The 105,046-nt window shown below is 44.7% G+C and overlaps 3 protein-coding genes and 1 long non-coding RNA gene across 11 annotated transcripts; 2 read left to right on the plus strand and 2 right to left on the minus strand.

Annotated features, from left to right (window-relative positions):
* Positions 1–988: 988 nt before the first annotated feature.
* EPHA1 (EPH receptor A1) lies at positions 989–34,739 on the plus strand. 2 transcript variants are annotated; one of them, XM_053970039.1, is made up of 18 exons: positions 989–1,114; positions 4,217–4,284; positions 15,798–16,073; positions 17,727–18,117; positions 22,768–22,923; positions 23,838–24,170; positions 25,257–25,381; positions 25,484–25,643; positions 28,149–28,245; positions 29,021–29,076; positions 29,349–29,471; positions 29,574–29,759; positions 30,188–30,249; positions 30,633–30,842; positions 31,417–31,566; positions 32,189–32,382; positions 32,702–32,857; positions 33,720–34,739. In XM_053970039.1, exons 1-18 carry the CDS (start codon positions 1,048–1,050, stop codon positions 33,796–33,798), a joined length of 2,889 nt encoding a protein of 962 aa, XP_053826014.1. In that variant the 5' UTR covers positions 989–1,047; the 3' UTR covers positions 33,799–34,739. The 2 variants fall into 2 exon arrangements, with proteins under 2 accessions (XP_053826014.1, XP_053826015.1); XM_053970040.1 differs by lacking the exons at positions 989–1,114; positions 4,217–4,284 and having other exon boundaries at positions 15,142–16,073.
* Positions 28,835–32,615, minus strand: LOC128803264 (uncharacterized). 2 transcript variants are annotated; one of them, XR_008435666.1, is made up of 3 exons: positions 32,491–32,615; positions 30,705–30,829; positions 28,835–29,112 (listed from the first exon to the last, which is right to left on the minus strand). It is a non-coding gene; the product is annotated as an uncharacterized LOC128803264 (long non-coding RNA). The 2 variants fall into 2 exon arrangements; XR_008435665.1 differs by lacking the exon at positions 32,491–32,615 and adding an exon at positions 32,080–32,178.
* Positions 34,740–38,199: 3,460 nt separating the features above from the next.
* ZYX (zyxin) lies at positions 38,200–67,449 on the minus strand. 6 transcript variants are annotated; one of them, XM_053970689.1, is made up of 10 exons: positions 67,426–67,449; positions 46,938–47,198; positions 43,070–43,269; positions 41,995–42,087; positions 41,191–41,697; positions 40,735–40,876; positions 40,481–40,650; positions 40,147–40,325; positions 39,766–39,886; positions 38,200–39,374 (listed from the first exon to the last, which is right to left on the minus strand). In XM_053970689.1, exons 2-10 carry the CDS (start codon positions 47,185–47,187, stop codon positions 39,264–39,266), a joined length of 1,773 nt encoding a protein of 590 aa, XP_053826664.1. In that variant the 5' UTR covers positions 47,188–47,198; positions 67,426–67,449; the 3' UTR covers positions 38,200–39,263. The 6 variants fall into 6 exon arrangements, with proteins under 6 accessions (XP_053826664.1, XP_053826663.1, XP_053826660.1 ...); XM_053970688.1 differs by lacking the exon at positions 67,426–67,449 and adding an exon at positions 67,087–67,147; XM_053970685.1 differs by lacking the exon at positions 67,426–67,449 and adding an exon at positions 50,921–51,092.
* On the plus strand, positions 67,113–92,573 carry FAM131B (family with sequence similarity 131 member B). Its single transcript, XM_053970693.1, has 7 exons — positions 67,113–67,262; positions 85,519–85,628; positions 87,045–87,080; positions 89,572–89,665; positions 90,266–90,463; positions 90,794–90,937; positions 91,338–92,573. The coding sequence occupies exons 1-7, from the start codon at positions 67,235–67,237 to the stop codon at positions 91,880–91,882; spliced, it is 1,155 nt and encodes a 384-aa protein (XP_053826668.1). The 5' UTR covers positions 67,113–67,234; the 3' UTR covers positions 91,883–92,573.
* The last annotated feature ends 12,473 nt before the right edge of the window (positions 92,574–105,046 follow it).

Consider the following 105,046-nt stretch of genomic DNA (forward strand, 5'->3'; position numbering starts at 1 on the left):
GTGTAAGTGTAATAATACCATCTGTATTTTACAGGGAGGGGTGTAATAGCTGTGTATGGGTGGGAGTAACATCCTTGATTAATGCCAGAAGAGACAGAACAAAGGCAAGTTCTTCCATATTTATGTCCCTCAGGAAAAAAACAAAAAGTCTCATGAGGGCTTCCTACACAGAGAAAGAATCCTTCTAGTTTGCTTCCTCTCCCGTGATTTCTGTTTTGCTGAAAAGCAGGCACTGCCCATCAATGCTGAGGAGCACACCAAACAAAAAACAGTAATTCTGCCAGACAAAGTGGTATCGCTGTCACTCTGTGACATACTTGGGAATGAAATGGGCCGCTGTCCCCGTGTACAGATGGATTTCCTAAACATATTCAGTGAGGATGGCTCAGTGGTTTTAGCCCCATTATCATAGATCACAGACTCACAGAGGGATCGGGTTTGGCTTGGAAGAGACCTGGAAGACCACCTATTTCCAACTGCCCTGCCATGGGGGTTTGAACTAGACCTTCCAGTAGACCAGATTGCTCCAGGGCCCCATCCAACTGGCCTTGAACACCGCCAGGGATGGAATAGCAACAACCTCCCTGGGCAACCTGTTCCAATACTTCACCAGCCCGAAGAATTTCTTCCTAAAATTTCACTTTAAAGCCATTGCCGGGGCCGGCGGGACCGGCAAGGATGGCGAGGGCTGCCCAGGAGGTGGCAATCGGGAGCCTCTTACGGGAGTGGAGCAAAGGTGGAGGGAGGCTCCCAGGAAAGAGGTGGCTGCCTTTAAGGTGGGTTTATTTGCCTGCCAGATGGGAAGTCTGTGACCAGCCCCTTAGAACAGGTAAAGGCAGTAAGGCTTCTCCACCCACTCGCCTTGATCTTTCATCACCACCGTGGGCCAGGCGGGCGCTTGTGCAACGTGCGCGCCGCGCTCGGGAGGCTGCGGGAGAGGCCCATGCGCTGCCCGCAGCAGCCCGGGCACGGAGGCCGGAGCCGGCGGGGGCTGCGAGCCGGGCCCCCTCTCCGGCCAGTCTGGGGCTGAGCACCTGCAGCGGCGGGATGGAGCTCTCACTCGGGCTCCTTCTCCTCTGGGCTCTCCTTCCTCCCGAGGCGCACGGGAAAGAAGGTAAGCGTGGGACCCGCCGCCGGTCCCTCTGCCTGGAGGGCTGGGTTGGGGCGCGCAGCGACGGCGACCTCGCAAAGGGGCAGGGAACGGGACCTGGCCCGCGCGTCTGGGGCTCCAGGGACACCTCCGAGGGACTGGGAGGTCAGGGAAGGGCAGCCGGTTGTGGGGGGACCACGGCCTGGCAAATCCCATCCGAATCTCTGTGGCTCAGTGAACGAGCCCAGGTATGTTCTCGCCCTCCTTCACCTCTTCCTAGCTGAAGCACAAATGTCTCGTCATATCCAGTGATCTAAGAGAATTCTGCCCCTGTTCCCTCAAACACGGGCCTTGCAGATAACAAGTTTAAACACAAACTCAGAAAGTTTCTCCCCTCCACTGGCAACACCCCCGCAGTTTCCTCAGGAAGCCCTCCTAGGAGTTAACCCTTGTGAGCAAGCGGACAGTCACTTTGTCGGAGTCTTTTATCTACCCTACTCCTGGAAGACGGTGCTGGGCTTTAAAATTTCCTCTTCCACCTCTTTAGGCTTCCATTTTTCCCTTCCCTGTACCACTTACTCCCTTTTATTAGACGTGATTTTTTCCTTCCATCTTGGTAGTTGCACAGTGGTTATGAAACATGGGAGAATGGTAACTTTTAATAGAGAGGTGAGGGAAGTATAAATCTCTGCTCTGTTTCTTATCTTCTCCTGCAGTCAATTCCTGCTAGGGACTTCTGTTTTGTACAGCAAGAGGTGTTGGGGTTTTCTATCCCAAGGACAGCCCTCCTTTGCTTCTCCAGGCTCTCGATTGAGGGGACTTTGTCATAACTGGCAGTTCAGCCATGGGCTCAGCTCTGATTCTGCGAGCGCTCAGTGATCTTTTAAAGCGTCTTTGACAAGCACGTTTCCACTAAGGATCCAGCTACGTGGTGGATGCAGCTGGCAGACGTAGTGGAGAACACCAGCTTGGGTGAGAAGTAATACCGGGTGGCACCGCGCAGGCTTCCCTTTCCCTAAGCGTGTGACCAGTAGTTGGCAGTAAGAGTCAGGGACCTGTCTGCCCGCTTCTCCCCTATCTCAACCATCTCATTTGGGCTGTGTCTGTGATCCATTCTTCCTTAACTTGTCTGTCAGGGAAACAGCTCATTTTCCAGGCGTCCTCTCTTATCTGAAGCCTTTCTTCTTTTTGGGGACACCTCCTCCCCTGTGGCTGGGCAGCCATGTGAGATTCCTAGCAGCAAAGTTGTGGACCGGAGAGTTAGTAGTCCCTGAGCACTTTATTCCTCTGCTTCTGTAGTCTTACTGACTTAATCATCCTTTCCGTGGAGAGTCCCTGTTGTGGGATTCGCTTCGAGAAGTACTTCTTGGCAATGGGCTTTGTGCCTCCAGTGGGCACTCAGCAGCTGAAGGAGCTGCCATTGCTGGTAATGCAGAGCATGGCACAAAGGCTCTGCCAGGTTCCTGTCCTGGCCACTTCCAAGCTCCTTTCCCCTTGCTCTGCTAGAGCTTGCCATGCAGCCCCTCTCACTTCCACATTGCTGCTTCAGTCCTGAAGAGGATGGGATGGCGTAGATGTTATCTGGGTGATGGTTCTGGCAGTACAGGCTACCTCACCCTCTGAGCTTTTGGAGCTAACCACAAAAGAATATTATCTCAAATAAAGAGATTGAGAGTAGAGGGGAAGTGAATGAGGAGCCTTGTCTGGACAAGGAGTCTGTGGCTACGAAGGTTTTGCCATATGACCATACTGTGAGCACTTCGAACTTGCAAAACCTGGATTCCTGCTTTTCCATTCTCCCAATCCTGAAAGGGTGTTTCAGAGGTGAGAACAGCAGCGCAATCCCTCTTATCTCTGATTCTGGGCCCACAGCCTGCTTCCTCATTCCACAGGACTCTTGCTGATCTGCACTTTACACTATTACTTATAGTTGGCAGGGAGCATTTGTAAAACAGTCAGATGAGGGGGAGGAAACCTGGTTATTTAAATGCCATTTAAAAATCTCCCCACTCCTACCTTTCACCCCCAGATTCTTTCCTGAGATGTTCAGAAACGACCCCTCTGAATACACCCACAGGAATCTAAAAGGGAATCCAAAGAATTTTCCCTGTTTCCTATGTTCCCAAGCTGGGACTTCAATAGGTACACAGAAACCAGTAGTCTGTTCTGGCACTGCCGGCAGACCCAAAGGCAGGCAAGAAGCTGCACATCCCACAGTGTGTCTTATTCCAACTCCTCTGCTTTCTCAATGTTTGCCTACAAAGTGACACATTTTTAAACGTGTCTTCAGATCAAGACTTTAGGCCAAACTGTGATCGCATTTTCGAATTCCTTTGAGGGCTAAAAATATGAACATACAAATGATTTTCTCCTTTGTCACACGACTCCAGGAGCAAGGCTTAAAGAAGCCGTGCAGTTCCGCAGGAGGTGGCCATGCTATGGCCGGAGCCGTTACTCTCTCTTGATGACCCGGCCAAAAAAGTCGGAAAGTTGGGAGAGGGTTAAACTATTTCTAGGCCATAGTCAGCAGGTGGACAGTCCGAATTAGAAGTAGGTGGCTCATCAATTTGCACAACTGCTGCATCTCCTGGTTTTTGGGTACTGTGACAATGGAAAGTCCCTTATACAACTTCACACCGCCTCTGTACTTTCCCACTGTGTTTCAAGTACTGAATAGTCCCTCCAGGCGACACTGATAGATCTTTTGTGTTGGTAATTTATTTGATTGCCCTCCTCTTCAGCCCTTTAGCTTGCTGTCTTCCTATTTCAAGGAAAGATGTGTTCAGCTGCTAATGCCGGGTATCCATTTGAATAGGCTTCAGCCTCCTTCCTTTTTGGGACAGTTTTAGGAAGTGATAAAATTTGTCAGGGTTGCGGTTTTTGGATGTGTATAGGAGAGGGTCTCATATATTAGTAAAAACTTTTAACTCCTGACTAGCTGCCCTGTCTTGTATATTTCCGTCCCTCCACTAGTCATGCTTTTTGAACGTGAAAGATTTCAAAGGAGGGGGGGTTGAGAGAGGAAATGCAGGCTTTACCTTCTTTGACGAAATACGGATGAAACCATTACGTGGGCCATATGAGTTGGGTCACCGATTTATTTTTTTCCTCTCTTCTGGTTTACAGTGGATCTACTTGACACAAGCACTGCACAGGGTGAACTGGGCTGGCTTCCCGACCCTCCGGAAGTAGGGGTGAGTACCCACATTCAAGGAAGGGGAGCCACTGGCAGTACTAAATGATGGAAAAATATAATCCATGTTGAAATTTCACCCTACCTCTGGAAACTGAGCTTCTGAGGCTCCTGGACATTTTAGGCTTTATAAGCCTCTCTCCCTTCACCTCTGCAGCCTCACCGCTAGCCAGCTTTTTAAGGACTGATGCCTACTGACTTCCAGTATGATTAAACATATCCTTGAAATATACTATTTCCTTGAACTAATAAAGCAATGAAGAAAAATGAAAAAATCAAATCATCCCCCTGTTTTTCATTCTGTCATGCTGGACATAAACTCATGTCTTTTTTTTCCCCCAGGAAAATAGGCAGAGCAAAAGTAATTCTGTCTCAGAGTCTCTCAAGAAATTAGAAACACCTTATAGGTTTTTAAATTCAGCAGTTGACTGAAAAAATAACTCATGGGGCAGCAATCTGTGTGTGTGGGTGGGCTGCAAGATTCTCAGACTTTACACCAAGCTGTGGTGTTTGGTCCACACAGCTGACAATGAGAGAGGAATTTCCCTTTGTTTTGTGACTGTACAATTAAGTTGATGGAAGTGCTTCAAAATGTACTCCTGAAACCACTGCAACAATGGACCCCAAAAAACAGCTGAACTCTCAGTTATTTTTGTGCAAGTACAGCTATTTTGTATGAAGCGTAGTTGAGCAGTCCCTCTGGAGTCACAACCTACATCAGTGAAGGTGGTTTCCTTTGTAGCAGCGGTGCTGTGGGAGTGGCGGAAGGAAGGCACAAAGAAAAGGGAATTTAGGGACTATGCTGTGGTAGTTAGCACATATGTTAATAGGCAGTTTCAGTTCCATCCATGCTCTTGTGTTTGTAGTGAGTCCCAAGCTTTCCAATGGAGAGTCTTCACCCTTCCTGCTCTCAAGTAGACCTGAGTAGAGCCTGTTCCTAACTAATTTCCGTAATTTTCCTCTGTAATGTACTGTGGCTGGTTTAAATCCACGCCAGCCTCCTCCTCCTTCCCGGTAGCATTGCTGGGTGAAGTAGAGCCAGACAGTGAGGTTCTCCTGTACTGGCATAACTGCATTTGTTTCATTAGTAAAGCTGTTTTGGTTATTATTAGTAGTATTATTATACCCTGCTCAAAACAGGTGCCCTAGTGAGACATACATGTAGATCATGTTTTGCCCATTGTTCCCTTTGTTGTCTCATCAACTCTCTGTGTGGTAATTTTACCCCAAATCTAGGCTCCAGGTATGTTCAGGATGAAGATTGCCTCTTGAAAAGATTGAAAAAAAACAACTGAAAAGTGTGTTCTAAAACCAAAATCTGATAGAAAGAAAATAAAACCTTTATTACAGAACATCTGAGTGTTGCACAGTAGGTTCAGAGCAGTGTCAGGAGTTGGCAAATCCTTCTGCTTGTGCTACATTTGCTTTTTAAAATATGTATATTCACAATATAATTGTAACTGAGAATTGTTGAAAATATGGGGAACATGGCCTGAGAGGAATCAAAACTAACAGATCAGGATATGGATGACTGATAAAACAACAGAGGATGAAGAATAGATTCATTGACTTCTCATGAGCAAGTCTTTTGAGGAGATTTGTCTAATTACATCATTTCCCAATAACTTTTAGGTGGAAATCTGACAAATTGCCACAAGCAGAAAGGGAACAATGACTGATTCTCTTGCAAACAGAACTTTGAACAGGTGTTTCTGAAACCATTCCTTCAAAATGAAGAATTATGTATGTTCAAAAAAGAACGGAAATTAATTCAGACCATTTTTTGACAAAAAAGAGCCAAGATTAGTACTGAATAATTTGACTAGGTTGATTAGTAACAGGCTGGAAATGTCTGAGCTGTACTGCACACAGAGCTGAAGGGTGTACATTGTAACGCTGCTACTTGTACCTAACCTCAGATGCCGGAGATCTCCCATCAGTGAGCTGGATTTGTGTCAATATACTTATCGCACAGAGGAGGAATTTGCTGTGGGGAATTTTCATGCTTTATATGGACAAGGCCCCCGAGGCATAGCCCAGAAGAGGCTGGCTAAGTCTGTGGAGGCAGAACTACACCTTTGTTTTCTCCTTACTTGTAGCCAATGACAGAGGATGAAGTGGCTTGCCAGGTGTGGTTGTGTCATGGTCAGACCATGGCTGTATCCAGGGCAGACAATGCTCCCATTAACACAGGGGCTCAGCCTGAGAACACTACTCAGTTTAGGACTGCACTTCTGTAGTTCAGAACTTTTGCACCACATTAGCCGGCATCTTGCCTAAGCTTAAGGGTAGTCTTTGAGTGAAAGTCTCTGTGCTTTAAGTAAAGTGTCTGTAGAGTTTTGTTTGTTAAAAGGTTTGTGCTAGCTTGCTTTAGAAAGGGTTTCATTCACTTTAGGCTACTATTGGAAACTAGGCTTTTAGAGGCAGACTGTAGTTCCTACAATCCCCTTTTATCTACCTTATCACCCACCACCCCCCTCCTCTAACATATTCCTTGATAACTCTTTTTTGGCTTTGAAGTTTTGCCACAGCAACACCAGGTGGGCATAGAGAGGTGTGTTACAGTAGTAGTGGTAGATTTCCACCTTTTAACATATATTAGAGAGCAAATGATGGCCACTTGGAAGGTGTCAGGAGTACAGAATTTCTTTAAGATTCCCCATGCTGCACAAAGAGCCTAGCTACCTGAACTGGTTTCAGATACCACTGAAACTGTTCAAAAAGGACCTCTCAAATCCAATCATGAACAAATTGACTTATCAGGCATTTTTACTTGGCAGTTTGTAAAATGACATTATAAAAAGTTATTAATCACTAATTTGCTTTCAAATATAATTGCATCAGATGTGACCAGATTGTGATGAGGAATTATGCTTTCCTCTTGCATTTTGCTTTTAATAGACAAGGCTCTAAGCCACCCCAGCCCAGCTTTGAAGTCAGCCTTGTTCTGAGCAAGGGGTTGGAGTAGAGAACCAAACCTAAAACTTCATGTTTGTGTGATAATTTAGAATTGTTTGTTCATTAGAATTCTGAGCTTGAATTTTTAGCCCAGGCACAAAAGGTCCTCATGATTTTATGTTTTGATTTTTTTTCATGATTTTATGTAATATCTATTCCTATATAGATTTTCTGTATCAGTTTATGCAGGCCTACAATACAACATACTGAGCAATCCAATATTTGTCTTTAATGCTGTGATTATCTCACTCCCAGCTTGTGGGCCTATCTTGAAATTTTCATTTTATCCACAATTTCCAATTTTTGTGTATGTGAATAGTATTTGCATAATCCAGTCATACTCCCATGAGTACATGTGACTACTTAAGTTCCAAGCCATTTGTGCTGGAGAATGCTGCACACTGGGCTTCTCAATATGACTTTTTCTCTATATATTGTTGAAAGAATTGTAAATTAAGTACACTTAATTTTTTTCATCTGCTACATTTTCCTGGGAGATGTGCTTTCACCAGTTCTACAACTGTCTTTGCTTGTAAAAGGGTCCTTTTTTATGGCGACTTCATTTTTAAATTGGATGCATGTTATTTCAGAAATCACATGAAATCCACTACTGCCAAATTGTGCCATATTTATTACATGTGAAAAGTTTGGCAAGGCTCAGTTTTCAGCTGGTAGCTGCTTTGTGGAGCTTATTTTTCCCAACTTATATTCCTGCTTGGATCATAGCGTTATTAAAGCTTCCCAATGACTTTCTTAGTCTCCTTTCCAGGCTCCTATTGTTCTCAGTCTTTTATTCACAGTGAGGAGGAGGACATAATTATTTTCCTGCCTATTTCATACCCTCGCTTGCTTCCACACATACTTCAAAGCATTGCTATCAGTTTCAAGCTTTCTACCAGTTTCCCAGTGTGCACAGCACTTGATCTGCTCAGCTTTTCCAAAGTCTACTTTCAAACAAGACTAAGGATGGGCATGTAATGCCAGTGGCCTAACTGGCATTAGTATCCCAAAGGCTATCAATGAATAGCCACTAACTTCAACTACTGTGGCTCTAGAACCACATGAAAACTTTGGAAATTATGTGATTCTTGTTCAGGAACAAGAGTTCTGAGTTCTGTACCTCATGTTCCATGAAAAGTTTAATTATGACCACAGCAACTGCTAAAACTATGTAAATACAATTTGATTAAGCCAAAAAAAATCAGATTTTTTTTTTTTACCTGTGACCTGTCAGCAACTTCTATATCACTGACCACACCATAACATTTGCATGCCTTCAGGTTCTAGCAAGTTGAGGTTGCATTCCACCAGACTCAGTGGTCCCAGATTTCAGTATCAGCTAATGGCTGGTTTCTGTTCCACCACTTCTTGGTCAGACAGATAGTCTCAGTCACAAAAGAAATAGTGCTATGGGGCACACAGCCTTCAGCCTGCAAGCAATTCCAGCACAGCACTCCTATCTCGTTAAACCTGGGCAGTTCACTGAGTCAGACTTGATGATCACTTAGTCAGACTCAATGATCTCTTACTCAGATAGTCTTGGAAGAGTCTCAGCCAGTCAGCTTTTTGTAGCATCCAAAGGTGGTGTGAAAAGCAGCCATCAGAACAGCTGTTCTGTGCACATCTTCCCACAACTGTTGTTCATGCATGTCCTTTAGGAGCTAACTCAGAGGAGTGCCATCACCTCTGAAGCTGGAGTAGAGTAGCGGTGTACACCTCACTGCTCTCCGTTAAGTATCAGGCATAGGGGATTAGCTCCCCTGAGTGAACAGGATCTATATAGAAATAAGGGAAATATGCTTAGTAAAGTCAACAACTACCTGGAAATGGGAACAGCTCTGGCTTCAGGGTTGTATGCTGACATGACCTGCTGCTGTTGATCTGTGGACTGGTGGAGAGATATTTGTTAATGATATCCTGTTAATTGAAAATTAATTATTTTGTGTCAATTTGGGAGAGAAGGAAAAAATATTATGCATATCCTGATATACTTTACTCAGAAGTGTGAGAAGGGGGAATACAAACCAGTAAGATGAGAGCGAGTGAAGTGTAAATTAATAGCTGTAGGGAAGGCCAGATTGCATGAGCCACCAACTAGGCAGCCTAGGATGGAGTCACTGCCAGAGACCCAAGTAACAATCTTGGCCAGTGCACTCTGTTGTGACCTGAAGGGTAGAAAAGAGCACATTGTGAGCTGAAGATGCTGTACAGCCATGACATTCATCACCACGGCTGCTCGGGCACTGGGGTGGTGACAGCCCTGTTGCCTGGCAGCCTCAGAAAGCTGCTTCACTCTTTTATAGCTGTTGAATGAGTGGACAAGGTTCACTGAACTTTCTTGTGTCAACACAAAAGCAGCACAAGTCAGCTGGAGCTTGGAGATTAACCTGCCTATAGCATGGTCCTCCAAGAAGACTAACAAGCTATTTAAAATAATAATAATATTAAAACCCAACCAACCAAATAAACAGAAAACCAAACAAAACAACTTCTATTATACCAACTAAAATACTGGTGAGTTTGGAGGCAAGCAATTAGAAAGAAAAGGCTTTACATCTTTTCTTGCCTGCTGTGTCCTTGAAGGATGAACCTATGCTTTGAACTGTGATTCTCACTATCTCAGAGGCAGATCTGCAGAAAAATATTCCCATTATTTATTTCTCAAAAGGTTATTTCCATTGTTTCCAAGGTCTAGTTTCTGGCTTCTCTTTGCTTGACCTGAATATTGCCAGCTCCTCACATGACTTTCAGGCTGCCATCTCCTGCAGTTTCTTTTATCCAGGCAGGTTTGATCATCAAGGCATAATTACCCCATCCCTGTGTGGGATTCCACCTGATCCATCTTTAAAGGAATTTATACAAACAGAGCAAGTATTGCCCATCACCATCAGACTAATTTCCAGCTTCTCTGTAAACACTAGAAGTACACTTGACACGCCATACAAAACCACAGCTCACAATATAAAGCCCTTTACCTTGAAAAAATGAAAAAAATCACTTCAATTTACAATGGATCCTATGCAATGTAATGCAAAAATAACATGAAAGCTAATGTTTGCTTTATTGGTAATGTGGCTTTAGCCATGAATTCTGAACTCTTAAGATGCACAATCTGATTTTTCATTCCTATCCTTTTTGTAGTTATTGGTACTGTTAGTGAGTGTTAGTAAAACAAGTGTTCCAAACCAGCTAGGTGAAATGTTGGACTAGAGTATCATTATCACTCATCTAGCACCATCTGTTATGACCAGAACTGTTTTCATGCAAGACCTTAATGTGGTCAGGCAGTTCAGAGAATGAGCAGACAGCAGAACCTGGGTTTGATAAACAGGTTCTGTAATCAATGCACTGGCGCTCAGTGTCCCACATGAACACCTTATCTTCCCATAACAGCATGAGTACAGTTAAATTGAAAGGACATGGGTGGGATGGAGACCTATGTGCTAGTGCCCTAAAGAATGAGTAATTACATAATGGAGTTGCTCCTCCCTGAAAATAACCAATGGATCATTGTGGGGAAAAAATATATCATCCCACTCATAAAGATACTGTAGATAAGTAAACATCTCTTCTGTGTTCAGTTGTGTCAAAGGCTCCATGATGATGTGATGAAATTAAAATTGCCTGACCATATGCAAATGATCAAAGAAATAAGAGCAGCCTCAGCTGTTCTCAGATTTAAAGTTACAGGACTCATGAAGTGTCTAGATGTCACCATGCTTCTTTCATCATCATCATCATCATCTAAATTGTCTTCCACACCAGCAGAAGAACTTCAAAGAGTATTGAGAAACTTTCAGTAAAGGGTCATAGAAGCTTCAATTCTAGAATACACCACTGTGGTGATGCTATTTTTGGCTGGCTGGTCCAGCTTGCCTCCTGATAAATTTTTGTCAGATGTATTTCAACTGAAGAGAAGCTCTTCACTGTATTAAAACAGGTGCCAGCAAGGTGCCTCTCTTGTCACCAGCTTTCCTCTGAGGAAATGACACTATGATTGTAGCACAGCTGTAATTAATTACCTTCAATGCCGAATCTGTTCCACTAAGGCTTTTTGGTCATGGTAGCATGCAAATGCTACACTATACAAAAGTCAAGACACTCCACAGGCAAGACTGTAGCCAGGGAAAGGGGATAAAAACTGTTCCGTGGCATATGTTTTCCTAGGTGGGTTCAGACTTGGCACACTAGTGATGTATTGTTACTGAAAAACGTTGATGTTTTGGGGCTTTGTAATTTTTCTTCAGGAAGAGATTTAATGGCCTCTCAATTATGTTGAAAATTAAATGAGATTGAGACACACTTGCTATGCACAGGTACACTGTAACTGGCTTTACTAACTTAGCTGATCTTTTTGTCTTAGTGAAATTTTCTAACCCAAAGTTAAACAAGTCATTAGATTTCAGCATATGAACTCTTTGACTTTTCCAGTAGGAATTTTTATTAACTTTTCCAGTGGAGACATGAATCTTAGTTCAGTAACTTTAAGCCTACTGGCTAGGCTTGCCTAGCTTTTGCTTCTGTAGGTCTCTTAAAAATATCACTGTGCCTTTCCTTGGGGGTCTGCAGACCACAGATTGGAAGTCACTGTGCTGAGGTAATGTGAAAGCAAATGAGACAGAGGTTGCAGCAGGCAGGCAGGCCCTTTTTTGAAAGGAGACAGGGCAAGTCTCTGGCAAGCTGGAGATGGAGACAGTATTCTTACTGTGAGTCACAAGCTCTTCTGACTCTAGTCTCAGCCTACAATTTCCAATACTGTCACAGTCTGCTGCCTCTGTCACTGGTAGCCTATCTCTCTGTTAGCAGGGATGAAATTTGTATTTTTCAACATTAAAAGCTTGTTTCCTTCCTTTTTTTTCCCACTAAAAAAGGCTAAAACCAAAAGAGACCACTTCATTGATGCCTGCAAAGTCTGAGACAGTGACTCCAAGGTGTGCAAACTGCCTCTTATACCTGATGGTAGATCCCAGGAAGAGTAGCCCACAGATGGATGAAGGAATCACAACTTGTCCTAGATAGGATCTTTGACACAAACTTAATCTAGAGAAGGCTTATTATACAGAAAAAGCAGAGTAAGCCTTCTGTAGGCTCCAGAACTTCAAACTGTATAATCGTTTCAGAGTCAATAAAGGCAGATATTAAAAGGCACATACCTTATCTTATCTTTGGGTTTTTACTCACATGGCAGACCAAACCAATACTGTTTACTACAAATATCTATTGGTGTCCTTACAGGTTGTCATTTAAGTCATTCTGAACAGCCCTTATAAAGACAGCTTTCTTTATATGGAATCAAACCAATAAGAGCAAAGTTGCTTTCCTTTTTTCCTTTTTTTTCTGAACGTGCAGTGTTTTGAGGTTATTGATACAGTACCTTTGCTTTGAGGTTGTTTTTCACTTGACTCTAATTGCTGTGCTGGAATAATTTTGCTCTGTATTACACCACCACACAAAGATTTTCAAGAACAAACCTCTGGAACTAGGTGCCTGTGTTAGTATATGGATTTCTGAGAAGCACAGAAAACCCGTTTGTTCTCAAATTCAATGGCTACATACTTAGACTTTTTAGGAAGCCAAGCTACTAACCTATGGCACTTTCCTGAATGTATTGGCATTTGTTTTCTTAGCAACTTTTAAAGAATTCTAAAAGATTTTAAGAGTTTGAAGACTAGTTTAAGGACAGTTTAGACTCTAACTTAAAAAATAAGAGAGTTAAAAAGGCATTTTAAAGAATAACATGCAAAGACTTTAAGAACTCTTTAGCTTGCTTGGAGCAGGGAATTGGACTAAATGATCTTCAAGGGTCCTTTCCATCCTAAATCTTTCAATTATTCTGAATCTCATGAGAAAGTTTTCTCTCACATCAAAAACCCACAAATTCACTCACTGCTAAAATAAGGAAGTCTGACTAACACTGTTCTCCACTTCTAGAAGAATGTTACCTGTTCTGTGGCCAACTGGAGTAAGGCAATAGTGTCTGGAATGAAGTGGTTAAAAAGTTATATTATCAAAGGAGGTTGATTCAATGTCATTGGCAGACAAACTGCAGAGGCAAGTAATTAATATTGATTGAGCCAGACTTTAACACACATGTTTATTAAGAACATTACATTAAAAATCAGAGGCATACATTTTGATTTTGCAGCAGATTCTTTGAGGATGGGAGACAGTTGCCTGGCAACTTCTGGTCTCATCAACCTTTCATTAAATGTTGTATGTAACAGTTTTCCTCTACTGCTTTGAATTTAAAAGCTTCACTGAATAATGAAAAGAAGTCAGAAGCATATTTAACAATAGTTCTGTATTGTTAGCATAAATAATATCCTCATTTTACTTCCTTTACCCATCAGCAGTAGAGTCTAGAAAAAACATGTCTGACTCCCTTATTTCTTTGCACCACACTGCATATGAAACTGTGTAATTGTCAGTGCCAAGCATCTTTGCCCTGAAGAACTGAGTCTGGAAGAAGCTGGCTGAGATGAGCTAAGAAATACAGGAGTTAGCAGCTGGATTCTTTTTTCCAGCAGTATAGTTTAAAGGAATTTTTTTGTTGTTGTTGCTAGAGTTGCCACCACTAAAAATTAAAACTTTGGTCCTGTATCATGTAAGCTTTGAAAATATATTTTCTGGACAGGCACCACAGCAGCTCATGTCTTTCAGTGAGACATGCAAAAACCACTTTCTGGTGACACTTGTCTGTGGTACTGCCTTGGGATAAACTGCTAATGGAAAGCTGTCTAACTCTCAGCCTCCAAATGCAATTATGCTTTTCCCAGGCAGACGTGCATTGAAAAATGCTTCTAAAAGCCAGTCCTAACATTGTCAGTGTATGAAAGCCAGTTTGCTCTTATTCTCCTTCCTAATTTCTTTTCTTCTACTTCAGTCTACTTCAGGATGCATTATAAATTCAGTTTTGTAACATCTTCCAGAAGGTTTTCAGTTAAAGGTTGCAAGAGGTCATTAAGTGATTGTCCCTTCTGCTTGATCAATTGGGATTGATCCATCAGTCACTTTTTTTGTTTTGCTATCATAAATCCTTTGACCTTCAGTGTGTGAAATAAGTGTAAATCCTGTGTGCTGCAGGTCTATGCCAGCTGGATCAGATTAAGAGGGTGGGGTAACACTGGGGATTAATTACGTGGAGAAAAAAGGGAACAAGAAGGGACACATAGATACCATCCCCAGAACTTCTTGGGAGGAGATTGCTAGTATGCACTTAGGTAAAAGGCTGAAATCATGCAGAGAGGAGCTTGTTCTATCAGCAGGACTTACTGGTTTGGAGAAGGTTCTCCAATACTTTTCAGAGTGGGGCTGTGTAGGAGCTATGCTCTCAGTCATGGCATAAAAGCAGAGCCTCTTTGGCAGTCTGTGGGTCCATCTCTTGTATTCCACTAGCGGAGTGACCTGGTGTGTGGGGAGACAAGCTGTTGTGCTGTGAGCAGAGGAGGTGGTGGTGCTGAAGAAATGTGTGAATCTCATGCTCAGCCCATGAGATCTGACAAGTCTGGAGTAACACAGACTGAGGCCTTGTTTAAATTGCATCTTAACCTGGGGTGTGATTTAAAACCAAGATGCTTAAACTTGTGCCAGTACTTATGTGGGCACTTGTTTCAATTTAGCTTGATTAAACATTTAAAGTATAATGAGAAAGGCAGTCTTAGCACTGGGGGGAAAAGGATGTAAGTTATTTTCCCTGTGGACAAAACCTTGCTTTGCAAATTTTCGGTTCTCCTATGTGAATTACTCAAAAGAGAATGCTCTTTGCATTTTATATCTGACCTGTGGTAAGGAAAGAAAAACCAGAGCCACCCAAAATTTGGAAAAGCATGTGTTAAAATCAGTATCAAACTTTATTAGATTCATGCAAATAGTATTAGTAAGGTCATATAACCAGCTGGGCCCATGTCCTCCTCTCGGCCATTATTTGCCTGGGGAAGATGCAGAACCTAAATGCAATGAAGTCAGGAAAATCAACCGAGTTTTAATAGTTAAATTAGGTTTTGCAAAATATCCCACTTAAAGAAGCGTGAACTCCAAGTTAATGAGTGCTTGCTCTACAACAGTCTTCCTGCAATTTACCTTTCCATTATGCCAGGCCATCTTTTCTCTTACCCCCAAATGCTGTGCATTATTTTCAGGGGCTCATAATAGTCCTGGTCTGATAGGTCCTACTGTACACCTGAATGTAAACTGTATCAGAGAGAAGTGGCCAATACATGGGAGTAGTGGGTCTTTTTCTCAATCTCCAAGGTAAGGCAGTGCATGGAAGAAGTAAATTGGAACCAAGATAGGATGAAGGAGATGTACAAAGATCTATGTAAGTCAGATCCTAATTGCAGGATCCTCTTTGCTCCCTATGTACAGAGTTTAGGCAGCCATGGAGCTCTAGACCAGATGCAGCTTTTGCTGAGTGTAAGAGACTTTTTAGCTGGTGAGACTTTGAGCCCTGAACCCTGTGTAAGAATTGATTTTTAGGCAAGATTTTGTCATATTTGAAGTGAAACTTATTTCTCACACCTGTCTAACAGAATGTGTTTTCTTCTCCCCGTGGAGCAGTGGAGTGAAGTGCAGCAGATGATAAATGGTACCCCGATCTACATGTACCAGGACTGCAGTGTGCTTTCCGAGGGTGACACCGATCACTGGCTTCGCACCAACTGGATTTATCGGGGCGAGGCAGCCTCGCGCGTTTATGTGGAGCTGAAGTTTACTGTGAGGGACTGCAAGAGCTTCAAAGGTGAAGTGGTGACCTGCAAAGAGACCTTCAATCTCTATTACATGGAGTCTGAACAAGATGTTGGGATCCAATTCCGCCGCCCGCTGTTCACCAAGGTCTGTATTGCTGAGGGTGAAGACTGAGTCATATCTTTCAGCTTAAACTTGTCATATCTTTCAGCTTAAGCTAGGTGTGTCTTGCTGGCTGGGACAGGCTAGGAGAACCAGCATGTGGGGAAGGGCATGGATAGTAAGTGCTGTCCTTAGAGTAAACTTTACCCCTGGTGCCCTCTGTGATGCTCAGAGCAGTCTTTGCCACAGGAGGCATAGGAGGTTTCAAATGAGATCAGACCTGTGTTCTGCGTAACCTCTTATTTAACCAGACACCACATAGGTAAGGATTCTAAAGGGTTGTGACAGGGCTGGATGGTTATACCAATTTTAGAAATAGTAAAGCAGAGACCAAAGGAATTTTACTTGCCTTAGGGAATAAAACAAGATTAGACCAGGCAAAGAACAGAATCCAGTTCAGGTCTCAGTGGTCCTGATTATTTACTCTGATTGCCGTGAGATATAGGGTCTTGTTTCATAAACCCAGAGGTGATGGCTTGCTGCAGTGAAATTCTCCCTGGTGTAAAGGTATTTAGCACTGCTCTATTTTACCTGCTGTTTTCCTCAATGTTGTGCACTCTTGCCATGGAAACATTGGAATTGCAGAATAGAGAACCTCTGCTCTCTTTTCTTGGAGGAAATTCTCTAAGCCAATTCTGTTCTAATAGAAGCCACAGACCTAAAGTATTTGACTGCCCTTTCCTTTGCAGTTAAAATGGGATGTGATAGAAACAAAGAGTAGAAATGGCCACCACAGGCAGAGCAGAACTCTGGTAACTGACTCCCCTCCCTCCCCAGTGCTCCTCCACCTCCCCTGCAGCCTACAACATGACTTTGTGCGATATCTCCACAACTCCTAAACATGCCTTATGATCCCTGCCAAATGCAGCTGCTCTACAGAGCCTTTCATCTCCCATCCAACTACAAGGAGTGGGTGGTGTCGTACAATGGGAAGGGGCCTGTGGAGGAGAGGATCAGTTATCAGGCTCTCCCACCAAGAAGAAAGGCCATCCCACCTGCAGTCCAGCTCTTCCATGTCACAGGGTGTCACAGAGGCCTTTCCCATTTGCTCAAGCATAGAAAATATCCTCACTCACTCACTCTTATCCTTTGTTTGCAGAGGCAGTGGGAATGCAAAAGCATGGGAGCATTTTTCACCCAAGTACCTACAGTGCTGAAATATGTTGAGTGCTGCACAAGGAGCACCTTACACTAGATTACCTGAACTGCAGCAGCTACAGCCTAAAAGCAAGTGGCTCTAATTCCCTGATTGGTTTCAAAGCGCAACTCTTGAGTGGTGTTGTGGATGTACTGCATGCAATTTGCAAACAAAGAAAATTATGACAGAAAAGGGGCAGTTCCTGAAGACCTCTGTAATCAGGGACTTGGAACACAGGGTACTGTAGAAGACCAGTGAATGACTACCAAGCAGTTGAAGGAGATGATGGATGGAAAGTACAGAGGCAGGAAAATATGCCTGCCCCATTTTTAAAACTTCTTCCAAGTGCAAAGAAAGCATGCGGTGCAGTGTAATTAGAAGCAGTTGACTAGACAGCCCCTAAAAGGCCTTAGTATAAAAGAAGCTTAAGAGGAATGGGTATCTCAGCTTCTGTGGCCTGTTCAGATCGTAAAGCTGTTGTCTTTCTCTTTTTCATGTAGCTCAACACTGTGGCAGCAGATCGAAGCTTCACGAGCAGAGACATCGAGTCGGGGGCCATGCAGCTGAACACAGAAGTGTGCCCCATTGGGAAGCTCTCTCGCCGGGGCTTCTACCTGGCTTTCCAGAACTCTGGGGCTTGTGTAGCCATGGTGTCTGTCCGAGTGTATTACAAGACTTGCCCGGAGGCAGTACGGGGCCTGGCCCGCTTTCCAGAGACGCTGGCAGGGTCAGAGGGGCTGACAGAAGTGCCTGGGGTCTGTGTGGAGTATGCAGCTGAAGAAGTGGGCTCTCCCCCCAGGATGCACTGCAGCACTGATGGGGAGTGGCTGGTACCAGTGGGCCGATGCCTTTGTGCTGTGGGGTTTGAGGAAGTCGATGGGAGCTGCGTAGGTGAGTATGCAGACACTAGCTGTAGGCCATGGGAGAGGTTCCAGAGAGCTAGAGATCAGAGTATCTGTAAGCAGAAAGTGGGATCAGGAGAGTTAGTGTGGTCTACCTCTCTCTTGCCTACCCTCTGTATCTTATATCTTTCCTTCTCCTTTTCTTCTCCTTAGCTTCTCTTTTTCAATTGTGATTTTTCTCCTCATGTGTCAGGTGTAAGACCTGCACACACCTCTCCACTCCCTCTTGGGCTTCATCCAAGAGCTTTCAGCTCTGGAGCTAGTTTCTGCGAGCTGTAACTATGTGATTGACACTGACTCACTCAACAACTGGTTCTCAACCCTTGAACAGCAGCCTTGTTCTCTCAGGGCAGACGGGTCAGACACACAGAGCAGGGTATTTGTCCCATGACTAGAAAGCTGAGAGGGGGGAAGGTTTCTCCTCTGTCCCTCATTCTTCTTGGACTGGAATGGCTCTTCTGCCATGGGGAACCATGTAAAGCATATTGCACAATAGCGTGGTGCCTGCTCTTCTGAAGAAGAGCAATTAGCAAGCAAGAGTCACCAAGGTGCTGGAGTCACAGCAAACAAAGGTTGTTGGAATAAGAAGTGCAGGGCTCTTCCTTGGCTGCAGAGGGGACAAGATTTGGCTTCTTAAGGCAACTTAGTTTGACATGTGTGGTGTTTTGGGGGATATGTATTATTGCAGGGAGAAAGGTAAAAGCAGATCTCTGCTCTTGTTGCCAGAGCTGTGTGGCACAAGGCTAAGGCCATAGGGATCCTCACAGTGCTCTCAGATTCAGCAGGTGCCCCGTGTCTCTGCTTTGCTCTGCTATAGGGATCTGATGTCTCTATGAATCCCTACTGCTTGCTGCTCCTTTTGCTTGGGGAGCTGGAGAAGGTTGAAGCACAAGATCCTTGCCCTCCTCCAGCAATCCCCTCTCTTCGCACAGCCCAGCCAGTTTTTCCACTTAGGTGCGACAGAGCTCTCTCCGCCCTCCTGAGAGCACTCCTCTGGGAAGGGGCAGGGAAGCTGTCATGTCTGGACAAGCCTCGACTGCTATCGCAGCACAGGTTCATTCTACATCTGTGCTTTCATCCCTCTCCGCCCAAATACAGCTGCAGCCAGAAGTATGTTTTGCAGGATTAGTAGGAACCGGGGAGGTCTCCCAGGACAGGAAGGGAAGAGGGGAGAACCTAAGAGGAGTAGGGAGAGGTACTTCATGACTACAGTAGTATCTTATTGGAGCATCGGGGGAGAAGGTGAATGCAGGGGGGGATATCTTAGGATCTGCTCCCTCAGCAGAGGAGACCAGACTGTGCAATGGACTGGGAGTAATCCAGCTCAGGATAAAGACTGAAATCACAGCTTTTACTTTGCCCTCAGAACAGAGGAGGACTTCTTCAGACATGTAAAGGGTGACAGGATGGAAAACCTGGCAGTGTCATTCTGATTCTGAGTTTTGCCTGGAATAGGGAGCAAAAAAAAGGGGAAAGCTGCACCTTTGCCTTTTAACGGGGAAAAGAACCTGACCTCTGTTACAGGACAGGAGACAATAGAAAGCCAGAGGATCAGGTCCTTACCTAGTTCCCTCAATCTCTCAGTGAATTCTCAGCTATATAAATCTCTGCTGGGCGCAGAATGGCTCAGCCACCCCACAGTCCCAGAAAAGTTGTGCCTGCCCCAAAGCATTCAGACTTTGCTGCCCATAAACCCAGAGCTCGTGATTAACTTCCTCAGCTATGTAATGTGCTGTGCCCACGGAGGCTGGCTGTGCCCCGGCCTGTGCTCTGGCTCCTTGCTGGGCTCTGCAGGGCGGCAGGTGAGCCGAGCTCCCCGTCAGCCCCGCTCTGGTGCCTGCAGCCTTCCCGGCGTGGCTGGCAGACTCACGAGGGGCACCTGCAGGAATAAAGAATGAAGGAACCGCCCCAGCCATCCTCTCTGCCCTCTGGTGCTTGGTGAGCAGGCCCTTTCCCAGACTTGTTATTCCCATCGCGCTGCCCGGAGCGGGTGCCCGAGGCCCGGGGAAACCGGGGCCCAGCGGGGCTGGGCGGGGGCCGAGGCTGCTGGCTGTGCGCCCGCCTCCCCCGCCGCGGGCAGCCGCCCCTCCACCTCCGCACCCCCGGGGCAGGGCGGGGGGAGCCGCGAGCACCGGCAGCCCCCTCCCCACCGCCGGCCCCAGCGCCGGGCCGGGCCGGGGCGCTGCGCACCGCCCCGGGGCGGGGCCGGGCCGGGCTCCGCGGGCCGCTCCCGCCCCCTGCCGGCCGCCACCGCCGCCTAGTGTCGCCGGTGTCCCCGCTGCTGCCCTCGCCTCCTGGATTTGTCCCTTCGACCCCAGTAGCCCGTGCAGCTCCGGCCCTGCGGCGCCTCTGCCAGGCTGTGCGCTCCCTGCAAGGCATCTCCTGCTTGGAGGGGCTCGGCACCGGCGGTGGCACAGCAGGTGTGGGCCGTGGGCTGGAGTGGCGCTGGAGCTCAGAGCTGGAGGAACAGAGGCTCTCCTGGGGTCGGAGTTACCTCTTCTGGAACACAGGGCTTATGAGGAGCAGCTGGAGGAGCTGGGGATGTTCAACACGGAGGCTCAGGGGAGATGTTATCCCTCTCTACAAACACCTGAAAGGAGGGTGTAGCCAGGCGGGGATCAATCTCTTCTCCCAGGCAGGTAGTGACAGGACAAGAGGACATAGTCTTTAGCTGGTTTAGGTTGGACATTAGGAAGAATTTCTTCACAGAAGGGGTGATAAGACATTGGAATGGGATGCCCATGGAGGCGGTGGGGTCACCATCCCCGGAGTTGTTTAAGAAAAGACTGAATGTGGCACTTAGTGCTATGATCTAGTTGACCATGGTAGTGGTCAGCCACAGCTTGGACTTGATGATCTCAGAGATTTTTTTCCAGCCTAATTGATTCTGTGATTCTTGCAAAGGTTCCTAACACCAAATTTCTATAATTGACTTGCAGACAGTCTCAGCCTGATAAGAGTGTATGTATATTGTGTCATATCTGTGGCAGGTAGTATTACACAGGCATCATCAGAACCTCTGTGTTATAGAAGAATGTGGCCATGCACTTCTTTTTTTCATGTCAAAGCTCTCCTGACCCAAACTGACCCAATGTCAGGAACTCTCAAATCTTATGCTGGAGCAAAGTGGCAGGAGGCCTTAAAACTTTAATCTTCAGTCCAGCATGTAGAAGTGTTCTCAGTTGTGAGCAGCCTGAAGATCAAAGTAACTTTTACTGCCTCTTTCTCAAAGGGATTACTTGATCTGGAGTATAAATGGAATCTCTTTGCTCTGTGACAATCAATACTTGAGCCTTTTACTTGTTTTTAATGGCCTTTGCTATCATTAATCACATAGTTGCATGATTGTATCTCAGAATGATAGATTTTCCTGAGTGGTTCTGTCATTTCCCGGAATCACAAGGTGCTGGTTGCTCCTCCTTGTGATTATTTCTCTTTTCTGGGCTCTTTGAGCATCCCTTCTGTAGACTGATGATGAGTAGTCTTGTTTGGCCTGTGTTAGTGGAAAGTTTTCAGGGTCCCTCAGGTGATCCTCTTTGTCACATTTTGTCTTCTGGATAACAAATAATTTCCTATACTATGCTCCACCACAGTAAGCCATTTGTGTGAAGCTCCAGAACAGATGGTTTTCTCCATTGGGATCTCCTGAGGATTATACAAGATATTGCTTTTATAGTGCAATATAAAAAGGGTCATTCCCTCAATGCACAAGTTAATTGCAAAGTGATTCTCTGGCAGAAAATTAGTGTATGCATTTCTCAACCATCTGATTAGCAATAGGTTGGTTGTTTCTTTAGCTAGAGGACATTTGATTCATTTAGCACAGGCTGGCAAACCATTGAATTCACAGGTTGCCTTAAGCTCCGTCACTGATTTTCTCCTCCCTGCTACACAACTGTAGAGGTGAAGCATTGACCTTGAGACAACTGGTAAGCTGACCAGTGCTTCTGTGGATTGAACTAATAGTAACACAGCAAAAATAACTTGTCAGATGTTATACTGAGAGAGTGTGGCTGCTCATTTTTGTAGGACTGGAAGTAGAAAACACGTGACACCTATTCTCTTGCAGTCTGTGTTGGCTCCATAGCCAGTTACACTCGATGCTGGGAGGTGAACCGATGGCATCCTAGATATTCCCGAGGGCCCTGCTAGGCGATGCTCTGGTACAACACTTGAAATCGGCAAAGATGCTTCTGCTAAAAAGCCTACTGGCTACCTCATATGAAGTCATCAAGCAGAAGACTCTTAGGAGTGCAAGGATTTGTAGCTATTATTTATGATTCTTGTTTGTGGTGTGGAAAGCTTGAAGGACCAGGCTTGAAGGTGGGGACCAGTCTGGGCTTACATTGGAAGAAGTTTCTGGGGTTGACTGGATTCTGTATTCATACAACCCCTTCTTCAGTCTGCAAGTCCTGTCATAATACTGATGCCACCTTGAGTTTGCATCTTCCCTCTGTCTGCTCTGAGATGATTGATGTAGGTGACTGCCAGGTGTTCCTTCCAACCTAAATATTTCTGTGAACTAAAAAAATGGAGGCAGATAAAGGAGTGTTCAAGAAGCTGAGCAAAACTGCCAGGCAGTTTTTTGTTGATCTGGGTTTATTGATTATGTTATGTTGGCTTGTTTGTCCTTCCACAGCCTGCCAGCGAGGGTTCTACCGCCACTCCCTGGATGCTAAACGCTGCCTGAAGTGTCCCCCCAACAGCTTGTCCAACGAGTCAGGGGCTACGTCTTGTTCCTGCAATGCAGGCTTCTACCGAGCACCTTCGGAGGGCCAGAACATTGCTTGTACCCGTGAGTTGCACACAGAAAGAAAGAACAATATCCAAACAGGTTGGGGGATGAACTTACTGAGAGCAGCACCACAGAGAGGAACTTGGGGGTACTGCTGGGTGAAAAATTGGGCATGAGCTGGCAGTGTGAGCTTGCAGCCCAGAAAGCCAAGTGTATCCTGGACTGCATCAAAAGCATGTGGCCAGCAGGGCGAGGGAGAGGATTCTCTTCCTCCACTCTGCTCTTGTGAGACCTCATCTGAAGGGCTACATCCAGGTCTGGGGCCCCCAGTACAAGAGAGACATGGACCTATTGGATCAGGTCCAGAGTAGGGCCCTAAAAATGATTGTAGGGATGGAACACCTCTCTTATGAGGGAAGGTTGAGAGAGTTGGGGTTCAGCCTGAGAAGAGAAAGCTTTGGAGAGATCATCTTTTGGCCTTTCAATACTTAGTGGGGCCTGCAAGAAAAATGAAGAAAAGGTTTTTATACCAAGGCATGTAGTCACAGCACAAGGGACAAAGGTTTTAAACTGAAAGAGGGTAGATTTAGATGGGACATATGGAAGAAGTTTTTTATGATGAGGGTGATGAGACACTGGAACAGGTTGTGAGTGCCCTATCCCTGGAAGTGTTCAAGGCCAGGTTGGATGGGGCTTGGAGGAACCTGGTCTAGTGAAAGGTGTCCCTGCCCACGGTGGGAGGGTTGGAACTAGAAGATCTTTAAGGTCTCATCCAACCCAAACCGTTCTGTGATTCTATGAACAATGATATGGGGGAGAAAAGAAAAGGTTGGAAAATGGGGATGAGAGATCAGAGAGGGAGAGGTTGGGGTGGAGAGAGGGCTCAATTTGAAATGCATCAGCAGATAGGAAGCTGTCACAGAACTTAGGGCATTAACAGCTGGATGTAACATTTCCTTCTGTGCTCCCTGTAGGCCCACCCTCGGCTCCCCGCAATGTCAGCTTCTCCCTCCTTGGCACCCAGCTGAGTCTGTGGTGGCAGCCACCCATTGACCATGGCGGGAGGAAGGACCTGACTTACACAGTCTTCTGCCAGCGCTGCCATTTCCTGTCCTGTGAGCCCTGTGAGGCTGGTGTGGTGTTCTCCCCCAGTGCCTCTGGTCTCACGAAACCTGCAGTGGACGTGGATGGCCTAGAAGCTTACACCAATTACACATTCACTGTAGAAGCCCATAATGGTGTCTCAGGAATGGGACCTGCTCCACAGAGAACTGCTCCAGCTGTCTGGGTCTCAGTTGGACATGCAGGTTAGCAGAAGCAGAGAGAATTTCTTCCTGCTCATCACGAAAAGGAAGAGGAATCTCTGTGAATATTTAAGCTTTCTCCATCTTCTCCTTCTGCCTGACACATGTGTTGGTATGGTATGATGAGGATTCTGAAGTACCTCTGCCTCTGGCATGTAAAGTCCATTAGTCATATTCCTTGCAAATCAATGTAACAGTAATCATTATCAACCAAGAGCTATGAATGAACCAAGAGAGGTGAGGAGGATGAAGCCCTCCCTGTCACACAGCCTACGTATTGTTACCTGCGTAACAGGAAGAATGAGGGCCGTGTCATGAAATATTTCCTGTGATTCAGATATTGCAAAACACCAAACACAACTGAAACCCTGGTGTAACTGGAAAATAAAAGGTTTTGAAAGCATGGAGGGATGAAGATGTTAAATCTTGACACATTTCTGTAAGTTAGCTTCAATCTGGCTAGTTTGGCTATCCTGTAAATACTTTTCAGAGCACCATGAAATGTGATTATAGAAAAGTGACATCACAGTGCTCAACAACCCTTGGTGCATTCCCTGGGTTCTAATTTAGTAACAAAATATTACTTTTCTTCCTGATGCTATGCGGGGGCCGCACAACTCTGAGCTAGAAAAGCAGAGCTACTTTTGGCTTGCCTCATCACTTCCTGATGATGATGAAGGACAAGGAGAGAACCAGGCTTAATGTCCTTGCAGACTCTTGAGAATTATCTTTTTATTCATGAACAGCATGCATTTGCAGGCAGCTGAGAGATTTTGAACATTTTTTATTTCAAATTGGACACTTTCAGTGCAGTCCTGGAATAAATGTAATTTCTCGGAACATGGGTTTTGTTTTGAGGGCCAAACACGATTATGCTTCCACTGTTGGGGCAGAAGCACACTACTCACAGAAAGCAACTAATTACCACCAGAGACCTGCTTTACCTTCTACCACACAGAAGGAAAATGACAGTGGCAATAAGACTCAGTTCCAGTTGCATGGTATGACCAGATCTTCTGGTGGAGAGAGGGCATAGTTTGCATTTTGTTTGTATTTCTCCCTCATGTTCTCCATTCTCTCCCACTGCAGCTCCGGTGACAGTATCCCAGTTTATTCTGACACAGAGAGATGACAGTAGTCTTTCTGTTTCTTGGCTTGCCCCACGGCAACGCAGCCGGACCTCAGTGGAGTATGAAGTCATGTTCTTTGAGAAGGTAAGGCCTGCCTGATTTGCTCTTCCCCCTTTCACCCAAAGGGCTGGAAGTGTCCTCTTGTTCAGCATGCATTTGTTATTTCATCCTGTTTGGTTCCTGCAGGGGGAGGAGGCACGTTACACAGTGAAGCACCTTCTTGAGCCGAATGTCACTCTGCGCGATCTGCAGCCAGACACAGCCTACCTGCTCCGTGTGAGATCCATCACACCCCTGGGGCCTGGGCCCTACTCCCCAGAGCAGGAATTTCGCACCCTTCCACCAGGTAAAGGACAAGCACTGGTATCTCATCTGGGAGAAACTCACTTCCCTGTCAGATTGTATATTCTCATGGCACATGGATCTCTTTTTGTGTTCTTCTGGCTGTAAGGCAAGACACCGCTCTCCTGAGTTCCTTGTCACCAGAGCCAAGCCTGTTGCTTTGTAAAGACAAAAGGCTTTGTAAAGACAAAAGGCATTCTTGTTTCCTTGTTGTCTTATAAAATTTGCTTGCACTTACCCCTTTAGACCTGATCAACCTCAGTTTAGTGTGTTGTACTGGTACAATATTTAACCAGACCTTCATTTAACTTAACCAGAACCTTCAGTTCTTGAAAGACATTTTAATTTGGCTAATGTTTCTAAGTTTGAATGCTGGTCAAATGATTACCATATGCCTCCTTTTGTGTGCTGGTTACTAGTGAAAAGGAGAACTTAGAGGACCTCAGCACTATTTTTTCCAGCTTTATCTGTTCCACTGTATGTAGTCCAGCTCCTGAATGTAGCTCTGCCCAAAGAGATGGTATGTGCCACTGAAAAAAGTTCTTCACCTAAGTACAATGTGTAGAAGGCCAAGCTGTCAGGGCCACAAGAAGACCTTTCTCCTGTGTCAAAAAACATCTTATATATGCCCAACATTCAACCTCCTCTTTCCCTGAGTCACCCAGAAGCTTCCCCTTAAGCTAAAGTTTTCTGTAATGGAATTTGCTCTCTCTTCATTCCACAGACTCCTATTGACCCTATGGATAGCTTTAGAAATACACGTATTGAAGTGCTGCATTTGAAAGACTAATTTTATTGTAATGAAATAAGGACGTGAGAAGGAAAGCTAAGGCATACCTTAAAGTAACTAAATACTTAACAGTGCCAAAGCTGATAAGGAGTTGGTATACCATTACTGGAATATAAAGGTTGGGCCCTTTCTGGCAGCAGGAGCTTTTGGTAAAATCTTCATGAAGTCACAGTGACAAATGATGATAACAAAAATTATATTTAACCAATTAAATAATGTACTACAAAGGCCCTGTGAAAAAGATGTAAATTATCATGCAAAATATAAGTTAGAAAATACTTACATCAATATTATGCTTTATTTCAAATGAAAGTTGATCAACTTACCATGCCAAGACAAAGGTATTTTGAATATGAAAGGGATTAAAAAGAAATGCCAGCAAGGTTTCATTTGATGAGAGTTCTTGTTTGATAATACTAGGAGCATTTTTCAGCTGTTATAGTCTGGGAATATTATTATAGCAGGATTTGCAAGAAATGGCAATTTTGTATTTGAATCTGAATTTGATAATTTAGATCCCTTAAATCCTGCAGAAGTCCTCTGTGTCTAAAAGTTTATCCATTTTATTAATAAAGATACTATTTCACCTTCCAAATCTTAGCTTTTTGATTTTAACAAAACAAGGACATTAGCTCGGTCTCTTGATTTCTGCTTAACTAAGCTGATGAATTTTAATAATTTTAGTGGAATGAGTCAGAGGAAGAATAACTAGTGTTAATTAGGCTTTATGGATGCTGGCCATTCGACTAGATATTAGGAAACACTTCCCCACACAGGTCTGCATAGCATTTGTTCCTTGCTTTAAAATCTTCTAATTTATTTTAAAAAATTATTTGGAGATTTTCTTTCTTCCGGATGTTTTCCTAAATCTCTTTTGGGAAAATATTAAAAATATGTAGATTCTCATTACTTCTCCATTCATGCATTTTAAGTTCTTAATTTTGTTTTTTTTTTTGATTATGGGAAATAAGTTTTAAAAAGACCAGCAGAGGTAATACAGCATTTTTTCTGATGAAGTCAAATGTGCTTTGTGGAAATGCCTAGCTTTAGCTTGAGAACCTGAATGGAAGGAGACAGCCTGTGTTATGTGAACACTCTCTCAAAGCTATCCATTCACAGAATGAAACCACCTGATGCTCAGTTTTGAGAAAATAGGAATATGATAGATTGCAAGTTTGTAAATCAGTACTTGTTTCAAGAGTCCTAAGCAGTAAGGGACTTTTGTTAGGGTAATTAGGCAAGGGAGCAGCCACAGATATTGATGGGAAGGGAGCATAAAATTAATTTCATAAACAAGAAGAGAGTCACTTTAGACTGTTGGGGAAAATCGTGTCTTTGCTTTGCCATAGTTTAAATCAGCTACTGAGCAGGAAGAAGGGCCTGATCGGAAAAGATTGTTGGAGAGGAGTGGGGGGGAAGGAACATATGTTCTTCACTTTTGAAAGTGTCATGGAATTTAAGTAGGAAATCAAATATAGGGATAAATTACTCAACTGGAAGACCAAGATTGTAGATAAGAGTCAACCATATAACCACCAGAAGGTGCTCCATGCACATGAATAACAGTGTGATAGGACTCCTATCTGGTGGTTCTGCTGCCTGGAAGACAAGTGGCTGTAACTTGCCTAATGCCATTAACTGGTAGAAGCTGGGTGGTAGGTTCCAGACAAACACATATTGGTCTTTTAAGTGATCTGGCCTCTCTCTCTGTTTCTGCAGACACTGGAGCTCTGTCTGGTGGAGTCATAGTCTCTATTATCTTTGGAATTCTCCTATTTATTGGTCTAATTGTGGGATTTGTCATGTTTCGGCAAAAGTAAGTATTGAATTTTGGTATTGAAAAAGGTATAGATGTAGGAATAGCTGAGCTATGAGAGCTTGAGAAAAGGAAGCCCAGATTTCTCACAGGATATTGTATAGGCAGAGGTTAGTTAGAGAAGAAAAACACCAGCATGCTGCAGCAAGATGGAAAGGGTCTCAGTAAATCATTTAGATTAGCAGGATTGGAGGGATTGATATTGTCAGATAATTTTTGCTGTGGGGAACAGAGGAATATGTTGTGATTTCTAAGTTTTGTTATAATCCAGCAGTATCATATTGTGGTCATGACAGAGGAATAAAAACATTGTTATGGTACAATCATTTCTATAGCTGCTGACCAGTTGAGTGGTAATACCTGAATCCAGTCATTTCAAACCATTTTCTGTATACCATTACTGTTGGGATCCTCTACCCATATACAGAATTCTACTTTCCTTCTCAATGTCTATAAGGCTGCTGTTGCTTGGTTTTAAGAAGATCAGATATTCTACTGAAAGCATACAGAAAACATGAAATAAGCAGAAATTTGTCTGTAACGCAACACAAAACTCCCTGTATGAAAAAAAAAGCTCTATTTCTAAATGTTAATGAAGCATCACATTTTATTGCCAGCTGTACTGTTCCAAGTAGGTGCAGTGTCTGGTCCCACTTCACTCTGTGCTACCCTGAACTCTGTCCCTAACCAACTAGGGCAGACACCTTGGAAGTCTTGCTTTTCCCTTTGCTATTTGCTGACCATATTATTTTCACAACTCTTTCTGATGTTCCAGGAGGGCTCGTCGGAGACATGCACGGCCAGATTACAATACTTCAGGCTTTGAGCGAGGTGAGGTTCAAAGGGGTAATAAAACCTGGGGGAAGCCTAGAATGTGTTGGAAGGAATGAAAAGAAACATTAGTTTGAAACCAGACACTGGCATGGCTTTTCTGATATAATGTGCCTCTTCCCAAAACAGTTCTACTCTTCAATGTGGGTTTGGTAGTTTTTTTTACTGCCATTGTCAGAAGCCCGTGGATTCACTTCTGCTTTTGTTGTTATGCTTTAAAAAGAGCCAAGAGTTGAGAGGTTAATTTGCTCTTTTGTTTCCCTTTACCACAGAGAAGGTCTGGTTGAAACCCTATGTCGACCTGCAACCATATGATGACCCCAGCAGAGGGGTGCTGGAATTCACTAAGGAACTGGATGTCTCTTGCGTCACTATGGAGAATGTGATTGGAGAGGGTGAGTTACTTATTGCTCTCACTGTCTTTCATTTCCCCACACTGTTGTTTTGCTGCCTATTCTCAAGTTCATCTGTGACGTTTTGCCTCTGGTTGTCTTCAGGGGAGTTTGGGGAGGTCTATCGTGGGTCCCTGCGACTCCCAGGGAAAGAACGTATTGTGGTTGCCATCAAGACTCTGAAGTCAACATATTCAGACTCGCAGTGGTGGAACTTTCTGCGCGAAGCAACAATTATGGGGCAGTTCAATCACCCAAACATTGTGCGTCTGGAGGGAGTTGTCACCAAAAGTAAGTAAGAGTGTGTGAGAGAGAGTCCTGGGATGAGAGCAGAAACTGGCACATTCCTCAGGCCTTAGAGAGTTTGCTGTCAGAGAGGCTGTTCTGGGAGAAGACAGGCATTGTCATGTCAGAGATTGAGGAAAGGAGGATAGGTATGGATTTCCAACAGAGTCCTGAGGCAGTGTTAGGAGAGATCTTCTAGGGCTGGTGAGTAGATGAGAAGTCTGGATAGTGTGAGGGATGCTGCAGGGTCATATGTGCAATACAAGGGGGAGTACAAGATCATTGGGAGATGTGTAAGGAGAAGGGGCAGCCAGGTGTGCCAGTGGAGTGGGGGTGCTAGCTGGGGTTGGACATGGTTCTCTGTGTTGGGGAGAGAGCATTGGAAGGCATGAGTAGAATTTGAAAATGGCTGAAACCCTCTTGTCTTCCTCAAGGGAGGCCAATGATGATCATCACTGAATATATGGAAAATGGAGCACTGGATACCTTCCTCCGGGTGAGAAAGTCCAATCTGTAATAGACTTGTATACTGCCAGAACTTGCACCTCACCTGGATTTAGGGCCCTAAAATAAAACTAGAAATAAGATCCAGACATCCACTTACTTTCTGCTTACTGACATTTCCAGTGTCAGCAGCAGAAGCTTAATGCCATGCAGTTTGTTCAGTGACGAGAGTGGCATCTTTGGTAGTTGAAATGCAACTGCTTAATGATGACTGGATACCACCGCCAGTCCCTTAGTGAGAACCTGCTGGGGCCTGCAGCACTGCCTTTCTGTTTGTTCACCATTGTCCACTTGTCCACTTTTGTATGTTGATAAGGTCAGTGACTAGAAACCAAGCAGATCGATGTCACTTCTCTCACTTCTTCTTCCATGCAGGAGAATGAGGAAAAATTTAGCCCTGTGCAGCTTGTGAGCATGCTGCAGGGAATAGCCTCTGGCATGACCTACCTTTCAGAACAAAATTATGTGCACCGGGATCTGGCTGCTCGCAACATCCTGGTAACACGCAGTCTCCAGTGCAAGGTGTCTGACTTCGGTCTCTCCCGAATTTTGGAGAATGATGCAGAGGGAACCTATGAAACCAAGGTAATGCAAACCCAATCTTTCAGCCTTGTAAATTAACTGTAGGCTCTGAGGAAAACCTGTCATTTTTTGCAAGTCATGGTGTGGGTGGTTCAGAAGGTGGTGCTTTAGTCTCTGGAGTCCAGGTTGATTTTGTTTCCTAAGAAATTCAGAGGGACTGTGGTGTTAAAATGAGAAGCAAAATAAGAGGTCTGATCTCTTGCACTCAGTTACTAAATCTAGCTTTGAAGATAGCCTTGCTGTGATCAGTTTTGGACTAGAGTCATGTCCATGTCTCTTTCAATGAAAATTCCAGTAATTCTAATGGCGTGGTGTCCTTCAAAGCAAGGCTGTTGACAGGCTCTTACTCCCACAGCAGAGATTTTGTGTAGTGTTCAACTGAACAGAGGGCTTAAATTCATTTAGTTTCCAAGAATATTTCTCTCCTTTTGAGAAATTTCCCTGGGATGGTTACATGTCACTTCAAATGAAGTGGGCTCAATCTCTGAACCACTTTGTAAGGTCCTTGCATGAAAACACTGAAGAAATACAACTCAAGGATATATGCTGGATACACTGTGTTTCTGCTCTTCTACAGGGTGGTAAGATTCCTATTCGATGGACAGCCCCAGAGGCCATTGCTCATCGCATTTTCACCTCAGCCAGTGATGTCTGGAGCTTTGGAATTGTCATGTGGGAGGTGCTGTCGTTTGGTGACAAGCCATATGGGCACATGACCAATCAAGAGGTAACAGACATTGAGTTCAAGAGCTGATTTAAAAAATAAATGAGGCACGTGGGAAAAATTTTTGTATATCTACCTCAGCCTGCAGGCTTGACTTCCTTTTAAACACATAACTACTGTGTTTCCTTCCCTGCTTAAAATCAGTGCAACCAAGTCAAGGGCAATAAGTATTGAGGTGTCAACAGCAAGAAGCCAAATTAAAGTGTGTTTAAATCAGCCATGGGATTTGGATCTGGGGATACTTTCTATTTGTTATGTTTTCTCCTTCCTCTAGTTCTGGTGCATTATGTCTGGTTTTATTCTAGGCTCAGCACATGCTGTTAAAATTATTCCGCAAAGTCTGTTTCCCCTTCTCTTTTCCTCACTTCTCAGGAACATGTCCCGAGTGGCAAATGGGAGCTAAACTAGTAAAGGACTATATGCATATGCCACTTAAGCTTTTGTCATCGCTTAGCTGTTTTGATCCTGTGCTGTGCTGCCCAAACCCTGTGTCATTCATGTGTAATCTGCACCAACCCTTCCCTGGCTGCACATTGTGAAGTGGAGAATGGCTGCTCCCAGAGGTCTCTGGCTCCTCTTCTGCCCTCTCTGCTCTTGGCCAGATTTCTCTGTGTCCTCTGTGCAGGTGATGAAAAGCTTAGAGGACGGGTACCGGCTCCCCCCGCCTGTGGATTGCCCATCTATCCTCTATGAACTCATGAAGAGTTGCTGGTCACACGATCGGATGAGGCGGCCTCATTTTCAGGAGATCCGGGCACAGCTGCAACATTTCATCTCAAGTCCCCAGCTCCTCCGGCCTGTTGCAGACTTTGATCCCAGGTAAGTGGGCAGTCACCAAAGGAAGAGGAGGAGTTAACTGGGATACTCGCCTCCCTGTCCCCAGCAGGAGGAGAGGCAGTGAGAGCAATGCAGACTGGAAAGATGCACCTTGAGTTCTCTATATGCAGAAGATAGTGGTCATCTCTGTCTCCTGGTGACAGAGGGCAGAGCCGTTGGCCTGCTCTGACCTCACTGTGCAGAGAGCAGATTAGTTGGCTCAGCCCTGGCAGAGGGTGCTTGCTTCCCCTTTGGTTACTGTCTCCCAGTGCTGTCCATTTCAGGTGGTTGCCTGGCTAACAAAGGGTTTCTGTGTCTCCAGGGTAACACTCCGTCTCCCCAGCTGCAGTGGATCTGATGGGATCCCCTACCGATCCATCCCCGAGTGGCTGGAATCCATTCGCATGAAGCGCTACATCTCCAACTTCCGCACTGCCGGCCTGGACACCATGGAGTCCATCCTGGAGCTCACTGCTGAGTAAGTGCAGGCCAGGCTCCCACAGGGCACCTCAGGCTGTGCTACAAGTAGCTGTGCTCATCCCTGTACAATCTCAACAGGCACTCTTATTTACTTGGAAGGCTTCTGTCCTTCCATCTCCATGCAGTTAAATGGAAGTGGACTGGCTTCTTGACCTAAAAGGGAAGAATCAGCCCAAATTGGGAGCAGCCCAAACTGTGAGACTAATTCCCCAACTATCATGTCCATGCTTGAGGTTCTTTCAGGGGTCTTCAGCTGCTCTGAACTCACATCAGACACAAACAACAAGGGGAAAGAAAAGATGGCAAACAGATCTCTAACCTGACCGTCTCCCCACTCTTGTAGGACTTTGTAGGATAATTTCCTTGACACAAAGTCCATATAGATTATTGATATCCCCCCCCACTCCATCAGCCAGGCACTGTTGTGTCATAGAGAAAATCTTTCTGGGCTCCTCAGAAGGACTCAGAACACAGCTGTGTTATTTTGTCAGGGATGTTCAGCCAACTCCAACCAGGGCAGTTACATGAAACAAATGAGCAGGCACAGACCTGCTGAAGGGTTGAGACATGGCCCCTATCACAAAGCTGATTTAATCACAAGTCCTGATTTACTGGGAGCACAGGCCTAGCCATGAGGTAGAAGAGGTCAGTTGAATGGGTGGGCAGAGGTAGCCACAGGGAGGGCAGGAATATCTAGAGTTTCTTCCTCTAGAGAAAAGGTAAGTGCACTAGGAGGCACTGAGGAAAAGGAAGCTTTCTGAACTAATGCTTGGTAACTATTTCTGCCCTTACCCACACCCTTGTCCCTAAGGAACAAGAATAGCAATTCATTTGTTTCTTTCCTTTCCCATTTCCTTCAGGGACTTGAAACAGATGGGAGTGTCACTTCCAGGCCACCAGAAGAGGATCTTGTGCAGCATCCAAGGCTTTAAGGAATGATCGATCAGTCGTTGCATTCTTAAGCTTGAAAAATGCCCATCCTTACCAGATATCACTTGGAATCATTCCTATGGCAATTGCTTCCAAATGAGTGACTGGACAAACAAAACAAAACAACCAGAACTGAAAAAGCTCATGAGGCAACACCACCTGCTCTCATTTCTGTTCCCCCTTGCTTTAGCTCTACAGCAGCCATCAGTACGTTTCAGAGCACTGGTCTTAGAAAATGTTCTCTGTTTTCTGCAGTCCACTTTGTGCAGCACTAAGCAGACCTTGCAGTCCTCATACTGGACTTTCAGACCCTCAGTATATCACATGGAATACAAAGTGGGTGGAGGGTGGTGGATAATGTTTTAAGATTGGAGATGAGGGTTCAAGATGGACTGGGACATTCAGGGAGCAGGCACAAGAACATAGACAGGTAGAGACAGGGCTCATTCACTCATTCACTCCTCCTCACTTCAGCACCCTTCTGTCTTTCTTATTTTGCATCAGGAACAAACTATTCAGTCCTTCACAAGGCTTCTGGTACAGCATATATTTTTTAATTCAGCTATTCTTGCTGTGAACACCACCCTGTGGTGTACTTCTTTCTTTGGAGGAGAAACTGGGAGTAGAAGCACACCCTGCTGTAACTTGTGTGATCACATCACCTCAGCATGTTGCTGTTTTGCACATGCACACTTCAGTGGGGAGATTTACATCTCTCCAAACTGCTTAACTCTTTTGCCATGGACAGAAACCCTATACGTATCCATTTTTCTCTGCCCCTTTTTAAAAAGAGCCAATAGTCTTGTTTGGCTGGATTAGGGTATTTGTAACAGAAAAATGTGTAGGTGGTCTGTCTTACTCCTTCTCTGTGGAGGAAATGTTATTATTTATCAGATCTCACGACAGTTATAGTCTGTAAATAATATTTTGTAAATAAACCTGTGGCAGAGCAGGCTGTGTTGGAATTCTTTGGCTTATTTCAAATGTGATTGAGACCTTTAGCATACATATCATAAGTCCCAGCAGGGTCCTTACATCCATCTTTAGTTGTTTCAGCCAATGGTCTTTGTCCATTTAACTGCAGATGTATCATGGAAGTGCAATTGCATTAGGATTAAAGGATACCTTTGCAGCTGATCACTTCAGATTTTTTTTCAACCCATTTACAGGCATATCTATCTAACATCCAAGTCCATTGTTTTACAGATCCTGCGATTATTCCTAAATCATAAGTATTAGCAACTACTGCTGTGTTTGATGAAAGACATGTGAGTAGCACTTCTTTCTCCTGCAGACTAGACTGTCCAGGAGAAAGAAAAATTCTCACTGATGTTCCTAAGACTTTTTCCCAATTGGGAAGAGTAGCTACCTCAAGATTTATTTTTGAAGTCTGGGTTGGTGAAGGTGAGTGCTACACATTCAGCAGTGTGACTTGATAGAGATAACAGTGTTTCCATAACTGTATCATGCTCTAAATTCTTAAGGCTATAAATTAACATTGCTGCTTTCTGGGAAGGATGACAGGAGGGCTGAGAAGCAGAGATCCAAAGAACTGCAACCTGATGCAAGAAAGCTGGTTTCTATTCAACACAGACCATCGCTACTCAAGCCACTGCAACTATAGCAAGAAGAAAAGCTGAAAAGCAAAGCTCTGAGTTTTTAGTGTATCAGTCTTAGCAATACATATCTTTAACATGAAGTACAGGTAACCAGTAAAGTTGCTACCTGGCAGATACCCAAGCTAGCAGATAAGCCCTGATGAGGCTGACACAAGATTAAGAGCTTGTGTCATGCACATGTAAACTCTGGCTTGTCATTGCAGGTGATAGGGAAGTGGGAGTGGTTGATCCATCAGATACTTGTGCTGCCACACAGAGGGACCTTAACCGGGGGGAGCAATGAGAAGAGAGGAGATTCAGGAAGTTGAACCAAGGGAAAGGCAGAGCCTCATGACTGGGGAGGAATAGTCTCATGCGCCAGTACAAGCTGGGGACTGGAAGGCAGCTTTGCAGGAAAGGACTTGCAAGTCATTGTGAACAGAAAGTTGCACCAGAAAGTCCTTTAGCAAAAGAAGGCAACAGTACCTGGGCTCCATTTCAGCAAATGCCTGACCTGTAACTGGAAGGAGGCAATTATTCCTCTTTATTTAAGCATTGGTCAAACACCTGAAGTGTTGTGTCAAATTTTGGGGTCTCCAGTACAAAGAAGGATATAAACTTAATGGAGCAAGTCCAGTGAAAGGCCACTGTGGTTTTGAAGGGATTAGAGCATCTGACATATAGGGAGAGGCTCAGAGAGCTGGAGGCTGTTCAGCCTCGAGAGGAGAATGTTAGGTGGCTTATATCATTGTGTATGAGTATCTGATGGGAGTAAAAAAGGAGCCAGACATTCCCCAGTGGTATCCACTGAAAGAAGTAGCAGTGAGAACATACCAAAATGCAGTACATTCTGTTTGAAGGTGAAAAAAACTTACTGAGAGTTCTTAACACTGGAACAGATTATCCAGGTCTGTAAGTAAAGTATTAAAAAGCAACCTGCTGTGGTTGACCCTGCTCTGAGCAGGGAAGTCCCCTCCAACTTCAAGTGTTAGGAGTTGCTGAATCAGCTGGCCTGGTAGAGAAAAGGCTGTTCCGTTCCATATCCTCAGGGTACAGCCAGTAGCAAGCCTGAGCATGTATTCCCAATAGGCACTCATGCACAGAAAATCCCCAAGTCTATAATGTGTGCATGTCTACAAATGCTGACACTGTACATGACTGGCCGGAGGCAGAGAGCACAGCAGACATGCAAGCACAGCACCAACAGCCTAATCCTCTTCCCAGCTCTGGCTGATCAGGATGAACCTGTTAGAGGGAAACACATACATGTACACGATGGATCCCTCTAGTGCCGAAGACCAGCCATCCCACAGCTGGCTCCAAGCCCTGGAGCCTGAGCTGCTCTCCTCAGTTGCTGGCACCAGGATACACAAATCCTCAAGGCCTGAAGCCCTGCTGCAGTGGTGGGCATGCAGATATGCACACACACACCCTGAAGTCCTCCAGGAATTAGCCTTAGACATTGGCTCTACCCAGCAGCTGAATGCAGGATTCCCTGGTCTCCCAGGGTCTTCACACACAGATGCAAACTCTTCTCTTTCAGCTGGTCTCCAGACCCACAGGTAGCTCCTGGTAGCTTGAGCAGCTCACTCACACACATCTTCATAGCATTTAGCCAGACTCACAGCCATGCCATGTCCTGGCTCTCAAATCTCTCACCTTACTCACCAGCTACTCTGACTTGATTTTGCTGGCGATAACACAAGGACATACACAACCACATAATATGCATGCACTCAGATCTGTCCAGTTGCTGGCATTCAGATCCACTTGCACTGAACAGATCCCATGCAGAGAACAACCAAAAAAAAGCGCTATTATGAAGACAGGACAGATCACACTGATGACACACAGGGCATGGCCAGACAAGTATACTGTGTACGTGCAGCCACCTCCTTCTGTGCCTTTTTCCTGTCAGTCTTTCCTCATGGCACTTCCCATCCTTGATCACTCCTGTTTCCTGCCTTTGATCTCCCCCCTACACATCCCATACCCCTCAGAGGGGAAACCTCCCTTTAACCCACAAGGTAATCCCTTCCCATTGACTCCACTGGATAGCTCTCCTACCCAGACACCAAGGCTACAGTCCAGTGATAGTTCTGGGAGGAGCAGAATTAGTGCTTCTCTGCCTCAGCATTGCTCTTCCCTGCACTCCTTGGTGTTTGTGGGCACAACCTTTTAATAATATGGTCTAGAAACAACCTCTTACAACAATGCCTACAAACTAGCAACAGCTACAGTAAGAAAAAAACAGTAGAAAACCTCAAGACATTCACTAGATCAATTTGCAAGGAGTCATTAAAGATTTTCCCTAAACTGGCAAGAGATCAAGAGTAAGTTTCAGGTCTCTGAAGTGTAGAAACATTGGTGCTTACAACAAAGAGGAGTTTCACCTTCAGTGACCATCACAATACCATGCTTAGAACCATGAATATCAAGCACAAACACTTTCTGAGAAGCAAAAGTTAGGGGCAAACCAAACAAAATGTGCACTTTTATTACAATCCATTTCCATCTCACTGGAATACCCACCTCTGAGGGATACGTGAAGCAGACTACAATATTGCTGTACTGAAGTGCAGTCTTGCACTGTTTTAAATGAGAGCTACTCTTCAGGCACAGAAAAATAGAAATCTGGAAAGGAGACCAAGAGGTAGAGAGAGAAAGGCCATGTTCAGACTCCTGATCTCTGGAGGCTGGGTAGAATAGCCTTACATACATTTGGCAACGTACAGAAAATCTGTACAAAGGCAATTCTACTGCCAAAGACAGCAACTCTCATGGGTGGCTGAACAAACACAGCAGACACAGGTTAATGGAAAAAACCCACACATTTTATTGAATGCAAACAGTGGTTGGACAGTGTTGTTATTCAAAAGGTTTGTTCAGTTTGAGACAGTTTCTAGTCCAGGAAATGGGGCTCGGTGCAGTAACGCTCAGAGCCAAACAGTACATTGCAATTACACTGCGGCTTTCACTGACAGCAGTGAAAGAAACCCTACTGGAACAGGAGACATTGCTCAGTCTGCTGAATCCTCATCCATGCACTGAGACGCCTCCTCACCATGTGCTGCCCGTCCTTCTGACGGTCTTTATTTGTAAACATGCATTCTTTGGACTGTTTTGCTACTCTGGTTCCCAGCCTGGCTGTCCAGAAACCACACTGGGAAACAATTCATTTTGGGAAGGGGAAGATTTTTTTTTTTTAAAAAAAAGCTTCCAAACTCAGAAACAGAGTAGTAGTTCAAACACTGCCAGTTTAATCTGGCTAAGGAAAAAAAACGACAAGACAGTTAATCAGTAAAATCCATTAGAGACAGAAGAGCTATAGCAGGTTAGCTTTTTCCAGCAACAGTAACAGATTCCCACTACTTTATGCCTCCACACTCTAACCCAGGTAGAGGAAGACATCTGATAATGAGGTGTCACAAGACATAGAAGACAGAAGTGGTGCCGAGATGCAGGCTTCCACCTTCTCAAGTCAAATCATCGTTCTTGGCTCCACAGAACTGAAGAATGCTCTCAGCCCTTCCCAGCACCTGCCACCAGGCCCTTCTTGCTTCTTCCACCAGGCGGTGGTGGAGGTCTGATCTTTCTCCTCCAGAGTCTTGAGGGATCAGCGATTGTGCACTCACCTTGATCACAGCCCCCAACCTGGAATATACTGTGGCCAGGAAGCTGTGACAGGAGAAGAGGTCCTTTCTTGGTGGGTGTGCAGAGTGAAGTCTAGGAACAGTGAATCCTACATGAGTGAAAACTGTGCTGGCATAGTCTCCATTGGTAGCAGTCTGCCTTGTCAGGCAGAGGGGTAGGACAATTGCAGAGGGGAGGAGTACTGAGTGAGGGGGTCTTGAGGGAATGCCCCCTCTGAGCTCCTCAGCGCGCTGTTTTTGCACGGACGGTGTGACACTTGATACACAGCACGTGCCCATCCAGAGGAAAGCACCCATTCTCGTCTGCTTCAATGGACAAGGGCTTCCCACAGTCCTAAACAGGAAGAGGGAGCTCAGTGATGGCCAAGAACAGGGTGAAGGCATTCAAGGACGTAAGAAATGCCCCACAGGGTCAGGATAATCGCTCACAGCCCACTGCTCTGTCCCTAGTGGTACTAATGGGAGATGCTGTTTTGAGGGGAGAGAAGTACCAGCAAGTTCCCCTCCTACATACTGCTGATGTATTGGGGTGTTAGAGAGTGCAATAACCCTGCACAGTCTCTGTGTTTGTGCCGGTGAATGTCTAATCTTTTTCTGATTATGCTTCAAAAACACTCCAGATTCATTCAAAACAACTTCAGTGTTTGGTCAGCCTAGACAACAAAGATGCCCAGCTGCTGGTGATGGCACAGGAGGCATGGGAGGAGTGGGGCCATCAGGCTTACCTCACACTTGTAACATTTCATGTGGAAATTTTTCTCCAATGCAACAACACGCACTGTCTCATCCTTTCCAGGCTCTGGCATGATAGGTTCACTACAGACTGAGCAGCGTGGAGCATACTTCCTGCAACACAGAACCATGGAGGAGACCATGACCACCGTGGTGACGTTCAAAGCAGACTTGTCAGTGCTGTTCAATGGCATTAGCAGCAGAGGAATAATAAATGTTTAGGTGGAAAGACATCTTCATACTTAGCTGACTCATTTTTAACTTCATGTCTGACAGACAACATGGGCAACCCAACCCCATACTACAGCAGAAAGAAGCAGGTGTGAGGGAATCTGCCCTCTCTCATACCCCACATGCACATGCTCTCTCCATACCTGTGGTAGTCATCCACACAGTGTGGCTGGTTGGACTGGTCCACAATAAAAGAGGTCCCCTCCAGGGGGGTATGGCACATCACGCAGGTGAAGCACTGGGGATGGTATGAGTTACCAGTGGCCTTCAGCATCCGGTCTGTGATGGTCTGCTTGCAGACACTGCACTTTTCCAAGGTGCTCTGAGCCCAAAGAAAACAAGTAAGACACATGAATCCAATCTCCCACTCCCGTGAGGCTACACTACAGAAAGCAAAGATGGAAGGAGGAAGGGAAAGCAAGAGAACAACCACAGCAAGCTCAGTTCTCTCCAGCAGCTTTCATCCCAGTGACTCACGGCATAGCAGTCCTCACAAAAGGGCTTCTCATCCACATTGTAGAACTGCTGCCCCTGCAGCTGCTTCTCACATTTGAAGCAGGTGAAGCATTCCACGTGGAAGAGGCGGTCCAGGGCCCTCACAGCTGGCTGGGTTCGTGACAGAGGCTTCCGGCAGAAGCCACAGAGCTCTGTCAATGGAAGAGGAAAAGGATCAGGAGAGATGAAAACCCATCACACCCTTAATCCTACTGCTGTCCATTGAAGGCACACACCAGAAATTGCAGCCTCTGCTGGGGGTGGATGCTCCATATCCTTCATTAGTTTCTGGGTCAACTTCTCCAGCTCTTCTACCTCCTTCATTGTCAGACAAGAATTCCCCCTAGGTGGATCTGCACTGGAACCTGTGGGTCTATGCTGCAGGAAGAGGAAACATTAAATCCGAAAAGACAGACTTCCCCCCCCCCCCACCTTGTGCCTAATTAATCTATTTCTCTAGCCTTTACAGGTCCTCTCTGTTCATCTCTAGGAACAATATGCCATCCACTGTGCTTGGTTCTTTCAACCTTTGCATGAAGTCCTACCCCTCTGCACTACAATCTCTATAGTTACATCTCCCTTTCCGATTGGTAACAGCCTCCCACAGCCTGGGGCAGATCCACCCTCATCCTCCCAGTTTCACTCCTGGTGTGCCTGTCCAAAGACACCAGTCGCAGGGCTCTTTCCCTTACCGTGTCTCTTGCAGCAGCAGGTTGTTCTGTTGGGCGTGGCTTCTCCTGCACTTGCGGTCTTTCCCTCTGCTGGGCATAGCTGAAGTTGGAGGGCTGTGGTCGAGAGGAGGGGCCTGAAGGTGAAGGGGCTGTGAACTGAGTCTGAAGGGAGGTAGGGTATCTTGTAGAATTTGAGGGAGCCACTGGAACACTGTCACCTGATTTGGACACAGACTTAGGAGAGCTAGCAACAGGAGATGGGGTGAATTTAGGGGTAGGCTGAGCAGAAGGGAGAGAGGGAGGTGGAGGAACTGGTGCTTGAGGCTCCTTGCGTTGCTGTGGGGCTGCCCATGGGGTTGGGGTGGGGTTCAAATCCACCCCAGGGGGCTTGAAAGATGAGCTTCCACTTGGCTTTGGTGTGAACTTGGAAGGAAAGGAATGAGGAGTATCTTTGGGTGCAGATGGTATTTCCACAGGGGCTTTTGGGGCCAATGGTTTCTCCAGAGAACCTGTGGATCCCGGAGTTATCTGTAAAGAGAAACAGCAGAGAGGAAACAGGCAGTTATCAGCAAGGTGGAAGAGAAAACGTGCCACCTATAGCAGTGAATCAGCAGCTATCCCAGACCCAGAATGCAAGGGGTTTCCACACTGTGACATATTTAGCAGTACTGACAAGTTGCAAGAGCCATGTTTTCCAGTCCTTGACCAACACTTCCATGCTATGGTTTATCCACATATTTTAATCTTCAGTAGCACCTTTCTCACTACCTCTGTTCAGCAAACCAGTCACCTCTTCTTCCACCTGCAACACTCTGGACAGCTCACCCGGGATTTGAAGGGGTCATTCTTCTCCATGTCATCCAACATTACAGACAGTGAGTCAATCTCAAGATCAACGCTGCTCATCTTGCCACGTACCTACACGGCCATCCATGAGGAAAAAGGGAGCAGAGCATGTTACAGGACCAGCCACAGAAATGGGTGTATCATTCCCTTACAATAGCATATTTTGCTACTTTGGACTGTACAGATCTGCTCCCTGCTTTGAATGGATAAAAAGCTGGTGAGGATGAACAGGACACAGTCTCCAAGGTCTACAAACAGTGGGAAAATGCACAGCCTAAGGAAGCTCTCAGATTTAGGTGGGAAAAGACATCTGGGTCATTCTGTAGTCCAGCACTCTGCTCACAGCAGGGCTAATTCCCAAGCAACACCAGGCTGCTCAAGGCCCCATGCAGATGACTTCACAACATTCCCAATGATGCAGGTTCCCCAGTCTTTCTAGGCACACGTGCCAGCAATGAGCCACCCTTGGAGTGGAACAGGGTTTTCTTCTGTCCAAGAGGAATTTCCCTTGCCACAACTTCTGTCCACTGTCTCTTGTTGTGCCTGAGTAAGAAGAATCTGTCTTCTCTCCAGCCCTCCTTTAGGTATTGCAGACTCCAGTCAGATCCCTGCATTGGCAGCCTCTTCAGCTCCAACCCCCAAAGGCTGCTGTGACCTTTCACTGGATTGCATCTCATTCAGTATTCCAGAGGGGTTATTATACTGTAGAGCCAACTGGATACAGTCCTCCAAGATGCAGCCCCATTAGCACAGAAGGGAGGAGTATTCACTGTCCTTGTCCTTCTCTCCCAGGTGCAGCCCAGCATGTGGTTGGCCTTTATTGCCACAAGGGTGCATTGCTGGCTCACATTCAACCCTCTGTCCACCGGGAACCCTGGGTCCTTCTCCACAGAGCTGCAGCCCAGCCAGCTGACCCTAATCTGCGCTGGTCCACCGGCTGATCCTGCTTTCCCAGGTTCTCAGGGCTTCCACTGCTGAGTTCAGACAGTAGTGAGAAGCTGTCCCAACTCAGAGAGCATCACACACAAACCACACTTCCTTGGACCTCACTCACCTGTGGGGCAGGAACCTTGCTCACAGGTCCTTCGTCGAACATTGGTGGAGGAGGAGGAGGTGGAGAAGGAGGAGAAGGAAAAGCTTCATCTGGGGCTGGTGGAAAAGGTTCTTCAAAGGGTGGTGGGGGTGGTGGAAATGCACAGTTTGAGGAGAAGCTTGCATCCTCCCCAGGTGGAGGAGGAGGTGGCAGTGGCAGGTCTATGGGGAAGAATGAGAATAAAGTGACTTCAGATAATTTCTTACTCCTAGCCAGGAGGGTTCTTGAAGGTATTGCAGCAAGCAGGATCATAGAATCACAGAGTGGTTTGGGATGGAAGAGATCTTAAAGAATAACTAGTTTGAACCTCACTGCTATGGGCAACGATGCCACTCACTACATCAGGATGCTGAGGGCCCCTTCCAGTGTCACCTTGAACACTTCCAGAAATGGGGCATCCACCTCTCTGGGCAACCTGCTCCAGTGCCTCACCACCCTCTGAGTAAAGAATTTCTTCCTGACATTTAATCTAAACCAGTCCTCTTTCAATTTAAAACCCTTGTCCTTTTACTACCTGTACACATAAAATCTCCATCTCCCTCTTTTTTATAATCCCCTGAAGACGGTAGAAGGCCACAATGAGTTCTCCCCAGAGCTTTCTCTTCTCTAGGCTGACAAACCTCAGCTCTCTCAGCCTGTCTTCCTAAAAGAGGTGCTCCCACCCTTGGATCATCTTCGTGGTCTCCTCTGGATTCAGTCCCCATCTTTCTTGTACTGAGGACCCCAGAGCCAAATGCAGCATTCCAGGTGGGGTCTCACAAGAGTGGAGCAGAGAGGCAGAATCCCTCCCCCATCTGCTGGTCTCCTTTTGATGAAGCTCAGGATTCCATTAGCCTTCTGGGCACATTGGTTTCCCTGTACTCACAGGACCTCAGCACTCATCAAGGACAACTGAACTCCACAGGCTGTTTTTCACCTTGTCCAAAGCTTTCCATAATAATTTAATCTTTCCTCAGTAGCTGCTGCTATTAGCCACTGGTCAGAGTTATACATTTGGGAAACATACCTAGCTATGCTCCTTCCCACTCCTTGTCTCATTCCTTGGTCCCCAGCATACCCTGCTCTTGCCACTAACTGGCTCAGATTACTGAACACAGGGTAGCATACATGGAATGCCAGTGGACAACCCAGGACCTTTGAGAGCTTGTGTTTTCACATGAAAATAAGCTGGCATTTCACAGCAGCATAGTAAGCACTACAAGAAACAAGTGGGGAAAAAAACCAAGCTGGACCAATTACCCCTTATGTGTATGAGGAATCTTTGAAACACTTTTGTTTTTCTGGGGGGTAAAACCAGCTTTGATTTTTGAGGCTAGTATGTCTTCACATCCAATATACATCATGACATGAGAAATTTTCCAAAACCCTTTTAAGCAGGCTGAAAGGCACCAGAGCACCTCAGTTTTCTAGAAAACCCCATTGCTTCCACCTATTCATATTTGCCAAAGATGCAGAACAAGTAAAACTGACCATTTTCTACTACAACACGGAGAAATAAATGTGAATCCTCTTCCCTTCATCACGTAGGGAAGAAAGCATCCTCGTATCAACCACACAGCAAAGAACATCGAAGATGAGGAGGTGTAATTTCCACATGCCTTCTCCCAGACACCCACCTCTCTTCCTAGCTAGCCCCAATGAGCAGTAGGGTGAAAGACCAAACTTTTCACTGCAGCTACTCCAAATGCAACTTTTAACAGCAGTAATCAAATAGTCTCATCTTTATATCCAGCTGTTGTCAACAGGCTTTATAAGGACTTCTCATCTGTAACCTAAGGGAGATGATATTGCCCTTTTAGAAAACAACAGACAAAAATATTAGCCTGTGGAATGCATACACTGCCCTGGTATGCAACACCTCTTCCAAACAAACTTTCTTGTGCTGCAGAAATTCTGCTGGGGGGAGGGAGCAATACTATGTATTTTTTTTTTTTTTCTTTGAAATTACAGCTTGGGATCAAGCTTGTACATGCTTGCCTTTTGGTTTATTGAAACCATAAGAAACAAAACCCTGATCTGTTGTCACATTGCTTCAGATGCACTAAAAGCCTGTTTTATGAATTATTCACAGAACAAGAAAGTTCCCCACAAAGTTGTTATACCAGATTTACAGAATAATCAATACTAAATATAACATTCCTACAGCAATACTAACTTAGCCATCCTGTCATTTAAGACAAAGAGTCCAACTGCTACAGCTCTGTATCATACTACATTTTGTTTGGGGAGTGTATAAGAAAGGGACAGAAGGACTGAAGATATGCACCAGAGGAGGATCAAATCAGACACATTTCTCTCATGACTGAGTTTTGGTGGCTCATCTGTACTTCAGCTGTCTTGCTGGCAGCCCTTACCCAATGATGACACAGCAGCTTATGACAAATGGTTCTCCTGCTAGTTTTTCTGTCTAGTTACTCCATAATGCCCACTTTAACGATAGGAGAAGCAGAGCAAGCAACACCTAATGCTCCACTCATACTGTATATTGAAAAATAAATTTTAACATTCCATCTGTCTACTTCAGGTAATATTTGTGTTCGTTTGAGACCTTCTGACATGCACCATCCCTAATCCAGACAACTACAGCAGAAAATGACAAGTCCTAAGACAGGACCTTGGTTTCCACAGACACAAGATTCCAGCCAACAACATACAAGAAATAGGTCATTAGACTTAGCTGGTACAATTTTAGGAGGCAGAAGCACCAGCATGTCCTTATGACTTCAGAAATGGGAAAAAAATGGCTAATCATTTTTCTCCTCTAAGCAAAGGACCAGTCTTGCTACCATCAGGTCTGCTGCCCACCAACTTGGCACACTAACCTGGAAAAGATCAGTGTTGCAAGTCTCTGCTAAACAGTGAAAGACATTTAAACCAGCAGCTCACATTCTCTGAACATGTGTGTCCTGACTGAGGCACACTCTTTACTTGACAGAGCCTTGGGGAAATAGGCAATATAAAGCATTAGCAAAGAGTCCCTACAGAAATTTCTGGTGGCCCCAGAAAGTGTTCAAACTACAGAGTCACACAACCAGTAACCTGCATCTTAAAGGAAACAAAACCAACCAAGCAACAAAACATGGAACAAAAAAAAACCCACTCTACCACTGCAGGAAACAAAAAAAGGCCACACAAAAAAAAAAAAAAAAAAAAAAAAAAAAAAAAAAAAAAAAAAAAAAAAAAAAAAGAAAGAAAGAAAGAAGTAAGAAAACCACAGTGAAACAAGAAGTCCCTCTACACAGGAAAACCCAACCCAAACCACTAGGAAAAAGTACAAAACTGTACAGGCCATACAAACTTAACTCTAAGTCTCACTTCCTGTTTATCATCGCTGCCACTATTTTTTCATACAATTATTTCTCCCTCCTCTTTTCCAGCATGAAAGGCAGCAATTGCAGAGTCCGCAAGAAGGACAGTCAGAGACAACAAACTTGAGCTGGGACCAATCAACAAGAAGGAGAACAGCATGATTCATCACTATCAGGGTCAACTTCTCTGCAACATACTTGCTCTCAGACATGCTGTCCAGAAATGGACTGCAATTACACAACTATGCACCCAGGGAATACTGTGAAAAATCCACTGCATTCCTCCAGCTTCAGGGCAGTGCAGGACAGCCTCCCCATTCCTTTCCTAATGGAGACAATATGTACTTTGAGATTATTTCCAATCCATTTATCTCATTATGGAACCTGCTATCCTCTATGGCAAGACTATCCATCACTTATAGCAGTTATGGCCCTGTTCTCATATTCAGCCCACCTATAAACCTCCCACCCTGAGAATTCAGAAATGCACATTCACATCTGCCATGCCAGCTTTGACCTACCTTCTGCCAGCAGGGACATGGGTGGTAATGGAATCTCCCCCACCTTCCCTATCTGAGCACGCTGGGCACCTGGACCAGGAGGTGGAGGCAGTGACGACTCTGACGCACCCCCAGCCTTGAAGGGGTTCACCTTGGGTTTAGGGGCAACCACAGGTGCAAACTTCTTCTGTGGGTTGTAGAAGGAAGGGGTAGAAATGTTGATGCTGACTGTGGATGTCATGCGGGTCCCTGGGGCACCTGGGGAGGCCATCTTCTCAGTACCTAGCAGGAGAGAAGAAGGAGGAAACCTACATGAAGTCATCCTTGGGCCAGAGTGGAAATTAATGGAGAAGAACATGTTAAACAAAGGCATAGAGGAATTTAACCCAGGTCAGAGGCTGAGGTGCCTGACCAGTGCACTTACAAGACCAGCAGAGGAAAAGGAAGAACATAAACGGCAGACAGCTCAAATGAGCCATCACACTTCACCATTTCAACTCAAGATGGCATTAACCACAATTAGGTTCTTGCAACAGAGAAAACCCAGATTTCCACTGCACTGGAGCCCTGCATCTGTGGTGACCAGAAGGAGCGGTCACCCCGCACCCCAAAGGATGCCCCCAGAAGTGGAATCAGCATTTCCTCTCCCCCTTTACCCGATAACGCCAGCCGGTTCCTCTCGAGTGCCAGCAATGCCCCCTCTCCCCCGGCACTCCCACCCTTTACCTCCAGGCCCCTCCATGCTGCCGGAGCCCGCACGGCCGGGCGGGAGAGGGTCTCCCGGAGCTGGGCGATGCCAGCCCGTGTCTCCTGCCTGCCCCGGCCGGGCTCCGCCGCCCGCTCCGCCCCCGCCAGGAAGCGCTCCCCGGATGCCGCCGCCCCCCGCCCAGCGCCCCGGCCGCCGGGCTGAGCCCCGGGCCCCGAGCCCGCCCCAGCAAACGCAGGATGCCCGGCCGGGCCGGCTGTGCTGGGAACGGCGGCTGTCCCGAGCAGAGGCGCATCCCTAGGGCTGCCCGGTCCTGCGATCCAGGCCAGCAAGCTCACCCGTGCTAGAAGCCTCCATGGAGCCAGACGCTTTGTTGTAAAGCCTGGCATGCCCACAGCCCTCCTAACACCCCAGCACAATAGGGCTGCCGTCAGCACAGGGGCTCCGTGCCAGCTTTTCACGTTGGCATGTCCGAATCGGTGCCCCTCCGCGCTGCCGGCCTCTCCCACGGACAACAACAGCTGCTGCCACAGACAGCCCGGGTGCCACAAACACCCGCCCACCCCCATTAACCCCTGGCTGCTGCTAAGACCTGCACGTCCCATTCTAAGCGCTCCCACGGCTCAGTGCAGTGTGGCACGATATAGCAGCAACCGGTCCCAGCTTCCCTAGGTCACAAGCGTGTGGCAACACAAAGTCCACGCTGCTGAACTTTTCCTTCCCTTTGTGCAGTGCTGATAAGATGCATACACTTGGACAACTCTTCGGGGAGTTTCAAAAGGAGAATGAGGCTGCAACAATAAGCAGAAGCCAAAAAGCTGTGCTGAGCATTCCCCCTGGATTCAGAATGGGAAAGGGCCAAGGCAGAAGAGTAATTAGCAAGGTCTGACCTCACTCCTCCAAACTTTTAGGGGTCAACAGACTTGCCAGTCAGAAGGGACTGACCAACTCCCTCCATTCTGCAGTTCCCACCAAGCTTCAGAAGCTGTCAAAAAACACCTCCAGCCTTTCTTTAGAGACTTTTGCCTCCTTCTCCATTATTTCACTAGGATGTAATGAACCACTTGGCAGTAGTTCTACCAGATTTGACAGGATTATGAGCAGAACACTACAGTGACAATGTCACTTCTAATCACGGGGTTAGTCAACACACAGTCTGGGGACATCGGCTGCTTCACAAAAAAACCCACTGGCTTTGCAACCAGCAGCTGCTATCCCCCTTAACCTAAAGCAGCCCATTTCCCAGTACGCCGTGTCTGTGTCGCACTTAGGGCACTTGCTGCTCGGGGCTGTTTCCACCCAGCAGCTGCCCCTGCTCATCCTCACTTCTGGTTATCAGTCCACCCACACACAGACCAAACCGGCTGAGAAAGCTTGGCCTTGCAGAGAGTCACCCCCTCCAGCCCTGGAGTGTTGCCAATGCCATCTAAGCCTTACCAGAAACACACAGCTCACACAGGTCCTGTGGCGCAGTTTGTGAGAGCTGTGGGAGAGGGAGTGTCACATCAACAGAAGTAATCTCAAATCTTTCTCATCCTCACATTTACCCTGAGGGGTGAGATTTTTCTACCTGCTCTAACAGCATTTAGGATGACTCAAGTGGAGCTATGAAGAAAGATGCCCCCAAAGGCCACATTCAGGATACCTAAGTTGCCTCATACACTATTTCTTTCTGAGAGCAGGAAGAAGTAGGAGGACAGAACCAAGGGACACCTCCTTCAGCAAGAGGGTCAATTCTCACAGTGGGTCTGCCACCTGTTATACACCCAGACAGCTTCCACTTCTTTGATGCCATGACACCACTGTCAACAGCTCTGCTCCTTTCCCGGGGTTGCAAAAGCAGGAGGAACCTGAAGAAGCAGAGAGCCAAGTGACATTTTTCACTTCTGTTGGTAAAAGCAGTTTGGCAGCAGCCACGCTGGGAGCCCCTATAGCTCCACACATCGCATCTATACTTCCCCATCGTCCAACTTCCCCCCAGCTGAGGGGAGTTAGAGGAGAACAAAAAAAAACAAAAAAAAAAAAAACCCAAACCAAAACAAAAACAAAAAAAAACAAACAAAACAAAACAAAAAAAAACCCACACCCACCAAAGGAAAAATCCAAACAAACAAGATCCACAAACAAGAATATTAAGAACAGATTAAACGGATTCAGGAGTTATGCTGCTTTTCATCCAGAAAGTTCTCCTAGCCTGCCCCAAAGTTGCAAAGCTTCAAAGAGAGCAAAGTCTATCAGCTATGCAAGCTGCAAGGTAAAGCCTTAGAGCAACCGGGCTGGGGGAGGGGGTTATTCGGAGCTACTAATTTCTCTCCCAGATACTGAGCTCGCCTCCTCCCTATGCAAGGGAGGGAAAAAAACCCGGGGGAAACTCCAAAAAGCTATGCAAACATATTTAAAACGTTAGAAAGTTCTACGGCTTTGCAAGCATTTTCTCAGGGCACTCCCAGGGAGCCAGAAAGTCATAAATTAGGCAAATTTCATGCACAAAGGGCCCCAGATTCTTCTCTCGAGCACATCTGGAAAAAGGCTCGCGAGGTGTCTCGGTCATCCAAGCTCACACAAAAGAGATCCTGTCCCGAGCAGAGCCCGGCAGCACCCCCTCCCTATCCCCCGCTGCTGGGGCTGTGCGGGAACGCCGACTTGCCTCCATTCCACCGGCAGGGAAGAAAACTCACCACACACACACAGACACACACAAACCTGCTTTTTTTGTGGAGGGCCAAGCACCACCTCCCCCCCGAGCCAGTACCAGGAGCGAAGGGCTGTGTCCGAGGCGCAGAGCCGTGCGGGAGGGAGCGGCAGGAAACCCGCACCCCTCCGCGCCACCCCCGGGGCGAAGGACAAAGGCTTTGTTGCCAAGCCGAGCGAAGAGACTCACCTCTGGGGGAGCGGGAAGTGCCACCCCGGCACTGGGGCTGTCGGGGCCGGGCTGCTCGGCTGCCCCGGCCCGCCCGCCGGCAGCAGCAGCAGCGAGAGGCGGAGGAGCTGCCGAGCCCCGGCGCTTCCTCCCAACTCGCGAAAAAAGCCTCGCCCAGGCAAAGTTGTTTGACCATAAAAGGCGCGAGGCCGCGGCACAGCTGAGCTCACTCGCTGGGGAATGTGGCAATGAGGTAACGGGGGCTGGGGCTTGCCGGGGCACCGGCCCCGGGCTCTGCCGGCGGGGAGGGGGCGAGCGCTCTGCCCGCGGCGGTCGCCAACGAGACGCGTCTGGCGGGGTTTTCCCCGGCGCCCACCCTGGGCCCGGCTCGCTGCCTACCCCCCGCACGGAGAGCCCGCTCCTCCCGCCTTGTCTAACCTTGGAGCTGCCCCCAGCCCGCGATTTCACTTCCAGTCGCTGAGCTGGATTTTCGGAAGGAATGCGGCGGCTCTGGTGAGTCAGGGTCCCTGCTGGCCTCCTCCCCGCCCGAGCCAGCTGTGAGAGCATCTGACTCACGCTGCCCCGATCTGCCAGAAATTAAAGCAAACATCAGATGACTCCACCGTGCAGAAAAGCGACTTGTTCTCCTTGTACTGGCTGCAAGGCAAACGCTATTAGCTGGTTTATATCAAACACTATCCACATGAATTGCTTTGTTGGAGTGCCAGTGCTGCACATTCGTTTTATTTTTATCCCAGTGCTTGCTTCGGGCTCAGCTGTAGAACAGGGGCAGCCTGACCCAGCCCAACAGAATGTAATTTTCAACCCCAGCCTTTGCTGCTTCTCCTTGCTTCAGAGCCTCTCATGAAGGAGGAGCACCAATAAAGATATTTCCTGTGCTTTGTGCAATCATTGTATTTGACTTTGGAATCTGGCCTTAATTTCGGGGTTAATACCCCTACTGTTGCAAGTTCCCTGGAGAATTTCTGTGTTTGGTAATGCTCAGGGGACTTGGGGCGTGTCTGCTCCAAAGACTTACTTATCAACACAGGCACCTTTCAGAACTGATAATTTACTTGCAGGTGAGTGAGTAAGCCACAAACCGCACCAGTGACACTCCCAGTCTGCACCACTGCAGAACTCCCACATTAGAGAGCTATGCAAAGAGATTCATCCAAGGTTTAAATCCAGTGTAAACAAATCTTTAATTTTACATGTAAAATTTGTACAAAGAGGTTGTATCTTTTATTTAACCAGATGATAAAATTCGAAAAAGTCTCTCTGAGGTTTTTCAGTGTGACATACCATTTGAAAATACCACCCATAGCAGCGCCCAGCACTGAGCATCTCAATCCTTACACATTGCAACCTGCAACCATTGAACCACTGATCTATAGCTCTGAATTTCTTAGAGATATACAGGTCTTCTGTGGATGCTAAATAATCCTGCTGCTTTTGTAGGCATGGCATCTGTTCTGTTATCTCCCATGATTAATGCACAAAGTAATTATACAGAATAAAGAATGTATCTCTGTGATGGGTCTTCTAGCAGTGTCGCTTTTCTACTGCGGACAACCTTCCCTCTTGTTCAAGTAAAGATGTCAGTGCTGAGCTAAAAAGAATTCACTGCGTGATTGTGAACCAAATTCTAGAATATCACAACACACCCTACACAATGAGCCTGACGTCAGAGAACTCTGCCACTGTTCCCTGGGCTAGTTCTGACTTCTGAGAAAACAAAGAATGTCTCAGACTGAGATTTAAAAAGTGCTGAGTGAATATGAAAAAAAAAAAAATCTATGCTTTTATACTTTCTGGTCACATCCCCATAAATCCAGATGCTTGCATGTTTGATTTTCTCGCCAGTGTGTTGATGTTAAAAGCTCATGAAGGCAGATCAAGGAAAGTGTGAATAAGAAAAAGAAAAGCAGCCCTCTTAGACATTTTGTATGAACTCCTCACTATGAGGAAACAAATGCAAAACACATGTTTTGCAGGTTGCATGTGTGAAAGCTAGAATTCTCAAATCAGAATACATCAGAATACACAGGGCAAACTAATCTGATTTTGTGCTTGCCACAGAGTGAATTTAAAGTTTGTGCTTTTGTAATTGGAAATGAAGATTAACTAATTTCTCTGTTAGTTCTGATTCCTCCAGAAAGAAAATAACAATCTCCTTATGATAACAGTCTTCCTTCATTAAATTATTGGCTTGAAAGAGTAAGCATTTTTCTGTTGCAAATGAAAATTAGAGCCTTGAGAGGCACACAGTTGTAGTCATACTCATTAGCTGAAGCAAAATCTTAGTCCTGAAGAGGCATTTAGCTACCTGGGTACAGAGATGGATCAGCAGGCATACTTGGCTTGTGCCAGACCTTGTTATTTCTGGAATTAGCAGCTGTCCTCTGCATAAGTCACTTTGGCTGTTCCATGCCATGAATAAAAGTGATCTGGTATTTTGGAGTGTATTGTGGTGTGAATGCTACTGTCACCATGGGTGAAGTGACAGCCCACTACAAAGCAGGTGTTGGAGGGATTTAGAATACGCAGTTCTAGCTGGGTGCTTCATTTGAAGCAAGTGACAGGAAGCTACTGCTACTGGCCATCAAATCAAAGCTTAGAAATGCTGAGAGTTCACGGCGGCCATCTCAGGAAGACTAAGTTTTAATGGAGACAGTTATAGAGAATCTTTGCTGGCAATTCAGTCATGTAACGCAATGAGTAAAAGAATATGACCACACAGAAGTGGTGTGGCAAATTCATGTACTGCATTGGGATAAGGTATGTGCTAGCACTGGTTAGGTGCCTATAAAATGAAAATAAAAATAGATGTAAGAAGAAAAAATAAGTCCTTGAGTACAAAAGGAAGAACTATTTGCAAGAACACTATAGGGGAATTAAACTTACAGGGCAGAAAATATTTTTTGATAGCCAGGTATGGTTTAGGTAGTGGCAGATGGGAATCTTTGTGATAAATATGTGTTCAAGATCAGAGGAAAGCAATCTGGAATCTGGACAGGCTGCTTTACTTCTGTTAAAAATGCAAAATGTCTGCATCTGTATAATTTCCATCCATATCAACAGATCAATTAGTGCCATTTTATCTCAGCGTGAGTTAGTTAACAGTTAGTGATGCCATGCAGGAGCCCATGTTTTTCCTAAGCAACAAAAAGTTCTGACTCCAATCTGTGTTGAATCTCTGATGCTTCTTTAATCACATAACTTCTGTTTAGTCTAACCACGTTTTATTGATTAACGTTAAATTGCTACTTAATCAGCTTTCCCCATGCTGTATTAAATGCTACGTCTGGGCCAACTGGAAGGGTTGGGAATATATAATGGATCTGCTTTGGTCTCCAGGCCAAATAGTTGGGCCTGCACTGTCCAGGGCAGGGCCACCTGCAGCAAATTGCCTGCATCCACATGGGCCAACAGATGTTACAGCTGGGTGATCTCAGAGTTCTTTTCTGAGCTGAACAATTCTATGATTCTATGTAATTCACCCTGGTAGGAGGTCTCCGAGGATCTGCTGTGCTCCTACAGCACAGCCTCTCCTGGTGTGCTCCTCGCTCCCTCCCTTGAGCAGGGTGTTCTCTATGTGAAAGACAACATGTGGCCCAGATTGTCCCCTGCCAGGCTGCTGCTCACACCCCTTGTGGAGGCCATGACATGTGCAAAGCTGTCTTTTTTTCTGACCAAACAGCAGTTTCAATTTGGAGTGCCTTAGTGCCATTGTGGGCTGCATGTTGACAGCTGGGTGCCACACACCCAGAGCTGTGCTGGACACCAGAGCCTCATGAGACAGCAGTCCTTACAAGCCTTGTCATCTCCCTGCCTCTGTGCAACTGGCACGCAGTCAGGAACGCTATTTGCAAAGGTCACGAGTTCTGGAGACATCCCTGGATGACCAGCGACCCAGGACATACAGCTAGAGCGTCTCTGTGCTGGTTCTCTTCAGAACCGAGCCTGCTGTGCAAAACACATCGGAAGTGTGGGTCCCGAAGAAGGGGAGCTGTTCAGCAGCTACAGAGAGCCTCTGGGATCTCAGAGAAGGGCCACTGTAGGTGCTCAAATCCCACTGTGAAGGTACTACACGGTACACACACACTTCAAAAGGCATTCCACCCACACAGTTAAGATTGTCCTGACTAAAACACTAGAATAGGCCAAAAGCTGTAAACAGAAAAAAAAACCTCAAACCCTTGCTGTGTCATGAAACACTTCTTTAGTGGGGCAAATCAGCCATATACACATAAGAGGAAGCAAAGTATCCCTGTGGAATGACCTTGGTCATGCCAGGATATGACTGGCCATTGGAGCAGCCAGGCAGCCAGGAGAACAGGGGACTGGCTGTGATGTTTGTCCAGGGAAGAAGCTCCATTTCCAGCAAAGCTGGCAGGTCTTTCCTAGACAGAGCCATGACAGGGGCTCTGGGGCAGGAGGTACAGCTCCCAGAGGAGTTACTACTGCTGTTTCTGTATCTCCTTCCACCAAAATTTCCTGCTGCTCCTCAGCAGGCAGCGGTCTGCAATTCCATGGCTCCTGGGGCTGGCTCACTGGCAGGCTTCCTTCCCCTCACACAGCCCTCCCACACCTCCTGCTCTCTGCTGCTGTGCTCTGTGCCCAAAGAAAAATATATGCAAGCAGGCTGTCCCAGTGGATATCTCTTCCCTCAGGTGCTGCATGACCTGTTCTGCAACTCTGGAAGGCTATGAGATGTCTCCTGGGCATGCCCATGTGTATGGCTGAGTGTGGATGGCTGCCAGAGCCCATTCTGCTCAAAAAGCTGCCATTTCCACATTCCAAGGCATCCTTGCCATTTCCTCAACTGTATGCCCCACCTCTTGCCACCAGCAAGACAAGCAGTGACGTATTTGGCTGTATTTGGCTGTTCTGTCGCAAATATTGCTGCTTGTCTGAACTGTCAAAGAAACACATCTGTCAGCCTGCTAATTAAAGAGTTCCTGTGTGCTGCAAGCCTCTTTCCACCCAAGTACCACACTGCCATGGTAGAAGTCTCTTTTCTTCACTTATGTAGAGCTGTAAGCATGGCACAAACAAGCCACGCTCCTTCATACAAATGAGTTTGATCAGATGTAGGTACTCCTGGGTGTTGCACTCCGGTGGATTTAGACAGGAAGTCCCAGGAGTAATTCCAGTGTGTGTCTGTGTCAGGGGGAGGGTGCTGTTCCCTGGGAAAAGGGTTCTTCCCCCATATCCTCCCTGTGACAAAGCTGAGACACAAAAGCAGGTTCTCAACTCTCTTGATCTCATACTGAGCCTCCTCCTATGTGGTGCAGTAGAAGTTCTGGTGGTGCTCCCAGGGAAGCACCTGGTGCAGCTGCTTGGTACTGGAGGGAGAGAGATGCCAAGCTACAGTCCCAGTAACATTAACCTGGAACAGGATCCTGGTCACTCCAGTCCCCAAGTGGCACATGTCTGCCTCAGTGGTACTATTTTCTTGCATAAGAACTGAGGTAGCCAAATAAGCAGGCACAGGCTTTGGAGACTGCTCTGTGTTTTGTAGTGTGCCTACAAAGTTGCACCATGCATATGCCAGGGCATGCTAGACTTGAGAGCACATTAAGAATACACAAGCAGATTGCTCTGGTGAGGAAGAATGAATGTCCATGCCTGCATTATGTACAGGGTGCGGATCCTGCAGCAAACCAATCTCTCATAAAACCAAGTAATTATTTGACTCCAGACTGGAGTCCTGGCAAAATCTACTATGTACACAGTATAGATGATCACGGAACCAAGGCCCTGGAGCAAAGCAATAGACCAACCAAACAGACAATACAGGCATATGGTCCAACAGTCTGCTTGCCAAAAAAAAAAAAAAAAAAAAAAGATGGCAAATGTTATCCACGAGCTGCACAATAGAACACCATTTCATTACAGCTTTAAGAGATGCAACCCCTCAAGCCCTTGCAGAAGAGCTACTATCCTGCCAGCGGCTAGGAGTGTGACAAGTGACAACTTACGGGAGAGAGCTGTTTTTTTCAAGCAGAGTATGATTTTCAGTAGGTTGAAAATATAAGGTGTAAGAGGCCTAACTAAAGATCTGCGCTAAGTTCCTTCTGCATCCAGCAAAGTGATCAAGCATGATATAAAAGCCACTGACTGGAGGACAGGGTAGTAGTGGTTACAAGCCACCAGTGCCAATGGCCAGTAGCTAATCCAAGTGATATTGAGAGATCAGCAGCCACAGCTATTGCTCAAAAGGCAGGAGAGGTCCTCAAAAAGTGTTCCATTTTGCATTACTGAGTCATTGACTCTCGGCACGTACTCTAGTGGAGGTGCATTTCCTTCAATGAAGGCATTCTTCAGTTGCCTTGATGAAGGTCAGTATGATGACCATGGTACTTGGCAAACCTGACCCTTTGCTTTCGTGGCTCATGAAAAAAAGTCATTTGGAACCTTTAACCTTACCCAAACCACTTCAGTTTCCCTACAGACCACTTCAGATATGCATTTGGCCAGATGCGATCTACATGAAGGTCATCTGCGTTTAGGCTTCATCTGCAAATATACTTCTTCCCTGGGATTCTTGAGTCCCAAGTTGTGTCTGTGACAGTGCTGGCTAAAGGTTGGGGACAGCAAGTAGTGAAAGATGCCTGGAAACTAAGCCAGCAGAATCTCACCAAGGTGCTAATGAAAACAAGCTCAGATTATGAGGAAAGACCTATCAAACCATTTTCTACAGAGTGACTGATGGTTTCAGAGACAGTGTTAGACTTGCTGCTGCCAAAGGAAATGAACAGGATGTTTACAAAGCTATTTCAGTGTTGCTTTTCCTGGGCTTCTCACCAACAGCTTTCTTTCCAACACCTTGGTACACAGTGTCCAATGTCATGAGAAGGATTACTGAGTCCTACCAGCACCAGTCCTTTTGCTTCCTGTTTATTTAGCCTTTGTGGCCATGCTTTCCAAAAACTCTGTCCTCCCAAGGTGGTCATCAAGCCTCTATCTTTAAGAACATATATAAAAAAAGAGATCTGGTAAAAAGGAGGACTATATTTGGTGTAGAAGTAAACAAGAAAATATTGTGGATTTGTGTAAGAGCGTGTCAAATTTGAAACAGTGCAAGAGCCACATATTACATCCAGTCAATGTACAGACAAGGATTGCAACCTCAGATATAACAATCTGGAAGGGAAGGAGCTGCCTTAGTTCCACTTGTCACTTGCTTTGGACACATTGGACAGCCTGCATATCTCCAATGCAGTAAAACAGCTCCTATTTTCTCCTGATCCAAGAAAGAGGAAATCTGCAGAGAGGTCCAAATTTAAACGCACATATGGGACACTGTCTCCCTCTGAAGTTTCAGAAGGAGGCATTCCACAGGGGCTAGACTACATGCTGCCAGTGAGTCTTCTTGAGGAAGGAGACTGGGAAAGGTAGAGGGTACAGTTCATCTGTGAAAAATATGATGAAGATCTGGCTGATACTGTTCATTGCCTCTAACTTCTTAGATGATATCACTGCAGACCGATATCAGCCCTTTGGTGCCAAAAGCCAAAATTCAACTTAATGACCTTAACTTGCAGTCAAGATTAGAGGGACACTAAATTGTAGACTTTTTACTCTTTAATGTTGCATATTCTCAGGCCCCTGGCTTGGTTTTGAGGCTACAATGACTCCCTCATTAGACTCAGAATTAATTTTGTCTTTCAGTCTACACTGATGAGAAGCCTACAGTATGCTGCATCCTCCTTTGCTGTCTTAGCAGATTATACCAAAGACCAAGAGTCTCCACTTGTGTTTGCTTTTGACTCAGAAATTGTTGTTCTCCAAATCCCTGCACCTCCAAGCAAGGAATGGAATTTCAAGTTACATAGTTGGTGCCTGAAGAATTCCACTCTCCTAAACATAGCAGTTATTTATGTGACTCCAGGGACCATGAGAACAGAACTCTCCTTGTCTACGATCATTTCAACTCTTTCTCCCAGCTGATCGTAAACTGAGGAAGAAGTGGTAAATATAGAAGTATGATGTTATCTTACCTATTTTGGATTAAGATGAATTTTGGGGAGATAGAAAGGAAAAGCAGCCTTCTGTGAGAGCAGATAAAAGCTAAGAGGCTTTGCCTTAGCCCAGTATTGACACATAGCACCTGCACAAGACTCTGTGGTGCAACAATAAACATTATTCCAAGATTTTCTAGTAGTCATCTCTTGAATTGCATTGGTGGATTTCTTTCAAGAATCAGCTATGATCCCAGCATGTCTGAGGATGGGGTGCTCTTTCCTGAGCTGCTTCTGATAGGTGATGCCTCCTTGCCAGAAGTGCCATCAGGATGTCAAGTGTTACAAGACAGCAAGAACAAAAAGCAGTGAGGCAGCCCCTTCTGAGACCCTGTTCCTCAAATTTCAATGGAGAACGCAGAAAGCAGCAAGGTCCAAATGTGCTTATCAAGGTGGTTGCCAGCAGGTAAAAACATTAGACCTCAGAAGACTTCTAAACAGATGGGAATGAAAAGGTCACCTCCAAATAAGCACAGAGGGAAGCATCCTGGATCCCACCATATTCCTTGTGGACTGCAGCACAGCACAGCAGAGCAGGTAGATGTATTCACATCTTCCAGAAACAGCAGCAGGCCTGATGATTCCAAAAATAGTTTGAGTCAATGTTGATTTGCCAGAGCCTACTCACAACAGCTGTGTGCTCTATGCTAGAGAGTAATTTCTGGAGATTTTTTTAAAATAGGAGGGCCATTCTGTCAGTGCATGAGTGAACAGTTTTAAGTCGATATTTTGCTTCAGGATACATAATACTGTCATTATTCCAGACATTAAAATTCGGCAGCGAGGACAGAATCAGTAGCTTTTAAAATAAGAAGTGCTTTTCTTTGTTCAGACTTGCCTTTATGGTTTGGGGTATTTTTGTTATGTTTTTATTAAGATCTGTAAAATTACAAAACCACATTGCAGAAAGGAACTCCCCAACTTATTTTTAAAGCAGTTAGTATCTACAGTTTTTCTGAGCTTCTAGGCCCCCATCTCCAATATATCTAAGGGAGAGAGTGAGGAGATGACAACTGATATTTTGTAAGGCTAAAAATATTGTGCCTTTTTACATAACACTGGGAATTTAAAAAGCACATTAACTGTTTGCAGATTATTTTTAAAAATGCAGTTTGAGCAACACCACTAGTATATATTCAACTGACATTTAGGAGAAGGGGCTGCTGTATGCTTCACTGCTGGGAAATGAGACATTCAGGAGAGGATGAAGTAAATGTTTAAAAAAAGACAAAATAAGACTCAGACTGCACCAAAGATATTTTCACCCTACTATACATCTCACATTTATGTCATTGGGGGGTGTCTCTTTTTTGAATGCATATCAAGTAGCCTTTTTGACCTTCCAAAGCAACCTCCTCAGACCTCCCCTCTTGTCACTACCTACCTAATGATGAGGAACCTTCACAGTCTCAGTGTCAGTGACAGAGGTTCAACAAATTCCTTTTTTACACTCCTGGAAGTTCCTTTCTTTTTTCCTCCTCACTCACTGGCACCTGCTGAGCCCTTCCTGGCAGGGAGGGAGTGAGAAAGAGTCCCTTAGCTGAACTCGCTGATCTTCCCATTTCACTTGCTGCTGGAAAAGCCCCAGGCCGTGGCAGAAGAAACTGGAATATCAGAGCATGGCCAGCCTACCTACAGTCTCACTCTGTGTGAACAAGCATTTAGCTGGCTCAGACACAAGGTAAGGACATGCAAGGATGCAGAATGGATTTATGAAAGATACTTGCCAGGAGGGTGTTGCTGAGTGGGTGAAGTTTGTGACAGATGAGGCAGCCTAGACTTGCTAATTTTTTGGTGCTGAGCTGCAGTTCTAGAGAGTGCTGGGTCTCCTGCTGGAGTGGCAGGTGATGCATGGTCACATGCAGTAGGTCACTGTGCTACAAAGGCGTGGGGGAGACGCTACCAGAGCAAGCTGCACCACCACAGCTCCAGATGGTAAATTCCTGTCCTATGTCTTCCATAAAGCCTTGAAATGGGAACTGTACAAAAATGAGATCTTAATATATCTAGAACTCAGCATGACACTTCTGCATGACTCTGCATAAAAACCAAAAATGGATGAAGATGCTGAGAGAATATTACACTTCCTAAAAACCTGCAAACCAGTATTATTGTTCTGAAAAAACATGAAGCTAAAAATTCTTAAGAAAAACTCACGGAAGGCAAGTATGAAGGTAAGGTGAGAAAAGAATGGTGAACACCTGAGTATTGAACATTTATTTCTGTACCAATACTTCAAACCCAGGTGTCATACAGAAAGCTGATTGCATTTTAATAAAATACTGCCAAATTAAGCAAGGTCACACAACAGGGATCTTGCAGCAAAACACGCATGCGAGTCCTGTCTGCTGTTAAGTTACAGGTGGCCCACTCCTTGCCAGGGCTTTATGTGTTGGGAAGACATACCTCCCCACTGTAGAAATTCTAATTTGTTTCAGAAAGTTTTTTAAAATTTCACCTTGTGTTGAAGTAAGTGTTTTTAAGGTATCTTGCAAACATCAAAGTATTTAATTCCTCTGGGTAAGATTGTCCTTAATTTGGGACACTCTGCCAAATGTTCAGTTTCCAGTAGATGATGCCAGGATATCCCAAGCATGTGTCTCTACTGTGGCAGCATAGGCCAATTTGAGAATTTACCATGAAGACAAGAGGAGAAAATATTTTATGGTGAAAGAGGAGAAAATAATGGTGCTCACCATTACGTCTCTTCAGTAATATGGGACAAAATACCCAGGAGGAGTTTTGATAAATGCACTATTGAGGGTGTGGACTGATTAGTTCTATCTCAGCACTGAACCAATATGCTCCCTTAAAGTTTTTTATGGTCTCTGGTTGCAGGAAGAACAAGATCAAGTTTGCTGGGGTGTGAGTATAGGTTAAGTATAAGCTTATATCACAATATGTAATGCAAACATAACCTACCTCTCTCCACCTGTTGTCCCTTCAGTTGATTCACACAGCCTCAAATATTTTCCCAGCTTGAAAGGACCCAGCCTTTCACTTATGTGAGATAAGCTGCACCACTTTCAGGATCTGAACTACATTGGCACTGCTTTTTTTCCTTCTTTAAAACCTCATAAAAAACCTTTCTGTTTGTCTTCTGCAGCAAAGGAGCTCTGAAGAAAGAACTGCATGAGTCATTTTGCTATCTCATTTCCTTTTTGGTCCACATGAAAATCCTATCAGCAGCTAATACAGCTTGATGTAGAATTAACTCTTATGGCATCTACTACATTACCTCTATGAAGCAATTACTGAGATCTCTGCCAGAAGTAGCTTTTACTGGGGAATCCAAACTGCCAGTGGCAGGAGGCCAGCAGTGAAGCATACTGGAGCAACAGCCCCTGCAGGACAATTCCTGCCTCTATAGATCTGATACAGACACTATTTTTGTAAACATCTCCTACTCATGAACTTCATAGGCCTCTGCATATTTTCCACAGCTGAAGACACATCTTGCAAGAAGCATGTAGGAAGTTTCTCCATGTCTTCTGTGATAGTAGCTGGTCACAAGGTATTACATAAGGATTTTAAAAAGGATCAGATTCATTTTCCAGTCTTTTCATGGGATGATAGACATGGTTGCCAATGACACCTCTGAGGACAGAATAGGCAAAAGGAAGACATTTTGCATTATTTGGTGCTTGGTAATATTTACTTGAAAGTGGGACATTAGTTGGCAAGATATATATTGGTTTGTCTTTTAATTTTAGCTGGTTTTAGTGGTAGCTAAGGAAGATGACAGGGGCACATTACCTACTGTGATATAATCTGCATCCGTGATAATTAATTGATGAAAAGAATAAATTTACTCAGCAGGTAAGACAGTGACAATAGCTTTGTATTTTATAAGCAGTGTTTCTTTGGAAGATACTGTTCTGGTATTTATAATTTATAAGATCTTTATATTTATATAGAGATATAGGGAACATCTGGTAAAACAGGTTTGATAGATTCATCAATGGCTTATAGAAAAGATGAACACTGTTGAACAGCTGTCTCTTAAAACACAAACAAACAGTTAACAATTTATAGCATAAGCTGGTCTTCAGGGATATGATGGAAGCCTCAGGGTAGGTTTAGAACAAGTTGCTAAGATCTAGACTAGTTCTAAAACTGCTTTGTTCTGTGCTGTTATCAGCCCCTCTATCAGGCTAGTGACTCTATCAGGCACAAGGTGACTATTTTTAGATTTGCTGGAACTGTGTTCTCCTCCCCACCCATCCCTGCCCAGACTTACAGTGACCACTCTGTGTGCATCACATGGGGGAAGAGAGGCATGGATCCTTGTCTGTTCCCAATTCACCCTGGCACACAACCTCAGAAACAGGTGGTCCTCACCTAGGAGCACATGCTTATTGATTATGGTATCTCAATTTCTCTGTTGAATTCATTGCAAAACTGCAGGAATGGAGGAAGAAGAAAGTCAAGGGATCTTTATGTGGCACTTCCTCCAGCAGCATCCTTGACCTACTTTGGGCAGCAGTGAAGCTCTGTTTTGCAAACAGAAGTTGCTAATGGCAGTGACCTACAGAATACAACAGGTCAAACATTCCTTCCCTTTTGCCAGCATGCCCCTCACAACATGGGCTGTGGAAAGGGAGATTTTCAGATCTGCAATAAACAGAGGGGCACATAATTTCACCCATCATAAAAATAAATTAGGAAGTTGCAAGGGGCTGTTTCCTACTACTCCTTTCTTCTGAGGTACCCAGCTATCCATGTTTCTCTCTAGATATTTAAATACCTCCCTCTCCCAAACTTGTACGAAAACTTACATTTGTGAAGATTTTTCAGACCAGCATTTAAATCAGCACTTATCAAACAAATTTTGTACACAATTTCCTACATTAAATTGTAGCCTCATTGTTTAAGAACAAACCCACAATGCTCAGAGAAAATATCCACAGCCTGTCAGAAAGTGTATTTCAAAGAAAACAAAACCATTTATGTTCTGTCATTTACCTCCAGCTCCTTAAAGCAGCAGTGGGAAGAATACTGTTGCTCATGAAAGTGCAAGGACAAAAACAGTGGGGGACAGTTAGATTTGTGCTCTGTTTCATTCCTTGTTCAGAGATTCAGTCTTGTCACTTCCCTCCTACGAGATAATTCTTATGAAATCATATTCTTATTAAACCCTGTATTTCTTCAAAATGTAAAATACCTACTTTTCTTTTGGCACTATAAGGTGAACATTTTTACTGATTTTAAAAGTTTGTTATTGGCTTGATAAAAACTAGAAACTGTTCACTGATGATGAATTCCCTATTGCATAGAACCTACTGTACAGAAGAACTGAGCAACTGGGTAGAAACTGAGTCTTAACAAAATCTTTTCAACTTCTAATGAGAACGAAATTGACTTTAAATATGGAGATTTATATAAATATAAATAACACATAATATTATGTAAACATGATAAATAAAGGTATGATTAAGAACCAAAAGATGGTGAAGAGTCTATCCTTTCATTAAGCTGACTATATTAGAAATGAGAGCTGAAGCATGGGTATAGGTGTCAAGACAGGTATTACTTCCAGCAGCTAAGTGATATTGATTTCAAATTAAAAAAATGAGGGAACTTGGTGGCATCAGGACATGCGAGACAGCCACAAGACAGACCAATAGCTCTGTGGAGTGAATGAATGGACACTTGGGTACAATCCTTCTTTCCAATTCTTTTTTTCTGCTATGCATGTCTGGCAGCAGCATGGGTGCTTGCCTGATCCTGTGTAAACTACCACCTCACTAAAGCAGCAGCAGACAAACCCATGAAGAACTGGAAAGCAGCTTTTCAGGAAGGGTAAGTGCTAAGACTTGCTCACCTGCCTGTGGAATCACACCCTGGGGCAGAAGTCAGAGCAGGCTGAGGTAGATGATATTGTAGCTTAATGAAAGGAAAGCCAAATGTGCATTTGCTAGGATTTGGGATATGACTTTGAGCTTGAGATAAAGTGATAGACAAGCTCAGGGGGAATAAAGAAAGAAGAGTCAATGTGACTTGTCTGAAATCTTCACTGAAAAGGAAACCACAGCAGAGTTCACTCAGTGCTCAAAGAAGGTTCACAGAGGAACAGATTTAGATTTGGTGGGTGGGTGAGAGGGAGAAGGGGATTAAAATGAAACCAGACTCTCTGAACAGAGGAAAAGAAATTGCCCACAGCTGTGTCAGTAATACATCTTCTCAGGCCAGGGTGAGGTGCAAATGCTGTTTGGTGGGGTTTGGTGAAACTGCTGAGGACAGCTGTCCTGATCGATCAGTCCACAGGAGACTGTAGGTGACAACAGTTGGCTGGGCAGCCACCAACTTAAAAACATTTACCCAAAACAGGACTTTTGTCTTAATATACCAATCTTGCCATTGCAATCTGCTTTTGTTTCCCTTTTCCTTGCATTTTTAGCCCTAAAGATCTGCTTTTTAGAGATGGTGAAACACCTCTAGTTAACATACTGCCAGACTTATTGTTTCCCAGTACTTTTACAACCTAGGTTAGAAGAGTGTAGACATGTCGGGAAAAGTATCTTTAATAAGTCATTCAGAAAAACCAGATGAAAACTGATAGGTTTGGAAATATATGGGGGAGGTGGAAGGAGTAAAATAGGGAAAGAATTCTAACTGTGGAAAAACTTCATCCTCAGCAGAGATCTAATGCGTTGTACCCAGCGATAAGCATTGTAGCAGCAGCGCAGACTGGCCTCGGGCACCAGAGAGGAGGGGACTGCGATCTCTCACACTTCAGCAACGTCATGTTCACCCTACATAGTAATACCTTCACTATAATGAAGAAGGAAAAAGATAAAATAGCTGCATACATTCAGACCGTGGTTTGGGGATTTTTTTTCTGCCTTTGTCTTTCCTGTGTAGATTTTATTTTGTAAATCGACTTTATCTGAGTGGACTTCCTCCTTGTTGTTTCAGAGGGTCAAGCAAAATACATTCTGTCTGAAGTCCTTTTTTTCCTTATTGCTTTCCTTCCTTAGGCTGACTGTAAGGTGTGAATGTAAAAAATGAATGAACTTACCTATTCTTTGGTACTGCTGTCAGTGAAGACTGATCAGCTGTCTTGAGTGACTTCTCAGCAATGCTGACAAAAACTGAATTTTCCAAGCACGAGGATGAGATCAAAATGGATCATATGGGATCAGCAAATTTCAATTTGCCATTACTAGAGATGGGTGGAGAGAGGCTTTTTAGGTGAAAGAGACACAAAGGGCCAGGGAGAAATTGTGAGCATTTCAGAGAGTGGAGGTGGAAGGACCAGACTGGAGAGAATCTGTGGTGCTGGGGAAGCGGGCCAGGAGGACACTGCCTGTTGATGGTGCCATCAGGTGAGAAAAATTTGGGCTGTGAAGGGACCTGACCTAACCACACCTTCTCCATCTGCAGAGATCCCTCCTCACTGCCATGTTAGCGGGGAGGACGTGGGAAAGGCCTCAGCGATCATCCTCAAGGCTGGGCTTGCTTCCTTCACCGTTATGCGGGGCCAGGGGCAGAGGCCGGGCGGCGCCGCACGCCTGAGCCCCGTGGCCCGCTCCGTGGGCAGCTCGGACCACAGGGAACCACCGTCCTCCCGCCGCATCGCTGCTGGAGCGGCTCCGCGGGCCGCCTGCCCCTCCGCAGCTCTCGCAGTCCCTGCGGGCCGGGCTGCGGCGGCGGGACCGGCACCGCGCCGGGCCGGCTCAGCCGCGCCCCGGGGGAGGAGCGGCGCGGCCGCCGGAGGTCTACCGGTAACTGAGTCGGGTCCGCAAGTGTAGTTACCGGGAAACCGCGCCCGCCCCGCCTCGCCTCGCCCCGCCCCGCCTCCATGCATCCATGCATCCACCCATCCATCCATCCATCCATCCATCCATCCATCCATCCATCCATCCATCCATCCATCCATCCATCCATCCATCCATCCATCCATCCATCCATCCATCCATCCATCCATCCATCCATCCATCCATCCATCCTCAGCGCCCCTCGCTGCTAGTGCTTCTTCTTACGGGGACGCGTCCGCTGCTCACCCGCTTCCCCCCGTCCCCACTTGCTTTACTCTTACAGGGACGAGCCCGCTGCCCACGCGCCTCCCCCCTCCGCTCCCGGCCTGCGGCACCGCCCGCCGCTCACCTGTGCCCGCCCCGCTCCCCCGGCGGGCGGGAGGGGCGCCGCGCCGCCCCCCGCTCCGTGCGCATCCCGCACCTGCCCCGTCCTGCCCGCCCGCCCGCCAGCCGGGGTCCCTCGCCTCCGCCCCGCCGCCGGCCCGTCCCGCGCTCCCCGCGGGCAGAGGGGCGGCCCGGCCCGCCCGGCGCTGCCTCCCCGCCCCGGGCCGCGGAGGGCGGCAGCCAATCGGCGCGGCGCTGCCGGGCCGAGCTGTTTACCCAATCTCAGCCCGCCCCCCGTCGGGGAGCCGGGAGCGGGGGGCGGGCGGGCAGCGGGGGCTCGGCGGCGGCACCGGCGGGGACGCGGCAGCGGACCGGGAGCCGCGCCGGGCGCGGCGCAAAGCGCGGAGGCGCGGCGGGGGCAGATGCCAGCCTGGCCCGCGGGCTCCCCGCCCGCCCGCCTCGCCCCGGCGGGGGCACCCCGCGCTCCTACCTGACCATGACCCCGCGCCGGTCCCCGCTGGGCCACCCCGGCGTTTCCCGCTGAAGGAACCGGCTCCTTTCCGACCGCCGCCGCTCCCCGCCTTCTCCGCCTACTCGCTGCTGAGGCTGCCGCCTCTCCCCGGAGCCCCGCCGGAGTGATGGGCTGCATAGGATCCCGCACCGTGGGTAAGGCGTTGGCGGGGACAGCGCCAGAGGATGCCCGGGTAGCCGCGGCCCCCGCCCGGGTACCCGCACGGCAGCCCCCGGCACGGCGGGTGGCGGGTCGCCCCTCGCAGCCCCCTCCCGGCTACGCGTACAGCGCCATTAGCTGCGTGCGACCCTTCCCCACCTCGGTCTCCCGTGGCGCGGCGGGGCTGCGCGGAGCCGCTGGCCTAGGTGCTGGCAGCGGGGCGGTGGGACGTGCCCGGGGCCGGGGGTCGTCTGCCGTGTCACCCGTGACGAAAGGTCGCCGAACATGTGGGTCAGTGCGGCGCCTCCGGATAAAGGGGTGGGTGCGGGGCGTGCCGTGCTATGCCGTGCCGTGCCTCCCGAAGCGGGATCAGGCGGCCGGCGGCTGTCTCCTTTGCTCGGTAAGGGCTTATTGTTTTCCGAGGATGCATAACGTTGCATGGTCTGCACGTCTTCTTGTCTCCCCCTTTCCCCTGCGTAGACTTCAATGGAGAAGAGCAAACAAAACTGAATCCCTTCCCTCTCGCAGAGCTATTGCGAGGGGACACGGGGAGGGACCGCATCCTTCCACTGGGTCACGCCATGCACATTTTTAACCAAAAGATCCCAAGCCTTCAGGCTAGGTAACCCAGCTCTCCTCTCCTACACACATGCAGATACCAAGAGGTCCCTTGATCTTTAAGCAGAGGTATCTACCGGTACACACAGCATTCTGGGCGCACTTTCTTCCCTTTTTTCTGTGCAAACCACAGGTACAGCTCTATCAGTTACATGGGGATATATAATTCAATATGCCAAAAGAATCTCTGAGAACAAAACAGAGTTCATTTGGCAGTACATCTCGCTCCCAAGCCGTCCGCTCTGTCTCTCTCAAGAGCATGCGGGCATCTGTGGGAAAAGAAGACCTCTGAGGACATCAGAATTGCACCACCACCCCAGATGGAGGTAAATCTGAGAGACTGTGTCAAAGCCTGGTGCTGTGACGCTTCTTGTCTCAGTGGGAAAACCCTTTGTGAGCACTTGCAGGGAACCATCTACTCCTACAGCAGCAAACTTTAAACTACAGAATCCAGTTTCTAGTTTGGGAATTAATTCCTGTATCTAGCCCATGTCTGTTAGTGGTCTCAAATGTCCTTATGACCTAGAGAAATCTCTTACGTGTCTATGTGGCAAAGATCACTGCAATATTTCCCTCGAGATTCTTCAAGCTCACGTGGGTCACTGTCTCTATAGCATATCAGCACATGTATTGCCTCCATCTCCTCCTTGCCCCCATCCTCCACACACCCACGGTGCCGAGGACATTATTATTCTGTTAGCTGGGTAATTATTGATATGCCTTTTATCGATGTGTGTCTGAACTGGCAGTGTTAATTCTTGGTCTCTCTTCCCACAACGCTGTTGAAAAAAAGAACAAACATGCATTTAGTAACATCCACTCTCCCCTGCAAAATGTGGTTAAGCTGTCAGACAAACTACAGGTGTTTGTTCCTATGCATGGTAGCGTTTTTATGATCTGTGACTTGGAGTCTATGTTACAAAAGAACCCCTGGTATAACTGAGCTGTTGCAAGTATCATTCTCATATGAGGTTATATTTATGTTTATATATATATTTATAACTGTCATACAGTTGTGTGGGCATAGATGAAAACAGAAAATAGCATCTATGCTATTTCGATGGGATAATGATAATGGAAAATTCACTTTGGAAGTTGCAGTCCTTCAGTACAGACCTTAATGGTACAGATGTTTGACTTCTCAAATGATAGCAATTTTTGGTTAGTGTGATACACATTCATTCTTGATGGTGATAGCTCAATGGACTTTAGGGACCTATTTATACAGTTAACTGAGGGGTTTTTCTTGCCCTGGTGTTATGAAGGCGTGTGCTAAAGGGGATTGCACAACTATGGTTCTGGTCTCTGTGGGAGTCAGATATGAATGTAGTAATACTGTCTGATGCCTGCTTCGTGTGAAACTTCTACGCTGCTTTGTTTTAGAAGGGGCTTATTCTCCTGTCAGTCCTAGAGGCTGGATTTAGTGAAGGTGGGATCCTTGAGTTTTAGTTGGACTACTCCACCTAAGGAGTTTTGTTTAGAACAATTCTTACTTGGCAGCCTATATTTTTGGCTCCAGCCTTCCTGGAGTTATTGAGAGGATTCTTCAGACATGTTTTCTTCGAGCTGAAAATCAATGCTTTGAAGTACTAGGTCTGAGCTCTGGGATGTGGTTGGAAACTAACATCCTAGCGTGAACAGAGCTTTGTGTTCTCTCTTGTGTTCTCTCAAGTGGGTCTGGTTAGGTTTTTGCAGAATTAGTTCAGTATACAGCCTCTGTATTGCCTTCCCAAGACCAGGTAGATGCTAGAGAAGGGAGTGCTATGCTTGTATTGGTTTTAACTTGAAATTTACATGGAGCAGATTTTTGAACTCAGAATTCAAGATGCTTTAATTAATGATAGAAAGCTCATAATCAGTCACATTTAGTTTATTCACCAGACAAGGGCCAGTGCAGGATTGTGCCCTGAGCTTGCTCCGGGCCTTTTTCCATTCTAATTTTAAGCAAGCCACATGATTTCTTCATCTCCCGCAGGGATGTTTTACTATGATCTAATTAGATGTCATAGTTTGCACATGTTTAGTGATGTGCAACTTTACATTTTCTTTCCTAAAGATGAGGTTTCTGGTTATTTCTCCCTGGGGAAAAGTAATTGAGAGGGTCATAACAGAGCAGCTCCATATGTATTTGAAATAGAGTCATAGAGCCTCTTTAAATTTTACAGAAGACACCAGAATGGCAATGATCACATGATGATTTCCTAAGGTATGGAAAAAGCTGAAAAGTGATCTTAAAAGGCTAACCTGATATCCAGTCATCTTCTCCACAGTCACATCTCAATGTCATACATGCGCTTTGTGTAACATGGCTTGATAGCAATTACACAGTGAGAACTGGAGGTGGCTTCTTCCTCTGGTAATGGCTGCAGGTCATGTCTGTGTATTGGTGATACCCCATCACAGTCCCTAGAGAGCTGCCTAGCAACTCTCATCATAGGTGGGTCTCAGTTTCAGGGAATGTACAGGAGAATTTTCACTGAGGTTGCTGGACAGTTAAAGCTGTAAAAGCCATCTAGGAACTTGTAGATATTTGAGTGCCAACCGGCTAAATGCCAAAGATCAGCTTGGTTGTTATCAGTAACTGAGTTAGCCAAATTTAGGGTTTCAGGTCTGCCTAGGTGTCTGATGCATTGCAAGTGTACCTTTGACTACAGCTTAGACATCTTCTAACACTGGCTGTTCTGATTAGTGTGGCAAGATTTCTCTTAATTCCTTGAATGGATTTAAATTAATAGAAAGCTTAAGCCTGTTAAGCTCAAGATTGCTGTCTCTTTTTTTCCAGTGATTTCTCTAATTTCTCTCACATCTTTGCGCAAAAGCCTGCAGCAAACATGTTTTGTGAATATGATGTAAAATGGTGGGAAAATATTCCAAGAGATTACAAACTAATAGTACTTCTGGAGTGTGGGAGAAGAGAAATTAGAGTTGCTCACATGAAGTGTCAGGAAAAACTTTTTGATTCTGAGAAGTGTCAAGCACTTTAATGGGTTTCCCAGAGAGGTTGTTCAGTATCCATTCTTTGAGGTTTTCAGGACCAGACTGGATAAAGCCATGAGTAATCTGGTGTAACCTCATAGCTGACTCTGCTTGAACTGGAGGTTTCACCTCAGGAAGCACCTTCCAAACCAGTTATCCTGTGATCCTATGCTTAGGGTCTAAACCCTGCATCTCTGAGTCAGGTTGGACTCACTGCTTTAGTCTTGCTCTGCCAAAGGACCTCAGGTCTTCCACATGTCGTTAGTGTACTCCTACACATTGCCCCTATCACCACTTTCCTTTAGCTACTGAGAGTGCCATGTGCCACAGAATGCCTCACCATGAAAACCCCAGCTGTCAGCTGCAGCCCTCTCTGTGTGTTTTTGGTCTGGCAGTTTTGCAAGACACAGTCCAAGTGACAGCTAGGCTCGTGCACCGAGCATCAGTCCCTGACCGTGCAGGCTGGAAAAGGCAGTGCTCTTCATTGTTAATTAATTGTTCAATCTCTGGGTCAGATGTGATCTGCCAAAGCCAGGTGCCTGGCTTGCTGGGCTCCCCTTCACAAGGAATGTGTGTGCTGTCAGAGGCAGGAGTATGTATTTAATATTTTGCTTTCCCACTGGATGATCTATGCTAAGTGTAAATGAGTGGCTCATAGCACCCACAGCAGGAGAGATGGAGCCAAAGACCACCCACTCCTAATCAAGCCACTTTAGATTCAGCAGAGTGGGAGCAGGGTAGGAGGCTGACAGGAGAGGGGTAAAGCAGCTGGAGCAAGCAGTGAACATCCCCTGCATTTTTCTCCTTACTTATCCCCCCCACAGATCTGTAGGTGTTTGAAGTGAGATCTGGAATGGCAAGTGTGGTCTACACACTTGGAGCGTGAAAAAGTGAGACATCCACTCTGCATGCATACCTCACACATACCAAGTATGTATCAAGGTGTCCAGTTCCTGCTTCCTTCACCTTCAGCATCTGAGTGAGTCAGTGAAAAGGAATAAAGAGAGGGAGAAGCCTCAGGTAGGAGATAGATGGTAAAGCAGAAGGAAACAGAGTCATAAAAGCAGGGATATTTTCATTTAGTTGCATGTACACAGGTGGAAGGGGAAGGAGCACAGAGCTCTTTGTAGAAACTGTAGATGATGTGAGTAAAAGAGTGGGAATACATGAAAAGGGGCATCTGGGTAACTTGTTCCTCCTTTACTTGGGATACAGACAAACAGAGCAAGGGACAAAGGGACACCTTCCAGATCAGATTGCTTTGTGGTTAGTCTCACTTCACTACTTGTATTTCTTCCCAGTCTGGCTTTTCCTCTTTTGAGCAGTTTTCAATCTGATCACTTTTAGAAACTCAAGCAGAGAGCTCAGGGTTGAGAACTTGTTTCTGCCTGTAAGATTCTGAACGTGAAATTTCCTTGAATATTTCATGTTCACATGAAGTTTGAGATTTTTCAAGCTGTTTATTTTGTGCATAAAGGAATTCGTTTTCTGGTGCCACTAAGAGAAGATAAAGTTTCAAGACAGCATCTTGAGATGCTGAGGTTTGCAGTTATTTTCCTGCAGGATCCGACATCCTCCTGTGTTACACACATAGGAACACACCTGTCTATGAAAACAAGTATGAATGGGACAAAAAAAAGCACAAAACCTCTAACCAACCCCCTTGACATTAGTTAAATTCCTAAAAGGCCATTATAAATGTGATACTCTGTGGCAGGGAATATTCTGCAGCCAGTTGTCCTGATGGGTGTACAAACAGCTGATCTCTGAGACCTCCCTCTCTCATCAGGGTTTCTGAAATACAGGTGGGTGGTTTCAAAGTTGTGGTGGGGAGAGGCTGGCAAAGAGCATGATTGCATAAGCCTGGCTTTATAAGGAAACAGTCCTTAAAAAAATGTGTGCAAGATGTGTGTCAGAAACAGTCATTAGTAATAGAAAACAGTCTTTGGCATGTTGCTGATTGATGTAAGAATTTTGTGTGTGTACAATGCAACAGATGTGATTTGAGGAACAGCATACTTATTTTGTGAACTCCTATGGAGTAATATTGCAAGAATTATGAGAGAAATTACAAAGGAGCTGATGGAAAAATGTAAGTAATGAATTCATTGGCATGATAAAGCTGGGAGTCTTAATTCTATAGACTGAGGTGTATTGAAGCATAAGAAGTGAACTAACCAATAAATGTTATAGGCCTGCTTTCTTGGCGGAAGTAGAAAAATAGTTTTCAGCACATTTAATAAGGTTGTGATCTCCAACAGCAAACAACCATGATTTTAGACTGATACTTAAAACAACCAATTCAAGATAATTCACACTCATGAGTTTCAAGTGCCTGGATAAAAAGTCAAAACTTTGTTTTATAAGGTTTTGAAATAGTGAAGAAGGTCTCAAGTGAAAAGCTGTGGTGTTAGCACAATTCTAAAGGTTTTGTGAGATGACCTATGTATTTAATTTTATGAATTCATTAAAATTTCCAATAAAATATTAGAAGGCCAATATATCATTGAGAATGGGCTTATACAAAACAGAGCCTGTCAAGCTAACTTAATTTCATGACTTTATGAGACTCCCTGCAGCCAAGTACTTCTCTGATAGAAGTACTTTACCTACAGTCGTGGTCATGGAGGTAAAATATGAGATTGGTAAAAGATACAACCTCTAATAAGCTAGCAATCAGCTTAGAACCACATGATTCTTAGGTAGTTAATGTATGAGTACAGTACATTCTAAGTGCATCTAAATTCAATAGATAGCAAAATAGCAACACGGAAAGAATCATTGTTGAAAAACCTGTGGCTCTAATTTTGCCAAGTAGCGTGTGATTTTAACATAATGCTTAAAACCCCGAGGGAGATCTAAAATACTGATAAACTTGATAGTATCTGGAATGACTAGAAGTACTGCTAAAAATGAAAGTAACAAATGAAAGGGATAAATCACTGATAGCGATCAGTTTGATTCATTTTAAGTACTGACAGTGTGTGTTTCAATCTAACCAAATATGAGTTAATCTAAATATCTAATGGCAGAGTGTGAATAGTATTTATGGGACCAGAACTCTGTGTTGGAAAGCAGTCACACTAAATAAGCTTATAGATATTGGAACTGGTAATCAGTAGATCAGCAGCTACTACTGAGATGCTGCAGCCAAGGAAGCTGATGTGGTTCTTTGATCTTGAATATTGAATAGGAGGAGAGAAAAGCGTATTTTCTCTGCATTTGGCATTTGTGAAAAAAATATTTTTCATCTAGTTTGTCTAATTCTATTATTATCACTTTGAGAAATACTGCAAAACTGAAGTGTGACAAGAAAATAAACATACAGCCGTGAATAAAAACTTACAGAAGTGACTTGTTGACAGTCCTTAAGTGTTTGACTGAAGAAAAAAAACACCTCAAAGTCATCTGACTTCAAACTAGTAGAAAACTGTTAAGATGTGACAGAAGAATGGCAGATACATTCAGATTGGAAATGAGGCAAAAATCAAACAGTAAAAATACTGAACTATTGGCGTAATTTACTGAGAGTTGTACTGAGCCCTCTGTCACATGAACACAATGAAATCAAGATTTTAAAAAATGCTCTCGTTCAAGCACAGCAACAGAAAGTATAAATAACAAAGGGAATACATTATCCTCTCTTATTTTAAGGAGGTCAGATTAGTTGATCAGGATGTTTCTCTGTGAGTTTAAGCTACACATTCCCAAGTCTAGGAGTATACCAGACTTTTAAATTAAACATTTTTATATCCTGAAATGAATGGGGTTGTATTTGCAGATGCTGGTCAGACATGGCTCATGGGGAAAGTTTCAGTTCCAAATTTCTAAAGTGTGCTGGAGAAAACAGTTTGGTGACCCAAATGATGAGCATATGGATTGACATTCCACATGAGAAAAAGAATTTTAGGGTTTATACTACTGACCATTTATGTTTGCTGGCCAGGATGGTGACAGAAAGCTGTAACAGCCAGAGGAGGATCAAAGAGGCTGTGAAGGCAGGAAGCTCAGCAGGCTGCAGATTAAATGTTTACTTCAGGAGCTATTCAAAGAGCCTGTAAAAGGCAAATAACTTGCCTTTTGCAATGATTAGGAGTACTTAGTGCATGGTGTTACTACTAACAGGTGACTCAGAGAGATTAAGACCATAGCAGAACATCACCACCCTGCACCCCCAGCCTCAAAAACCCAACAATTTTGTATCTGTTCATTGTGGAAGAAGTTGTGGAATTTTATCCTGTGGAACCTCTCCTTGCTTGAGATGCATCACATCTGCTTCAGATCAAAGCCTCAGTGGGTTGTAGAGGAGGTAGACAAAAAAGTGGTCAGATGATATTTATGTGAGACTTCTCCAGAAGTTTGAGGCTGAAGGAGCTGAACTGCAGATTGATATCTGTAATGCTTTCCAGTTGCTTTGATACAAGAAATTTGGAAGGTAGATGATGTGATGCCAGTTTTTAAAATGATTTTGAGACCTGGAGAACTACAAGCTGGTAAACAAGATATGCCTAGGAGGCAAGCTAATAAACATTACTCTGAAGAACAGAATTAGTGCATGCATGGAGAGATACTACGTACTGAGAAAGAGTTAACCCTACTGTTGTTAGTGGATATCACAATTTATAAGTCTTACAAGGGGTCAACAAGCAATATTGACAAAGGAGGTCCAGTGGCAATAGTCCACTTGGATTTGCAATGCACGTTTGTAAAGGTCACTCACCCCAGGCTGTTAAAAGACATAAATCTGCTGTTGAATCAGAGAAGTTCCTTAAGTAGCTGGGTAAAGATGGGAAACAAAGATTAGCAGGAAATGTCCATTTTTCACAGGGATATTATTTCAGATTTGTGCATATCCATAAATGATATGAATATTTTTTCAGATATGTGCATATATGTAAATGACATGAAAAAGAGGAAAGGCTACATAATGAGGTAACAAACTATGATAATAAAGTAATCATTTGGGGGAGCAGAGAGAAAACTGCATGGAGTGATTTGAGAAAGGATTTCACAATATCAAATTACTGGGTCATTTGATTTCACAATATCGAATGACATAAATTATGGGTGAAATTCGATGTGGATAAATGTAAAACGATGCACACAGGCAAAGCAATTCTAGAGTTACATTTGCAATGATGGAGGTTCTGAGTTTACTATTACCACGCAAGAACGAGATCTTGCGGCTATAATGTGTGGCTTAATGCTTAGTGCCACTAAAAATGCCAATCAATTCTTAGCAATTAGGAAAAGAATAAAAAAATAAAACGAGAAATTGCATTGTACTATGCATCTATCCATATGGTTCCCTTATTTTGATACTTTATAATGTGCTGACCCTAATGGTCTATTCCCATTTCAGAAAGGCCATAATCAAACGAGAAAAGATTCAGAAAAGGGTAGGAAAAACAATCAAAGATATTGTGTGGCTAATATGAAAGGAGCCATTTAAATAGGGGTTTCTCAGGTATGGAAATGAGATGGTTAAGGATATGACAGATATCTAAAAAATCATGAACTTTCTCTGGGATAAGAACAGCATGGAGAAAATGATGAGGGAAGACTATTTCATTATCAATTTTAAAACAGAGTCTAAACATCAAACAAAACTAGCAAGTAGCAAGTTTAAAGCAAATAAAAGTCAGCACTTCCTCGTGTAACAGAATTCGATTGTGGAAGTACTTCACATAGGATGCTATGGGTACTAAAAGGCTTTTTTTTATTTTAGAGGTGAACAGATGAATCCTTTAAAGATGACTAAATACAGAGACTATGTCTGTCTTGGGAGCTACATGAGGTGTAAATTGTGACAGGTTAGGACAGATATTCTGGGAAAATATCGCTGCTGTTTCCCCTGTTTGAATTGTTCCCTGTCTTTCTTACATGTCCACTCGCACTTTAAGGAGAAGCTGATACCCATCCCAAACGAATACTAAATACCGCCTTTCCCATCACTTCCCAAAAGAAGAAGAGAATGAAGAAAAGAAACTGGTGAGGGAAAAAACCCAATCACTGGGGAATGGGGGGTGAGAAGAAGAAAACAATAAGAAAAGAGAACAGACTAACAGGATAAAACCTGGAAAACAGGGAACCAAAGTGGAGCAGTGAGCAGAGCACCCTTGTATTTCCATGATACCCAGGAACTGGTAGAAGCTGCCTAGTCATGCCCTGCCCAGAGCACAGGAATAGAAATAGCACTGTTACTTTCTGTGATCTTGGAATTTCCTCCTCCTGGAGCTGGATATACCCAGCTTGGTGAGAAACAGGATAGTTGATAAAGAGGACACAGAATTTAGTAGGTCTCGGGATAGAAACTGTACAATAAAGATGTGAGAAGAGCAGCCACAATTCAAAATAATAAGTTTTGGAGGAGACAGAAGATTGGCATGTGTGGTGTGCCAGTCTCCCTCTGACTGCAGAAAAGGTCTGACTCGGGGAGTCCTCTGAAGAAACTTGTGCCTTCTGCTTGATGGAGGATTTTTCCAGGTGGTATTCCCAATGGGCCATTGAATTAGCTCGAAGTAGAAACTGGCCACCAGAATTCTTAATTCTCTTCTGACAATGAGTGGTCCTACAACCATGTATCATGGGTCTAAGAGGTTGTTAACCCTGTGTTTGGGTTTGAGGGGGAGGTTGAACAAATGATGTGTTTACCTGGCAGGGAGTGATGACTGTTCCCCTTGACGAGGGGTAGCCCTTGGAGATCAGAGGAGCCTCTTGAACAAGTAAGTACCCCCTGTGTAGGTGTGGATTCCCTCAGTGTGGAAAATCTTGGGTTGGGCTTAGGGGTCGGTGTGGTGGTGTTTGTGATGGTGAGATGTGGCCTCACCTGAGCAGGTGCAGGGCTGGACATTCAGTGCCTGCAGCCCCTGCAGTCTCAGTGCCAGCAGCTCTTGGTCATTTTTCCCAGTTGCTTTGGGAGCTGTGGAGCTCTGTCTGGTGAGGACACCTGAAGCCCTGCTGGTGGCTTTCTAGGATTGGGAACAGTTTCTCTTACCAGATATCTGCTGGAAATACAATACAGTAGAGAGGAATCAGACCAGGAGTTTCCTGGAGTGTGTGTAAGAATTTCCTGTCACAGCTGGTGAGTGTGCCAACTAGGGAAGGCACCTGCTGGACATGTTTGTGAACAGAGAAGGACTTGTGGGTGATGTGGTGGTTGGAGGCTGTCTTGGGCATAGCCATCACAAAATTAGAGAGTTTTTGATTCTCAGAGCAGTAAGGAGGGGGGTCAGCAGAATTGCCACCTTGGACTTAAGGATGTCAGATTTTGACTTGTTTAGGAGAGTGTTTGACAGAGACACTTAAGAGGCAATCGTGAAGGGCAGAGGAGTCCAGGAAGGCTGGACATTCTTCAAGAGGATATCGTAAAGTTGCAGAAGCAAGCCATCCCCATGTGCTGAAAGATGAGCTGGTGGAGAAAAAGACCAGTCTAGCTGAACAGAGAGCTTAGTTTGAAACTCAGGAAATAAAGAGAGTGTTTCACCTTTGGAAGAAGGGGCAGGTCATTCAGGAAGACTACAAGGATGTTGTGAGCTTGTGCAGAGAGAAAATTAGAAAGGCCAAAGACCAACCTGAATTTAGTCTGACCACTGCCATAAAAGGCAATAAAAATGTTTCTATAAATGCATTAGCAGCCAAAGGAGGGCTAAGGAGAATCTTCATCCTTTATTGGATGTGGAGGAAAATATAGTGAAAAAAAAAGAGAAAAAGGCCCAGGTATACACTTTGTTTTTTGGGGAGAGGGGTGACAGGGAGTCAGCAGCCTCAGTGCTTCCTGTCTGTCTCTGACCATTGCTGCTGTCCCAAAACCAGATGCTTTGTGAAGACTGTGACCAAGTGTGTGATGGCTGAGGTGGAGAAGGGTGTAACCACCTGTTTGTAACCTCTGGGGCTGCCAGGGTGATACCCAACAGCTGAGGCAGGGCAGGTAAGGAGGGTGGAGCCTGAAACTCACAGGCTGCCACTGCCCTCATGTGCTGGTGTTTGGAGCAGGCTCTTGTTTTGTCCATTCCAGGAAGAGGGACCAGGAGCATCCCTGAGGTGAGAAAGGTGCGTTGTGATCTGCTGATTGACTCTTGAGGAGCACTGGGGGTGGTTCTTCTTCCCCACTGCTAAGGATGAAGCTACAGCACAAAGATGGCTAAGGATGAAGCTACAGCACAAAGCATTCCTATGCTCCAGGACAGTGCCCACGCGACGCGCTGGCTACAGGGGGATTAAAATTTAAACATGTACGGAGAGCAACATATGCAATTGCCTGCTGCATATTACTTCTGTAAGGCTGGCTGCAGGCCAGCCAGAAGGGGCTGCTACCTTGGTTCATATCGACGTTTTCATACTTACTGTGCTGAGTGAGGCCCCTGGGGACACATTCTCTGCACTTCAGAGAAGCAGTGAAGAATGAGGATAAACCCATGGCTGCTGCTCGTGCTGGCTGATACACGTTCTGCAAATGAGACGGTGCTCTGAGGTTTGGGGTTTTTTGAGTTTGTGCTGATTGGATGTGTTTCATTTTGCAGTACCTCCTTAGCCCACATGACATGATGGCTTCTCAGAGCAGAGCTGCTTGTGTCTAGCACCAGGATCTCTGCTCATCTTTTACTTAAAGATATGCAGTAGCCTTTAGCATTGGTTTGATAGTGTTTCCAGTCAAGAAGAAAAATGTAGGCATTAGGGCTTTGTTCATTAATTCTATCTTCTAAGCAGCTCTGAAAAGGGAACTACCTACAGGGAGAGGTGGAATGGTCTGGAAGAGAATTCAAATTATACAAATGTAAAGCAAAGATCCTGACAACTGCCCATCTGATTCCTGATCTTACAGACATGTCAGAGCTGTAGGTCTTTCCATTTTTTATCAGAAATTTGAAAGGCATCTATTTTGTGGAGACCAAGACATTTCTCTGCCTTGATGAGCACCAAACTGTTCAGCTCTGTCTCCTTCACAAAACTAGGGTTTTTTTCTGTTTCTCTTCTGCAACTGACCCTGTTGGTAGGTGCCAGCAGCAGATAACTAATTTTTATGCTTCCTTATGCAGTACAAGTTAGAATTCCTACAGTTAGGTGAATAACTTGGGTTGATGGATTTCTCAGTTTTACCTGAGAGAATTTGAGTGATTCCTTCAGAGGTTTAGCTCAGGGACAGCTCCGGTAACAGAGGTTTATTCCTTTCCTTGATGACCTTTTGGATAGCTTTGATTGGCTCAATGTAAAGCAGTCAGGGAGGGAGAAGGTTTCTATGGTTATTCTAGCCACCCATCTGTCAGTCCTTCCCAGTAGCTTCAACTGCTTTAATTTCAACTACATTTGACAAGATACGATGATGTTGTGTTTGACAAAGATACACCCTCCCACGAGTATCATGAAAATTGGTATCTGGGAAAGAACAATTTAAAGACTGATCGTAATTACTGCAATTACATTTGTTGTTTTCTTAGTTGTTCGGGGCGGGGGGAAAAAGGGAATGGAAAAGAATAATTGAACCATTTACTCTAAATATCCATCTTTACCAACATTAATGTTGGCCACCAATATCAAATGACAAGGTTTCTACTCTCTGCTGGAAAGTAACATTTGAGAAACAGAAGAAAGTGTGCTAACGGGGGATAATAGCAGTGCTGGAAAGTCATTGCTTAATTAAAATGTTTCTTGTGTTAATTGGCATGACACATCAGAAAGCAAATAACACAAATACTTATTTGGTATACGGTGTAGATCTTCACCAGCATGATGTTCGGAAGGGAAAAACAAAATTTAAGACTCTCAAACTCTGTTCATCTGTTTGGTGTGGCACAAAATGGAGAAGACAAATTGGAGATGATGTTTAACATCCAGCACAGAAGTTACAACACAACGGATTATTAAAGGCTATAGATGCAGGTTAAAGTCATAGATGCAGAAGCCTGATTCAAGCGTGGACCTTGGTAAGTGAGCAAAATGCAGGCACAGGTACCAAATATAGAATCAATTAATGCATAGTGGAAACAGCAATTGAGAAAATGTCAAGAGGAAACCCAAGGAGAATGGGCTTGTTTAGATTAAGTTTTGAGTAGTTCATAACAAGGTGAATTTCTTATGGTCATAGAATACAAAGAAACTGAAAATATGACCAGCTAAGAAACTCAGCATATTCATGGTAAATTAAGGTATGTGGCAAAACGAGCTACAGAAATAGTAAAAATGTTGTAGTATAGATCAGCAAGGTGAGGTGCATCATCCAGATGATTTTTGTATTTTTCCAATGCATTCATCAAAATGTTCACTTTGCTTGGGAGTGCTTATATATATTCTTTTATATTCCCTAGTTCCTGAGAGTCCAGAGTTATGATGCTCAAAAAACCCAAAATAAAGCAAGAAGTAGGGAAAAGGATATTTTCTTTCCCCCACGTTTTCCTCTTTAAATGTTTTTCATCTTTATTATTTAGAAAGGTTTGACTTAAAAATAAATCTTGATTTTTGCCTTAACAGTACTGTAAGAGAAAGAGGGATATTTTCCCCAAAGGCTTAAATGACTTGAGTTGGAATGTTACGTCACTTGTAATGGAGACATCTTTTTCTTACGAGTGTTTTTGCAGACTTTGTTTTTATCTAATTTGTGTTAAAAAATACAAAGCAGTCATGATCTGAAATAATGTGGCTTAATGTATTTTGACAGCTTTCTTTTTCCCCTCTCTGCTTCATGTAATCAGCTTCCTACTTTTTCTTCAGCCATCTACTGAGTCTTCCAAAAGAATGATGAAATCTGTGGTGTTAAAAAACCTCAAACCAAATAACAAATTTTTAAATAAAATGAAGAAAACTTTTAAAAGTTCAATGAAAATGAATCCCCTCTATATCCTTTCTATACAGAAACAATGACAATGTCATAAACCCAGTTATCATTCAACTTTCATCACCTCATTTCAGAACATCTAAATGAGAAATTTGATAGCATGTTTGTAAAAAATCCACTTTAAAATTAGCTTTACGACCCACTCATTTTAAAATTCTTATCAGCTCTATATGGAGAAGAGCAAATACTATTCTGTATGAGGTGATTGATCATAGAAGTACAAATGGAATAGTCATGACGATTAGCAGAAGCTGGAACGGGAGATGGATAAGCGAAATTATACTGGAGAAGAAACATACCATTACAAAAGAAAAAAGTCTCTGTACTAATTGCAGGGAGAAAGAGGTTGACAAGAGACTGGATAAAAAGAATACTAATTTACGAAGTACTGCTTTCAGTTTCTGTTTTCCCACTTCACTCTCCATACTTTTTTTCTGATTTTCTATGTTTCTGTCCTTCCATTTGTCAGAGCAGAACTTGTTTTTTCATGTCTTGATCTAACATGGGTTAATGTTGCTCTTGCTACTTCTAGCAGGAGAGAAAAAAACCCACTAACCTTTATCCAACTTTCAATAAGAGAAAGTAATGTTGCCCCAGGCCCAACATCAGTTAGACATTTTCTTTTCAGCTGTAGCTTTTCAGCAGATATTACTCCATTTTAAACTATTTAACAGATGTTAAAGAGTTATTTTCTCTCAATATATTTCTCTTAGTACCTGTGAAACTGTTTAGACCAAGAATTAATTTTCAAAAATTATTCAGTCTCCATAGAGCATGCAGAATCACAAATTACTCATTCTTTTTCCCTGAACTAGGTTGATGAGCTGTTTCAACTGGAAAGAAACAGTAGTAAATAAATTCTGTAGCTCTTTAGTTCTGCTATTACAGAACAGGTGTGGACTTTGAGACAAATAATTGCTTGATGTTCTTCAACCATTTGTTGCTACCATCTGCCAGAATAGTATTAATACTGGACAAGACAAAGTTCCTGGGAGACCTTACAGCACCTTCTAAGACCTAAAGGGAGCCTGGAAGCTGAGAGGGACATTTTACAAGGGCATGGAGGGATAGTGCCAGGGGAAGTGGCTTCAGAACGGAAGAGGGTTGGTTTAAATTTGATAATAAGAAGAAATTCTTCACTGTGAGGGTGATGAGGCACTGGCACAGGTTGCCCAGAGAAGCTGTGGATGTCCCATCCCTGAGAGTGTTCAAGGCCAGGTTGGATGTGTCTCTGAGCAACCTGATCCAGTGAAAGGTGTACTTGTCTGTGTCAGGTGGGTGAAACTAGATGATTTTTAAGGTCCCTTTGAACACAAGCCTTTGTGTGGTTCTATGAATATTTTCCACAATCTTGACACTCAAAGAACACCGTCAGTGGGCTTGCAGCATTGAGAGCAAAGGCTGAGTGTTATTTTACTGAACTTTGGGGCTGTCAAGTGACATGTGCTGAGCAAGAGGCTCCTCTTTCTTTGGCTGGGGCGGAGGTGTCTTTGCAGTGCATGCCCAGAATGGTGCTGCAGCCTGCTTGCAGTGTGTGCCGGGGTGGCTCCAGACTTACAAGAAGGACCACAGCACTATGCTCAGAAAGAGCTGACAGTACAGGAAAAAGACCTCGGGTAAACGGAGATAAAGCAGGTGTGACACAGTTACCTGCACCGAAGGCTTCTGTACGGCTGCCTTCTGCTCGGGAGAGGTGACATCTCTCCTGCCTCTCCAGCATCCCTGTCTTGTTCAGCTCTGTGGCAGGAATGCCCCAGCTCTCCCCTTCTAGTGTGCAGGGTTGCAGGTGGAGGGAAGGAGCACAGACAGGAAAAGGCAGCTGGATCTCAGTATGCAGGGGCAGGCTCCTGCTCTGCTCTTTGCACCAGTTTCATCCTCCCGCTGACCTCTGTTGAGCCCTCAGTCCACCCTGATCACAGTCAGCCCCTGCACTCCTTCCTCTCTAGATTTGCACTTCCTGGCAGTGCTCCCTCCTTCTTCCCTTTACCCCTTCCCTGTTCAGGGGGACTGAGGACAAATGTATTCCATTCCAAGCCAGACCTTACAGCTGACAGTGCCTGGGTCTGTCAGGTGGGCTTTCACAGCTTTGCCTGGAACTTCCCTTTGCCAGAGAGACTTCTAGCCCTAGGAGGTTTACTTGGACCCCAGATATAAGAGGTTCCCAGCCTGGCAACAGGCAACTCACAAGTGGCCCATTAAGCCTTGCTCCTCTTGCTTGAGTACAGAAATCCCCAGATCTCCATCTCTTGATTTGCTGGACTCAAGGTTGCCAGTCCAGTCCATGGCAGTGCAGTCAGCAAGAGCTCAGTGAGGCCCAATACATGGATGTGCTTGTCAGGAAAACCAGTTAAGAGGCTCACAGCCCTGAAAGTTGTTCTTTGTCATGCTCCTCATAGCCATGTCCTGCCTTCTCCTGAGGTCTGGCTGTGTCTGACCTTTGTGCTCACCTTTGTAACATGCAGTACAGGAATTCTTTTTGTTTTGAGTTCTCTGAGTTGCAAGGAACTGCAACTCAGAGAATAGCAGCTTTACTCAGCCTAATTAGGAGCATATGGGGGATGCTGTTAAGGAACTTGGTTCTGATGAACAGAAATGTACTTTGGATGTGAAGGAAAAAATATCCCTTAGTTCTCTTAGAAATGGACTTCCCTGCACAGCAGAAGTTGGAGATGTGAAGGTGTGGTGGACACCACAATATGCAAACAGCGTTGTCTTTCTGAGTTTTTCATACTGCCATGTTTAGCCTTCTTAGGGGACAAAATCAGGGTTTTTTTTTTTCCATTTTGAATTTTAGCTGATGAAGGCCTCAGGTTTCCCCACCCTTAAGTGCCTCCATGGCTCCTGCAGGCCTGTGTGGGGTGGAGTGCAGCATCTCTCACCTGTCAGAAGATTTGTTCTGGGGAAGTGCAGGGATGAGCTCTCTATAAATGTGCCAGAGCTGCTAGAATGAGCAAGGGGCTTTGCATATGTCTGTGGAGGAGAAACTTGCTATTAAAAAAAAAAAAAAAAAAATAGTTAAAAGATCATGAAAGTAGAACCATTCAATCCAAACAGACTAGACCTTGCTGAATTGATCCCAGGAATAGATGATAATTTTGACAGCTACATTTCTTCACAGATTCTAGGGGGCTCAGGTTTAAGGACAGTACAATGGTTCCTCCATGACATGGGAGCAAATAACTTTAACCAGAGTTTGAGGATGGCACACAGGCTGAAGAGAGAGTAAATTGCTGATTGCACAGAGCAGTCCTGGTTACCTGGCTGACTACTTACATGTGTTTCTTAGCATTTAGTTTCACTTTTTCAATTTAATAATATTTATTTTTTTAATCTTAATAGCAGTTTATCATTTGCATTTTGTGTTATTGATATTTAAAATTTGAAGTGTAATGACAGGTATTAAAAAGGTCTTTTATCTTGCTGAGGGTGGCAGAGCAAAGGCTCCAGCAGCTCTAAGCTGATGTCCAACCAATTCAAGTCATAACAGTGAAATGCCTTTTTAAGGGATGATGGTTTAATATTGAAAGGGGATATTAAAGGAATTGGTTCTTTCCCAGTCACACGTCATGACTGGATGAATCTATACTTTAGCCAAGCATACATCATGCTTGAGAAAAACACAAGTGGCTAGTCTTCACATTAAGAAAGCTGTGAGAAATATAATAGTTGATAACGTACAGGTGGTCTGAGTACAAATGGAGTGTCTGATTTTAGTCTATTGTGGCCTTAAACTCAATGATTCTCCTGCTTGTTTAGCTGAGTTGGCTTAAGACTGATAGAACAAATTGCAGTGGCATTCAGAAGCCTGACCAGATGTGTTCCCACAGGAAATGAGGTGATTGCAGTAGACTGGAAGGGACTGAAAGATGTGGACCAAATCAATATGGACAGCACGAGTTCACTGCATGGCAGCAGCTTCCATCGACCTTCCACTGAGGTGAGTGCCTGGCCCAGAGCTACTTAGCCAAGGGGGTGAAAAAGTTTGAATTCTGAGTTCAGAAATGGGTGTTGTGCATCACTGAGGCATCATCTGTGAGAGGGCCAGAATGCCAGTGAGCTCCTGAGGATCATACCTGGGTAGTTTGGCTTGCTCTGAATAGAATTGAGTCATTCTCTTGACAAGATCCATAGTGAGTAAGAATTTGCAAATGAAAGTGCTTTTCAACCAGTCATGATGGGAGTGGAACGCAACATGAGAAAAACAGTGACAGTTCTGACAAGCTTGTAGGTCTGCATTCCTTGAATAAGGGATTCACATTGGAATGTCCAGCACTGTGTCTGTCCCAGCTTCTGCAGCACAGCCATGAAATCTTTTGAAGAAACACATTTGTCTGCATTTTGAATTTTAGAGATGTATTCACTAGTAACTCACAGACAACTGACTTACCATGCAGTATTTTAAGGGCTGGTTCATTGAATTACTGCAGCTTCTGCATTATTAGATACCTGAATTTTCAGGTTTGTAAGGTTCAGAGCATGCAATTATGATTAATAGAAAGATAAAATCTATTTTAAATGCATAATATTTGAAGAATCACAAATAATGTTCACAAATAAGCTTAACAAATAACATACAGTTTGCAAAACCTTGAAAAATGTTCATAGGTGTATATAGATGTATAGGTATTTTTATTTTGTCCGTGTACCTTGCTGGCTTGGAAAGTAACTTCAAGACATTTACAGTTTCCTGGCAGAAATTGTTGGGCCCAATCTTGTATGGAGAATTCAGTCAAATCAGAGCAGATCTAAAAGTCAATGAGCATAAACCACACCTCAGTGAACATTTTGATTTATATGAATGGATACCATAGGTGTAACATGAGTCATCTAAATTTTCCTGAGTGTCTCCATCCCCAAAGCCAAGATGTTGAGATGAGTCCTCCCAGCTGAAGGAAACACACTCTGAATTGGTACTGTGATGGCTGATGTGGGAAATGTTTCTGTCTCACAAGGGGTGAGTGAGTCAGAATGGACAAACCAAAACACTGCAGGAGAAAATAATTTCAGCAGAATTGAGTTGCTTGCTGTAGAACACTCAAAATACAAAGGTGGTGTAGCTCCTCCTTGTGTTAACCTCAAAGTGGTGCAACCCACGCTTAGGAGGAGAGCCTCGTGAAAAGGTGCTTTTCTCTTTCCTACTCTGTCACCCTGTTCACTATTTCACCTTCAAACACCGTGACACTTACAGGCACCATAATCACCAGCAGGCAATGAAACCAACTTGAAAGACACAAGTTTTTTATAACATACCAGATAAAGTAGTGCCTGCTGATTGTGGCAAACTACTGGAGTTGCTTGGCTGCTTGCAAGTTGTTTGTTACACTGATGTGGTGACTTTCTCTGCTTTCTTTAGCAAACACGGACAGATTTCTCCTGGGATGGTATCAATGTGAGTATGCACTGTGTCACTTTCCAAATTTCTAGTCATAGGACGACCAGGATTTGTCTGACATTGGATACAATGGAGGCCAGCATGAGAACATAGCTGAAAGTCCTTAGTGCTGCTGAAATTCTGGGAGCTTTCTCCAATTCAGAGGATGATGATGGATTTTTATTTGCTTCTGAGTCTTTTGCTGTCTGGCAGGTATTTTGATCTGTAGGTGGCTGTTGAATTGCTTTCATCCTTTTGGGGACAAATGTGTGCCATTTCATATGTTCTGCTTTTGAGATTTCTGGACACTGCTACATAAGAAAGGTGTCTGTCCAGTATATTTTAAAAAATAGTAGTCCTTGATTAGAGCATCATTTGATCTTCTCTAGGAGTGAGAAATGTCTCCCTCATTTTCAGTTGCACATGGAAGTAACAGAATTGTTTATGTCTCCTAGGGTAGATGGTGAGTACCAGTTAACTTCAGTTAAAAAGCAGATGAGAAACAAGTAAACATTTTAATTACTACACATGTTCCTTTTGCTCTTAATACCTGTGCCATGAAAAAAATTTTTTTTTCTTTTTCACTAATGCAGAAACAGCATCCTGAAAAAGGAATAATGCATATTTGCTCTACTGGACTTTTTTAAAGGGTACTTAGAAAATATTTTCACAGAAGTTAATTTTGTAGTTTTGGACACTTGGAAGGACAGGATTAGCAGCTCCATTTTGAGTTGTATAAGTGTTTTCAAATTCTAGATTCTTTAAAAATTTTAAAGTACCTGTAGCTTTCTTCTTTACTGTGATTTGAAAGCACGTGGGACACTGAATATATTTTTAACTAATTTCTCACCTCTTTCATTGGGGCACTTATGGCTTGGGATCTTTTGCCTAGGATCAATTACAGAAACAAATTGTGTTGGAAAATAATGGTGCATGCAGCAACTGTCTTGAAGAAATTTGTCTTTTTTTTTTCCCTCACTGCACCTATGTCTAGCTGAAAGCAAAGTACACAAGGTTGTGTTTCCTTAAAGAAAGTAGAAGACAGTTTACTTACTTGCAATTTCCCATTTTCCAACCCATACAGAATCCATGGAGCTCTTTCATGAGGCAGCTCTTGTAATTCCATAGATCTTCTTTGGTACCGAAGCTGGATCATTAATTTCCTTCCCTTCCCATTCATTCCTGCCTTTATGTCACAGCTCTTCAACCTTGCAGTAGTGGGAGCCCTCTGCAATTTACTTTCTTTTTTTGATGGGTTCCATGAGACAGCTCACAGCACAGCCCCCAGGCTGTCTTGGAACAAGTGGGTGGACACTGAGCAGGAGCACCCAGGCAGGAATGACCAGTGGGGGCGTAGATGGACTTTCTCCAACAAGCTTCATCACCAAAGGAAATGCATCATGGAAGAAGAGCTGTGCTCTCACTTTTGACTGTTCTTCCTCTACTTTCTGATTTCTTCAGCTCACGTTACACATGGCACATTCCTGGCTCCACAGTTACAGGATGCCTTAGCTGCTGCATTTACACTCAGTTTCCAGAAAAGCTCACCTCTCATATTTTGGCAACTGACTGGAATTATACACAATGTGAGATCTTTACAATGCCTTCCTTTGCCTCCAATTATTTCACTGCCCAGTTACTGCTCCACTCACTTTTTGTGAGGTCTGCGCCTATGTCCAAGTGCTTGTTTTGTGTCAGGATTTAAAATTTCCAGTGTCATAGTCACTACTTTTGAGTATCCTTGTGTTTGAAACATTCTGGCCTTGATTTTCAGAGAGGTTGAAATGAAGAGCAGAAGCAATGTTTATTTAGCCCTTGTGAAAGTTAAGCCTCATATGCAATGCCTGGCATCTCTGAAGAAGCCTGATGAATTCATCTTGAGAGATTATTTTTGTGATTATGTTTGTGACGGCTGCCTGTCCCAATAGTGCCCTGTCCTTGTTATTCAGGGACTGAGGATAAAAATAGAAAAGACAGTGAAGAAAATTAAACAGAGCTGTAGACCAAATTTCTTTACAGATGTAGGTGCTTGAAACAGGACCCATCACTGATATAGTCATGATCATTTTGTAAGATGACTTTTATATAAGACTATATAAGAAGAAAAAAACCTCAAAGTAACAAAAAATTGGTAGTGTGATGCATATAGATACATTACTTTGGCTTGCCTATTGCACTGACAGCTCCCTACTGCAAGATCCCTGAACTTTCCAACAGCCATGTCTTGCATCTCTAACAAAGAGTTTGGAATGGTGCAGTGTGTCTTTGGAAGACTGGCAGCTGCCAATGGGAGGCTTCTCAGAGCCTCTTTCTGCCTCTCCCTCTGGCCTTGCCTCGGTCATTCCCAGTGCTGTGCAATATCCAGTCCTAGCTTAAATAGCCTCTCCTTCTTTTGTTCTTACTGCTTGCTTCTGCTCCTCATATTCCAACTACCTACTGTTTTTTCACTTCAGTTCACTTCCTTTTCTCCTTCCTGTATATCATTTCTTCATATTCTCTCTCTTTTCAGCTCTCCATGGAAGATACGACCTCCATCCTTCCCAAGCTGAAACGCAACTCCAATGCTTATGGGATTGGGGCTTTGGCTAAATCATCTTTCTCTGGTGAGGTCCTCAAAATTTGACTTTATCCTTGGCAGCTTCTCTCCACAGGCCTTTGTGCCTCTTCCTATATCTCTCTGTCACTCTCACAACTGCTCCTTTCTGGCTTTAGCCTTTTCATGGCCTTAGAGGAGTCTCCACCACCGTGGTTCTAAATACAGAAATCTCACAGTTGTTGCCCTTTTAAAGAACAGATTTATCTTACTCCTGTTGGCTTCTCACTGTGCACCCCTGCTCAGACATCTTCAATTGCTTCCCCTCAGTCTTGGGTTTTAACCCCATTTTCTGTTTCTTAGTTTGTTCACTTCCAGGCTTCATCCTTCATGCCCAGCTCTATCCTAAATGGATTCTAGGCAAGGAAGGAAATGGTCTTTCATATTTGGGGTTCCCCTTTTTCCCCCCTTCTGAGAGTTTGTCCAGGGAAAGATGGAGAAACTTCTCTGGAGAGTGATGCAGTGAAAGGTGGGAGACACCCAGCCCTAGTCACACATCCTGTCAGGAAAGGAGGGGAGAAGCTCCGCTTCTAAGAGAGGTAAAAAGCACGGCCGAAAATGCCGAGCTGTGTAATAGCCGTCCCTTGCTTCCCAATGTCTGGCCCCTTAGGGATATCTCGCAGCATGAAGGACCACGTGACGAAGCCGACGGCGATGGGCCAGGGCCGCGTGGCTCACATGATTGAGTGGCAGGGCTGGGGCAAGGCCCACAGCCAGCAGCAGCAGCACACGCACGAGACCGCGCGCAAGGACGCCGATGCCTACTCGGACCTCAGCGACGGCGAGAAGGAGGCACGCTTCCTCGCAGGTAGCGATGCCTTCTTTCTGGCGTGGGGGTTGGATGGGTTGGGGTGTCCCATGGTGGAATCCCTGAGAGATTCCAAAATGCAGGAGCTTGAGAAAAGCACTTGGGAGAGGCTGTGGGTGGTTCAGCTGGCTGAAGTAGAGAGAGACTTTGATGGTTGGGATATTGCCGGTGGAATGCAAGGTGGAGAGGCTGGGGGCCAGTTGTGGGTGATAGGTGTTGCTTAGATAGGACCAGAGTGGGACAGTGTAACCAAAAGATGGGTCAAGGATGATGGCGAGAAGTGGAGACTTTAACGCATCTTTGTTTCCCTCCCTGTCTCCTTTGGCACAGGGGTGATGGAGCAATTTGCTATTTCTGAAGCGACTCTCATGGCCTGGTCCTCCATGGATGGTGAGGATGTGAGTGTAAACTCAAATCAGGACAACCCAGCAGGCAACTACTCTGAGAACTATCAGGAGCTGATGGAGAGCCAAGGTGAGCTCCAGTGCTTCTTGCTAATTTTGAGACACTCCCTTCCTGCTCTTTTGCTCTACCCTGTTTTATTCTGTAGCCCCAGTCAGATCTACTAGAGTCATCCCTGTTTGTGGAGCTGTCTCCAAGGAATCTAATCTTAGCAGAGAGTTTCCAAAGCCCAGTTCCTTTTGCCTTTTCAGAGCACAACTGGAAAGCTACCAGCTCTTGCAGTCAGTTGTGGGTATCAAGGTCACCTGCCAACTGCCCAGAGCTGTGTTTTCTCTTTTCCCTCCTTCTATTTGTAGGATTCATCCACCCTGTGCAGTACAGTGCTGTGCACAGGCACACAGGCTACCTGGATGAGCCAGCCTGGCCTAGGGAGAGTGTCTAACTGTGTGTTGTTTGCCTCCTTTGCTTGCAGAGCACATGGCCCAGACGCAGTATGACAGCTGGCCTCATTCCTACGTCTCGCAGGGCATGTATTGCTTAGGTTCATCCGACGCCTGGGAGGCCAGTGACCAGTCCCTCATCGCCTCCCCAGCAACCGGCTCCTACCTAGGCCAGAATTTTGATGAGTCCCAGACAAACCTTCAGGAAAGCATTTTGCTTCAGAGCAGCTTCCTCCAGCAGCAGCAGCTGCAGCAACAGCGGCAGGAGCAGAACTTCATCCAGAGCACGGGGCTGGTCCACGTGTGGCCCCTGCAGACTGCTCAGGGTGGGGGTGGAGCTGAGTCCAGCACATACATGGAGGACCACATTGAGGATGAAGGGAACCCAAGGCTGGAGAAGGCTCCTCTCCTAAACAAGAAGCCATCTCCAGAGGAGGATGATGCAGTGTGCCGGGACCTGGAATCTTTGTCTCCTCGAGAGGAGATGGAACATGCTGCACTGAGCCGCAAAGTCTCAGATGTCACCTCCTCTGGAGTGCAGTCCTTTGATGAGGAAGAGGGAGAAACAAACAACTGATGCTTTCTGTGAAGTTCTCATCATTGCTGAACAAAGAGAGGGATGGCAAGGAATGCAATTACAGGGATTCTTCTCTCCAGCTCCCCGTATTTCCAAGCAGACACACCTTCCATTCCTGACATTTAATTATTTTTTTAAACAAGGAAAATCTCAAAGTGATTGACACATAAAAACCTTTTCTTCACCTCTCTCATGGACACATATTTTGGATTTTGATTGCTCTGGGCAACATGTGATGTGCTTGGAGAGATCTGGATTGGTAAATAATTTCTAAACCTTTTTAATACAAAGTCTTGGCTGTGGATACAAACTCTTCTGGTACTGGGAATGTGGCTGATGAGACAGGCTTGGTGTAGGGAGCAGCTTTGTGGCTAGAATTCATCTTGGCAGAATGGATGTTGCTCTGTGGACATGGCCCCCTTCTATTTTGTAGAATATATGAATATAAACTGGTTTAAAATGAAGATGTGGCTTTGCAGATCTAGATTGCACTAGCGTTGGGATTGTGGCTGTTGCAGAGGATCAGGCCATGAAGGATGTGCTGTGTAACCAGATCCTCAGTAGCACCTTAATACAAAGCTGTAGGTTTGATGGATACGAACTGTGCTCCCAGGGCCCGGGCTGTGCTGCCAGTGTGGCTCTGCTGTGGCATGGAAGAATGGGTACAGATACGAATCTAACCCTGCTCTCAGATATTCATGCTTTGGTCTCTTTCGTTTATTTGTTTCTCTCTTTGACACTTCTGCTTTCCCAGGAGCTGGCAAGAGTGGTGTGTCCTCTTGGCAGTGGGCACTGGAAGCCAGTGGAAAGGACATTTTCAGCTATGGAGACAGTCATAAAAAGCTGACTCTTGCAGGGGGCTTGAGGACAGGCCCATCTTGGTGCTGCTGCTGCATCCTTCTGTCTTTTCCTTGCCAGCAGAATGGGGAGACCCAGAGAGTGGGCAGCAGGTCCAGGAACAGTGCGTACAGCTATGAGATCACAGATACCTAGTTTACATTAGAGTTTTCAGTTTTTTGTGCTTTTTTTTAGCCTTTTTATATGCTGGATAAGTGTTCATAACAAAGCAGTTAGTAATGGGAAAGGCCTGTACTCCAGTCATGACTTAACAGAAATACTGCACCTTTCCCATTTCTGCCACTCCTGCAGTGCCAAATATAGCTGGATGAAAAGGGGTGAGAGGAAATTTTCTCCTCCTATTTGTCTTTTTCTTCTTCCTGACTATGTTTTCTTCTTTTGTTTTCCTATCCCCAAGCACTGTAAATAATGCTCAGTACTTGGTCTGTTTGTTTTTCCCTCCCATCTCTTTTTTAGGTGTGGAGAAAGCTGATTTCAGGAGTTTCCCCTATTTGTAAGGGTTATATATTTTTTGTTTAAAAAACCATGATTCTCTGATTAGGGGGAATTTGGTCTCTTGCAATTCTTCACGATTTTTTTACAGACCTCCTTTTGGGAGGGAGAGGTTTTGAAAAGAAATTGTTTCACTTTCAGCTCTCACCAGAAAATAAACAGGGACAAAACCAAAAATTGCATAAGGTTATTGATTTTGCTGGAGGACTGAACAGAACCATCAGAGATTACCCAAGTGCTGAGTTTTAATTGTAAGACCTCTTGCAAGGAAGCATCAGCAGAGCATGGGTGTAGATCAGATGCTGGATCGATTAAGCTAGAGAAAGGAATATGCCTGGACACTGCCATACTGTTCCAGGAGCAACTCTTTCTCACTTACTCTGACTCATATTTGCTCTGTTTAATTCATGATACATTTGTCTCTTCTTTGCCTCCTCTTCAGGCTTGGTGTGTTTTTTGGATGACAGGAGAGTGATACATGCTTCTTTCCTGCTTCAGGTTCAGTTCCTGCATATTTTCAGGGAAGAATGTCTAAGGCGAACAAAATGTGACTGAAGGAATATCATCAAGTCTCAGAATTTAGACAGCTCCTGGCAAGCAAAGCAAATAATGTCCAGGAATTGTGAAAAGTAGGAATGGGACTCTCAGGAAGATTGGGACTCCCAATCAGCTTTTTCCCACTGACACAGGCAGCTGCAAAAAGAGAGACTCCTTTTTCAATACCCGGGTCTTTCCAGCCAAGTCCACTTCAAGCAGATCCGTCTTCCCTCTCCATTGCACCTCTAAATGAAAGACCTCTGGGATGTTTAAGTAAGACTGGTAATTTGGTGTAGGTAAGAGAGAAAAGTTTTTGTGACCCATCTTTTTTTACGTGTTTGCTTGGTCTTGCTTCTGTCTTTCTAAGGGGGTCGCTTTTCTCCTGAGTGATGAGCTTTCATTATCTCTTCAAAGATGTTTACACGTTCAGGTACTAACCTCCCCTGGGCAGCAAGGCTTGATAAAAATGATCTCCTATAGTTCTTGCAGGGCCAGTGGTAGCTCATTGTCCTGAACTGGCTTGGGTCCAGCTGTGGAGCAGGGCCTGGGAAATCACAGTAGCCAGAAAAAGGAGATGGGGCAAGTGCCAGGAGCACTTCAGCAGATGAATAAATGAGTAGGTTTAAAACTATTTTTATTTCTTTTTTAAAATGTCTTCAGGGAAACAAAAATGGTTGGGTGTGTACCTTTGTGTGAGATTTGGCTGGCTTGTTGTTTCTTTCTCCAACCATTTTGTTCCCATGTGCCTCTCCAGGACCAATCTGGATGTTTACAGTAACTTTCAGAGTAGCTTTTAATGATCCCTTTGTGTTGTTTACAGGACTGGAACAAGTGGGTCAACTTGTCCAGGGCTTCTTTTTCTTTAATATGGACATGTGGTACATTTACTAAGGTGTCTGATTGATGTCTAAAAGATATACCTTATCTCCACGGAAAGCAGTGACAGGGAGTTATCTACATAAGGAAAAGTGTGAAAAAAAATTGACCATATAGAAAATTCTGTAGAGTTCAATAGGAAGAGAAAATCTGTAGATTCTTCTAGTGTCTGTGGAATTGGGATAAAGAATTATACCCTGCTATATAGTTCCATAACCTGCTGTCTTAGAAACCTGTAGAGAGCCTCATTCTCTGTGAATGCAGACTGGTTTGAACACCACTCTCTGTAAAAACCTTTCAGCTTACTAAATTCTGTAATTTTTTTTCATAAATGTCTTAACATTCTGTGAATCATAAAATTTCAGCCTTTTCCAGAAAGAAAGAAAAAGGCTATTTTCCATACCTCTCCACAATCCAAAAGAGCTAATTGCTAGGAGTCTGACTAGAGAGAGCAGATCTTCCTGTCCACACTTGCCACCCGAGTGAGCAGCCTGAGCTGAACTGGAAAGGCAGTTTGAATCTCTTTGAAAGTGGAAAATTGTTTGTGTAATCTGGTCTTTTCTTACATAACAAGCCTGCTGCCTGTGTGTATCCAATACCAGAGAGAGAGACCTGGAACCTACTGTACATTTCCCAGAAAAGCTCTTATTATATAGATACACCTATTCAAGCATATGGGAGGCACAGGTGCTCTGTGAGAGAAATTTGGCCTGCAGTCCCTTTATCCTGGTGAGGAGGGATGAGTTGGAGAGAGTCCAGCCAAATAGTCAGAGCCCAAATTGTGTTTGTGAGGCTGTAAATAAGAAGGAAAGGTGAGCTCAGTACCCCTGATCTGCAGTTACTAAGAAACTGAGCTCTGCTGTTTGTTTCCACAAACCCATTATGCAGCAAAGCTGCACTACAGAAATTCTGGATATTCTTGAAGTAGTGGAGGTAGAAGATTCCCATCTTTTTGCCAAGCCTTTGTCTTCAGTAGCAACTTGTTGAAATTACTGTGCTAAACATGAAATGAAGCTTAACCAGAAGTGACTCTAATTTAAAATCTACTGCAAGAAAATTCTCTCTTGTTCCTTCTCCCATGATTGCTCATACCTGATTAGTTATACTATTTCATAAGCTTTTCTTTTATATAAATCTGAAGCTTTCTTTACAAGCCTTATGGATTCTCTTCAATTCCATTACCTCAGGCTCTGGGACAGAGAAGTTAATCTGCTTCTTTCAGTTTCTGTGCCTCTAAATCATCATCTTCTTTTGGAAAGCTGCTGACAAGTCATCCACTTGATTTCCCCCTTAAAAAATGGTAACACCACCTTTCAGGATAGGCTTGCTGCAGAGAACAGAGTTTAGCCATGCTTCTAAGCTGATCCAGTGGTGAGCTGCTTGGAAGGAATGAGGAACTCTGCTCTGACCATGCTCACCTCCCACAGCCCTTGGGCAGGTGCTGATGTACAGCTGGCCCCCATGAAGCCAGGGACTTTTACCCTGCCATAAAAGTGAAGATGGAAGAGGTGTGAGCAGAGGGACAAAGAGTGCTGTTCTCAGCAGCTGGCCTTCCTTTATATCATGTTGGAGAAACTGGGAAAGTGCACTTTGAAATAGCATCTTCGTGATGAGTCTTAAGCTGCTCACAGGAGCTGTCCTGCCTCCTCTCTTCCACCACCAGCTCTGTACTTCTACTGCCTAAAAAGCACCAGCACTTACACTCATTTGGCTGCTCAGGAACTGGCCCCATTGAAAACAAACCCAGTCCCCTACCTAAATAAAGGTTTCAGTGGGATGAACTCTTCATATTGCTTCTCTTGCTGAGGCAGGCATCACTGAGGGCTGGTGAAACATGTAGATGGTCATGTGGAAGACTGGTTGCAGATGCAACTTAAATTGGCTTAAGCTGATTGTGATTTGTCTGTCTGAAAAGAATAATACCCACAAGGGTACCAGGAAGGACCTTATTCCCCATTTTCTTCCTTAGTGTTTTCCTTGGAATTTTTAGTATGCTCTTACTCGATTTGGTCTCTGTTATTTATGCCCTGTTGTTTCCCTCACTGTTCTCTTCCACAGGCCCCTTTGAGGTAAACCCTGGAAATTGGGCAGGAGGACGTGACTAACTTGATATATGCATGAAATTAATACAATTAACATGCACAAATCCTGTGTACACTCAGTGATTAAACTCCATGGCAGCTAAATATACTGATAAATCTTATCCTGTAATTGCAAGAGGGGAGACTTGTTTAAGAGTGAAGCATAGCTGTTGGAAGGGATATTTATCCCTATTTTCAGGCCAGTTCCAGTAGAATGTGAGATACAGGAGAATAGTTTACTCCTAGGCAGAGCCTGTGCATGCTGTACTGTGTACAGCAACAATGAAAAATGTTAGTTGTAGCCCTGGAAGAGAGAACTGGAGAAGGAAAATCATCTCTCTGACAGAGGTGAGACAAGGTTGTGTGCAACAGTATAGGGTTATGCACCACTCTGTGTGGCAGAGAGGGAAAGACATGGAGAGAAAGGCTTGGAAAAAGGTCAAGAAAAGCTTAATGTCTTTTGTTTGCACAACACAGGTAAGAAGCTTCATGGCAGACTCCCAGCAGAGTGGACTGAGGTACAGAATTGCTATACAAGCTGTAGGTCCAGGATTGTTGCAGCTTATGGTACTCCTTAATCCAAGCCACACTCTTTTTTAAGACAGTGAATGAGCCCTCCCTGAATTTGGGTACCTGCTAGCATCTTTTTCATTGTCTTCAAAAAACAGTTCACAGTGTGCTTAGTTCTTCAGGGAAATTGTATGAGAAATACCCAAAATAAGAACTTACTCCTTGCCCAAATTAAATTAGTGTGAATTCTGATCTCACTGGAAAGCCAAAATACCTAAATTCAGCTTAGTTTGCCTTAACTGTTGTATTGATAATTGCCTAGAAGGAGAAGCAAACTCAGATAACCTGCCTCTAAATGCTATAAAAAGCAGAGCAACATTGGCAAAGTCTAAGCTCTTCCTTCTAATTTCTCCCAGGTGGATTTTCCAGTGGTACTTGTTCAGACAACTCTGGCATATCTTTTAAACTAACTGTTAGACTTTTTCTAAAACAAAAAAAGAAAAGAAAGGAAAGAAAAAAAAATAATTCCAATACAGAGATTATCAGCAGCTTACAGCTAGAAAAATGTAAATAAGTAATACTTTAATCTTTGATTTTCCTCCCCTGTAGCAATCTGACAGGGAAAGATTTCTATGCCATGGCTCAGGGAAAGGAAAAATAAACAGGGAAAATGTGAGTAAAATGGTGCCTATTAGAACTAAATGTATATGTAGGACAGCCTACAGTCATTAAAGCACAGTCTCAAATACGATTGCAAGCTGTAAAGTCAATGTCAGGTGCCTCTTTTGTACCACAGGCTTTTCCCAGGCTTAGTAGTAATGAACCTGTGCAGAAGCAGAAGAGCTGCACTTCTATGCCAGATCAGTGTCTCTCTCTGTCTCAGAATATGTCATGGAGCCTGGGGGCACTGTGCTCTCTCGGCAGCACAACCAGCTCCATGGATTGCCTGGGGTCAGGCATGAGGGTTATGATGTTAACAAATGGACATGGAAGATCGGCATTTGCAACATCAGGGTCTGTTTAAATCCTTGCACTGACGTTTTTCCCCAGCATAGGCAGACCAAAGTGTTATTTTTTCCTTGGAAATGAAGAGAAGCTCTATGATTGTCAGTGTTGGTCTGCACAAAAGAAAAGAAATATGTGATGTATTTTTCAAGTGCAGATACACATTGTTGGAAGAAGAAAAATTTAGTCAGGTTGTGATTCTGAGAAAGAGCATGTTTACTGAAACTGTAAAGACTTGTTCAAGAATGTTTTCAGTGCAGATTCCACAGAATCACAGAATGGTTGGAAGGGACCTTAAAGATCATCAAGTCCAACCCCTCTGCCATGGGCAGGACATACCTACTGATGTGTAGTAGCTGCTGTCTTCTGGGAAGAGAGGGGTTGCAGTGTTCTGTGGAAAGAATGCTCCTGCTAGGATCTTCCTCATCTTCAGCTGGGGACATTTTAAATGCCCTCTGAAACCTAGTCTTGTTTTTGCTTTCCCATAAGGGATCAAATGCCCATGCTTGCAAGACAAAAACATCTAAAAAGGCTTTTCTTCATTATGGAAACAAGATTGTGCATCAAGATTTGCTTCTGATAAGATAAAGGCATGTAGTCCAGATTCATTGGCCTTCTGGATTCATTTTCATTGGGCATGGAAATCCAGTCATGATTGGATTGGAGGCCATAAGGTTAAGAACCCTCTTCCAGAGCTCTGCCATGTTCCCATGAGGCAAGTGTAGGTCAACTTCCCTTCTTTTCAGATACTGCATGCTTGAGCAACATAGCAAGCCAAAAGCTCTTTTGCAGGTATTTATTCTTGTTTGGCTTTAATTTTTCTTCTCTGATTTGTGGATGTTGTGCATGATTGGAGGTCCCTGGGAATCCCTACACTATAAAACTGGAACTCAAAAGTAATTCTACAAGGATCAAGATTTCTCTTGTTTCAGCTCTTTTCAGATGTGGGTGGGTACAGGCAGAGGATTTGGGAGGTACGAGGGTGGTGCATGGGAGTCTTAGGGGTGGCATGCGGAATGGATTCCTGAAGCATGTGTAAAAATAACTAAAGGCTTGGGTCTTCAAATGTTGTATTCTCAGTATCTGAAACTACTTTAGCATAAGCGTATGGGACAATGGAGATTGCTGCAAAGCAGTTTTCAAGGGCTTCCCCCAAGCCTGTACGTGTTTTCTGTAGCAGGGAGGCTGCATGGTGATTATGTGTATCCTTTTGAGCTAGTGTTCACAGAGGTGCATTGATGTTTGGGGAGAAAGTACTGAATGGAAGTAAAAAAAAGGGAAAGGGACCCAACTACTGAAAGCTTTCATCCTTACATTGTCCCACACTAGCCCTTAATAACTGAGTCTGATTTGCCTTTGGTCTTCCAGCTCCAAAACATGTTTGCCTGAAAATTTTTGTTGGATATACTTCGCATGTTTTGATAATGTGACTTATGAGATAAACACTTCTACAAAGCTATATATAAATACATCCATGTGCAACCACCTGCATACACGTGCACACATTACATATAGACTTAGAGAACTATATGGCACTACACACCTCCATGCCTGTACGTGGCAGCAACCACAGTAAAGGAGGGGAGGTAGCTCAAAATAGCATGTACAGTCCTTTATGGAGTTGTTATTAAACAGAATGTGGTCTTGCCCTCCTGGCTGGTGGAAGTGTTTTATTTCTGTGGGACTGGTTCCAGGGGAGTTGCGTCTGAGGAAGGAGGATCCCAGGAAGAGCGGGTGGGGTTCAAGGAGATAGTCTGATGGAGCACATTGAAAAGGATCCATGGTGGCTTGGAGAAGAACCCCACAGTTGGAAGTATCTGGTTTCTCATTAAGAAAGAATACCACATGTTTGACTATATAGGGCTAAAATCTGATGTGTGTCTGCGACTACCAGGACATGAGTCCTAAGCCAGATATGAGGATAGAAAGCATCACATCAACACAATTCTCTAATGTAGCACAGAGTGAATTTTCCTGTTCTACTGAATAAGCATTTTCCAGGTGATACATAGAAATTTTGTCCCAATATTGGTGAGATGCTGACACATCTGACTCAGAGTTGGACAGAAATTTCACAACAGCCCATTAGGACACAGAAAGGTGTCTGATGCTTAGGTTGTAGCATGACTCTGGATTCACATTTCAGTTTTAAATGCTTCTCAGCCTGCTGTCCTCATAGCAGATTGGGGAATTGGTCGACCCAGAGGGAAGGAAACATCTCTGCACTTCCAGCATTATTTTGTCATCTCTTTCTGATGCAGAACATTAGGCAGATCCAGTATCTTGTTTGCTATAGTCTGTTTGCCATATGAGACTTCTAAATTCTAACCATAAAAGGTATTATTTCCTTGTCAAGATACTTGTGCTTTTCAGATTCTGTTTCTTCCAGGAGCTAAGCAGTGTCTCTTGCCCTGCTTAAGGCATAGCATATTTTACAACCAGGGCTATTGCACTGATTTTTGCTTTCTGTGTTCTGTTTGAATTCAATTTGCTTCTTTCCAGTTCACCTGCTTTTGCTACTGAATAGATTGCCACCCACCACTTGGTATGTATGTCTGCATAACTGTGTTCATAGAATTAATTGTGATTTGCGTAAGACACACTTACTTAACTGCTTTAGGTTTTTGTTTGTTGTTTTTTGAGGTTTTTTTTTTTAATTATTTTTGTCAGTCCTTGTAAGTCTCCCCTGTACTCCCTCCTGATTTCGTGTGTGGTTTTTGTTTTGGTTTTTTGTTGTTGATGTTGTGGTTTTTGTGGTTTTTTTTTTTCCAAATGGCCTCTAAACTACTTCCTTTTTGAAATGTAGTGTGTCAGATGAAATAATTTATTCCACATATGTTTTAAGACTTGAGTCCCTGGGAAAACAAAATGCCTCTGGTTCTGGAAGTCATACCTCTGCATAGGAAAAATGTCTTTTTTTCTTAATTTTACATTATGCTGCAAAGATGCTGTCCAGCTGCTGAATGTTTCACCTAAAAGAATTCTTTTGCTATCATACTAGATTAGACTTACCCCTCAGTTAAGTTCATTTTCTCTGGATTTAGCTGCTTAGCCCCAGCATGAACCTTATTCTGTGGTATCTGCCTGAGGCTCTCATCTCCACTTTCTGCTTATTTCTTTGTTTAGACTAGATGGCAAACCTGCTGTATGTTTCTGTCACGTTGCTGTTTTACAATACCTCATATGTTACTTCTAAGTGATTAATGAGAAAGGTAACTAAAAAGGGCATAAGAACAGTCTTGCTGTACACCTCACTGGTTCTGCACTTTGCCAGCTCCAAGGGTACTTTTTACACAGTTCCTCAGACAGATCCTATCTTCTGTGCCAGAGAAATTGCCAGTTTGAGTTAAGCATAGGATTCTGTGACATGTTTGGTCACAATCCAGCCATCTCAGCTCCCATTTCTTTTCACAGCCTGTTTGCTTAAGTGCATTATAGAACTTTGAGGGGGGAGAGAATAGCAGATTTTTTTGCATTTCAAATGTATTTCTCATAAACCTTCCATTACTGTCTTTTGCATTTGTCTGTGTGTGGGGGAAAAAACAGAAAAGCTTCTAACTTGAGTTTGTGTGGCTTTAATTCTGAAAATATCTCAGTATACCTGGTAGCTTTACCTTCTGTTGAGTAGCCATTCAGTAAAGAGCCAGATACTAGCAGTACTTAGGTTGTTGTTCCTCTAAAGTAGGCAATTCACATTTTCATTTCTCTGCATTCTGTTTCATTTATGAATTTGCTACTGGACTTTTCCTCTGCTGGACATTGTCCTCCGTATCAGGTGCGATTCTTCAAGTCGGCTAGATATGTTTCTGTAACTGGTTTTACTACACAGCACAAGATGTTTGCACTAGCAGCACACTAAAGATACTGGGATGGGAGCAGATGCTTATTTGAAAGTTCAGTGCTTGAACTAGTAATAGGTTTGGGTGAGACTCTACCTCATTTAGCCATCACACTAATCCCAGCAGTGTCCACAGCAGAGTCTTGTTTGTCTTACGACAAAGCTGCACTGGGCCTTGGTGACATCCAGCAAGCTGAGGGAAGGAGAGATGTGGCTCAAGGCACTGGAAACTGAGTTGAGAAGTTTTCTGCTACTTCACAGCCATGATTTGAGAGAGGTGATATTTGTGTGTGTGCCTGAGTGCACATGCACAGGGTTGTCTGTCCAGTGGCTGGGAGGACACACAAAAACAGCCTGTGGCTCACGGTCAGGACCAGTTTAAGCTTGTCTCCCACAAACACAGCATTAAAAAGTTTTGCCTCATGTCTTAAGACCCTAACCCTAATACTCAGGCATGACTTTTATGTGTAAATTTTAATTATTGGTCTCTAGTGTTGATTATATTTTTATGAGAGCTGTGCCCAGGTATCTGCTTATGTGGCTATGAGCAACTTAGTGCTTGCTGTGACTGTATTTTTAATATGTGTGTTTTTAATTATACCCTTCCTGGGTTTGGACTAATTTGCCAAAAAGGGATCTTCTCTTGCTCAGCTGGTTATTGCTGGTCTTGTACTCTTTGGCCACAAAACACACACTTCTACACAGTATCTGAATAACTGGCCAGAAGGGGGATGTTGTTTTTATAGGTTTTGTCTCTCTGTTTCTGCCTGTACTAATTGTTTTTGTCCACAGGCTTAGAAAACTAGAATTTCTTTAGTCTCAAATGGCAACCAAAAACGTTACTTTGTTGAGGCAATTCTTTCTTGTTCATCTCCATGTGTTTTCTCCTTTATTCGGTTCATGGCCAAGTCTCTCAGCTGTGTCATACCTACCTAAAGCCCCACTTGTTGTCTTACCAACCTTAAGTCTTCCCTATTTTTCTCAGTTCTTTATAATGATGAATTTAAAAACAAGACTCTGCTTTCACCCTTAACTGCCATGTGAAAGGAAGAGTTCAGTTTTTTGCTAGATGTGTATTTCCATCTGGATGGGAAGACCTCACAGCTGATACAAATTCTGGGGATATTTTGGGTTGAGAAAAAAAGATTTTTCCCTGTAGCGAATCAAATCTGTGCTATTTGGATAGGATGGGAGATGCAGGTTTTAAAGTGACAGATCAGTGTGACTTTGTTTGCTGGACAAAGGTTTCAAGTTTAAACTTTGAGGGCAGTGTAGTGGGATAGCCTGAGAGGGCACAAGCTTAAAGTTCCCTTGACAGAGGTAGGCTTAGTATTATTTTACTGCACATTTTGCACCTATTAATGTACTTGGCATCAGCTCAGTGAAGATTTTATTGATAAGATGGAAGTGGAAACAACTTGAGCCTTTGCAAACCATCTTTGCAGAGTGTTTTTTGTGCCATCCTGGCTCCTTATGCATTTGCATGTATGAATAAAGGTGAGAAAATGGTGCAGATGGATGCTGCTTCTGTTCCATGAGTGGAGGCAATACCTGGAATGGATCTTGAGTAGTGTCCACAAAGAGCAGCAGTTACAGCCACCTTTCAGCTCCCCCCAGAGAGCAATCCTGCTCCTCACAGTAACCCAGGGACAGCTGAAGGCAATAGGAATGGAGAGGTACCTGTGTGTGCATGTGTAGGCACACGTGTATTCTCTTGCAATCTCAAGTGATAAGCCTCAAGAAGCTTTCCAGGTTAGCCAGTGTTTCACTCCCCAAGCCTTTCCACGTGCATCATTTTTTGTTCCAGCTTCATCTCCCTCAGCCCACAATCTGTCTGTCATGACTCACACACTCGCTGGCTTTGATTTAGACTCCCATCTGCTTTCTCAGCCAGTCACATCCCAGTTCTTCTGTAACACACTGTAGGAGAAGTGTGGGACTGGAGCAGAGCATACATCTGTAATCAGGAGAGAGGAGGGGGAGGTGTGCTAACTCCAGCCTCAAAGTTTCTCCTTGTCTCATCTGTCTCAGTGGAAGCCTGTGGTTAAGCTGTAAAATATAAGTCTGCAGAGTAAGGCTGGGGATGACTGAGAAACTCATCCTTCTTGAGTGTGCTTGGACCCTCAGACCAGATTTGGTCTCAGTGTTGTCACTCACTGAATATTTATGCTTTTGTAAAAGGAATGTCCTTTCTCCTCTGCTTATATAAGGGACTATCACAATTCACTGAGAAAAAAAAAAGGCAGTTGTTCTGCCTCTTCCCTGCAGGCAGCGGAAGGTGACACAAAGGTAGTGGGGAGGCCATGCTGGTGCCTGGCAGACACAAATGTGCCCCTCTGGTGGAGCCAAGCAGCTGTTGTGTGCAAGGGACTTGCCCTCAGATCACCACTGTCTCCTCATGAGGACAGGGTGGCTCCTGGAGGACAGACGGTCATTAAGGCAGGGAAAGGCTGTCCCCAGTTAGCTTATCAAGGGTGATCTTGTGCCTAAAACACAACAGACATGGTGGGCTCTGAATTCCAGACAGCAATAATAAATTTCTCTCTCTGCAAAAGACTAGTGGGGAAGATTTCCTTCTACTATAAGCTTGTCACAGACTCTCCCACCCATAAGCATCATCAGAGAGTAATTGGTGCAAGGTCAATCCTTGGAATTAAAGCCAGGAGGGAATTTTCCTTTGGTGACTGGGTAAGAAGTAATGATATTTTTGACTTGCTCCTGAGACAGCTTATGGAAAATCACGTGTTAAAGTAGAAGTGGTCACTCTAAGTTAGATAATGCTTTACAAATATCAGGAAGGGGAATGAGATTACTCCCAAGAATGTATTTTCAGAGCCTGGATTTCTTCTCTGTTGCTGATAAGTGGAAACACATCTAATAGGCTGCTTCTAAGTGACTGCATCTAAGTGCTATGAGACACCAAAAATATGTAGAAAAAGATGTAGACTGTTAGAAGAAGCTGCAGAA

Source organism: Vidua macroura, chromosome 2, assembly GCF_024509145.1.
Source record: "Vidua macroura isolate BioBank_ID:100142 chromosome 2, ASM2450914v1, whole genome shotgun sequence".
Taxonomy (NCBI): Eukaryota; Metazoa; Chordata; class Aves; order Passeriformes; family Viduidae; genus Vidua; species Vidua macroura.

Excerpts from the sequence above, each read along its gene's own strand:
- EPHA1 (XM_053970039.1), top strand. The coding sequence starts at position 1,048 with ATGGAGCTCTCACTCGGGCTCCTTCTCCTCTGGGCTCTCCTTCCTCCC. Across the intron at positions 22,924-23,837 it reads CCAGAACATTGCTTGTACCC|GCCCACCCTCGGCTCCCCGC; the intron begins GTGAGTTGCACA and ends TGCTCCCTGTAG. Across the intron at positions 29,760-30,187 it reads GGAGGGAGTTGTCACCAAAA|GGAGGCCAATGATGATCATC; the intron begins GTAAGTAAGAGT and ends GTCTTCCTCAAG.
- ZYX (XM_053970684.1), bottom strand. The coding sequence starts at position 50,678 with ATGGTCAAACAACTTTGCCTGGGCGAGGCTTTTTTCGCGAGTTGGGAG. Across the intron at positions 47,199-50,503 it reads CACTTCCCGCTCCCCCAGAG|GTACTGAGAAGATGGCCTCC; the intron begins GTGAGTCTCTTC and ends CTCTCCTGCTAG. Across the intron at positions 41,698-41,994 it reads ATGACCCCTTCAAATCCCGG|ATAACTCCGGGATCCACAGG; the intron begins GTGAGCTGTCCA and ends TTCTCTTTACAG.
- FAM131B (XM_053970693.1), top strand. The coding sequence starts at position 67,235 with ATGGGCTGCATAGGATCCCGCACCGTGG. Across the intron at positions 67,263-85,518 it reads CATAGGATCCCGCACCGTGG|GAAATGAGGTGATTGCAGTA; the intron begins GTAAGGCGTTGG and ends GTGTTCCCACAG. Across the intron at positions 85,629-87,044 it reads TCCATCGACCTTCCACTGAG|CAAACACGGACAGATTTCTC; the intron begins GTGAGTGCCTGG and ends TGCTTTCTTTAG.